At 43.8% G+C, this 124,381-nt stretch overlaps 2 protein-coding genes across 2 annotated transcripts in view; one reads left to right on the plus strand and one right to left on the minus strand.

The window, feature by feature from the left end:
* LOC137350582 (small ribosomal subunit protein eS27-like) overlaps nt 1–2,353 on the minus strand; it is a 12,565-nt gene extending 10,212 nt beyond the window's left edge. Inside the window, exon 1 of the mRNA XM_068015254.1 lies at nt 2,270–2,353. Coding sequence (XP_067871355.1) covers nt 2,270–2,275 — 6 coding nt within the window. The 5' untranslated portion in view covers nt 2,276–2,353. The remainder of the gene's footprint in view (nt 1–2,269) is intronic.
* A 17,587-nt stretch (nt 2,354–19,940) lies between these two features.
* Nucleotides 19,941–97,829, plus strand: LOC137350583 (ras-related protein Rab-8B). Its single transcript, XM_068015255.1, has 8 exons — nt 19,941–20,134; nt 71,499–71,559; nt 84,488–84,548; nt 86,336–86,413; nt 88,260–88,349; nt 88,459–88,524; nt 92,419–92,469; nt 94,836–97,829. The coding sequence occupies exons 1-8, from the start codon at nt 20,011–20,013 to the stop codon at nt 94,929–94,931; spliced, it is 627 nt and encodes a 208-aa protein (XP_067871356.1). The 5' UTR covers nt 19,941–20,010; the 3' UTR covers nt 94,932–97,829.
* Nucleotides 97,830–124,381: the final 26,552 nt, after the last annotated feature.

The raw sequence follows: 124,381 nt of genomic DNA on the forward strand, positions 1-124,381 counted from the left end.
GTCCATCAAGCCTGTTCCTGTTCCATCATTCAGTTAGAAGCAGAGTCTTTGAATATTTTTAAGTCAGAGGTAGATAGATTCTTGATAAGCAAGGGTGGAAGGTTATCGGGGGTAGGTGGAAATGTGGAGTAATCGGTTCAGCCATGAACTTATTGAATGGCGGAGCAGGCTCGAAGGGCCGAGTGGCCTACTCCTGCTCCTAATTCGTATGTTTATATGTTCCATAGCTGGTTTGTATCTTCACTCCATCTACCTGCCTTAGTTCTGTAAACCTTAAAACAACTGCTTAACAAAAATACGTCAATCTCAGTTTTGAAATTTTCAATTGATCCCCACCCTCAACAGCTTTCTGGGGGAGAGAGTTCCAGATTTTCCCCTTCCCTTTGTGCGAATAAGTGCTTCCTGACATCACCCCTGAATAGCCTAGCTCTAACTTTAAGGTTATTTATTTATTTAGAGATACAGCACTGAAACAGGCCCTTCAGCCCACCGAGTCTCTGCCGACCATCAACCACCCATTTATACTAATCCTACACTAATTCCATATTCCTACCACATCCCCACCTGTCCCTATATTTCCCTACCACCTACCTATACTAGGGGCAATTTATAATGGACAATTTACCTATCAACCAGCAAGTCTTTGGCATGTGGGAGGAAACTGGAGCCCCCGGAGGAAACCCACGCAGACACAGGGAGAACTTGCAAACTCCACACAGGCAGTACCCAGAATTGAACCCGGGTCGCTGGAGCTGTGAGGCTGCGGTGCTAACCACTGCGCCACCCTGTTCTGTACTGTTCCACCAGAGGAAATAGTTTCTCTCTCTCTACCTTATCAAATCCTTTACTCATTTTAAACACCTCAATTAAATCTCACCTTAATCTTCTATACCGAATAGAATGCAACCCTAGTCTATGCAACCGGTCCTCCCAATTTAACCCTGTGAGCCCCAGTATCATTCTGGTCAATCCTGCACTGCACCCTTTCCCAGGCCAAGATAGGAAGGTTGGCAGGGGCACAGAGCATTACAGGAGTCGGAGGGTGACACACAGACACTAGCTTAGCATTGCACTGCCTCAAGAAAATAATCAATGCAATCCAGTCTGGCTGCCCACATTAACATAGATTCCCCCTCACCCATACACCATCGCGGACAGACTAGCTGCTTTAGTGGGATCTTGCTGTGCCTACTGCGTTTGCCCCCATGACAGCAGTGACTGCACTTCAAAAAGCAATCTCTGAGTTGCAAGTACACTGCGAGACGTCCCGAGAAGGTGCCAAATGAATGCTAGTGTCTTTGCTCAGCTGTGTTTTTAAAGAAAGATTTGGAAAAGGAAAGTGGAGCTGGGAATGTGCCGATCTGGGCGGGATCATTCCTCTAAATAACCCAGCCTCAGTGCCAGGAGAGAGTTTCCTGGGATTTCCAAAACAGGACGTTAAAAAAAAACTCTACCACTGAATATGTCTGCACTGGAAGGTGTGAGTATATAATGTGGCATTTCCGTGCACTGCTGAGTGTTACACTGACTGCAGTATACGTGTGAACAGAAACTATAAAATGCATTAACATTTGCGCTTGTTTGATGCTACTTTTTGGGAGTTCAGAAATATATCACTTAAAGGAACACCTCAAACTTTGTCTGTTGCCTCTAGAATTACTTACAAAACAAGGATGTGATAAAATGCCCAGCGAGTCTGCTCCAAGTCTGACAGCCTTTACCCTAAACACTGAGGCACCGTTCACAACCTGAACTTTCACAGAAAGCCCTCCGCAGGTCAAGCAGCATCTGTCAGGAGAGCAACATGGTGAACCTTTCAATCGAAGATCATCACCCTGAATCGTTCACTCTGTTTCTCTCTTTCTCTCCACAGATGCTGCCCGAGCTGCTGATTGCCCCCAGTTCTTTCTGTTTTCACTTTAGATTTCCAGCATCCGCAGAGTTTTGCCTCTGAACTATTTAACTTTCGTTTTGACACGTGTTTGACTCCAATATTCTCTGATCGCTTTCACTCGGCTAAACAAAACAAGCAGGGGAGGGGAGTTAGCGACCCCAACCCCATGTCCCCCTCCCCCCCTTACTGGCTCCAGACCCGATTGAGAATATTTCCAAGAACCCTTTTTGGCTCTGAATCTCCAGCGAGGCCTGACTCAACATGCTATCGTGTATCCCAGTGCTTCGCTACTTTCGAGCCGCGCGGGTTACAGTGTGTCTGAAACGTACATGAAATGTATCGGGTGAAATGTATCAAGTGCCAGCGTCAACTTACAGGCATGTTAGCAACCGGGATCGGAGCGGATAAACTCTCCTCAAAAACACGCTCAGAAAGATCGCGAACAACACTGGCCCTCCCCTTCCAGAATCCAGGCACTTCGATGTAAACACGTGAAACTTCCGCTTCCTCTAACACACGCAGGGAAACCTGTGGGAAAGAGCAAGGTGATGCAGGAGTGTCACTGCGTTCTGGCTGCCACGGGTTGGCAATTCAAAACCCAGTTCCTGCAGGGAACCGTGAACTAATTCGTCAGTAAGGGTGAATGGAAGAATTTGTGTTCTATCTCATTACCCCGTGGATATGAGTTGGGTTAACGCAGTAAAGTTACAGCATCAGTAGTTGTGGATCCATTGACAATAATAAGCTATGTTTATATAGCACCTGTAATAAAACGTCCCAAGTCCCTTCACAGGAGCGTTATAAAGCAAAATATGACAAGCCACAAAAGGAGATATTAGGTCAAATGACCAGCAGCTTGGTTAAAGAGGTAGGCTTTGAGGAGTGTCTTAAAGGAGGAAAGCGAGGCGTGAGGAGGGTATTCCAGGACCAAGGCAACTGAAGATATGGCCACCAATGGTACAGCGATTAAAATCAGGGATGTACAAGAGGCCAGAATTAGATGTGGCAGATATCTCGTAGGGTTGTTGGGCTGGAAGAGATTACAGAGATAGGGAGGGGTGAGGCCATGGTGGGATTTGAAAATAAGGATGAGAATTTTAAAATCAAGATGTTAATTGACTGGGAGCCAATGTAGGTCAGCGAGCACAGGGGTGATAGGGGAACGGGACTTGGTGTGAGTTAAGACATGGGCAGCAAAGTTTTGGATGACCTCAAGTATACAGAGAGTAAAGTGTGTGAGATCAGCCAGGAGTGTGTTGGAATAGTCAAGTCTAGAGGTAAGGAAGGCAGGAATGAAGGTTTCTGCAGCAGATGAGCTGTGACAGGGCGAAGTTGGGCAATGTTATAGATAATTCCCTGATATCATGTAGCCCTTTTTTGAGGGGCCTTTTATAACTTTCATGCTTGCTCTGTGACATGAATTACCATACCTTGCATTGGAAATTGATCTGTGATTAATTTATTAATTGATTTCAAAAATGTGATTGGACCAATAAAATCTCAAAATACAAATTTATGTTTGGAAAAGGGGAGCCAAATATATCAAGTTTATTTGATTCAGAAAGACAATAAGTTGATATTCAGTTCATTCCAGTATGCTGTGTGGTAGGAAAACATAAATAAGGCAGCTGGACGTTAGATGATTAAATCAACCAGGATTCAGAAAGACTACTGCAGCCATAGTGAACGGGAATGAACTACTGGAGGTGCAGTCCCTGTCTACCCTAAATGCCCTATTGCTGATGTTCTCTTTACTCTTCCCTGCCTTGATTCCCAAACAACTCCTCCCACCTGTTCTTCTTCGAATAGTAATTCCTGTCTCCAACATCAACCCCATCTCCAAAGTCCTTGAACGTGTTGTCGCCTCCCAAATCCATGTGCATCTTTATTTGAATCCCTCCAATCAGGTTTCCACCCCTGCCGCAGGCCCTTATCGAAGTCACAAATGACATCCTATGTGACTGTGACAAAGGTAAACTTTCCCTCCTCGTCCTTCTCGACCTGTCTCCAGCCTTCAACACAATTGACCACACCATCCTCCTCCAACGCCTCTCCGCTGTCGTCCGGCTGGGTGGGACTGCTCTCACCTGCTTCCATTCTTATCTATCCAGTCATAGCCAGCGAATCACCAGAAAAAGCTTCTCTCTTGCTCCTGCACTGTTACCTCTGGTGTCCCCCCAATTTCTTTCAACTAAATATTAGAAAGACAGAAGCCATTGTCTTCAGTCCCTGCCACTGCTCCATCCCTCTCCCTGCCAACTGTTTGAGGCCGAACCAGACTGTTCACAACCTTGTTGTCATATTTGACCTGGAGATGAACTTTCAACCACATACCATGCCATCATAAAGATCGTTTATTTTCTCCTCTCTATCACCCGACACCATCCTTGCCTCAGCTCTTCTGCTGCTGAAATCCTTATCATGCCTTTGTTACCTCTAGACTTGACCATTCCAGTGCCCTCCTCGTTGGCCTGCCATTTTCCACCCTATATAAACTTGAGCTCATGTAAAACTCTGCTGTCTGTATCCTAATTTGCTCCAAATCACATTCCCCTAGCACCCTGTGCTCACTGACCTACATTGGCTCCCAGTCTGGCAACTCCTCAATTTTAAAATTCTCATCTTTGCTTTCAAATCCCTCCGTGGCCTTGCCCTTCCCTATCTTTGTAACCTCCTCCACCCCTTCAACCCTCCGCGAGATCTGAGTAACAGAAAGGGTAAATAAAGGTAACGTAGTAGATGTAATATATTTGTATTTTCAAAAAAGTCTTTGATAAGGTCCCATATAGTAGACTCATGACTAAGGTCAGAGCATATGGAGGCAGTGGACAAAGAGCAAGCTGGATAGCAAGCTGGCTACAAATCAGAAAACAGAGAGTCGGGATTAACGGTAGTTACTCAGAGTGACAAATGGTTGTAGGTTATAGTTCACAAGGATCGGTGCTGGCATCACCATTGTTCACCACTTACGTAAGCAATTTGAACTGGGGGATCGGAAATACAATTTCAAAATTGGGTGGGTGTAGTTAAGCAGTGGAGGACTGTGACAAAATGCAGGAAGACATTAATGAACTTTCAGAATGGGCATGTAATTGTCAAATTAACTTCAATATAGATTAGTGTGAGGTAGTACATTTTGGGAATAAGGATAAGGAGGTCACATACCCATTGGAAAATAAGGCAGAGGAACAGATGGATCTGAGGAGACAGATACACAAATCACTAAAAGTAGAGACTCATTAATAAGGTCATAGAAAAGCGATCAAAGCATTCGGGTTCATTTTTAGTGGGAGAGAATTGAAAAGCAGAGAAGTTATGTTAAACTTGTATAGAACCTTGGTTAGCCCACACTTTGAGTGTCTGTTGTGGCTCAGTTGGCAGCAAGGGGAGGTGGTGGCGTAGTGGTATTATCACTGGACTAGTAACCCAGAGACCCAGGGTATTTCTCTGGGGACATGGGTTCGATTCCCACCACAGCAGAAGGTGGAATTTGAATTTAATTAATAAATCTGGAATTAAAAGCTAGTCTAATGATGGCCATGAAACCATTGTCGATTGTTGTAAAAACCCATCTGGTTCACTAATGTCCTTTAGGGAAGGAAATCTGCTGTCCTTACCTGGTCTGGCCTACATGTGACTCCAGACCCACAGCAATGTGGTTAACTCTTACATGCCCTCTGAAATGGCCGAGCAAGCGACTCAGTTATATCTAACCGCTACGGTCAATAAAAAGGAATGAAACCAGACGGACCATCTGGCATCGACCTAGGCACCGGAAACGACAACGGCAAACCCTGACGACCCTGCAAAGTTCTCCTTACTAACATCTGGGGGCTTGTGCCAAAGTTGGGAGAGCTGTCCCACAGACTAGTCAAGCAACAGCCTGACATAGTCATACTCACGGAATCATACCTTACAATGTCCCAGACACTGCAATCACTATCCCTGGGTATGTCCTGTCCCACCGGCAGGACAGACCCAGCAGAGGTGGTGGCACAGTAGTATACAGTAGGGAGGGAGTTGCCCTGGGAGTCCTCAACATCGACTCCGGACCCCATGAAGTCTCATGGCATCAGGTCAAACATGGGCAAAGTAACCTCCAACTGATTACCATCTACCGCCCTCCCTCAGCTGATGACTCAGTACACCTCCATGTTCAACACCACTTGGAGGAAGCACTGAGGGTGGAAAGGGCACAAAATGTACTCTGGGTGGGGGACTTCAATGTCCATCACCGAGTGGCTCGGTAGCACCACTACTGACCGAGCTGGCCGAGTTCTAAAGGAAATAGCTGCTAGACTGGGTCTGCGGCAGGTGGTGGGGGAACTAACACGAGGGAAAAACATACTTGACCTCGTCCTCACCAACCTGCCTGCCGCAGATGCTTCTGTCCATGACAGTATTGGTAGGAGTGACCACTGCACAGTCCTTGTGGAGACGAAGTCCCACCTTCACATTAAGGATACCGTCCATCGTGTTGTGTGGCACTATCACCGTGCTAAATGGGATAGATTTCGAACAGATCTAGCAATGCAAAACTAGGCATCCATGAGGCGCTGTGGGTCATCAGCAGCAGCAGAATTGTACTCACCAACAATCTGTAACCTCATGGCCCGGCATATCCCCCACTCTACCATTACCATCAAGCCAGGAGACCAACCCTGGTTTGATGAAGAGTGCAGGAGGACATGCCAGGAGCAGCACCAGGCATACCTCAAAATGAGGTGTCAACCTGGTGAAGCTACAACCCAGGACTACTTGCAGGCCAAACTGCGTAAGCAGCATGTGATAGACAGAGCTAAGCGATCCCATAAGCAACAGATCAGATCTAAGCTCTGCGTCCTGCCACATTCAGCCGTGAATGGTGGTGGACAATTAAACAACTAACTGGAGGAGGTGGTTCCACAAATATCCCCATCCTCAATGATGGGGGAGCCCAGCACATCAGTGCGAAAGATAAGGCAGAAGCATTTGCAACAATCTTCAGCCAGAAGTGCCGAGTTGATGATCCATCTCGGCCTCCTCCTGAAGTCCCCAGCAACACAGATACCAGACTTCAGCCAATTCGATTCACTCCGCGTGATATCAAGAAACGACTGAAGGCACTGGATACTGCAAAAGCTATGGGCCCTGACAGTATTCCGGCGATAGTACTGAAGACCTCTGCTCCAGAACTTGCCGCACCCCTAGCCAAGCTGTTCCAGTACAGCTACAACATTGGCATCTACCCTGCAATGTGAAAAATTGCCCAGGCATGTCCTGTACACAAAAAGCAGGACAAGTCCAACCCGGCCAATTACCGCCCCATCAGCCTACTCTCAATCATCAGAAAAGTGATGGAAGGTGTCATCAACAGTGCCATCAAGTGGCACTTGCTTCGCAACAACCTGCTCAGTGACGCTCAGTTTGGGTTCTGCCAGGGCCACTCAGCTCCTGACCTCATCACAGCCTTGGTTCAAACGTGGACAAAAGAGCTGAACTCAAGAGGTGAGGTGAGAGTGACTGCCCTTGACATCAAGACAGCATTTGACCGAGTATGGCATCAAGGAGCCCTGGCAAAACCGAGGTCAGTGGGAATCAGGGGGAAAACCCTCTGCTGGCTGGAGTCATACCTAGCGCAAAGGAAGATGGTTGTGGTTGTTGGAGGTCAATCATCTGAGCTCCAGGACATCACTGCAGGAGGTGCTCAGGGTAGTGTCCTAGGCCCAACCATCTTCAGCTGCTTCACCAATGAGCTTCCTTCAATCATAAGGTCAGAAGTGGGGATGTTTGCTGATGATTGCACAATGTTCAGCACCATTCGTGACTCCTCAGATACTGAAGCAGTCTGTGTAGAAATGCAGCAAGACCTGGACAATATCCAGGCTTGAGCTGATAAGTGGCAAGTAACATTCGTGCCACACAAGTGCCAGGCAATGACCATCTCCAACAAGAGAGAATCTAACCATCTCCCCTTGACATTCAACGGCATTACCATCGCTGAATCCCCCACTATCAACATCTTAGCGGCTACCATTGACCAGAAACTGAACTGGAGTAGCCATATAAATACCGTGGCTACAACAGCAGGTCAGAGGCTAGGAATCCTGAGGTGAGTAACTCACCTCCTGACTCCCCAAAGCCTGTCCACCATCTACAAGGCACAAGTCAGGAGTGTGATGGAATACTCTCCACTTGCCCGGATGGGTGCAGTTCCCACAACACTCAAGAAGCTCGACACCATTCAGGACAAAGTAGCCCGCTTGATTGGCACCCCAACTACAAACATTCACTCCCTCCACCACTGACGCACAGTAGCAGCAGTGTGTACCATCTACAAGATGCACTGCAGCAATGCACCAAGGCTCCTTAGACAGCACCTTCCACACCAGCGACCTCTACCAACCAGAAGAACAAGGGCAGCAAATACATGGGAACACCACCACCTGCAAGTTCCCCTCCAAGTCACACACCATCCTGACTTGGAATTATATCGCCGTTCCTTCACTGTCGCTGGGTCAAAATCCTGGAACTCCCTTCCTAACAGCACTGTGGGTCTACCTACCCCAAATAGACTGCAGCGGTTCAAGAAGGCAGCTCACCACCACCTTCTCAAGGGCAATTAGGGATGGGCAATAAATGCTGGCCTGGCCAGCGACGCCCACATCCCATGAATGAATTAAAAAAAACTCTCCCTTCTGAATCACAAGGTTCTAAATTCTAGTCCCACTCTAGGACTTGAGCACATAGAGCCAAGGCTGATACTCCAGTGCAGTACTGAGGGAGTGCTGTACTGTCCATTGGATAAGATGTTAAACTGAGGTCTCATCTAACCACTCAGGTGGATGTAAATGATCCCACGCCACTATTTTGAAGAAGAGAAGGGGAGTTCTCCCCAGTGTCTTGGCCAATATTTGTCCCTTAACCAACATCACAAATAGCAATTATCTCATTGTCATTGTCGCATTGCTCTTTGTGGGAGCTTGCTCTGCACAAATTGGCAGCTGCATTTACTATATTGCATCAGTGACTACTTCATTGGCTGTAAAGCACTTTGAGATGGCTGGTGGTCATGAAAAGCGCTATATAAATGCAAGTCTTCCTTTTTTTCTTTAGCATTTGGAGTCCTGTGCACAGTTTTGGTCTCCAAATTAGAAAAAGGTCAGAGAGGCACTGCAAAAGGTGAAAAAACAAATTACTGAATGATACCAGAACTGAGAGGTTATACCTCTCATGAAAGACTGAACTGGCTGGGGCATTTTCTTTAGAAAAACTGATAAGACGTCTCTAAGTCTCTGAAAGGAGACCGCAGTCGAGACCAGATCTAGGGGCTAACTATAAGAATAAATCCAATACTAATACAAAGCAATACCAATTACCAATACCATTCAGGAGAAACTTCTTTAGTCAAAGAGTGGTGAGAATGTGGAACTCACTGCCACAGGAAGAGGTTGAGGGTGAATAGTATAGAGGCATTTAAGGAAAAGCTAGATAAGCACAGGAGGGAGAAAGGAATAAAAGGTGATGTTGATAGGGTTAGATGAAGAAGGGTGGGAGGAGTGGAGCATAAGGACCAGTATGGACTAGATGGGCTGAATGGTCTGTTCCTGTGTTGCAAATACTGAGTAATACTTTGTTACTTTGTAATCCCTGTGCTCACACAACTCTGGCTTCTTGCGCACTGGCGGCAGTGCCTTCAGCTGCCAAGGCCCTGATCTGGAATTCCCTCCCAAAACCTCTCTGCCTTAGTACCTCTCTCTACTCCTTTAAGACACACCTTAAAACCCAGCTCATTGACCAAGCTTTTGGTCATCTACCGGAATAACTCCTTATGTGGCTTAGTGGCAAATTTTGTTTGAGAACTTTCCTGTGACACGCCTTAGGACTTTTTATTATGTTAAAACAGCTGGCCTACAGTTTCTATGGAGATGGGCGATATTACAGAGGTGGGGGGAGGCAGTTTGATGATGGAGCAGTTAGGTATTACCTGCTATAATAAAAACAAGTAATGCTGGAAATACTCAGCAGGTCAGGCAGCACCTGTGGAGAGAAGCAGAGTTAACGTTTCAGGTCAGTGACGCTTCATCAGAACAGCAGGTATTACCTGCTGGTATTTTTGTTACTTGAGTGACCTTCCTGACCATGGTACTAAGGAGAATAGTTAAACCTGCAACATGCAGTTGCCAGGTGCTCCCAGCGACAGTAAGACGGAGTCAGGACCTTTGAGCAGGACAGGTGACTGCAGGGTCTTCTTCACAGCTCACAATACATTTCACCTGTGAAAATAACAGGTACTGAAGATAGCACAGGGATGAGCTTGCCAACCACAGACAGTTTGCCTCAAGATGCCAGTTTGCCAATTGTGGACACTGGAGGTGCTTTAATTGATTGACTGAGACAGGAAGAGTGTTGTGCTGATTGGGAGGGGCAGGGCCTGAACGTTCTTGGCAGCTCTGCTGAGGAATAAGGAAGAGGGGTCAGCAAGAGGGGTCAGCCCTCCTCAACGTTGGGACACATCCAACAACACCTTGCATTCATATACCACCTTTAATGTAGGAAAATATCCCAAGGTGCTTTGTAGGAGTGCAATCAGGCAGAAATTAGCAGAAGCGGGAGATATCAGGACAGGCAAGCAAAAGCTTGGTCAAGGAGGTAGCATTTAAGGAGGCTCTTAAAGGAGGATGGAGAGGTGGAGCAGCTTAGGCAGGGAATTCCAGACCTTAGGGCCTAGGCAGCTGAAAGCACGGCCACCAAAGGTGGACCGAAGGAAGTCAGGGATGGACAAGAAGCCAGAGTAGGAGGAACACAGAGATTCAGTCTCACTTACCTGCAGACACTGACATCAACCAATAAACCGGAGGGACATGGGAGAGGGGTGGGGTTAAGGCAGAGCGTGACACTCTGCAGTTGTACAGAACAGCTATCATCTATACCTATTTGAAGTGGCAGAGCTTGCAGCCTAGGTTCACTATCTAAACGTATTTTTGTAATATTCATAACATGATGATCTTTGATTAAAATGTTTCATGTAATTTCATTGGTCAGAAGTCAAGAATTCTACTTGAACTAATTCTTTCCTCAGAGCTCAAAATAATGCAACACCTCACTTCCCACAACTCTCCTTCCTTCTACAGGTTTTACTTATCAACTTGAACATCAGCTAATCTCTCTTTACACTGTTCAGACTTGGTGTTCCTGCACTTCTGGCCATTTTACCTCAGATCTACTTTTAAAGTTTATTTAAACTGTTAACTAACAACTGTTACTTTGAAATACCTCGCGATGTATATTTTAGGCATTTTATCCAAACAAGTATTTTATCTGAAATAAGACCAGAAAATGCTGGGAAAGCTCAGCAGGTCTGGCAGGATCTGTGGCGATAGAAACAGAGTTAATATTTCACTTCGATGACCTTTCATCAGAACAAAATTATTTTATCCGGTTTGGGAGCCTATTGCAGCTTTTTTTTGAAGTGGAAACCTATGCTTTTCCTACTTCTTATCTGAGCAAAACATGAAGTTCTGAGTGACTGCATACACTCAGTTACTGATCAAACAACAGCAGCAAAAACTTGCATTCATATATCTCCTTTAATAAGAACATAACATAGGAACATAAGAGCAGGTGTAGGCCGTTTGGCCCTTAGAGCCTGCTCCACCATTCAGTACGATCATGGCTGATCTTCTACCCCAACCCCACCTTCCTGCACTATCTCCACATCCCTTAACTCCCTTAGTATCCAAAAATCTATCTATCTCTCCTTGAACATACTCAATGACTGAGCATCCACAGGCCTGTGGGGTATAAAGGTCCACTACCCTTCGAGTGAAGAAATGTTTCCTCTTCTCAGTCCTAAGTGGCTGACTCCTTATTCTGAGACTGTGACCCCGAATTCTAGCCAGGCAGGGGAAACATCTTCCCAGCATCTACCCTATCAAGTCCTTTAAGAATTTTAAATGTTACAATGTGATCACCTCTAAATCTAACTTTTGGGAATGTAGGCTTGGTTGTTAATTGTATATTAATTGTCTTAAAACTTTTTCACGCAGCGAGTGGTTAAGGTCTGGAATGTACTGCCTGAGAATGTATTGGAGGCAGGTTCAACTGAAGCATTTAAAAGGGAATTAGACTGTTGTATGAGAAGAAAGAATCTGCAGGGTTATGGGGAGAGGGCGGGGAATGGCACTAAGTGAATCGCTCTTTTGGAGAGCAGGTGCAGACACAATGGGCCAAATGGCCTCCTTCCGCAGTGTAACATTTCATGAGTCACTAAAAGCTGGTATGAAGGTACAGCAAGCAATTAGGAAGGCAAATGGTATGTTGGCCTTCATTGCAAGGGGTACAGGAGTAAAGATGTCTTGCTGCAATTGTATAAAGCCTTGGTGAGACAGTTGTGTACAGTTCTGTGCTGCTGTACAGTTTTGGTCCCCTTATCTAAGGAAGAATATACTTGCCATAGAAGGAGTGCAACGGAGGTTCACCAGACCCTGGGATGGCGGGATTGTCTTATGAGGAGAGATTGCAGAAACTGGAGTTCTCTAGAGTTTCAAAGACTGAGAGGTGATCTCATTGAAACATACAAAATTCTTACAGGGCGTGACAGGGTAGATGTGGTCGGGATGTTTTCTCTGGCTGGTGAGTCTAGAACCAGGGGGCTCAATCTCAGAATAAAGAGCAGGCCATTTAAGACTGAGATGAGGAGGAATTTCTTTACTGAGAGGGAGGTGAATCTGTGGAATTCTCTACCCCAGAGGGCTGTAGCAGCTCAATCATTGCGCATGTTCAAGACATAAATTGATAGGTTTCTGGATACTAATGATATCAACGGATATGGGGATTGTGGGGAAAAATGGCATAGAGATAGCTGATCAGCCATGATCCGTTTTAATGGCGGAGCAGGCTCGACAGGCTGAATGGCCTACTCCTGCTCCTATTTCCTATGATCCTATGTGATTCTGTCTTTAATTGTATGCAGGTGGTAGGCATTAACTGGGTATTCACTTGAGCCCCTATTTTTTTTTTTTAATTATTCATTCATGGGATGTGGGCGTCACTGGCTAGGCCAGTATTTATTGCCCATCCCTAATTGCCCTTGAGAAGGTGGTGGTGAGCTGCCTTCTTCAACCGCTGCAGTCCTTGTGAGGTAGGTACACCCACAGTGCTGTTAGGAAGGGAGTTCCAGGATTTTGACCCAGCGACAGTGAAGGAACGGCGATATAGTTCCAAGTCAGGATGGTGTGTGACTTGGACAGGAACTTGCAGGTGGTGATGTTCCCATGCATCTACTGCTCTTGTCCTTCGAGGTGGTAGAGGTCGCAGGTGTGGAAGGTGCTGTCTAAGGAGCCTTGGTGCGTTGCTGCAGTGCATCTTGTAGATGGTACACACTGCTGCCACTGTGTGTCGGTGGTGGAGGGAGTGAATGTTAGTGGATAGTGCCAATCAAGTGGGCTGCTTTGTCCTGGATGGTGTCGAGCTTCTTGAGTGTTGCTGGAGCTGCACCCATCCAGGCAAGTGGAGAGTATTCCATCACACTCCTGACTTGTGCCTTGTAGATGGTGGACAGGCTTTGGGGAGTCAGGAGATGAGTTACTCGCCGCAGGATTCCTAGCCTCTGACCTGCTCTTGTTGCCATGGTATTTATATGGCTACTCCAGTTCAGTTTCTGGTCAATGGTAGCCCATATGATGTTGCTAGTGGGGGATTCAGCGATGGTAATGCCATTGAATGTCAAGGGGCGATGGTTAGATTGTCTCTTGTTGGAGATGGTCATTGTCTGGCACTTGTGTGGCGCAAATGTTACTTGCCACTTATCAGCCCAATCCTGGTTATTGTCCAGGTCTTGCTGCATTTATACCCGGACTGCTTCAGTACGTGAGGAGTCGCGAATGGTGCTGAACATTGTGGAAACATTAGCGAACATCCCCACTTCTGACCTTATGATTGAAGGAAGGTCATTGATGAAGCAGCTGAAGATGGTTGGGCCTAGGACACTACCCTGAGGAACTCCTATAGTGATGTCCTGGAGCTCAGATGATTGACCTCCAACACCACAGCCATCTTCCTTTGCACTAGTTATGACTCCAAACAACGGAGTGTTTTCCCCCTGATTCCCATTGACCTCAGTTTTGTTAGGGCTGCTCGATGCCATACTCGGTCAAATGCTGCCTTGATATCAAGGGCAGTCACTCTCACTTCACCTCTTGAGTTCAGCTCTTTTGTCCATGTTTGAACCAAGGCTGCGTAAGAGGTCAGGAGCTGAGTGGCCCTGGCGGAACCCAAACTGAGCATCACTGAGCAGGTTATTGCTAAGCAAGTGCTGCTTGATGGCACTGTTGATGACACCTTCCATCACTTTACTGATGATTGAGAGTAGGCTGATGGGGCGGTATTTGGCCGGGTTGGACTTGTCCTGCTTTTTGTTTACAGGACATACCTGGGCAATTTTCCACATTGCAGGGTAGATGCCAGTGTCATAGCTATACTGGAACAGCTTGGCTAGGGGTGCGGCAAGTTCTGGAGCACAGGTCTTCAGTACTATTGCTGGAATATTGTCAGGACCCATAGCATTTGCAATATCCGGTACCTTCAGTCTTTTCTTGATATCACACGGAGTGAATCGAATTGGCTGAAGTCTGGCATCTGTGATGCTGGGGACTTCAGGAGAGGGCCGAGATGGGTCATCAACTCGGCACCTCTGGCTGAAGATTGTTGCAAATGCTTCAGCCTTATCTTTGGCACTGATGTGCTGGGCTCCCCCATCATTGAGGATGGGGATATTTGTGGAGCCACCTCCTCCAGTTAGTTGTTTAATTGTCCACCACCATTCACGACTGGATGTGACAGGACTGCAGAGCTTAGATGTGATCCGTTGCTTATGGGATCACTTAGCTCTGTCTCATGCATGCTGCTTATGCAGTTTGGCCTGCAAGTAGTCCTGCGTTGTAGCTTCACCAGGTTGACACCTCATTTTGAGGTATAACTGCTGCTGCTTCTGGCATGCTCTCCTGCACTCTTCATTGAACCAGGGTTGGTCTCCTGGCTTGATGGTAATGGTAGAGTGGGGGATATGCCGGGCCATGAGGTTACAGATTGTGGTTGAATACAATTCTGTTGCAGATGGCCCACAGCGCCTCATGGATACCTAGTTTTGCATTGCTAGATCTGTTGGAAATCTATCCCATTTAGCACGGTGATAGTGCCACACAACACGATGGACGGAATCCTCAATGTGAAGGTGGTCACTCCTACCAATACTGTCATGGACAGAAGCATCTGTGGCACGCAGATTGGTGAGATCAAGGTCAAGTATGTTTTTCGCACTAGCAGCTTCCCAGTCTAGCAGCTATGTCCTTTAGGACTCGGCCAGCTCGGTCAGTAGTGGTGCTCCCGAGCCACTCTTGGTGATGAAGTCCCCCACCCAGAGTACATTTTGTGCTCTTGCCATCCTCAGTGCTTCCTCCAAGTAGTGTTCAACATGGAGGAGTACTGACTCATCAGCTGAGGGAGGGCAGTAGGTGGTAATCAGTAGGAGGTTACCTTGACCATGTTTGACCTGATGCCATGAGACTTCATGGGGTCCGGAGTCGATGTTGAGGACTCCCAGGGCAACTCCCTCCATACTGTAGACCACTGTGCCGCCACCTCTACTGGGTCTGTCCTGCCGGTGGGACAGGACATACCCGGGGATAGTGATTGCAGTGTCTGGGACATTGTCTGTAAGGTATGATTCCGTGAGTATGACTATGTCAGGCTGTTGCTTGACTAGTCTGTGGGACAGCTCTCCCAACTTTGGCACAAGCCCCCAGATGTTAGTAAGGTAAACTTTGCAGGGTCGACAGAGCTGGGTTTGCCTAAATCGTTTCCAGTGCCTAGGTTGATGCCGGGTGGTCCGTCTGGTTTCATTCCTTGTTATTGACTTCGTAGCGGCATTTCAGAGGGCATGTAAGAGCTAATCACATTGCTGTGGATCTGGAGGACATTAGTGAACCAGATGGGTTTTTACAACAATCGACAATGGTTTTATGGCCATCATTAGACTAGCTTTTAATTCCAGATTTATATTAATTAAATTCAAATTCCACCTTCTGCTGTGGTGGGATTCGAACCCATGTCCCCAGAGAAATACCCTAGGTCTCTGGGTTACCTTCTTTGGCCTCCTTGTCTCGGGAGACAATGGGTAAGCGCCTGGAGGTGGTCAGTGGTTTGTGGAGCAGCGCCTGGAGTGGCTATAAAGGCCAATACTAGAGTGACAGACTCTTCCACAGGTTGCAGAAAAAATTGGTTGTCGGGGCTGTTACACCGTTGGCTCTCCCCTTGCGCTTCTGTCTTTTTTCCTGCCAACTGCGAAGTCTCTTCGACTCACCACACTTTAGCCCCGTCTTTATGGCTGCCCGCCAGCTCTGGCGATCACTGGCAACTGACTCCCACGACTTGTGATCAATGTTACAGGACTTCATGTCGCGTTTGCAGACGTCTTTAAAGCGGAGACATGGACGGCCGGTGGGTCTGATACCAGTGGCGAGCTCGCTGTACAATGTGTCCTTGGGGATCCTGCCATCTTCCATGCAGCTCACATCTCAAGCGCCGTTGGCTCAGTAGTGTGTGTAAGTTGGGGATGTTGGCCGCCTCGAGGACTTCTGTGTTGGAGATGCGGTCCTGCCACCTGATGCCAAGGATTCTCCGGAGGCAGCGAAGATGGAATGAATTGAGACGTCGCTCTTGGCTGACATACGTTGTCCAGGCCTCGCTGCCATAGAGCAAGGTACTGAGGACACAGGCTTGATACACTTGGACTTTTGTGTTCCGTGTCAGTGCGCCATTTTCCCACACTCTCTTGGCCAGTCTGGACATAGCAGTGGAAGCCTTTCCCATGCGCTTGTTGATTTCTGCATCGAGAGACAGGTTACTGGTGATAGTTGAGCCTAGGTAGGTGAACTCTTGAACCACTTCCAGAGCGTAGTCGTCGATATTGATGGATGGAGCATTTCTGACGTCTTGTCCCATGATGTTTGTTTTCTTGAGGCTGATGGTTAGGCCAAATTTATTGCAGGCAGTCGCAAACCTGTCGATGAGACTCTGCAGACACTCTTCAGTGTGAGATGTTAATGCAGCATCGTCAGCAAAGAGGAGTTCCCTGATGAGGACTTTCCGTACTTTGGTCTTTGCTCTTAGGCGGGCAAGGTTGAACAACCTGCCACCTGATCTTGTGTGGAGGAAAATTCCTTCTTCTGAAGACTTGAACGCATGTGAGAGCAGCAGGGAGAAGAAGATCCCAAACAGTGTAAGTGCGAGAACACAGCCCTGTTTCACGCCACTCAGAATAGGAAAGGTGTCTGATGAGGCGCCGCTATGCTGAATTGTGCCTTTCATATTGTCATGGAATGAGGTGATGATACTTAGTAGCTTTGGTGGACATTCGATCTTTGCTAGTAGTCTGAAGAGATCACATCTGCTGACGAGGTCAAAGGCTTTGGTGAGATCAATGAAAGCAACGTAGAGGGGCATCTGAAATAAAAACAAGAAATGCTGGAACCACTCAGCAGGTGTGGCAGCATCTGTGGAAAGAGAAGCAGAGTTAACATTTCGGGTCAGTGACCCTTCTTCGGTAGAGGGGCATCTGTTGTTCGCGGCATTTCTCCTGTAGCTGACTGGGTTACCAGTCCAGTGATAATACCACTATGCCACTGCCTCCCTTATAAATAGACACAGACTAAAACTGTCTTTTCTCCAACAGGATTTCTGTTTGTCTCTTCCACCATCATTGTTCACCTCTATTGCTTTCTAATCCCCTTGTCATATTTGATCAGGTAGCTATCAAAACTCGCTTTCACAGCCACATCTCTTTCCTTAGCACCTGTCTCCGGCTCCAACTCTTCTCGCAGACTAAAACTGTGGTTGTTTGGTTAGGAGTCATTTACGTCACAGCAGGAGGCCATTCAGCCCATTGAGTCCATGCCAGCTCTCCATAGAGCTATTCAGTCAGTCCAAATGCCCCTCTCAATCTTCGTAGCCCTGCAAGTCTATTTCCTTCAAATGGCCATCCAATTCCCTTTTAAAATCAGCAGGTCTGGCAGCATCTGTGGAAAGAGAAGCAGAGTTAACGTTTCGGGTCAGCGACCCTTCTTCCGAAGAAGGGTCGCTGACCCGAAACGTTAACTCTGCTTCTCTTTCCACAGATGCTGCCAGACCTGCTGAGTGATTCCAGCATTTCTTGTTTTTCTTTCAGGTTTCCAGCATCCGCAGTATTTTGCTTTTATTTCCCTTTTAAAATCATTGCTTATCTGCACTTCCACCACCCTTGTGGGCAGCGAGTTCCAAGTCATTCCCACCTGCTTTGTAAAAAGTTCTTCCTCATACTCCCCCTGTATCTCTTGTCAAAAACCTTCAATCTGTGTCTCCTAGTCCCATAGGTGTAAAGTAGTAATGTGTAACTCTGTAAATAAATATAAAAGTGTGCAAGATTGGCTCCAGTTCTATCCTTCACCAACTGGCTTTCTGGAATAGAACAGAGTCTAATCAATCACTCCTCATAGGATAATCTCCTCATCCCAGAATCAGTCTAGTGACCCTTAATTGTACTCTCTCCCAGGCAAGCACATCCTTCCTTTGGTAAGGAGACCTAAACTGTACACAGTCATAGAGTTATACAGCACAGAAACAGGCCCTTCGGCCCATCGTGTCCGTGCCAGCCATCAAGCACCCATCTACTCTCATCCCATTTTCCAGCACTTGGCCCATAGCCTTGTGTGCTCTGGTGTTTCAAGTGCTCATCTAAATACTTCTTAAATGTTGTGAGGGTTCCTGCCTCTCTCACCCCATCAGGCAGTGGGTTCCAGATTCCAACCACCCTCTGGATGAAATTTTTTTTCCTCAAATCCCCTCTAAACCTCCTGCCCCTTACATTAAATCAATGCCCCCTGGTGATTGACACCTCCGCTAAGGGAAAAAGTTTCTTCCTATCTACCCTACCTATGCCCCTCATATTTTGTTTACCTCAATCAAGTCTCCCCTCAGCTTTCTCTGCTCTAAGGAAAACAATCCAGTCTCTCTTCATGGCTGAAATGCTCCAGCCCAAGCAACATCCTGGTGAACCTCCTCCGCAGTAAGACACTCTATACCCTAATCCCTTAGTGTTAAAACTAACACACCATCTGCTTTCCTAATTGTTTGCTGAAGCAGCGTGTTAACTTTCTGAGTTTCAAGTACAAGAACATCCAGTCTCTCGCCATTTAGAAAGTATTCTGCTTTTCTATTTTTCTCCCAAAATGGATAACTTTACACTTCCCCATATTACGTTCCATCTGCCATTTTGTTGTCCACTCACTTAACCTGTCTATATTTCTTTGAAGCCTCATTGCATCTTCCTTGCAGCTTACTTTCCCACATCGTCAGCTACTTGGATACATTAAACTCGGTCCCTTCATCTAAGTCATTAATATAGATTGTAAACAGCTGATGCCCAAGCACTGATCCTTGCGGTACCCCACCAATTACAACCGGCCAAACCAAAAATAACCTGTTTATTTTTACAGTCTGTTTTCTGCCCATTAACCAATCAGTCCATCCAAATATATTACCTCCAATTCCATAAGGCCTAATTTTGTGTAGCAAGCTATTATGTAGCACCTTGTTGAATGTTTTTTAACAATCCCAATACACTAAATTTACTGATTTCCCCATTATCCATCCTGCTAGTTACACTCTCAAAATTCTAACAGAATTGTCAAACATGATTTCCCTTTCATAAAACCATGTCAACTCTGCTAAATCATATGATTCTGTGAGAGCCCTGTTACCATATCCCTCATAATAGATTCTAGCATTCTCCCTACTACTGATTTTAGGCTCACTCAATGCCTGTTTAGTGATAATATCACTTTATAATCCCCTCATGGGGGAAATCTAGAACATAAATCGGACATAGTTTCAGGAAAAGGGAGAGGGGACTACAGGGCCCAACAGGCCTTGGGGGAGGCACGCAGGCGCAGTGGGCAGAGCCCCGCCCATCTGTCACGGCAGTCGCCAGCCAATCAGTTGGCGGGCCGGTGATGACGCAGTTTCCCCTCCCCGGTGCACGCGCAGGGTGATCGGCTTCTCCTTCGGCCGCCGCAGCGTAGAGTCCGCCCGCCCCGCTCAATATGGCCAAGACCTACGATTACCTCTTCAAGCTGCTGCTGATCGGCGACAGCGGCGTCGGGAAAACCTGTCTCCTCTTCCGCTTCTCTGAGGACGCCTTTAATACAACCTTCATCTCCACCATAGGTGAGTGAGGGGGGACGCCGGGGCCTGCGGTTGTCAAGGCGGCCTCTTCTCCTCCCCTCCCCCCGAGCTTGCGGTTGTCAGGGCAGCGCGGCGACCCCGGGCAGGCAGCAGGGCCTCCGCCGCCTACTACTCCTCTGGGGCCGAGGGAGAGGGAGGCGGTTCCCCGCCCCTCCCATCTTCCTCCCGGGACATTAGACTGGCGGCCGGGCCACAAGCTCCTGGTGGGTTAGTAAGTCAGGCTGGCTGCAGCCTGGCACTATGTTATCAGCCTAGATTCCAAGCAGGGCCAAGCGTGACGAATAGGAGTTCCCATTGAAGGGAGTTGGTGTTCTCAGGCCCTGGCATGAGGACCATCCTCTGCTCTTTACATCTGATGGTCACACTGAAAGGAACCTGCAGTTATCAGGCGTCTTCCAACGCAGGACGTCCCAACACAGATATAGGGGTAGATCATTTACCCCATTCAGTCTCTTCTGCTATTCAACCAGATCATGGCAGATTTGCACCTCAACTGCAGAGTTTGGAAATGTAGTCACTGCTGTAAAGTAGGGAAATGCAGTAAGGCCCCTTAAGCAACAGGGTAATGTTTTTGATTGAGGCATAAATGTTGGTAAGGACACTGGAAACTCCCCTGTTGTTCTTTGAATAGGGTTAGGAGGGATCTTTTACGTCTAAGAGGGCAAACAGGGCCTCAGAACCTCTGACAACAAAACTGGAACAGCCTAGTTTATTTGTTCAAATCTTTGGAGTGAGGTTTAAGCCCACAGCCTTGAGATTTAGGAAAGAGTGCTACCACTGAGACATGTTTGACACTCGAGTACTAAGTGTGGGACGTTTGCTGGAAGTTTAGAAATAATGACCAGAATTAAATACATTTTTGGAATGAGCAACAACACTAATTTAATTGAGTTTGGAGTTGTTGAGGCCAGAGCTTCATTTAATTGGTTTGTTAAAACATTTTTGCTGTAATTTCTCACTTTTTGGTATTTACAATTCTGAAAATTAATTATTGGTTAACTTAATTTTTGAATACAAAAGATGACTTTGATAGAAGTGGACTATAGTTTCTGATTTTCTAATGCAAAATACATACACTTCCTGTTGACAGATAAAGCACATGCTTAAAGCCAGAGTGTTTGGCTTACCAGTAATGAAATAGCTATACAAAACTTTCATACTTTATCAACTTGAACTGTGAAAGATACCCGTCAGTTTGTCGAGAGATGAAGTCCCGATGGTAGATGTGAGAGCATTTTGAAGTGATGAATTTAAAATGTTAATACAAGACGGTAATGGGTTGAAGTGTATTCGCTTGACTATTGTTTCTCCTGCAGTTTATTGTAATACCATTTACTATTTGTTAGGAGTACTGAATAAACTGTAGCATGAACGATGAATTCTACAGCTAGATGTGATGTACATTGGCTGCACGCGACAGATCTGTTTCAGGGTGCATTTACGCTCAACTCTAGCATGCTCATGCAAAGTAGTAGTGGTTTGTACAGACACTGAAGTTGCAATGTAAATTCAAAGTTGGGGTTGACCTGACTGCAGACAGGATGTGGATGTAGTTTAACTCTGTTGTATAAAGCTGATTTTTATAAAGGAAAAAAAACCTTTGAATGTACCTGCAGTTAATTTAAAATGTTAAGAGAAAGCGGGCTGTGTTCTCTCTATCCTCTAAATGCCTAACCATGCTCTTGCAGAACACCCACACGAGCAGAACAATGCATTGCAGGCTATGTAAATTGGCTGCAAATAACATTGAGGCAGTAATTCTGTGTAAATCAAGCGGAAATGGAGTTCAGAACCTGTTCTTTGTATTTCTATAAAAAGAATGTTAGTCGATATCTTGTGACAGTGCAGACAAGGATTGAAGAGCAAGTGTAACCTTCAGGTGAAATGGGAACTGGAGGGCAGTCATTAATTTGACTATGATGCACTGATGCAATTTAGTCTCCATTTTAAAATCTCTCATTTGTCTTTATTTCTATATAATTAATTTTATATTTATAGTTAAACAACAAAACTTGTGGCAATTTTGAAAACCAGAGAAATCGAGTTGGTTGTAATGTGGGAGTTTTTTGCAGTTGGGACTGAAATGCTGGGACATGTCACTACACCACCACTGTTGGGAGAGTGCTATTACAGTGTGACAAGCTGACATAGACAGTTTCCATTTAAAAATGTGAGCATAGGAAATGCATTTTTAATATGTGGTAAAGATGTCTAATCTATATTTTCAACTTAAACTTCTTGTTATAGCATTAGATTTAGATGACATCTCATTTTGAGTAGGTGCAGGTACGAGTGAAATTAGGCCATTTTTTCTTACAAGTCTATTTTTTCTTAATGCTGTCAGTCATAGTTTGTATAGATGAGACTTAGCATCAGTATTTTACTCTGGTACTAATATTCTCAGGAAAAATCACATTGACACCAATAAACACTACGATGCAATATATTTCTTTGCTCTTAATTCACCATTGCAAATTGATCCCACCGTCACCAACACCATTGACGGGTAATGGATTTCTCCAGTATTTCGTACTAATATTATACAATTCAAAATTCTCTTGGATAGGCAGAGTTTGTAATTATGTCAGTGTTTCTCAGAGTTCAAGTAGAAGTTTCAGGTTCTCCATTGCATGTTGCTGAGATTTTATTGAGGTCACTTCAATTTGTGCAACAAATATAATGATGGACCAGTGCATACCTAATTTGTTCCTTCACCATGAGAACAGTATCATGAAAAGAAATCTCTCTCCCAATTTGGAAAGAAGAATTAGCATTAAGGGGAAATGACCAGAAGGTACAGAAGTTACTTGTCCAACTGGTTGCAAAATATACTCTGAAACCTTGATTAATATGGGAGCTAAACTAATCCTAGAACTGTGAGTTGCAGAATAAGATGAAGTTACTACACATCTATTTAGTCAATGGGAGCTTTCTATACCCATTGGGCAAGAGTATTTCATTATGTGGACATTTCTGTTTCATGGGGCAGGTGAACATTTTAGTATTTTTGAATTGTTTTGGGAATATGGTGGAACGTTAAATTTTGAGCTCATTAATGTATGTGTGGTGCAGCCCAAGGATTTAAAGCCATTCGCTTCGCTATTTGAACATAAACATGTCAGTGGTTCATTCTCAGCCACAAAGGATAAATCCTCTTGGAAATGCAGGCTTTATCACTTGGCTTCTGCTACCTAAATTATTGCTGCTTAATCTGTTTCTTGCATGCAGTCTTGTACTATTTAAATAGATATCCATATAAGATCCAACAAAATATGTCTTATGTTTTTAGGTGCTCTGAGCACGTAGAAGTAATGAAGCCATATACTTACAGAAAGTTCTTAAAAATAGACGTTCAGGAACTGCGTGGAAAAGTGGTTTTGCTTACACAGTGTGTGGACATTTCCTTTAAAACTGAAGTAGTAGGAAAAAGTTTTAGATTGAACCATCAAACGTTCCAGCGCATTTACAACCACTCGGCAGATCAAATCTGCCAGTGTTTTTCTCAGTGTGAGCTACCTAGCCTAAACATGCTTCCCAATTACTCCATGTTCTTTAAAATTCCTTGTTTTGAAGCAACTAGCTAATTTCATTTTGAAAAGAGTGTATGGACTCTATTTCAGCAATGGTTTGTGACAAAGAATTCCACATGAAAGATTTTGTTTGTGTATTTGTAGCTTTAAAGGAATGCTGTTTTTTCCTCTAGCTAATTTCTCTGCTCTCTTCCAGTACTCAGCCCCGTACGATGATGGGGTTCTATAGTTACTAAACCCCCTCTCATACTTTATTCAAGTGGGCAATCTTCATGTTAACCTTGACAGCACTGACAGGTTATTTGACTTGGAGACATCACAGTGGAGCTTGATCTAGTTCTCATTTGACGTTGACATATATTTTCAGCAGGGGTTATTAGATTAGCGATGAGGAGTGGAAGTCCTGGGTATTCCCTGTCCAGAGGCAGTAGGGCTAATTTGTTCTTTGGTAGCTGCCACCCTGTCTGAGATCAGTTAACTCGACACAAACTTATCAAGCCATCGGACTCTAAAAAGAGAGACTTGCATCTATGTAGTGCCTTTCACGACCACAAAACGTCATGAAGTACTTTACAGCCTTTGAACTACTTAGGAAATGTAGTCACTGTTGTAGGAAATGTGACAACCAATTTTCGCACAGCAAGCTCCCACAAACAGCAGTGTGATAATGACCAGATAATCTACTTTTGTGATGTTGTTTGAGGAATAAATATTGGCCAGGACACTGCAGAGAACTTTCCTGCTCTTTGAAATAGCGTCATGGGATCTTTTATGCCCACCTGAGGGCGGACGGGGCATCAGTTTAACCTTTGAAACGAAAAACAGCACCTCTGACAGTACAGCATTCCCTCGGTATTGCACTAGAGTTTCAGCCTTGATTTTTGTGCTCAACTCCTGAAGTGGGACTTGAACCCATAACCTTCTGACTCAGACATAAGAGTACTACCAATTGAGCCATGGCTGAGACACTAATTCAACTGCATTGATCAGTTGTTTACGAGTTAAACTCGCTGAAACAGGACTTCTAGTTATGTTAACTGAGTCGTGCAGTAAGCTACTTTTGATTGTGAAAGATTCAGATAATGTAAGTTCTAAGTATCAGACCCACCGGCCGTCCATGTCTCCGCTATAAAGACGTCTGCAAACGCGACATGAAATCCTGTGACATTGATCACAAGTCGTGGGAGTCAGTTGCCAGCATTCGCCAGAGCTGGCGGGCAGCCATAAAGACAGGGCTAAATTGTGGCGAGTCGAAGAGACTTAGTAGTTGGCAGGAAAAAAGACAGAGGCGCAAGGGGAGAGCCAACTGTGCAACAGCCCCGACAAACAAATTTCTCTGCAGCACCTGTGGAAGAGCCTGTCACTCCAGAATTGGCCTTTATAGCCACTCCAGGCGCTGCTTCACAAACCACTGACCACCTCCAGGCGCGTAGCCATTGTCTCTCGAGATAAGGAGGCCCAGAAGAAGTGCTCAGTTGTAGACCTGGAAATGGTGTTCTGTAAGATCTCACCTCTCTATTACCTGTTAATTGTTAATAGATATACTATAGCTAGCCAAGCAATATTTAGGGTTCCTTGCACATGTTGTCAGAAGTTATTATTCAAGTAGGGTGAGCTACCAAAGTGGAAAATTGTCTGCCTTTCCTCCCCTAAGGGTCAGTTTCCCTCTTTCAGGTATGGCCAGTCAGATAATTGCAGAGGTTGCTTAGTGTTTGAGAAAGAGTACAGTTTGCAGTTTTATTTTAAAGTTGGGAGAGAATGCCTGGACTGAGAGGCCATCCACTTTTGAGATTTTTCTCAGCCAGTCTTCGATGTGTTCAAGTGATGTGGAGTCCTGCTCTGTTAAAACCATCTGGCCTCTGCTCAGCAACAGGGCTGAGATTGTTTATTCACGCTATGTACGATAGCCAACCCATATTGATGTCAAGCCAGTCTGTGCCCTGTGTCAGCACTGCTACCCAGGCATGCCACTCAGCAACTTTACATGTGGGTTGTCTTTGCCCTAGGACTGTTTAAGAGTCAGGTCGTTGTCGGGCTTGTTCTAGACGATTTGGCTTAAATCAGGCAAACATCTTTATGTTGGACTCGGGTACAACTTGATATCTGGGTGTTTTATACTGATAAAGGGTCACAGATCTGAAACGTTAACTCTGTTTCTCTCTACACAAATGCTGCCGGACCTGCTGAGTGTTTCTGGCACTTTCTGTTTTTCATTTCAGAGTACCAGCATCCGTAGTATTTTGCTCTTATGTTGTATACTCAAACTGTTTTGAACTGTCAGGTTTGTTGGGCAATGCATTTTGTACAGAATTCAGCCCAGATAAGGAGTGCAGTAGTTGTTTACATCAGTTATTATTCTCCTTGGGCTCTCTTGGCCACTAACATGAAAAAATAATTAAATCCAGTCATATGCAAACGCTGTACTAATGTAATGCAGTGCACTTTTTATCCATTCGTTTTATTTTAAAAACTAAAAGGATTATTGTCCAAGTTCACAGTGGTGGATACAGATCCAATAGCCTTCAAAAGAGAATTGGAGAAAAAAATTGCGGGGATATGGGGGAAGAGTAGGGGAGTGGGGCTAATTGGATAGAGCTGGTGCAGACTAGATGGGCCGAATGGCCACCTTCTGCACTGTACTATTATGATTCTATAATTAGTACTGTATAAAGAAATTACCATACAGTATATTGAAATCTTGAGTTCCAGGTCTTTACTTCATACATTTGTACAGGTATGTTTCCTAGGATTATTTTGCCCATTCTGATTCTTTCAGATTAATCTATTGCAAAAGCCAAATACTGCACGTGCTGGAAATCTGAAATAATAGCAGAAAGTGCTGGAAATGCTCAGCAGGTCAGGCAGCATCTGTGGAGAGCGAAATGTTATAGGTTGATGATCTTTCATCAGAACTGGAAAAAGTTAAGAGATTTAACTGGTTTTAAGCCAATATAGGGGAGGGGGAAGAAGAAAAGGAAAGCTCTGTGACAGATGGAAGATTAATTGACAAAAGGAATAATAGTGCAAGGCTGAAGGGAATGGTAATGGGACAATTAAAGAAACAAAAGGCGGGTTGAGAGGAAGTATAAATGGAAGTAGCAAAATCATCAACAGCTGCTGTCTGGATAACTGGGGCATAGCTTATGATCTGAAGTTAAGTTCAATGTTGAGCCCAGAAGGGGGTAAAGTGCCTAATCAAAAGGTGAGGCACTGTTCCTCAAGCTTACATTGTTTCTTTTGAGCAGTTTAGGAGACAGTGGTCAGAGTGGGAGTGGGGTAGAGAATTAAAATGGCAGGTGACCAGAAGCTCGGGATCAGACTTGCGGATTGAGCAGAGGTGTTCTGCAAAGTGACCGCTCAATCCACATTCGGACTCACCAATATAGAGGAGACTACATTGGGAACAGCTAAATTAAAGGAAGTACAAGTAAATCACTGCATCACCTGGAAGGACATGGGGGGGGGGGGGGGGTGGCTAAACGGTAGGAAAGGAGGAGGTAAAAGGGCAGGATTGCATTGACAAATTGGTTTGTTGGGTATTATCATCCAAAGCCCTGTTTTGCTTCACTTTTTGTTTCCTCCTCTATACTGCTCTTTGAGGGTTTGTGAGATTTAATCTCCTCCTAGATATCTGCCAGTAATGCGTTTAGCTGGCTACTAAGAACTGTATGTGAAAGCTTACCTTATTTTACACTCACTGCTTCCGTCCAGATATTCCTGACAAGGTCAGAAACTTATTTAGTAGAAATCTGTATGAAAGCGCCCATGACCTTTCACGGTTTGTTTTTTATGTTGACCCCAGTTGACATTTAGATTTTCCTACTGGTGTTAAGCTGGTAGGCTTGCATTCTGATGGCTGAGTGAAAGAACAGAGGCCTATTATTAGTGAACACCCCACTCTGGTTGGCTTGTCCCAGAGGATTGCTGATGCTCGGAAAGTCTTGTCGTTCTGACTGAAAGGGGGAGATTGGAGCTGGGAAGCAGCAATGCGTACATTGAAGAACATTGTAACATTCCCACTGCTTTGAACTAACCTTTTTTTGAAAAAAAAAATTATTTCTGATAACTTGCAGAACTTTTCCTTGGTTTCTCCACAGACAATTAATTTAATTGTACAATGATTTCATCTTCCTTTGTTTCACTACACAAGTGGTAGAGATGCACCCAAAACAGGAAGTGTAGATATATGTGCAGGCAAAAGTCACGAGTGGTTAGTATAAAACCCAACACTTAATAATGGAAACACTTAAGTGAAAAATCTTCATTATTTTAAATGTTTTGAAATATAATGGAGTTTTGCCACACTTCAGTTCATAAGTCTCAGTTTTTTTTAAAGCTACAAACACTGAAAATCTGAATCTGCAAATGCTAAGAATATGTAAACAATCTTACCAATAAAGAACAGGCAAACATTTTGAGTATAACTCTATAATGGTGATGCTAGCCTGGTTTTCTCTCTACATCATTGCTGCAAGTTGGCAATTGTTGCTTGTGAAATTAGTCTGCTGCAAACAAACAGTTTGAATATGCTTTAGCTACTCAAATTCTATTAAATGAGTCAAAGACATTCAGATGCTAATGCTTTAATTGAAACCTTGTTTACCTGCATCCTTTGCTCTTTGGTGTGCCCATCAAGTCTAAGTAGATTCTCAAATTAGCTGACAAATGGATTTGATTCGATCAGTTAGTAGGTGGTCTGCTTTAAAGGCCGGCTCAGGTCTGCAAATGAAACCCGACCCGAGCCCGCCCCAACCCGAGTCCTTTCATTTTTTTCCTGTGCTCAATGGCTAGCTTCCATTTTTCACTTTGTTGCTTATCTGCACAAGCTTAAAAATCTGTAACTAAACAACCTTTCAAGTCCAAAAAATGCATTAACTTTGGAGCCACATACCAGAGGTGGTGAGAGTGTGTGTTTGGCCCGGCCCCACCTGAGCCTGAATGCCAGACCCAGAAGAGCAACCCGACCCCAACCCTACACGTGTTGTCGGGTTTGGGTCAGGTAGCCATGCTCTAGGCTGCGGCCATTTTTGATTAGACAGTTTTAGAAATCTCATGCCAGCATTATCGATAATTTACCTTTATTTGTTCAGGCAGGTTACTGAGTTATGTTTGGTGTTCCTATATCCTAGGTTTTAAGCCCACTCGGGCAGGTGTAAAAGATTCCATGGCAATATTTCAAAGAGAAGGGAATTATCCTTGGTGTCCTGGGCAATATTTATCCTTCATTCAACATCACAAACTGATTATCTGGTCATTATCACACTGCTGTTTGTGGGAGTTTGTTGTACGCACATTTTTCTGCCCCATTTCCTACATTACAATAATGCCTGCACTTCCAAAGTACTTTTGCTAATTGCCTTTCTTTTCTTCAAGCAAACATTCCCCGTGTTGAATGTTGAATCTTGAGTGTTTGACAGGCTGGTGCAAGTGTGAGACATATATCTTTTGTACCTGGTTGAACTTTAAACGTTAGAAACTATATCAGAGACAGTCTTCTTCCATTCCACAGGAGCTAAGATACCTCCTGGGTCCATTAGGTTGTGTTGTAGACATAGATTCAGGTTATCTTCCAGTGTTTATTCTATGTTTGTACCAGCTGATGACTAGTATTTTTACACTATTAATGTATATGTTATATTGTCTTTTGCTACTGCATAGTTGTTACTTTTAATAAACCTGTGTGATAGGTTTCCTATTGAAGTCCAGCATGTTGAGTGCTCCTGGCAATTCCACTGAGCTAAATACAGGATTTTGTTGGATCTGTGGGCTTGTTTCATTCCTAGACATTATGTTTATAAAAGTGAGAACTCACTTACTGAAGTGATCTGTGATGCTAAGCAAGAAAGAAATATGAGTATAACATTAAAAAAAAAAGTCCACTGTATTAAATTATATGTTTTACTTAAAGTTATAGAGGCCTTTCTAAAAATAACTGTTTTGGAAACATGAAAACTTAATGGAATGGATAGCTATCCAGTGTGGGGGAAATGCTCGTGTTGGGGTGTAGTGAGTGTAAATTAAACAATTTATTCACACATTCCACTACGATGGAGGGTGATTACTTCATAGTTATAGAGAGGACTTCTGTCAGTGGGCCAAAGATTAGTTTCAATAAGTTTAATAGTAGGTAAATTCAATTCTTGTGATTTTAAACTTGCCACCAAATGGTTGGCATCCTTCCATCTACAAAAGATGATGGACATGCTGCAAACAATCTATTTAAGTGAGTTGTCTTCTCTTGGTGCACCTCTGCTAATGGCTGTGAAGGCTAATCCTTGAGAGGCAGGTTCTGCCACAAGTGCTGCACGTGAAGCTGCCAGGTAATGCTGTGAGTTGGCGCCTGTTGCCCAGCTGCTGTAGCAACTGGTCATCATAAGCTTGATGCTTATAGTCCAGGAGAACAGGTTACAGGCATGGGAAAAACAGTCCATGAGTCTTTGTAGCTGAGTTTCCATGTGAGTGACTTGTGCAGCATCATCAGCGTAAACGAGTTCTCTGATCCAAGTATTAAGGAGGATATAAAAACATCTGTTGCATTTTACTGCCTTGCCTGGCTTTCTTTTAATGCTTTGTTGAATGCTGTTTCTGATGTAGATTCTTTCTCTTTAGAAACAGCAGAGTGCTTTTGCAGTGGTATTTTTATCATTGGCAAAGTTTAATTTGTTGATTAGCAAAATGCTGGAAATCTGAAATTAAAACAGAAAATGCTGGAACTAGCAGTTCTGTCAAAAGGTCATTGACCTGAAATATTAACTCTGTTTTTCTCTCCACCGATGCTGCCAGACCTGCTGAATATTTCCAACATTTTCTGTTTTATTCAATTTGTTAAAGTTTAGAATTCGGCTTCTACACTTGTAAAATTTTTGGAATAAGGTGTAGAGATGTTAATCAGTGCTGCTTGGTTAGTCCCTCTTGAGCTGTTTGGGGGATTTATGTGGATGTTGGAATTTGGTATTTATACTTGAAGCAAGGAAACTAAATGGTTATGGAGATCGAGGAGGGCAGTGGGATTAGGTTTAAATTGCTGTAGCAAAGTGTGGCAGAAACCCAAAGGGTTGAATGACCTTGTATGTAAATTTCTTAATACCTTTTGTATATATGAAAATCCAGTCTCTCTGTTGCACCTATAGCAGTTGAGGCCAAAACATTGTATGTTTTCAAGAAGGAGTTAGATATAGCTCTTGGGTCTAAAAGATTCAAAGGGTTTGGGGCGAAAGCGGGAACAGGCTACTGATTTGGATGATCAGCCATGATCATAATGAATGGTGGAGCAGGCTCGAAGGGCCAAATGGCCTTCTCCTATTTTCTATGTTTCTACCTCTTGTGTTTGTGTGTCATGCTTGAATGACATTCATAACATTTCAGTTGAACAATTTTTTTTCAAGAGAGCAGTAAAGTCAATCTGACCTTTTTCTATTCTGACCTCTTCCCAAGAGGTGAATCAGGAGATTTACAAACAGCTTCCAATCTAGAGAAACTTTCCTCAGCAGTAGCAATTAGCCTGTAAGTGATCTACCGATGCACCTGTTTAAACCACTTCCCCACAGGGAGTACTTGAGCATCGATGTTAAAGGACTGGCGTTTCCCTGGCCTGTCCCACTTTTGTAGCTAAAGTCACAGTTGTGCTCAAAGATTAGCTAGTGGGAGGAGAGGGGAGACCACAATTGAATGAAGAGTCCATATTTGATCCAGTAGTTACCTCAAGCAGTACGCAAGCAGAGAAATTAGATAACTCCACCACACAGTATTATATCTCTATGTTTTCTCTTTATCAAGCTGCAGCAAAAGTCTTGTGGATCTTGTATTTGTAACTTTCCCAGTATCTAAGTCTGAGTAACACCCTGTGTAAAGCAGTAACTTCATGTATGATATTAACAGTTGACATAGGGTTACAGCTTCATTTCAAGGTCAATATGCTTGTGCTGTCTCTACTTGTGAACCTTTACAAGCAGAGCATGAGGAGACATTTAACCAGATGCTTATTTTAGCTCTTCAGTGGATCAAATGAACATTCAAAATTTCAGTCCTTCGTTTTGATGCAGAAGTGAATAGACTAAGGCTGCAGTTATGCTGATACACTTGTTTTCTCCTTGGCAGCTTCAGTGATTAGGGTTTTGCCGATACAGACTGAGTGTAACTCCAGGGTCAGTGACACATTTGAGTGCGAGTAGTAAAACGGGTTTGAAATGTAAAATCCAGGCTACAGTATATCTCCAGATTCAGAGTATGGTTGTACAGCGGACAGCTATTGAACACTATCATGACTAAATGCACGTCAGTGGAAGCAGTGCCTAGCAACGTATGGCTAAGACAGTTGTACGTCCATTCAATATACTCCTGATGCTTCAGATTTGGTTGTGAAGCAAAAATACCCCATAATTTATCTTTGATTTAACTGTGCATGCTCTTCCCAGGGCTAACAACTAGCTTCAAGAATGCAATGCAGCTGAGCAGCCACGTAACTCCAGTCTGCATGACTTAGACACAGACTGCTCGTCGCCATATGCAATATAATTGCTTTGTGACTTCCTTTCTGATTCGATCATTTTTTGACACTATTTTAATCCCCACATATTTAACATTGAATGAATTGTTGATATTTCGTTAATTGCCAGTATGATTTTTTTTTTCCTCCACTCTTTTATCTATAGCCAGTTCAAAGATATTCTTCACTTACTTGAAACAATTATTGTTGTCTGGCAGGAGAATCTGCTCATTGCTAGGGCGTTGCCTGTAGAGGCTGATTTAATTTGTAATATGATACATGTGTTTTAAATGATAAGGTTGCATAAAAGGCAAACTTGACTCATTGCAATTGTGATTCTTGTGACTTGGGTTTATGTTATTCTTCAAAGAACCCTAACATAGTAGTCACTGGGGATTTCCCCTCTATCATACTGAAAGTGAAAACTTTTGATTGCATAGGCACCAAAGACTCATGAGAGCCTTGCCTAAGTGACTGTGCTTCATGTGAGCATTGAAGGTCAGTAGGCTGAGTCTGATTTTATCCATGTGAATGTGGAGATGCCAAGACCAACTTCTGCCCTCGCAGAGATTGGTTAACTTGGAACCAGATGGGTTGCATAATTTAGTGCCGTAGATCTTAAACGTATCTAGGTAGGGCAAGGACTGTTCAAGAAACAATCCCATTATTGTGATGAACTTAATTTAACTGTGGCAAGTACCCTTCTGCTACATTTTGATTTTCAACTTCAGAGGATATGGAGGTGTGTTCCAGGCAGCACGCTCAAAGTTTGATCATTCTGTGCTGCCTCATTTTGCCACAGCTCATGTGGAGGTGGTGCTGTAGAACTCCATGGGCTGTTGCGAATATTTGTGAAGAGTTTCAAAATGGATGCTAGTACAGGTTCAGTAATATCAGCAGAGATTGTGAAGTATTATCTTTTGTATCTTGGAGGAGAGCAAATTAGAAGTTGTGTAAATCTGGTGGAAACAACTGCATTGTCCCTTTCTTTCTTTCTTTTGGGCCTCCTTATCTCGAGAGACAATGGATACGCACCTGGAGGTGGTCAGTGGTTTGTGAAGCAGCGCCTGGAGTGGCTATAAAGGCCAATTCTGGAGTGACAGGCTCTTCCACAGGTGCTGCAGAGAAATTTGTTTGTTGGGGCTGTTGCACAGTTGGCTCTCCCCTTGCGCCTCTGTCTTTTTTCCTGCCAACTACTAAGTCTCTTCGACTCGCCACAATTTAGCCCTGTCTTTATGGCTGCCCGCCAGCTCTGGCGAATGCTGGCAACTGACTCCCACGACTTGTGATCAATGTCACACGATTTCATGTCGCGTTTGCAGACGTCTTTATAACGGAGACATGGACGGCCGGTGGGTCTGATACCAGTGGCGAGCTCGCTGTACAATGTGTCTTTGGGGATCCTGCCATCTTCCATGCAGCTCACATGGCCAAACCATCTCAAGCGCCGCTGACTCAGTAGTGTGTATAAGCTGGGGGTGTTGGCCGCTTCAAGGACTTCTGTGTTGGAGCCACCTGATGCCAAGTATTCTCCGAAGGCAGCGAAGATGGAATGAATTGAGACGTCGCTCTTGGCTGGCATACGTTGTCCAGGCCTCGCTGCCGTAGAGCAAGGTACTGAGGACACAGGCCTGATACACTCGGACTTTTGTGTTCCGTGTCAGTGCGCCATTTTCCCACACTCTCTTGGCCAGTCTGGACATAGCAGTGGAAGCCTTACCCATGCGCTTGTTGATTTCTGCATCTAGAGACAGGTTACTGGTGATAGTTGAGCCTAGGTAGGTGAACTCTTGAACCACTTCCAGAGCGTGGTCGCCAATATTGATGGATGGAGCATTTCTGACATCCTGCCCCATGATGTTCGTTGGAGGAGAGCAAATTAGAAGTTGTGTAAATCTGGTGGAAACAACTGCATTGTCCCTTACTGGTGTTTAAAATCATAGAATGGTTACAGCACAAATGGCAGTCATTCTGTCCATGCAGTTCTCTGCAAAAGCAGTTTAGCTATTCCCACTTCCCTGCCCTTTCCCCGTAGCCCAGAATTTTTTTTCTCTTCGATTATCCAATTCCATTTTGAAAGCCACTATTGAATCTGCTTTCACCACATTTTCAGGCAGTGCATTCCAGATCCTAATGACTTGCTGCATTTAAAAAAAAAAGTTTTCCTCAAGTTGCCGATGGCTTGTTTCTAATCACCTTAAATTGGTGTCTTCTGATTCTTGATCCTTCAGTTTCTCTATCTACTCTGCCTAAACCCCTCATGATTTTGAACATTTTTATCAATTCTGCTCTCAACCTTCTCCATGGAGAAGAACCTGGAAGAAGAAGGGTCACTGACCCGAAACGTTAACTCTGCTTCTCTTTCCACAGATGCTGCCAGACCTGCTGAGTGAATCCAGCATTTCTTGTTTTTGTTTGAGAAGAACCTGGAGTTGGGCTTGAACCCATTCCGTTTTGACTCTCGATGTGAGTGCTCCCTGTGAGCACTGAGTCAAGCTGAAAAATTACGTGTGATTTGTAGGGAGAAAGGTGTTGCATGTGCCTTTTGCTAATTTTTTAATAGACCTGAAAGATGCTTCCATGAGATACGCTGGTTATATTTAGCACTATCTCCCCATTCCACCCACAACTCCAGTGACTGTTACCATCTGACAGTTATGGAATAGTGAGAACTTTTTCCAGCTTAACCCTGAGAAGATTGAGGACCTGATGTCCAATTCCTGCTGGAAACACTGCATCTTTGCACCTGGTGCCATTTTAGCCCCCACCCCCGCCTCCCCACATCACCACAACCCTGATTTGAGGCTGGATCCACAACTGCATAACCTTATTGCTGCTTTATCACAATAGTCTCGTTCCAGCTACATCTATATATTTATACAAAGCTGCCAAAACTTTGATAAGAACATAGGAAATAGGAGCAGGAGTAGGCCATTCAGCTCCTCACCTGCTCCGTCAATTGACTAGATCATGGCTGATCTTCTACCTCAATGCCATTTTCCCGCACTATCCCCGTATCCCTTAATATCTTTAATATCTAGAAATTTATTGATCTCTGTCTTGAACATACTCAATGACTGAGCCTCCACGACCCTCTGGATTGAGAATTCCAAAGATTCACCACCCTCTGAGTGAAGAAATTTCTCCTCATCTCTGTGCTTAGTCTGTTGCTCCTCTCTTCACCAGCTCTCTTTGTCTCCCAATGCACTAATTTTACAGTGATTATTGCACAGAAGGAGGCCATTTGGCCCATAGAGTTCATCTTCTGTTCCTCGTCACTCTATCTCTGCAACGTTCTGCATCTCAAACACTGCTCTGCTCCACCTGCAGCCTTTTGTATGTTCTCATAACCACTTCCTCCTGTTGGTATCATTAGTGCCTGTTCCAACACACTGCTGGCCAGCCTTCCACCTTTAATCTTGCATAAACCTGAGTGTGTGCTGAACTCAACTGTCCGTATCCTAATTTGCACCAAATTCTGTTAATCTGTCAGCCTTGTGCATGCTAACCTACTTTGGTTTCTGGTCCAGCAGCACCTCACTTTAAAAATTCTTATCTTTGTTTTCAAATCCCTCTCTGGCGTCGTCACTCCTTCAGGCTGACGACCCTCAGACCTCTGCACTCCTGCAAGTCTGACCTCTTACATATGCCTGATTTTCTTTTCTCCACCTTTGCTACTGTGCTTTCAGCTGCCTAGACCCAAGCTCTGGAATTCCCTCCATAAAGCTCTCTGCCTCTCTATCTATCTCTCCTCCTATGATGCTCCTGAAAACCTACCTCTTTGACCAAGCTTTACTTCACTTGTCCTAATATCTCCTTCCATGGCTCGGTATCAAATTCTGTTCACGTGAAGCACCTTGAGATGTTTTACTAAAGACGTTCTATAAATGAAAGTAGTTAAACCTTCAATTATTAGCATGTATCCTGGGATTTATTTATTTTCATACTCATTCTTGGTGTGGGCATCGCTGGCAAGGCCAGTGTTTATTTCCATTCCTAACTGCCTTTGAAAAGGCAGTGGTGAGCTGCTGCCGTGAGCCGCTGCAGTCTGAGATGTAGGTACACACACACTGCTCTTGGGGAGTTCCAGTGTTTTGATCCAGCAATGATGACAGAATGGTGATATAGTTCCAAGTCAGGATCATGTTCCCATGTAGTCAAAACAGAAAGTGTTGGAAATACTCAGCAGGTCTGGCAGCATCTGTGGAGAGAGAAGCAGAGTTAACATTTCAGGTCGGTGACCTTTCATCAGAACTGCAGTTCAACAGTTCTGATGAAAGGTCACCGACCTGAAACGTTAACTCGGCTTCTCTCTCCACAGATGCTGCCAGCCCTGAGTATTTCCAGCACTTTCTGTTTTCATTTCATATTTCCAGCATCTGCACTATTTTGCTTTATTTTCATATTCCCATGTACTGGCTGCCCTTATTCTTCTAGGTGGTCGAGGTCATGGGTTTGGCAGGTCCTGTTGAAATCTTAGCGAGTTGATGCAAGTGAGTCTTGTAGACGGTACACACTGCAGCCATGACGCGCTGGTGTTGGAGGGAGTTTAAGATGGTATATGGGCTGCATTGTCTTGAGTGGTGTCAAGCTTTTTGAATGTTGTTGGAGCTGTACTCAGTCAAGCGAGTGGAGAGTATGCCATTACACTCCTGTTCTGTGCCATGTAAATCTTGGACAAGCTTTGGGGAGTTGGGAGGTGAGCTGGTTGCTGTAGAATAACCACACTCTGACCTGCTCTTACAGTTTATGTGGCTGGTCCAGTTAAGATTTTTTTGTTCAGTGGTGTCATGCTAGGCCCTCACCTGCCAAGAATGAGGCACATTAATTTTGTCATGGACGTTGATTTTAAACTGTTGCTGGAACGAGGAAATGACTTGTTAAACCGATCAGCCTTGGCTGGAAAATACATTTGCATATTAACAGACTGCTTGGAAGGACAAAGGACCATTCCATGACACATTCAACCCACAATGGGCCTTGATCACCAGGTATTGTGTGTAAGAAGAGCATTCCAGAGACTGCTAAGGTGATACAATCCAGGACTGGTTCGACTAGTTGGTCACATGATTAGCTGGCTGTTCGAGGGTTTTTTGAACTAGCCGCAGAGTTTTACCAGATAGACTGTTTGCTCCTGGACTGAGAAAATCTCTCCTGTCTTCTCCCATCTCTTTCTCACAAGCCTCTGAATCCACTGAAGACATATGAACCCCAAGAGAGAAAAGACTCCTATAGCGAACAAGGTTTAAGAAGAATACTGGGCCCCAAAGAAAAGCAAAATCTACCTACAATCAAGGACTCTACAGCGAGCTCAAAGAACTGTAACAAAAACCCTCTTCAGATGTTGTGTCAAAGATTTCCACTTTATTTTTCTCTCTTTTCTGTCTTTACTTGCATGTGTGTATTGCGTATGCATGCTAGCGTGGGCGCATCGTGTATCCGTAGGCGTCAACCGAATTAGAGTTTAAGTTCAAGTTTAATAAATTTCAACTTTTCTTTAAACCTAAGAAAACCCGTTTGTGCTGGTTTCTTTGCCTTATAATTGAAAAGCGGTGAACAAGGATTCACCAAGGTGTAGCTTAAAAATGCAGTGTGTTTAAAAATAAAACCCTGTTGCCATAAGACCAGGTGAAGGCTGAGAGGGACCCCTAGACACCTTTCTCACCTGGTCATAACAGTGGTGATACCCCGAATGCTGATGGTAGGGGATTCAGCAGTGGTAATGCAGTTGAATGCCAAGGGTGGTGATTAGACGCTCTCTTCTTGGTCATTGTCTGTCACTTTTGTGTTGCAAATACTACTTGCCACTAATCAGCCCAAGCCTGGATGTTGTCCAGGTCTTGCCGAATGTGGGCATGGACTGCTTCATTATCTGAGTTGTTGCAAATGGTACTGACTGCTGTGCAATCATCAGGGAACATCCCCACTTCTGGCCTTGTGTTGGAGGGAAGGCCATTGAAGCAGCTAAAGATGGTTGGGCCTAAGACACTGCCCTGATTAAATCCTGTAGCAGTGTCCTGGGGCTGAGTTAGTTGGTCTCTAAGCACCCCAATTCATCATCCTTTCTGCTTGGCAACATAGAAGCTGTGTTAGCTGTAAAAGAGCATTCCAGATTACCTTTACTTTCCACCTGTTGGTCCGTAGCCTTGTAGGTTACAGCACTTCGAGTGCATAATCCAAGTATTTTTTTTAATGTGCCGAGGGTTTCTGCCACTACCATCCTTAAACAGTCAGTGAGTTCCAGAGCCCCTCAACCTTCTGGGTGAAATTTCTTTTTCCTCAACTTCCCTCTAATCTTTCTGCCAGTTAGTTTAAATCTATGCCCCCTGGTTATTGACCTCTCTGCTAAAGGAAATAGTCCTTCTTACCCACTCTGTCTAGGCCCCATATAATTTTATACATCTCAATTAAATCTCCCTTCAGCCTCCCTTGTTCCAGAGAAAACACCCCAGCCTATCCAATCTTTCCTCATAGCTAAAATTCTCCATTCCTGGCAACATTCTCGTAAATCTTCTCTGTCCCCTCTCTAGTGCGAGCACATCCTTCCTGTAATGTGATTACCAGAACTGCATGCAGTAATCTAGCTGTGGCCTAATTAGTGTTTTATACAGTTCTAGCATAACCTCCCTGCTCTTGTATTTATGCCTCAGCCAATAAAGTGAAGCATCCTGTATGCCTTCTTAACCACTATGATGGGTATGACTCAAGCTGTGCTGGAGAAAAAGTGGTATATACATGCAAGTTGTTGTTAAAAGTTCAATTACAAACCTGTATCCTGGGATTCTCTTCCTGAATCCCTCTGAATTGCTGTATTTCATTCCTCTTCCAAATTTCACCTTAAAATCTACTCTTTGGCACCTTCCCTAACCCTCTGAGTTTTCAAAGTTTTCTTCACTTTCTTCACCTCCCACCATGGTTTTGTGCAACACCTTGGCATGTTCAGAACAATAAGGACATAATACAAGTGCAGGTTTATTTTAGCTTGCAACAAAACTGTATGCGTTGGAAGTGTTGAGTTTCATTGCATGTGCTTTGCAACATGGTGATGGAAGTAATTATCAAAACCTAGGAGCTTTGTTGAGTGTAAAGCCTTTGGATAGTTTTATCAACACATCTATTTGCACAAAGTTTATTTTAACATTTACTTAAAGTGACCAATTGTTTAGTTCTGTCCATAACACTGGCTTGATTTCAATGTTTATAGAAGGAAGTGTTCAGCAGTAGGAGGATGCATCCATTTCCACACTGTCAAGAAAAGTTTATACAATACATTTTAGAATAGCTTGGTTTTTGACAATGGTGTTTTGACTGTAACTGCATTTTACTAAGTTTATTTGGTTTAATTTACAAAAGATTCTGGATAAACAAGTTAAATGACTGGTAAACCTGGCAAATTGTAAAAGATTTTAGATGAATAGAATCCTTTATAGAACACAACTGTTGATTTAAGGAATTAGAATATATTGGACTAATGTAAATCCCAAAAAGATCGACATCAGTTTTTCTGATTTACTTTTTTGTGTGACAGTCGGTATTTTCAGTAACTCCAGGTAATGTCTTAAAGAATGTTCAGTTGAGGCCAAAACATTGTATGTTTTCAAGAAGGAGTTAGATATAGATCTTGGGGTGAAAGAGATTCAAGGATATGGAGGGAAAGTGGGAACAGATTACTGAGTTGGATGATCAGCCATGATAATGAATGGCGGCGCAGGCTCGAAGGGCCAAATGACCTACTTCTCCTATTTTTTATGTTTCTATATTATTGTGACTAGAATTACTGCTGTATATGATCTGGACCCTGACATAATGCTTAGATTTGAAATGCTTGAATGTTGTGATTTTAGTTGACACAAGTCAAAATTAGTACCAATACATGAGATCTCTGCATGCTTATAAGTAAAATGAACCATTCATAAATTAGTGTTTTCTGAAGGTAAGCAGAGATGTTAAGCATTAATATGCAGTAAATGCCTGTACAAGGTAAAGAAAAAAATAAAAAGCTTTTCTTGCCCCTTTTCAGTTTTCTCCCCACCTCATCTGAAAGCACTGCCTCTCAGTGGATGGGACTCCACATAAAGCAGGACGTGTAGTTCCTTTGTAAATCTAGACAGTGAGTGCCACAGGAAGCATTGCAGCCCAGCCCAATCTTGCCCTTGCGTGACGTGTGTGCACACATTTTCCAGCAATACTTGCTGGACGTCAATCTGGACTGGGATCCGTTAACAGTTTCTTTTCTATCAATGGTGTGGTACTGATCATGTACACCAGAAGGGCCTAGAGTTTGATCCCCAGTCAACACAGACCTTGTGATCTGTATAGCTCAATACCACACTAGGTGATTCATGCAGCCATTGGGGAACTTGATTATATTACAGTATTTGTAAGCTCTTTTTTTTAAAAAATCAATATGGGTGAATTAATTCTTAGCTTTGCTTTGATGAAGCAATTTGACTTTGGAACCACCCAGTTAAAAATTAACTTTATATTCAAACTTATATTAGAGTATCAACTGTGGCTCAGTTGGTAGCACTGTTGCCTCTGAGACAGAAGGTTGTGGTTCAAATCCCACTCCAGGGCTTGAGCAGAAAAATCAGGGCTGATACACTCTCAGTACTGCACCATTGGAGATACCGTCTTTTAGATGAAAAGTTAAACCAAGGCCCCATCTGCCTGCTTGGAAGGAATAAAAGATCCCATGGCCCTATTTCGAAGAAGAGCAGAGGAGTTATCCTCTGGTGTCCTGGCCAATATTTATCCCTCAATCAACATCACAAAAACAGATTATTTGGTCATTATCACATTGCTGCCTGTGGGAGCTTGCTGTGCGCAAATTGGCTGCCGTATTTCCTACATGACAATGACTATGCTTCAAATGTATTTCATTATATGTAAAGTACTTTGATACGTCTGGTGATCTTGAAAAGCGCAATATAAATGCAAGTCTTTTTATTTTTCAAAGTTTTTTTTCAACATACAAATTTTCACTTTTTTCCCCTCGCAAAGGTTTCCTGTGGGGTGGGCATTCAACTGCAGGGAACCCCACAGCTGAGTCTGATCTTTTTTCAGTAAGTAAAAAGTTAATTATATGGATTGGCAAACCTGACCGTTCTCCCCCACCCCCCTCTCTGCAACTCCTACCTGTAATCAGCTATCTATAGGAAGCATACTGAGGACCTTCTGATCTGATTAGATTAGATTAGAGATACAGCACTGAAACAGGCCCTTCAGCCCACCGAGTCTGTGCCGAACATCAACCACCCATTTATACTAATCCTACACTAATCCCATATTCCTACCAAACATCCCCACCTGTCCCTATATTTCCCTACCACCTACCTATACTAGTGACAATTTACAATGGCCAATTTACCTATCAACCTGCAAGTCTTTTGGCTTGTGGGAGGAAACCGGAGCACCCGGAGAAAACCCACGCAGACACAGGGAGAACTTGCAAACTCCACACAGGCAGTACCCGGAATCGAACCCAGGTCCCTGGAGCTGTGAGGCTGCGGTGCTAACCACTGCGCCACTGTGCCGCCCCATCTGTATGGTTCAGATGCAGGCTAATCTTATCAGATCAGCCACAGGGAGAATCTTCCTAAGAATATTTTAGCTTTAATTGTAATAGTCTTTGAGCAAGGAGATGAAAACTGTCCTAGTTTCATACAATTAGATTTTTAAAATTCTGATCATAAAAATGCCATTTACAAAAGCAACAGTACATTGTATAAGACTAGCTTACGTAGAGGAGCAAGTACACATCCTGGAGTTCCAGTGACTTAGACGCTTACATATGAGTTATTTTGTTTGATGGAATGCATGGAAGTAAAAGCCCTTTCCTCCCCTCTTGCTGGAGAGGGAGATGTGCTGCATTATGTAGCATTCAGAAACATGATGGGCATTGTGCTCTGTAATTTAGTTTTATAGCTAATGGAAAAAGGTAAATGTAGTTGAATTGTGTGGTTTGACAGTGTAAAACGATTAGGTACTCATCAGGAGCTCAGGAATGTGTAAGAAAATTGAATTGAGACCTCCATACTATCTTTTCCTCACTCCCTTAGTTTCCCATGTTGAATCTGATAAATTTTGACTGTTCCTACCCAGCAAATTTGAAAGTTGTGTTCCATAGATGTTTGTCAGGCCTGCAATAGAGTTGGAAAGTAATTCTGGTATCTGTAACTGAATATATTATGGATGATATAATTTCAGGCCTGAGTGCTGATGTTTCACACCAGCGAGCAGCACCATGATGTAGATGTGCAAGCTGGTCTGCTGCATGAAGTGAAGTGATCCAGTCAAATTGCAAAAGATGTAACAAAATGAAATCCTCACTGACTATTCCAGAACAGATGGAAATGGTTTCCAATAAGTTAAAGATGTGCGAAATAGTGACCAATTGTCTGAAAATAAACTACTGTTGATTTATAGCTGGAAATCTCATGAATTATTGATTCTTTTTGTATTTATATTGGTTGCTTTTTCTGGTATATCTTTGCATTTCCAATCTATCTAATTAACAACAACGTTATTCGTCCATTGAACATAGTATGACGTTTCAAGGTGCTTCGCAGACGTGTTATCAAACAAAATTTGACGTTGAGTTACATAAGATATTGCAGCAGGTAGGAAAAAATTATGGCAGATGAATAACAGCTTTGCCAAAAAGTTAGATTTTAAGGAGTGTCTTAAAAGAGGAAAGTGAGATGGAGAAGTAAAGGGAGGGAATTCCAAGGCTTCGGACCCTGCCAGCTAATGTTGGAGGAATTAAAATAGGAATGAGTAAAAGGCAGAATTGGAGAAGTGCAGAGAGCTGGTGATTCTAGAGGAAGGGAGGGGTGAAGCCCATGGAAGTGTGGGAATTTTAAAATTGATGGGTTACTAGACTGGGAGCCAGTTTAGGTCAGTAAACATAGGGGCGCTGTATGAAGGAGACTTTGGGCAAGTTAGAATATGGGCACTCGAGCTTTGGATGCGCTTAAGTTTATGGAGGGTGGAAGATGGGAGACCGTTGAAAGGGTATTGGAATGGTAAAGTCTAGAGGTAACAGCAGCAAATGAGCTGAGACGGCTGTAGTCTGGTGATGTCACTGACCAGGAAGTTGGTCTTAGAGATGGCACGGATATGTGGTTAGAAGCTCACCTCCATGTCAAATACGACATCAAGATTTCAGAGGATCTGGTTCAGTCTCGCAGTTGCCAAAGTTAGTTAGGGAACAGATTTTTGTGATGGGGATCGAAGACAAAGGCTTTGGTATTCCCAAAATATAGTTGGAGAAAATTTCAGCTCCATTCAGTACTGGAGTCTGACATATTAGTGGAGGGGTTGAGAGAGGTGAGGAAGAGCTGGGTGTCATTGTGAAATCTCCTGTGGTAGGAGATGGAAGAGACTGAAACCTTTCAGTTTTAAAGAACTCTTGGTAAGTTTAAAAAGTAATTGGTTACTTTATTTTAGGGAAACATTTTTGTTTTGAAGGGGGCATTTTTGTTTTGGGCGGCGCAGTGGTTAGCACCGCAGCCTCACAGCTCCAGCGACCCGGGTTCAATTCTGGGTACTGCCTGTGTGGAGTTTGCAAGTTCTCCCTGTGTCTGCGTGGGTTTTCTCCGGGTGCTCCGGTTTCCTCCCACAGCTAAAAGACTTGCAGGTTGGTAGGTAAATTGGCCATTATAAATTGTCCCTAGTATAGGTAGGTGGTAGGGAAATATAGGAACAGGTGGGGATGTGGTAGGAATATGGGATTAGTGTAGGATTAGTATAAATGGGTGATTGATGGTCGGCACAGACTCGGTGGGCCGAAGGGCCTGTTTCAGTGCTGTATCTCTTTAAAAAAAAAAGGCTAGTCATGAGAATTTGACATCCTGTCGGGAATGAAGAAGAATCTTGAGGGAATCCCAGTTACGTAGATTTAAGTGCCCGTGATGGAATAAATGTTTCAGTTCCTTTTTTTCTGCCTCTGAAAACGAAAGCATCCATTCTGTGTTCTGTAGTATTCCTCTGCATTGTAGTTTGATTAGAACTAGGAAAGAGGGACCTCAAAGGTCGGAATTCTGGATTACTCCCGGTGTCACGTGTGAATGAGAAATAGGATAGAGCAGATAAATGGCTGGAGCGATGATGCTGGAAGGGGAGGACTTTAGATTGCTGGGACATTGGGACCACTTCTGGGGGAAGTGAGACAGATACAGGCAGGACAGGCTGTACCTAAACGGAGCTGGGACCAATGTCCTCGTGAGGCAGTTGCTCGTGCTGTTGGGGAGGTTTAAAATAATTTGGCATGGGGTTGAGAACCAGGATGTAGCTTTAGGAAGGATAAACAAGGTGCACAAAGGATGGGAGACACAGGTAGCATTGGAGTAAAAAAAAAATATTGGGTGGGGTCAGACTAAGTGGGAATGCAATATGGTTTAAATTAGGTTTACAGTACATGTATATAAACGCACGAAGTGTGGTAAGAAAGGCCGGTGAGTTGCAGCAACAAATAGCTGCATTGGAATATGATGTTGCAGCAATAATAGAGACGTGGCTCAAAAAAGGACAGGACTGGGTACTAAATATTCCTGGATACAAGGTGTTCAGGAAAGAAAGGAGGAGGGGTGGTTGTAATAATTAAGGGGAATGCTACAGTGCTGGAGAGAGAGGATGTCCTGGAGGGGTCAAGGACTGAATCTATTTAGTTAGAGTTAAGAAGCAATAAAGTTACCATTATACTAGGTATATTCTGTAGGCCACTAACTAGTGGAAAAGAGATGGAGGAGTAAATTTGCAATTTTATTGGAGTGAGAATGGATTTGTCCTGGGTAAATTGGGATCAAAGATTGGCAGGCAAAACGGTAACGGAACAACGGACTGACTTTAAGAGGAGATGTTCCGTGTACAGTTGAGGTATGTTCCGGGAGTGTAGGGAGGGGCAATCAGAGGCAGAGTTCCCTGGATGATGAGAGCGAGAGTAAAATGAAGAGATGCAGTGGTTTTTGTCGAGGTTCATCCCAAGCAGCTCTGTAACACAGGAGTCTGTACTCTACGGGCTGTTCCCAGGGACGCACACCGAGACAAACATCAACTGCTGCTGGAGGACTATCAATTCGGTGAAAGATGCCCCTTGGTCTGCCCGAAACTTGCTGGTCTTCCAGCGCAAAGAGTTGTCCACGACCGAATGTTGTAGACTGGCACATTCCAAGGTCCAGGACTACGTGCTGAGGGACGCACTAAAGCTTGGGGCAGCTGCAGCAAAGGCTCAATGGGGAAAGACCACAGTGTAAGGTCCCCCCACCAAGCTGAACTGAGGGGCTGGATCCATGGGAAACCCCTCGAACTGTATCGGGAAAATTTTGTGTGCTGTAAAATGTAAAAATGTATATGGCATGACAATAAAATGGAAGTGTTGTGAGGCAACTCATGATTGTGTAGAAGGAAACTGATCACCTTTGCACTGTTTGTATTTTTTGACTTGATGCTGGTTTAAACTGTTTGGGAATGTAATTTTTTCAGATTTTTATGAATAAAGTATATTTTGGAAATAGAGTAAAATGAAGCAGAGAAAGGGGTTTGTATGACAGGTGTCAGGTTGATAATACAATTGAGGTCCAGGCGGAATATAGAAAATTCAGAGGGGAAGTGAAAAAAGAAATCGAAGAATCAGAGAGTATGAGAAGAGACTTGCAGCTAACATAAAAGGGAATCCAAAAGTCTTCAAGCATATAAATGCTTGGGGTGAGGCAGATTAGGGACCAAAAAGGGGATCTACGCATGTAGGCAGAGGGTGTGAGGTACTAAATGAGTATGTTGCATCTGTCTTTACCAAGGACATCATAGTGAAAGAGGAGGTAGTTGAGATACTAAAGCTAAAAATTGATAGAGGACATGTTACGTTTCCTACATTACAACAGTGACCACACATACTTAAGTATTAGAACATAACATAAGAAATAGGAGCATGAGTAGGCCATTCGGCCCCTCAAGCCTGCCCCGCCATTCAATAAGATCATGGCTGATCTGTCCCAGACCTCAACTCCTCTTTCGTGCTAGCTGCTCATAACCCTCAACTCCCCGATATTTCAAAAATCTATCTATCTCCTCTTTAAATACTTTGTGATCTAGCCTCCACAACTCTGAGGTAGAGAATTCCAGACATTCACTATCCTTTGAGAGAAGAAATTCCTTTGCATCTCAATTGGCTGTGAGACATCCGGTGGTTGTGAAAGACTCAATAAATGCAAGTCTTTTATTAAAATCTGGTTGCACTTAAAGTTGGTAAGGCACCAAGTCCGGATGTGATACATCCAAGGATGCTGAAGGAAGTAAAGGTGGAAATTGCAGAGGTAGTGGCCGTAATCTTTCAATCCTCCGTAGATACAGGGCTGGTGCCAGAGGACTGGAGAATTGTAAATGTTACAACTTTGTTCAAACAAGGCTGTAAGGATAAACCCTGCAACTACTTGCCAGTTAGTTTAGTGTGGGAAAGCTTTTGGAGATGATAATCTGGGACAAAGTTAACAGTCACTTGGACAAGTGCGGATTAATTATGGTAAACCAGCCCAGCTTTGGTAAAGGCAAATCGTGTTTAGCCAGCTTCATTGAGTTTTTTGATGTGGTAACAGAAATGGTTGATGAGGGTAATTTGGTTGATGTGGTGTACATGAACTTCCAAATGGTGTTTGGTAAAGTGCCACCTAACAGGCTTGACAAGAAAGTCAAAGCCCATGGAATAAAAGGGATAGTGGCAGGATAGATATGAAGTTGGTTGAGCGAAGGGAAGCCGCGTAAGGGTGAGCGGCTGTTTTTCAGACTGGAGGAAGTGGAGTTCCCCAGTGGTCAGTACTAGAACCACTGCTTTTCTTGATATATGTTCATAACCTAGACTTGGGTGTGCAAGACGCAATTTCAAAACTTGCTGATGACAAACTTGGAAGTATAGTGAACTGTGAGGATGGATCTCAAGAAGACATAGACAGGCTGGTGGAATGGGTGGACATGTGGCAGATGAAATTTAATGCAGTTAAGTGTGAAGTAATGGATTTTGGTAGGAAGAACAAGGAGAGGCAACATAAAATAAAGGGTACAATTCTAAATTGGGTGCGGGAGCAGAAGGAACGGGGGGTATATGTGCACAAATCGTTGAAGGTAGCAAAGCAGGTTGAGAAAGTGGTTAAAAAGGCAAATGGGATCCTGGGCTTTGTAAATGGAGGCATGCTACAAAAGCAAGGAATTTATGATGAATCTTTATAATATACTGATTCGGCCTCAGCTGGACTATTGTCCGCATTCTAGTGCGGGAAGTGCAGGCTTTAGAGTGGGTGCAGAAAAGATTAACAAGAATGGTTCCAGGGACGAGAGCCTTTTTAGTTACATGAACACATTGAAGAAGCTGGGATCATTCTCCTTGGAGAAGGGTGAGAGGAGATTTGATATGCATTCAAAATCATGAAAGATCTAGGCAGAGTAAATGGAGTGAAACATTGGTGGAAGGGTTGAGAACCAGAGGACACTGATTTAGTGATTAGCAAAAGAAACAACAATGACATGAGGAAAAAGTTTTTTTTTATGCAGTGATTGGTTAGGCATGTACAACTTGAGAGTGAGATGGAGGCAGATTCAATCATAGCTTTTAAAAGGAAATTGGATTATTATCTGAAGAAGATAAATTTCAGGCTATGGGGAAAAGGCGGGGGAGTGGGTTTAGCTGAGTTGCTCTTGTATAGAGCTGGCACAGACACGATGAGCCGATTTTTGCAAAGTAATTATCCTTTATGCAGGTCATTTGGAAAAAACGTCTGTGTACTGATCAGGTCATTTGTGGATATAGCTTCAGTCAGCAAGTTATTTTCGAAGTCTAGCTGAACCAGTCAACAAAATGTTTGCTATCTGTAGCAAAGCCAGTGAGGGAAGAGAGATTGACATTGTGGCCAGGCACGTTCATGTTAAGGTGATGAGATGTGAAACTGAGACCAGGAGGAAGAATACAGTGGGAGTGAACAAAGCTAAATTTTCACCTTCTGAAATCAGGTTTTATTTGTTCACAAGATGTGGGTAACATGGCCAGACTTCATTTATTGCATCCATATCCATATGGATATGTATCAATAGTTGATCTGAGCAGAAGGTGTTAATAGTGCTTACACAATAGTGATGAGCATTATTGTGGAACTTTGCAGCTGGGGTGCACTTTCTACTGGCTAATTGGTCCTAACTTGGAAGCATTTTGTTTTTTTTCCTCCAGATTTCTTCTCTTTCTTCCCCCCCCCCCCCCCACCCCTATTTTTAGCGTATAATTTCACAGGCAGTGGTCACTGTTGAACATTTTATCCAAGTGGATGTTATTTATACAGGGTCCTTGGCAGGTTGTTGTAGAGGCCTGCTTTGGGTCGGGAAAAAGGACCCGAGCCGAACCACAGCGGACCCGAGCCCGACCTGGCCTGATATCCTCCGATTTTGCCCTGAACCCGACCCGAACCCGTCACTACTCGACCCGACCATCAATTTACTTACTTTCCCACTGGGAAGCTCCACCGAGCTGCAGCGCATGCGCGATGACGTCATAGTGCTGTCACTTGATCACTGCGCAGACTCAGTTTCGTCCCGCACTCCCATCTCAAGTAAGTTGTTTTAAAAAAAATTTCAATACTTAACAGCAAAGCACTTACCATGTGTGTCCGGCCCGACCTGCCTCGGTCCGATCAGACCCGAGCTCGAAAGCCGGCCCCGGAAGATTGCCCGGCCTGACCCGAACCCGACACGTGTTGTCAGGTCCGGGTCGGGTAGCAGTCCTCCAGGCTGTTGTGTGGAGGACATCACCATTAGTCTATTCCTGTCCATATCTAGCTCACATCTCCAGCAGGAGTTTATAGTTTATAGGAGTATAGTGTTTGCGAATATGAATCATCACTTGATTGTGCATGCGGTCTCTCTCTTCTCCCCTCTGCTGCCTTGGTGATGTAGTTTGACAAGCAGATGGCTTCTAAGCCATCCACTGGAAATATTGCAGCAACAGCAAGAATGCTATTTGGTGTTTGCAACTGGTAATTTAACTTGTCTTATTGGAATTATCAATAAATGCCCTTTGCTAATATGTTCGTTTTGTAAACTGCATTTCTGCACCAGCTGTATAAGGAACTTTGTTTACTTTAGAGATACAGCACTGAAACAGGCCCTTCGGCCCACCGAGTCTGTGCCGACCATCAGCCACCCATTTATACTAATCCTACACTAATTCCATATTCCTACCACATCCCCACCTGTCCCTATATTTTCCCTACCGCCTACCTATACTAGGGGCAATTGCTAATGGCCAATTTACCTATCAACCTGCAAGTCTTTGGCTTGTGGGAGGAAACCGGAGCACCCGGAGGAAACCCACGCAGACACAGGGAGAACTTGCAAACTCCACACAGGCAGTACCCAGAATTGAACCCGGGTCGCTGGAGCTGTGTTCCGTAGTTTCACAAAGATACTTGAAAAGGAGCAGATAGCAAAGATTACACTTCAGTTTTGGCAATTAGATCCAGTTAATCCAATTAATACTTTGTTCCTTAGGACCTATAGACTGTCCAAATTAGTATCACCTTACATTTGTGAATATTAGCAACTTTCTGTGCACCCTACAGTGCTGCACAATGCAACTGGACACTCTGATGTCTTCTTGAAATTCCTTAATTGTTTGCTAGATCAGAAACATGGCCAAGCATCTTTACATTGTCATCTTGTGAAATCTTCCCATAAATACATGTCCTGCTTGCACAGAATATGTGTTAATTGCCTAGACACAGGAAGACTATTTCCCTTAATGTGGTCAAGACTCTGTGGTTGACTCAACTGGTGAGTAATTTGCACATCCAATGAATTAAACATGAGGGATTTTTGGGTGGGGAAGTGCATACTTGATGATCAAATACACTGTGTGTTAATGTAATAGCTGTTACACTTGAATCCTTTAGCCTAATTTTTGTAACCATCTTTGCACTTCACTCTCTAACATCTCAACTGATATTGCAGAGTAGTTCAAATTCCACACAGACATAAAACTGATTTTTAACTTCCACACTTGCACAAGTATCCTTGCATTATGTTTCTATTGCTACATGCCTTTTGCAATAGGCTTCTTAATTAGGCTTTTACACGGCTGTTTACATTTCTGAAATGGCACCAGTGAATAAACTTGTACCCTATCCAGAAAAATAATTAACAAGGTTTTATTGCAGGTGATGTGATTTATGGCTACCATTTTGAAAACTTTGACCATGAGCTCTGTTGCAAATTTTTGTTCTCATTGAAACACTTTGAATCCAGTTTGTTATCTCTGTTTCACTTCATTTTGGTGTCATGTTGCAGCTGGGATTGTGTTATTAACTCGTCGATCTCATTATTGATGGAGTTGAGGTCAAGTGTACACTTCAGACATGCAGATATAATTCAGTGCTCATTTCTAAAGTCATGCATTCTATCTTTATTGTATTTCCATTATAAATTCCTATGGCCGTATTTATAATGGAAAGCACTGCTCTCTGATAATTACAGACCAGATTACATGGGCAATTTATATTCTAAATGTGGGCGTAGGAATTTATACTGGGAAATGGACAGGACATAGACTCAGACATAGGTTTTTAATGGGTTACCTGTCTATTTTCTCTAGCCCTGTGCACATGATACAAGGAGCCAATTATATTTAAAAATATTTGACATTTTCTCTTGCGGGGACAGCCGTACACTGTTCAAAATTAAAGCTGTGTGGTCACGAGCTGACAAGCAGTTGGTCTGCATTTAAAACCACTTCTGGTTCACTTTGAGCAATGTCTAACGCATAATCTGACTCCTAATCCTGACTCATCAACATGTGTCCAGAGGACTTGATGCCTTCCTTCCCCCAAAGAGAGCGACACAGCCCTTGCTACAACATCTTGCATTTATATAGTGCCTCTAATGTAGTAAAATATCCCAAGGCGTTGCACTGTAGTATTATCGAATAAAATGATACCAAGTCATATAAGGAAATATTAGGGCAGGTGACCAAAAACTTGGCCAAGGAAGTAGATTTTAAGGGGCGTCTTTGAGTCAGAAGCAGAGAGGTGGAAAGGTTTAGGGAGGGAATTCCGAGCTTACCACCTGGGCAGCTGAAGGCAGGGCAGCCAATGGTGGAGCAGTTAAAATTGGGGATGCTCGAGAGGCCAGAATTGGTGGACCACAGGTATCTCAGAGGATTGCAGGGCTGGAGCAGATTACAGAAATAGGGAGAGAAGAGGCCAGTGAGGGATTTTAAAGCAAGGGTGAGAATTTTAAAATCGAAGTGTTGCTTAACTGGGAGCCAGTGTAGGGCAGTGTGCATTGGAGTGCTGGATGAACAGGACTTGGTGCGAGTTAGGACACAGGCAGCAGAGTTTTGAATGACTTGAAGTTTACATGGGAGGCCGGCTAAGAGTGCGTTGGAATAGCAGAGTCTAGACATAGGATATTCAAGGGAGTTATGAGAAACTAATGATGGCTTGACAATTAGGCCTAACTCAATTTTACAGTAAGGATCCTCCAATATGTTAACAGCCTAAATTGACAGGATTATGCATAGGCTTCCATCTATTGTACTCATCTCACACTCTTTGTATACAGTGCACTGTTTATAAATTATCTATCATACATAAATGTTTAGAAAACAGTTTTTACAAAGAACATTTATTTGAACATTATATAATTTATACCTTATATGTATTAGTGGTTTCTAGAAGAAACCTTTCTGTGTTTGAAGCTTCCAGTGTTGTGGAATCGGTCATATTTACTGTATAGGGTGGATGCTAAAGCGCCAAAGCCAACAGAAGCAACCGTGCGGCCAGTCCTGTGCAATTCCAATTTGAAAGCTGCAGATTATGAACTGTGTTCATTTGAAGGTGGCCTGTACCTTCCAACAAGCAGAAACCTATACTGTTGTCTCTACATACAGGCTGAACACTGCCTGCAGTTGGTCTGCAAAAATGTCATATCACAGGAGGAAAGCCATTTAGCTCACCTTAATTCATCCATTCAGAAAATTCCTGCATTGTCCCACTCCCTTGTTACATCTAGTTGATTGTTACGACCAGGTTCCCTTTCAGCCTTCATCTGATCTTACTGTAACAGGGTTTTATTTTTAAACAGTGTTTTTAGCTCCCCCTTGGTGAATCCTTGTTCACTGCTTTCCAATTATGAGGCAAAGAAACCAGCACACACACACAGGTTTTCTTAGGTTTAAAGAAGAAAGATTGAAATTTATTCAAACTTAAACTAAAAGCTCTAATTTGGTTAACACCTATGGAAACATACCGCACCCATGCTAGCATGCATACGCGATACACATGCAAATAGAAACAGAATAGAGCAGAAGAAAAATAATGTGGAAAAGTTTGAGGCAATATCTGAAGAGTTTTTTGTTACGGGTCTTCAGGCTCACTGTAGAGTCCTTGTTTGTAGGTGGATCTTGCTTTTTGTTGGGGCCCAGTATTATTCTTAAACCTTGTTCACTGTAGGAGACTTTTCTCTCTTGGGGTTCAGGTGTCTTCGTTGGGAGGGGTTGGAGTTCAGTGAGAAAGAGATGGGAGCAGACAGGAGGTTGTCTTCAGTCCAGGAGCAAAGAGCTTTCTGCCAGTTCAAACACTGGCTCTACAATTTAAAACTCCCCAAGTTGGCCAGCAGGGTGGTCACGTGACTGATATAACCACTTCTGACTTTGTGTATTGGGTGAGTCAGGGAATGGTCCTTTGTCTACAAGTGCTGTCTGTTAATATGCAAAAATGTCTTACCAGCCAAGGGCTTGGCAGCCCCTTGTATCAGGCCTTCTCTTCTTCCCAACAACAATTTGAAATTTAATGCCCACGTGGCAAAATTAATATGCCTCATTCTTGGCAGGTGGGGGCCTGCATGACATGAGGCTGAAATGATGCCAGGGTTTTGTCTCCACTACTCTGCCTGAAATCAGGCATGGGAACACAACCACCTGCAAGTTCCCCTCCAAGTTGCACACCATCCTGACTTGGAACTGTATCGCCGTTCCTTCACTGTCGCTGGGTCAAAATCCTGGAACTCCCTTCCTAACAGCACTGTGGGTGTACCAACCTCACATGGACTGCATTGGTTCAAGAAGGCAGCTCACCACCACCTTCTCGAGGGCAATTAGGGACGGATAATAAATGCTGGCCTAGCCAGCGGCGCCCACATCCAATGAATGAATTTTTAAAAAAAATCAATTCGAGGTGTTGATCGTTCTGTGTCTCTGTAAAGAATCTCCTGATATCAGTCCTGAAGTTATATTTTACAAGTTTTAGTGTGCGTCCTCTTGTCCTTGCATTTTAAAGTAATATTTCAGATTATCCTTTTTCACACCATTGTCTACCTTTAAGATCATTTCTTCCCAGGCTGAAAAGCCCGGCTCGCCAGTATTTCCTCATTGCGCAGAATGCTGACATTGGGATCAACCATCTGGCTCTCCTGTGTCTTGGTAACCAGACCTTGAGGTACAGTCTGACAGTTTCATCATGACTTCCTCTGACATTCTACTGTTTTGGCTCTGCAGTTCACATTCCATTGGCTTTACGAACATTCAGCCCCTTGGCCTGTTGTGCCATTCACTTAGACCATGGCTCATCTTTCTCTTAACTCCATTTACCTGCCTTTGTTCCATATCTTTCAATACCTTTACCGAACAAATATCTATCTATCTCTCAGTTGTGAAATTTTCAGTTGACCGAGCCTCAACAGTTTTTTGGAGGAAGAGTGTTCCAGATTTCCACTACCCTTTGTGCAACAAAATGGAAATGTTGAGCATTGTCTACTAAGAATCCTGGGTTTCTTTTGACTTGATACTTAGTTGTCTATTTTTCCTTCCTATGTGGGATATTTGTCTGCATCAGATTTCATCTGCCATTGTTTAGCTCATGCTTCGTTTAGTTTTTAGTTTTTTTTAGTTTGAGAGATACAGCACTGAAACAGGCCCTTCGGCCCACCGAGTCTATACCGACCATCAACCACCCATTTATACTAATCCTACACTAATTCCATATTCCTACCACATCCCCACCTGTCCCTATATTTTCCCTACCACCTACCTATACTAGGGGCAATTTCTAATGGCCAATTTACCTATCAACCTGCAAGTCTTTGGCATGTGGGAGGAAACCGGAGCACCCGGATGAAACCCACGCAGACACAGGGAGAACTTGCAAACAGGCAGTACCCGGGTCGCTGGAGCTGTGAGGCTGCAGTGCTAACCACTGCGCCACTGTGCCGCCCCGTTTCTGGTCCACCTCCTTCAATGCCACTGCTCCTCCAAGTTTGGTAACTTCTGCAAATTTAACCGATTTGGCATTGAGTCTCAGAATCCAAGTCACAGTGGCGCAGTGGTTAGCACCGCAGCCTCACAGCTCCAGGGTCCCAGGTTCGATTCTGGGTACTGCCTGTACGGAGTTTGCAAGTTCTCCCTGTGGCCGCGTGGGTTTTTGCCGGGCGCTCCGGTTTCCTCGCACAGCCAAAGACTTGCAGGTGATGGGTAAATTGGCCGTTGTAAATTGCCTCTAGTGTAGATAGATGGTAGGGAATATGAGATTACTGTAGGGTTAGTATAATTGGGTGGTTGTTGGTCGGCACAGACAGTGGGCTGAAGGGCCTGTTTCAGTGCTGTATCTCTAAATAAAAAATAAATTAGAAACCAGTACTTTATATTTGCTGCACTGGGGAGAGCCATCTCTTGTGCTGAACTCTTTTCCAGAAGTGAAAGTATCTCGCACTATATTTCCACTCTGAAGCTCTTACAGGTGCAGAGTAAGTCGTGCAGCGTGGCAACTGGTTTGCAGAGAAAATAGAGCTCGTGTTAAACTGTCCATGAAATAATATGGACCCAGATTTCACTGGAGCAGAGCATCTCAGTGTGCCCTATTAGTTAGACTTGTTTCTGCATGTTTAGGTTTTAAAAATTTTTCCCCACAAAGTTGCTGGATATTGGAGTTGCTAATGGCATAGCAAGGGCAACAGGGCATCAGGACAAACACTGTATTCCCTTAATCAGTGAGATTAATTAAATTGGGAAATAAACAGGAAGACAGAAAGGTGGGGGGTGAATTCTGTGTCAAATCAGGTGTAGAAAGAGAAAGAAAGATTGAATTATTTTTATTTTATTTTTTTTATTTAGAGATACAGCACTGAAACAGGCCCTTCGGCCTACCGAGTCTGTGCCGACCAACAACCACCCATTTATACTAATCCTACGTTAACCCCATATTCTCTACCACATCCCCACCATTCTCCTACCACCTACCTACACTAGGGGCAATTTACAACGGCCAATTTACCTATCAACCTGCAGGTCTTTGGCTGTGGGAGGAAACCGGAGCACCCGGTGGAAACCCACGCGGACACAGGGAGAACTTGCAAACTCCGCACAGGCAGTACCCAGAACTGAACCCGGGTCGCTGGAGCTGTAAGGCTGCAGTGCTAACCACTGTGCTGCTTAAGAGAAGAAATTTGCAAGCTGAAGGAATGAGATTCACACACTCATAATTGTTCACTTTCTGGGCCAGAACAGTTGATTGGCAGTCATTAACAATGCTCACGTTGTTATAAAAGGATTCTGGTGCTGTTACTAGATGTAACTTTCTCTGGTGAGTTTAGTGGGCAACTGCCTGGTTTGGAGGGCTTGAGTTATAAAGCGAGATTGGATAGGCTGGGTCGGTTTTCCCTGGAGGGAAGGAGGCTGAGAGGGGACATGATAGAGGTATATAAAATTGAGAGACATAGATAGGGTATATAGCCAGAGTCTGTTTCCCATGGTGGAGGTGAATAAAACTAGAGGGCATAGATTTAAGGCGAGAGGGAGGAGGTTTAAAGGGTATCAATGGAGTAATTTTTTCACACAAAGAATAGTGGGTATCTGGAATGAGCTGCCAGTGGAGGCAGGAACAGTAGCGACATTTAAGAGGCATCTGGACAGGTACTTGAATGAGAAAGGCATAGAGGGATATGGAATTAATGCAGGCAGGTGGGATTAGTATAGATAGGCATTATGGTCGGCATGGACGCGGTGGGCCGAAGGGCCTGCTTCTATGCTGTGCAACTCTATGACTCTAATGTGCAAATGCAGCATCTTCATGAAACTCATTGGGAGGTTAAGGATGAAGCCACTGGTAGTGCAGCATAAATCATCCAGCAATTCATGGGGTCTCTTCCTTGCCATAGCTTTCTGGTCAGTTTGCAAATTACTATCACCGTGCATCATTCACAACGTGTTTTGTTTCCAGCAAAATCTGTGCCTCTGATTTCAGTTTCAGTAAATGGCACAGATACCTGTCCATGCTTGTGTGAGTACAACATCAGAAAAAGATATTTTCTTGAGGTAGCATTGTTATATTAAGTGAGTTTTTAAATGTGTTGGTTAGCTTAGATGATGGCCAGGGTATGGTGCAGAATAACGCCAGCAGTGTGGGTTCAGTCCCTGTACCAGCTGGCTGTTCATCTTACCCCAGAGTGATATCATGGCATAGGCCATGATGAGCAGTCCTGGGACAGCGCGGATGCTGCAGAGAGAGAGCAAAATAATTTTTTTCTTAAACAATTATTTTTTCCTCCAACTTTATTTTAATAAGTACTTGCACTTGACTCGAGTCTTTCTCTGACCCGTGTGCTTTTTTTTTTTGGAAGGCTAGAATTCTGGTAAATAAATCCGAAAATGCTGGAAATAATCAGCAGACCAGGCAGCATCTGTGGAAAGAGAAACAAAATTAACATTTCAAGTTGATGACTTCTCGTCAGAAGTGAAATGTTATCTCTGTTTCTTTGTCCACTGATGCTGCCAGACCTACTGAGTATTTCCAGCATTTTCTGTTCTTGATTTTCTGCTTCTGTAGTATTTTGGTTTTGTAGAATTTTGAGAACTTTTTTAAAATTTGGGAATTGGTTGAATTTACTGTTATTACAGTGTCATGTGCTTCATCCTAATTGAATTCAATAAGCAATTCAGGAAAATGTTGAATTTGCTACCACATGGAGTAGTTGAGGCAAATAGCATGTATGCATTTAGGGGCAGCTAGATAAAACATGAGAGAAATGAATAGAAGTTCATCGTTATAGGTGTCAGATCAAGTACGATGGGAGGAGGATCATGAGCATAAACACTGGTGTAGAATAGTTGGGCTGAATGCATCCTATGTTTATTTTCTGGATTGAATCTGAAGAAACTGTAGTGGAACAACTGTTCTGGGAGAGAAGTTATCAGATTTGCAGTGTATTTTTGTGTACTATAGATATAGAGTTAATAGTAAAGAGTGTGTTCTTGGACATTTTTAGGCTGTTCTTGACTCTGCTTCATTAGATGTTTCTCAGTATATACCTTATGAAATTGATACCAAAAAGCTAAGAATCAGCCTCTCTTAACTTCTTCTGACTAATTTTCATTTTTTCTTTTGCTTTTCCCCTTGTCTATCTACTCTACCTTTTGACTTCTGCTTATCTCTGCCAAGTTCCACTGCACTTCAACTCCTGTGTGGCAGGATTTCTGGAAGAGGGGGAGTGGGTGGTACCAGGAGCAGCTGTCAGAATTCTAGAAATCAGCACTGGGACCCAAAAAAGAAAGCATTGATATGTACTGAGGAGAGGATATTGCTTTGATTGACTAGGACTTCAACCAATCGGGAGGAAGAACTACAGCAACATCAAGGCATCAAGCATGATACAAATGTAATTTCAGAGATTAGGTTTTGGCCCTTCCAGCCCCTGGCTGCACAGGGAACAAACCTCACACTTCAAGAGTTGCTGAAGTATAGTTTTTAGAGTAACTGCAACATGTTTTTAAGTTATGTTTTTGTATAGAAATAGATTATATGCATTCATTGCAGTAATGCGCGATGTGCTTTGCTAGATTTGAAGAGGTAAGTAGTTGGAAATGTAAAAATCGCATAAGCTACATCTACAGGAAGTGGTGAGTTTCTCTTGTGTCCTGAGTTAAATTTGACAGTTTGCCGCTTCCTGCTGTCATATAATATCCTGTCAACTAACTAAACTGTGTGCTATTTGTAAATTGATGCTTTATCCAAGTTGCATATTCACCAGGTTTACATTCTGACGTATGCAGTTCTCTATAGAAAGTTAAATTGCAGTGACATTCAGCTGCAGGAAATGTCAAGTTCCTGTTGAGATAAAACATTGGTAGCAAGATTTTGCTTAACTGACAGGTGTTAATACTCATGGGGATTATTGTTCAATACAAAAATCTCATCCCAATGAAGTCATCTAACATATTTCATTTGAAATTAAAATGCTGCATCAAAATTGGTGTAGAGACAATTTGTGAAATTATAATTCGGCACAGCTATAGAGAATTCATATAAACGTTCTGTTCAGAGTAGCGTGACACAGATTAAATCAAGTTCCACACTCGATTTCTTTGTATGCTCGCACAGTGTAATGAAAGACTACACCAAATTGTCGTGGCTGGGTTAATAGCCCTTAGACATTTAAAATTTGTAATTTCATCACCTCTTGCCAAGATTTAAAAGAAAATGTGATTGAAAATACCAGTTGTAATCAACGTTGTTTGTTGTCACTAGTTACTTTCCTGTGGTCTGCACAGATCTTTTCATTTCTGTTTTGGCTGTCCAATTTGAAAAGTCCAAGAATTGAGCTTTACTGTCCTGTTTTGTGCCCACCCATTTAAAGTGAAAGTAATTAGTTGAACTTTCTGTAACCAGGTCCTGTCATTCAAGTCATTTATATAAATTGTAAAAAGTTGAGGCCCCAGCACTGATCCCTGTGACACACCACTCGTTACATCTTGCCAATCAGAAAATGACCCATCTATGCCTACTGTCTGTTTCCTGTTAGCTAGCCAATCGTCTATCCATGCCAAAATATCACCCCCAACAATGTGAGCTTTTATTTTCCGCGATGACCTTTGATGTGGCACCTTATCAAATGCCTTCTGGAAATCTTACAGTACATCCACTGGTTCTCCTACATCCACAGCACAGGTTACTTGAAAGAACTCCAATAAATTAGTTAAACATGATTTTCCTTTCACAAAACCATGTTGACTCTGCCTGATTACCTTGAATTTCTCTAAGTGCCCTGCTATAACATCTTTTAATAATAGCTTCTAACATTTTCCCTATGACAGATATTAAGCTAACTGGCCTATAGTTTCCTGCTTTCCGCCTCTCTCCCTTTCTGAATAAAGGAGTTCCATTTGCTATTTTCCAATCTAATGGAACCTTCCCCGAATCTGGGGAATTTTGGAAAATCAAAGCCAACGCATCAACTATCTCACTAATGACTTCTTTTAAGACCCTAGGATGAAGTCCATCAGGACTGGGGACTTGTCAGGCTCAACAATTTGCTCAGTACCACTTCTCCAGTGGTTGTAATTTTCCTGAGTTCCTCCCTCCCATTTCCTGATTTACAGCTATTTCTGGGATGTTACTTGTCTCCTCTATGGTGAGGACCGATGCAAACATATCCAAAATACTTTGCATTCTGATATTCCTTCTCGTCCTGTTTTCAAACAGGGTGGCTTTTCCCTCTGTATTGTAAAATGTATTTAGTCAACCCCAGTATCCTTATCGCAAAACATAATGACACACATATGCAATTGTCAAGATTATAAATGGAATTTCAGTAGTGTTGAGGGCAGTGGACTGTGATTCATCATGAACAATTCAAGTATTTTGGGGGGTGCTAGGAGGAAGGAGCTACTTCAGTGAGGCTTATGAATGACTTTTGGATTTGCATTAAATCGTTCGGGACCATTGTGATGGTAAGTAGGAAGGAGATTAGCCTCTTTGTTCTTCAATGGAGCATCTAGCAGAGTCTGGCTCCATCTGTCTGAGGGCTGCTGATATTTGGCAATGTTTTGCTGCTGTTGTTTTCTGAAATTCTTTTTTAAAGAAGTATTTTGTTTATCCAGTATTTAATATTGGGGATTTATTTTAGAATGCTTATTCACATGTTATATTATAAAAGCAATATTTAATATTACATTCTTTGTTTACTGTAGGAGCAGCACAATTAGAAATGTATTTCTGAAATGTTGTTTCTGGTTGGTAGGAATATTTCAAGTTTTACATTTTTAAAGTCCCAGTCCCACTCCTAGTCAGCATGGTCCCACTTTTCAGAATAGTCCCTTTGTTTAGCACTATAAGTTGTCAGTCTTGCTCAGAGGCCAAAGAATGACTGGTGTCGAGAGTGATAAGTGTTGCACTGATAGCAGTGTGGAGGTAGGGTTGAGAAGGTTTTATGAAGTGTTTAACCTGATGGAATAGTGCTGGCTGTTGCTGGTTCCTGCATTGGGAAGCTTCCATTTCCCCAATGCTAGCTTTTATCTAGAGTACAAAAATTAACCAATTTAAAAATTCACGGTTTCCAGTTCTCTCATGCTCTAAATTTGGAAGTGACTTGCATATGAAATGGACTTGTACATAGCAGAAATAAAAACGGAGCATACTGGAAAAACTCAACAGGTGAGGCAGCATCTATGGAGAGCAAAGCAGAGTTAACCTTCTGAAGGGTCACCAATCTGAAACATTAACTCTGTTTTTCTCTCTCTAGATGCTGCCAGACCTGCAGAGTATTTCCAGAATTTTCTGTTTTTATTTCAGATTTCTGGCATCCACAGTACTTTGCTCTTAAAAATGTATTTCTAAGTCATTAATGCTCTATATTTTGCAGGTAACTTGTGCATGAAATGGACTTGTATCTGGCAGAGATAGGCTTGACTGTAGTTTATTATTGATACCTTGTGGCAGCCATGACCAATTCAGTGCAAATAAAACACTTCCTCATCTAATGGCTGAAACCAATGAAAGGATTCATTACATTCTGGCCATGTAATACAAAAAAACTTACTGAATATTTTCCTCAGGCTGCACTTATGTTTAATGTGGAACATACCTTTTCTGATATAAAAACAAGAAATGCTAGAAATACTCAGCCGGTCTAGCAGCATCTGTGATGAGGGAAGCAGAGTTAACATTTCAGGTCAGTGACCTTTAGTTCTGATGAAAGGTCACTGACCTGAAATGTTAACTCTGCTTCTCTCTGCAAGATGCTGCCAGACCTGCTGAGTAATTCCAGCATTTCATGTTCTTATTTCAGATGTCCAGCATCTGCAGTATTTTGCTTTTTGATAGTCTGACTTTTCATCAGTTGGTAGTCACAATAGATCTAATTTCATAGCATCATAGAATGATAGAGCAGAAAAGTAGGCGTTTTGGTCTGTCGTGTCTGTGCTGACTTTTTGAAAGAGATTCTCAATTACTCCCCTGCCTTCTCTTTTTTTTTTCCTTCAAGTTCCTTTTCGAATGTTGCTAGTGTATCTGCTTCCACCACCCTTAGACAGTGCATTCCAGGTCATCATAACTCATGTGAAAAAATCTCTCTTCATCTCGTCTGATTCATTTGCCAATTCTGTTCTCTGGTGTACAGATCCTTCTGCCACTGGAAACCATTTCTCCTTACTCTATCAAAGCCCTTTATGATTTTGGGCACCTATTAGATCTCCCTTTTAAACTTATCTGCTATAAGGATAACAAGCCAAGCTTCTCTAGTCGCCTCACAACTGAAGTTCCTCATCCCTCCTACCATTTCAGTAAATCTTCTCTATCCCTCTCTAAGGCCTTGACATCCTTCCTAAAGTGTGGTGCTCCAGCTGAGGCTGAACTAGTGATTTTTAGTTTGGAAAACTTTATCTTTGGTTGCCTGAAAGTAATAGTTTATTCTACTTTATCTGCAATGGTGTGAAGCAGGGATGTGTGCTGGCCTCGACCCTATTCACCATCTTTTTCAGCATGATGCTCCAGCAGGCAACGGAAGACATTAAGGAGGGAGTTTATGTATGCTTCCGGACTGCGGGAGGCCTTTTCAATCAAGGGTGTCTTCAGGCGCTCTCAAAGATACAAGAAAAACTCATCCGTGAACTTCTTTTCACTGATGACTGTGCTCTCCTGGCCCACAGTCAGTCAGACCTGTAACATATAATGACACATTTTTCCGAGCCGGCACAACTCTTCGGACTAAAAATCAGTTTAAAGAAAACCGAAGTCCTGCATCGGCCTGCATCCCAAGAAGATGCATCAAGCATCATCATCGAGGGAACTGAGCTGAATGCCATCAAGCAATTTACTTCTTTGGGGAGCATCATCTTGTTCGATGCCACTGTAGACAAGGAAGTGGACAATAGGCTCTCAAAAGCAAACAGTACATTTGGCAGACTCTACAAATATGTGGAGCAACCACAGACTCAGAGCACAGACCAAATTCAAAAGTGTACAAAGCCATAGTCCTCACCACCCTTCTGTGTGGCGCTGAGTCGTGGGTCCTATACCACCGTCATGTACGGCTTCTAGAGCGCTTCCATCAGCGCTGCCTCCACAGCATCCTCAAGATCCACTAGCAGGACCGTATCACAAACATTGAAGTACTGGAAACAGCTATCACCACCAGCATCGAGGCCATCTTCCTGTAAAACCAACTGTGTTGGGTGGGTCACGTTGCCCGGATGGATGATAGTCGCCTGCCCAAAATCATGTTGTATGGAGAGCTGATCAGAGGTAAAAGGAACAGAGGGGCCCCATGCAAACTTTTCAAGGACTTCCTGAAGAAGTCCCTCTATGTGCCACGGATGACAATCGCCAGTGGGAAGCTAAGGCCATAGATTGTAATGCCTGGAAAAACATAGAAAATAGGAGCAGGAGTAGGCCCTTTGGGCCTGCTCTGCTATTCAAAAAAGATCATGGCTGATCATCTAATTCAGTACCCTGTTCCCGCTTTCTCCCCATATCCCTTGATCCCTTTGGCATTAAGTTCTGGAGATGCTTTATCAGGAGGGCTACAGACACATTTGAGACTGGAGTAAAGAACCAACGTGAAGGAGAAAAGGAGGAGAAGGATAGATCCAATTGTCCCCAGCAGTGACTACACCTTCACTTGTACCTGCTGTGGGAGAATCTGCAGGTCACTGATAGGCCTGACTAGCCACCAGCGGGCCTGCAACAGATGAGTACAACATTCCCAAAACCTTCGTCCACGATAAAATGCCAAGAGCAAAGAATAACAGGGACTGCAGCTCAAAATTAATTAATTGTCTCTGAAACACTTTGGGACATCTGGAGGATGTGAAAGGTTATATGTAAATATATTAATGTCACCCATGCTGGTAAAACATTAAACTGTTTTGCAATTGGATTTTTCTTAATTGTGAAAGCCTACTGTTTGAAACTTTATTCTGTTCTTCATTGTACAGTAACTTGTAACACACGACACTTGTTCCCATTACCGAAATAACTTGCAAGACAGCGTAATCCCCTTTTACACGCTTTGAACAAAAAACGCACAAAAAATATAGTGGTGCATATGGAACTGTGACAGTTCATGATGGAGAAGAAACTTTGCCACTGAAGCAGCAGGAAGCTGGACCATGACCTCTCCTTGTGAGGAAATGATGTGGCAGTTGCAATGACATGGTGCAGCTGATCAGTTTGGGTTGTGAAAGACAGAGTACAGAGTGGCTTCTCATACCAGAACAGCTGACAGTCACGAGTTTTCTGGAGACTTTGTTCCAACAGTCTCTTTGTAAGCATTTATTACAGGAATAGTTTTCTGCATCTTGTCCTTTGTGTAGTGGCAGTTAGATCTGTAAATCATTGTGCTTGACCTTTGTGACTTGCATTAGTTTTAGTAGTCAGCAGTGTGGGAATGCTGTGAAATAGTTTGTCAACAATTCGCTATTTTTTTTTCTTTTGGGCCTCCTTATCTCGAGAGACAATGGATACGCGCCTGGAGGTGGTCAGTGGTTTGTGAAGCAGCGCCTGGAGTGGCTATAAAGGCCAATTCTAGAGTGACGGGCTTTTCCACAGGTGCTGCAGAGAAATTTGTTTGTCGGGGGCTGTTGCACAGTTGGCTCTCCCCTTGCGCCTCTGTCTTTTTTCCTGCCAACTACTAAGTCTCTTCGACTCGCCACATTTTAGCCCCATCTTTATGGCTGCCCGCCAGCTCTGGCGAACGCTGGCAACTGACTCCCACGACTTGTGATCAATGTCACAGGATTTCATGTCGCGTTTGCAGACGTCTTTATAGCGGAGACATGGACGGCCGGTGGGTCTGATACCAGTGGCGAGCTCGCAGTACAATGTGTCTTTGGGGATCCTGCCATCTTCCATGCGGCTCACATGGCCAAGCCATCTCAAGCGCCGCTGACTCAGTAGTGTGTACAAGCTGGGGATGTTGGCCGCCTCGAGGACTTCTGTGTTGGAGATACGGTCCTGCCACCTGATGCCAAGTATTCTCCGGAGGCAGCGAAGATGGAATGAATTGAGACGTCGCTCTTGGCTGACATACGTTGTCCAGGCCTCGCTGCCAAAGAGCAAGGTACTGAGGACACAGGCTTGATACACTCGGACTTTTGTGTTCCGTGTCAGTGCGCCATTTTCCCACACTCTCTTGGCCAGTCTGGACATAGCAGTGGAAGCCTTTCCCATGCGCTTGTTGATTTCTGCATCTAGAGACAGGTTACTGGTGATAGTTGAGCCTAGGTAGGTGAACTCTTGACCCACTTCCAGAGCGTGGTCACCAATATTGATGGATGGAGCATTTCTGACGTCCTGCCCCATGATGTTCGTTTTCTTGAGGCTGATGGTTAGGCCAAATTCATTGCAGGCAGCCGCAAACCTGTCGATGAGACTCTGCAGGCACTCTTCAGTGTGAGATGTTAAAGCAGCATCGTCAGCAAAGAGGAGTTCCCTGATGAGGACTTTCCGTACTTTGGACTTCACTCTTAGACCTGCCCCCTGATCTTGTGTGGAGGAAAATTCCTTCTTCAGAGGACTTGAACGCATGTGAAAGCAGCAGGGAGAAGAAAATCCCAAAAAGTGGGTGCGAGAACACAGCCCTGTTTCACGCCACTCAGGATAGGAAAGGGGTCTGAGGAGGAGCCACCATGTTGAATTGTGCCTTTCATATTGTCATGGAATGAGGTGATGATGATACTTAGTAGCTTTGCTGGGCATCCAATCTTTTCTAGTAGTCTGAAGAGACCACGTCTGCTGACGAGGTCAAAGGCTTTGGTGAGATCAATGAAAGCAATGTAGAGGGGCACCTGTTGTTCACGGCATTTCTCCTGTATCTGACGAAGGGAGAACAGCATGTCAATGGTCGATCTCTCTGCACGAAAGCCACACTGTGCCTCGGTAGACTCGCTCGGCCAGCTTCTGGAGCCTGTTCAGAGCGACTCGAGCAAAGACTTTCCCCACTATGCTGAGCAGGGAGATTCCACGGTAGTTGTTGCAGTCACCGCGGTCACCTTTGTTTTTATAGAGGGTGATGATGTTGGCATCGCGCATGTCCTGAGGTACTGCTCCCTCGTCCCAGCACAGGCATAGCATGCTTGACCTTTGTGACTTGCATTAGTTTTAGTAGTCAGCAGTGTGGGAATGCTGTGAAATAGTTTGTCAACAATTCGCTATATAAAGAGTATATGTAGCCATTCTTTGTATTATAATTAATGGCAATGGAACAAACTTTTTAACTTCAGATGTAGGTGACCTCACTGAATTACTGTGGTGTAAAATGATGTCAAATAGTATCCACTGACCACCTTCGGGCGCTTACCCATTGTCTCTCGAGACGAGGCCAAAGAATAAGTAGTATCCTTTTACTTTAATAACTAATGTATGCTGCAACATTCGAATCTGTATATGGTTTCATTATTTGGACTCTTTCAGCCAATAAGCAGCTACTAATTTGAGCTGTCTTTGTTTTGTGGTCTGTAGGTGGAAGGCAAAATTAGAGGCCACAATACATGTACGCACTACTCTTTCACCTCCAGTACCTCAAAACCAGCCCAGACTGATGGGATAAAAGTTTCGTAACTGTAACCCTGTCAGAAAATTACCCAGAATTGAGCTGCAGTTGCCAGTTCTAGCTAGCTCACATTATGGGAAATAACACACTGACACAGGAGGGTTGAAGGTCAAGACGTGTTGGGGCCATGTAGAATAGATGCACAAAAAAGTGGTACAATCCATTCAAGTTGAAAGAGATCATTGTCCCATTATGGTATAGGGCACCACACAGGCAGGCCAATAGTGCACTTGTGGAATTGTTATATGGATCTTGCACTGACATTTTCTTCACTCTACCAATGGTGGCTGTGCCTTCAACTCCTAGGCTGTAAGCTCTGGAATTCCCTTCCTAAACCCCTCAACAAATTATATTCATATCGCGCCTTTAATGTAATAAAATGTTCCAAGGTGATTTACAGGAGCATTATAAAATAAAATGACACCAAGCCACAAAGGGAGATATTGGATCAGATGACCAAAAGCTTGGTTAAAGAGGCAGGTTTTAAGGAGCGTCTTAAAGGAGGAAACTGAGGAGAGGTTTAGGGAGGGTATGCCAGAGTTTGGGGCCTAGGCAACTGAAGGCAGGGTCACCAATGGTGGAGCGATTAAAATCGGGGATGCACAAGAAGCTAGAATTAGAGAAGCCCACATATCTTGGAGGGATGTGGGGCTGGAAGAGATTACAGAGATGGGGAAGGGAGAGAACATTGAAGGGATTTGAAAAGGATGAGAATTTTGTAATCAAGAAGTTGCTTACCTGGGTCAGCGAGCACAGGGGCAATAAGGAAAAGGGACTTGGTGTAAGTTAAGATGGGGGCAGCAGAGTTTTGAATGGCCATAGTTTACGGAGAGTAAAATGTGGGAGACCAGCCAGGGGTGCATTGGAATAGTCAAGTCTAGATGTAATGAAGGCATGAATGAGGGTTTCAGCAGCAGATGAACTGAGATGGGGCGAAGTCAGTCGATGTTAACGGAGGTGGAAATAGGTGGTCTTAGTGATAGCATGAATATGAGATCGGAAGCTCATCTCGCAGTCAATTGTGACACCAAGGTTGCAAACAGACTGACTTAATCTCAGACTGTTGCCAGGGAGAGGACCCCTCTCCTCCTTTGAAACACTCCTTCAAACCTACCCCTTTCACCAATATTGGTCACCTGTCCGAATATCTCTGCCTTGGCGTCGAATTTCTTTTTGATAAAGCTCCTGTGAAGCGCCTTTTTTATTTGTTCATGGGATATGAGTGTCGCTGGTAAGGCCAGGATTTGTTGCCCGTTCTTAATTGCTCTTGAGAAGGTGGTGATGAGCTGCTGCCATGACCTGGTGTAGGTACACCAAAAGTGCTGTTAGGGAGTTCATGACCCAGTGACAGTGAAGAAATGGCAAAATTCTAAGACAGGATGTTGTATGGCTTGGAGGGGAACTTCCAGATGGTGGTGGTCCCATGGCTCTGCTCACTTTGCTCTTCTAGGTGGTAGAGGTTGCGGGTTTGGAAGGTGCTGTCCAAGGAGGCTTGATGAGTTGCTGCAGTGCATCTTGTAGATGGTACTCAGTGATGGTTTCGGGAGAGAATGTTTAAGGTTGTGAATGGAGTGCTGGTCAAGTGGGTTATTTTGTCCTGAATGGTGTCAGGTTTCTTGAGTGTTGTTGGACCTGCACTTATTCAGGCAAGTGGAGAGTATTCCATCGTACTCCTGACTGTGCCTTGTAGATGGTGGACAGGCTTTGGGGAGTTAGGAGGTTAGTTACTCGCCACAGAATTTTCAACTTCTGACCTCTTCATGTTGCCACAGTATTTGTTTAGCTGGTCCAGTTAAGTTTCTGGTCATTGGTGACCCCAGGATGTTGTTGGTGGAGGATTCAACGATTGTAATGCTGTTGAACGTCATGGGGAGATGGTTCGATTCTCCCTTGTTGGAGATGGTCGTTGCATAGTACTTGTGTGGTGTGAATGTTATTTGGCACTTGCCAACCCAAGCCTGAATGTTGTCCAGGTTTTTCTGCACACGGGCATGGACTGCTTCAGATCTTTAGGAGTCTCAAATGATGCTGAACACTGTGCAATCAGTAGCAAGCATCCCCACTTCTGACCTCATCATGGAGGGAAAGGACATTGATGAAGCAGCTAAAGATGGTTAGACCTAGGACAATACCCTGATGAACTCCTGCAGTGATGTCCTGGGACAGAGATGTTTGGCCTCCAACAACCATAACCATCTTCCTTTGTGCTAGGTATGATTCCAGCCAATGGTGAGTTTCCCTCCGATTCCCATTGACTCCAGTTTTGCAAGGGCTCCTTGATGCCACGCTCAGTCAGATGCTACCTTGATGTCAGAGGCAGTCACTCTCAACTCACCTCTGGAATTCATTTACTTTTGTCCATTTTTGGATCAAGGCTGTAATGAGGTCAGGAGCCAAGTGGCCCTGGCGGAACCCAAACTGACCTAGAGCATTTTACTATTTTTTATGTACTTAAAGTCCAAGTCGTTACTGCTGTTGATATTGGTATAGTTCCTGAATGGACTGTACATGTGTAATATTTGTGTAGCAGCAACAGCAGTCACGTGCATGAATTTGCAGAAATGATACGTGCGTGAACTTTTATAAAAGCGCCATTGCTGCCGAATTCACCCTACTCAGCAAAGAAGCACAAACAAAAATTGGCACTTATTACTGAGCCACTCCCATTGGAAGCAGTTCAGTAATATTAAAGGGAATGAGTGTCCATAGCCATTTCATGTTCATTTTTAAATGCAGCCACTTCCCAGTGTTTGGAGCCTTGTAAACTCAAAGCCCATCACAATTTGATGGAACAAACTTCAGTAAAGTTTGAGTACTCACTCAATGCAAATCCAGACCTCATGCTCTAGAGACTTGCTCGGGTCTTCAAATGAAATCTGACCCAAGCCCGACAGAACCACATCCAACCCGGCCCGAGTCCTTTCATTTTTTTCCCACGCCCGACCCGACCACCGGAATATAATCAAATTTATTGAAGATATTGTGCTCTACCTTAGAATTGTTCACGGCAGACTAGTGCGGAGTGTTTCCTACCTTTACATCCTGGCTGACACTGTGTCCGACCCAGCTCGACCTGACCAGAGCCAGAAGAGTGACCCGACCTGAAAGACACTTCTTCGGGTCCTGTCTGGTTTGGGTCGCGTAGCCATGCTTTATTGTACTCTTTCTTTTCATCTGTTTTTCTTGTAAGTAAACAAATTGAAGTAATGAATTAAATGTAAAAATAAAGTGATGTCTCGGGCAGTGATTTGGTTTATCCTGTGAGTAGATTATGCAGAGAGATGATGAAGATCCCCAGGCCACGCTTAATTAGCTGACTTGAATTGCCAGGATGCTGTAACTCTCCGTGCTCATGAGGCTGAGAGAGAAGTAAGTTCCTGTTCTGCACCACTATCCAGGAGCCTGTCAGAAGTATATGTGTTTGGGAATCAGGTGATGTGTCCTGTGCTTGAATAGCCTGCACTCTTGGCTGAGTTGAGTATTGACCAACTGAATAATGTACTGCAGGGCGAGAGGTGGTGGAACCATTCTCCAACAAAGAGTCAGTGCTTTAAGGGGAGGAGAAAAAATTGGTGTGATGAAGTGGAGAGATTTTGCAGTATTTTTAAAAAGCATAATACTGCAGATACTGGAAGTCTGAAACACAAACAAAATGCTGGAGAAACATGAGTCAAGCAACATCTGTAAAGAGAGCAAACATATTAACATTTCAGGTGCAATCCCTTCAAAGCTGAAAAATAAGTGGAGACAAGCAAGTGATGCAAGTAAATGGGAAGAGAAAAATACATAATATTTAAAAAAAAAACACATCCAGAGAGCAAACCTGAGCGGATAATGTAACTAATCAAATGCCTCTGTTCTGTTTGTAAGTGTGACCTGTGCTACCTGTGGCTCGCGCTTAACTTCCCCTTTCATTCTCACTCTGACATCTTTATCATTGAGCTTTACTGGAACAGTGTATGAGGCTGGTGTAAACTGCAAGAACTAGGCCTTGCCCTTCTGATACACTTCCTGTAACCCTGTGGTCTGAACATTGACTTCAGTAACTTAAGCTCTATCTGCATCTTCAAACCTGTTTTAATTTTGTAGCCGGCATTATTATGTCTCTCAATCTTTTAATTAGCTTACCCAGGTGTTTCAAAGTTTTCGCCTCTCCCGTGCTTTCATTTCTCCAGAACCCACCTTCCCCCATCTAAATAAAAACAGAAAATGCTGGAACTACTCGGCAGGTCTGGCAGCATATGTGGAGAAAGAGAGTTAACGTTTCAGGTCGATAACCTTATGTCAGAACTTGGGCTCCTTCTTTCTTGTATGTTTACACAACTTTTGTCTCGCAAATGTACTAATTTTTTTGCCCGTTACTTGAATGAGATGGTCGCCCTCTTCCCCATCACCACCATACTGCAGTGCTGCTCTAGCTAAGACCAGTTAACTTTGCACAGAGAAGGGATAACACTGGGATATCTCCCAGTCTGGGTTAGTTCCACACTGCTGCATATCTTCATACGTTTGTCCACTGTTGATTGGTAGTTCATAATAAGTGTGAGAAAGGCTTCACATGACATTGCTGATCACAGCAAGGCTTTTGTGAGGAAATGTCAAGTAAAGGCCAGAAATGACAAAGAAAGACTTGCATTTATGTAACGCCTTTCACATTCTCGCTGCATCCCAAAGGGCTTTACAGCCAATGAACTTCTGCTTGAAGTATAGGAAATGCGGCAGCCAATTAGTGATATGACCAAATCATCTGTTTTAGTGACCTTTGTTGAGGGATAAATGTTGGCCAGGACACCTGTAAGAGCTCCCCTACTGTCAAGAAGGAAAGATCTAACAGCCAAACTGTCTCAGGTCTATCTCCTAGGTTGAGAATCGTCAGGGTTTGCAAGGTGCTGCCTTCCTCTTGTCAGGAATGCTACTTGGTGTAGGGAGACCAAGAAATGGGAAGGAGGTGAAATCGAGTTCTCCTCTGAAGTATTCATGTTATGGTACGGCAGGTATGCTGAGGGTGCTCACTTTGCGCAGGGAAGGATAGTCTACTAGTAATGTAGTCTGGTTGCTTGTGAACTTTGGAAGTGATTACCTTGTTGCTGTAATTTCACATTTCAGCTATCTCATATTAAAAGCAACCATTTCACAGTTTCCAAGAGTAGTTCCACTGTGCTTTATGCAGCCACTCTTATTAACCAATTATTTTGTGAACTTCAGTACAATACAGAATTATTGCTGCTTATTAAAAGTAAACTGTTGGGGTTTTACTTATTCAACTACAGAAATAGCACTGAGATTTATGTGCTGTGAACTGGATCATGTTGCCAGATTGCTCAGGTAGGGATCTGATTTTTGCGAGCCTACGTGTGGCGGGATTCTGTCTGAGCAACAGAAGAGAGTATTGTTAATGGGCTTTAAAATATATATATATTTCAAAGATTCTTTAAACATAAAACATTTTACATTTCCTATTCACTTGACCTTATTCTTTTTGCAGGAATTGATTTCAAAATACGAACAGTAGAATTAGATGGGAAGAAAATCAAGTTACAAATATGGTAAGTACTAATAGTTCACTGAACATAATTTTCACATGGTCAAATTTGCCCGTTGAATCAAGCTGGATTTACCTATCTATATGTGCGTTAATCAGTTTAGGTTAGACAATCTTCGATTAAAAACAGAAAATGAAAGAAAGAGACGTACGCTTATATAGCACCTTTCACGGCCACTGAACGTCTCAAAGTGCTTTACAGCCAATGAAGTACTTGTTGAACCGTAGTCTCTGTTGTAATGCAGAAAACGCAGCAGCCAGTAGGCGCACAGCAAGCTCCCACAAACAGCAATGTGATAATGAAGTGCTGGAAATGCTCAGCATGTCTGCAGTATGTTTGGAGAAAGAAACAGTTAATGTTTCATCATTCTGATATGTTTGCTGTTGATAAAAGTAACCATGAGATTAAACCTGAACTGGGATTTCTCAGCTATTTTAGGATTCTGATGAGAACAATGCACAATTATTACAATCTGGCTGTATGTAACTGTCAGCCCTCACATACTACAAAAGCAAAATACTGCAGATGCTGGAAATCTGAAATAAAAACACAAAATGCTGGAAATACTCAGCAGGTCTGGCAGTAACTGTGGAGTGAGAAACAGTTAACATTTCAGGTCGATGACCTTACATCAGAACTGGGAAACATTCCTTGAACGGAGGTCCAACCAGTCTGCATCCACCACCACCCTCCTCCAACTAGCTGAACTTATTCTTGCATTGCACAACTTCTTTAATTCCATTCACTTCCTGAAAATAAAAGACGTTGCTATGGGTACCCACATTGGTCTTAGCTATGCCTGTCTTTTTGTGGGGTATGTGGAACATTCCTCGTTCCAGTCCTATTCCAGGGTCGGGGGTTCCTTCTCTTGCCCTGAACTGGAAAATGTCATCAACTTTGCTTCAAACTTCCATCTTTCTCTCACTTTTGCATAGTCTATCTCTGACTCTTCCCTTCCCTTCCTTGACTTCTCTATCTCCATTTCTGGGGTTAGGCTATCATCGCATTTTCACTTAAGCCCACAGACTCCCACAGCTTTGTCGACTACACTTACTCACACCCTGCTTCCTGTAAGGACTCGATTCCAAGCTTTCACTTTATCTGTTTCTGGCACATCTGTTCTGATGATGCAGGCTTCCACACCAGCACTTCTGATACGTATTTTTCCTCAATCGAGGATTCTCCCCCACCCCTCCCCCCAGTCATGGCTAACAAGGCCCTCGACCTTGTCCAACCCATTTCCTGCAGTTCCACCACTTACAGCGTGATGCCACCATCCCTTCTCCTTTCAGCTTTCTGAAGGGACCGTTCACTTCGTGACACCCTGGTCCACTCCTCAATCACCCCCATTACCACCTCCACTTCCCTCAGCATATTTCCATGCAAGTGCAGGAGATGCAACGCCTGCTCTCTTATCTCCTGTCTCCTCATTTATCCAAGGCCCCAAACACTCCTTCCAGGTCAAAACAGCAATTTACGTGTACTACTTTCAATTTAGTACACAGAATTTGCTGCTAATAATACAGTCTGCTGTACATTGGGAAGACCACGCGCAGATTGGGTGACCGCTTTGCAGAACACCTCCGTTCAGTCCACAAGCATGACCCCGAGCCTCTGGTAACTTGTCACTTTAATTCTCCACCTTTCTCGCGCGCTGACCTCTGTCCTCAGCCTCTTGCAGTGTATCGATAAAGCTCAACTTAAGCTTGAGGAACAGCACCTCATCTTTCGACTGGGCACTTTACAGCCTTCTGGACTCAACATTGAGCTCAACAATTTTAGATTAGAGGCTCTGCTCCCATTTTGTTACCTTTTTCTTTGTAGGTTTTGGTTTTACTCTTTACCTCTTGGCTTTGCTTTGATTCGGCAGCATTACATCGTTCTGCTATTAACACCTCTGGGCACACCTCTTGTTTCTTTTCTTGTCTCATTACCACTCACTTTGGCCCTGCACCACCAACTCTTTTTTGTCACTTGATCTTTCCTGTCTTCCACCCTATCACAGACCTTCCCTTTTTTCCCCACTGTCCCATCTTTCACTTGCTTAAAACCCATTGCATTTTTAACTTTTCCCAGTTCTGATGAAAAATCATTGACCTGAAATGTTAACTCTGTTACTCTCTTCACAGATGGTGCTGAGTATTTGCAGCATTTTCTGTTTTTAATCCTTAAGTACTAATTGTCTGTACAATGTAATGATAACTTTAACACTGAAATTGTTTAGTCAGGGTAACCAATCTGATTGGCTATATTATTTGGTTGTTTGAGGAGCTTTTGTCTTTTCCTTTCCCATTCATCTCTCCATTTAGGTTGCTTCCACCATGTAACTTTTTCTTGACAAAGGCTGTGTAGGTTACTCGAGTGTCACCATTGATGTTCTGAACTTTGATTTGAGAAAGTGAGAGGGGGAGAGACCCATGTTGTCTTAGCTTGGGAATTTTTCTTGTCCTTCATGTGTGGAATTGTAGGGAAGACGTGGCTTGGTTTGGACTGGTGTTGGTAGGCAGCATGATTCCAAAATACTTTCACAGTATGATGCCGCCATAGGATTCCTTTCAACTTTGTACATCCTTGTAGTTTTGTTTTAAATGAAATAGTTACCTGTGTTTGCTAAGAGCTCGTTGAATCCTGCACTTGTTCAAAAAAACATGTTTAGCTCTTGTAATGTAGATCTTGGGAAGCAGTGTTGGCAAATTGAGTCCTATGGACTGAATCATAGACTGCAATAGCACAGCAACAGACTGTTCAGCCTGTCAAGTTTGTGTGTTCTTCCCACTCTCCCCACCGTCAAACATGCCAGTTAGCCGATAATCCAGTTCCTCATTTTCCTCTAGCATTTTAAATACACTTCAAGAAATAACAATTCACTTTTAATGGGCACTGTTAAATCACCAGATTAGGGTAGGGAATTCCACAGTTTAACCTCTCTGTGTTTATATTTTTTAAAATGCTAACCTCTTCATTATTCTTTTTGTTCCTTGCATTTATTTTTTGTGTTCTGTGCTTCTAGCTACAAAACCAAGGATTCCAGTTGCCTTTTTTATGGCCTTATCTACTTTTGCGGCCTCCTTTTAATGACCTATGTGTCTGCACATCTAGTTCCCTCTGCTGCTCGAAGCCTTTCCAGGCCTTATGCCAAAATGCCTCTAAAGCTGTCAATGACCAATAAATCAGAGACAGACTGTTGGTCATTGTTGCATAGAATGCTGATGAACAGGCTGTCTCTCAATGTTTGGATCCAAACTACTAGTCAAGGAATGGGATACCTAGAACACACTACGTCCACCTGTACTAATTCCGGATCTTGTAATCTGGCTTGGTACTGTAGTCAACTCAGATATGGAGTTGTACTTTGAATTGGTGTTCAAAATCATGAGGTGTCTGGACAGAGCAGATAGGGAGAAACTGTTCCCATTGTGGAAGGATTGAGAACCAGAGTGGAACGATTTAAGGTGATTGGCAAAAGAAGCAACAGTGACATGAGGAAAAACTTTTTTACGCAGCGAGTGGTTAGGATCTGAAATGCATTGCCTGAGAGTGTGGTGGAGGTAGATTCAGTAGAGTTTCAAAGGAGATTTGTGCAATTATCTATAGGAAAAAAATTTGTAGGGCTACGGGGAAAAGGTGTGGGATTAGGTGAATTGCTCTTGCACAGAGTTGGCAAGGACACGAATGGCTGAATGGCCGCCTCCTGTACTTAACCATTCTATGATTCTGGTTGACCCAAGGCAACTGCAGCTATTACATAGTTGGAGTAAAATACCAAAATATCCTCACTTTATCACTGAGATAACGAAGAAAGGAGGTGGTTTTCTGGAATAGCATATTGGGATAAATTAATGAAATTGTCCCATCTATTTGGGGCATGTTAACCTGCAGAAAGTTTTAAAATTGCAGGTCTTCAGCTGAAACCGGTCACAGTCATTCAAGAAATGATAGATCTGAGCTATACGCTAAGAAATTTAATGTGATTGTGCTTAATCTTTTGGATCACTCCAAAGGGGTACTTTTTGCAAGAATTTGTACACTAGGCTGCTTCCAGCAACTATGTTTCACCCCTCTGTTGAAATGTCTTATGATGAATTACTTTTGGATGGCAGTGGTTTGAACAGGCACATCTATTTCACATGAATGTTTTCCACAGATTTGAAAAAGATGGCTTCATTTCAGATGCCTTTATCCCTCTGGTCCTGTCCATTTGTTATACTGATGTAGCATTGTGTGAGAATGCCAGCACTGTGGTTGAATTCCTAATAAACTGTATCAGATTGTTTCACACAACTGTAACTTGGGTATTATGTTTAAAGAAGCTCTCCTTTGTACATGTGCCGCAAGATATTGAAGATTCTCTTGTTGGGGAACTTGTCTTTTGTGTAATTCAACAGTGCTCCTCTTTGGCAAATAGATAGCAAAACTGATAGAAAAGCAAAGCAAAATACTGTGGATGCTGGAAATTTGAAACAAAGACCTCTGCTATTTCCCATCTCCAGCATGATGACACCACCAAGCACACCTTCCCCTCCCCTTGCAGCATTCTGAAGGGACCATTCCCTCAGAACACCTTGGCCTGCTCCTCAGTCACTCTCAACACCCTGCCCTTCCCTACTACGCCTTCCCATGAAAGCGCAGGCGATGCAACACCTTTCCTTTTACCTCCTCCCTTCTGTCCATGGTTCCAAACACTCCTTTCAAGTGAAACACTGATTTACTTGAACTTTTTTCAATTTAGTATACTGTATTCACTCCTCACGATGTGGTCTCCTCTATATTGGAGAGACCAGACGCAGACTGGTTGACCTCTTTGCTGAACATCTTCGTCTAGTCTGCAAGTACGGCCCCGAGCTTCCGGTCGCTTATTGTTTTTACTCTCCACCTTGCTCCCACTTTGACCTTTCTGTTCTTGGTCTATTGCAGTGTTCCAGTGAAGCTCAATGCAAGCTCGATGAGCAGCACCTTATCTTTCGACTGGGCACTTTGCAGCCTTCTGGACTCAACATTGAGTTTGGCAATTTTAGATCATAACCTCTGCCCTCAATTTGTTTTGTGTTTCTTTGCTTGTTTGTTTTTTCTCCTTTTCCTCTTGTTTCCTTCACTTTGCACCCTGCCATTCACACCTCCTCTAGGCACATCGTTTGTTTCTTTACTTGTCCTGTTACCACTCCTTTTGGCTTTTCACCAAGAAACTTTTTGTCATTTAATCTCTTCTGCCCTCCACCCTATCCAGAGACCTTCCTTTTTATTCTTCCCACCCTCCACCCTTCACTTGCTCAAAACCTATACATTTGTAACTTCTCCCAGTTCTGATGAAAGTCACAGACCTGAAACATTAACTGTGTTTCCCTCCACAGATGCTGCCAGACCTGCTGAGTATTTCTAACCCTTTTCTGTTTTTATTTCAGATTGCGAAACTGCCTGCATATAGAATATATAGCACAGAAACAGACCATTCAGTCCAACAAAGCCATGCTAGTGCTTGTGCACCACTCGAGCCTCCTCCCATCCTTCCTCATCTCTTATCAGCATAATCCTGTCTTCCTTCATCCTTATCTAGATTCACACTAAATGTATCTATACCATTCCTCAACCATTCCTTGCGTAACAAATTCTGCATTCTCAACATTCTCTGGGTAGAGAAGTAGCTTCTGAATTTCCTATGGATTTCTTGGTGACTAACTTGTGTTAATGGCCTCTAGTTTTGCTCTTTCTCACATTGTGTATTACTGGTGTCATTAAGTGTCAGTTCAGATGGTTTCTTTTAAGTTGTTCTGACATGGGCATACAACCACCTACAGATTTGGGGCCCAGATTGTTCATTTCTCTAGTTCCAGATGAGCTGCTAGATCTGTTCTGAGTCTATCCCATTTAGCATGGTAGTAATGCCACACAACATGATGGGTATCTTCTGTGTGAAGATTGGATTTCTTTTCCACAAGGACTGTGCGGTGGTCACTCCTACCAATAGTGTCATGGCAGAGGAGCCAGATATTGTCCTTAGTTGTCATCGCAGGTTTTGCTGCAAAACTGGATTGCTGAATAAATTGGAATAAAAAGCTAGTGTCAGTAATGGTGATTGAAATTACCAGATTGTCATAAAAACCCATTTAGTTCACTAATGTCTTTTGGGAAGAAAATCTGCTGTCTTTACCCAGTCTGGCCTATATATGAGTCCAGACCCACAACAATGTGGTTGACTCTTAACTGCCCTCTGAAATGGCTTAGCAAGCCTCTCCGTTGTACCAAACCACTACAAAAAACTATAGTATGAATAAAACAGGACAGAGCACCCAGCGTTGATCTAGGCACCAGACACAAAAAAGGCAAACCCATCTCAATCGACCCTGCAAAGTCCTCCTCACTAACATCTGGAGACTTGTGCCAGAAATAGAGTCCAGTCACCCAACAGCCTGACCTGGTTATAATGGCAGAAACATACATATGAGCCAACATCCCAGACTCCTCCATTACCATCCCCTGGGTAGTCCTGTCTCAATGGCAGAACAGATCTGCTACAGGTATTGGCACAGTGATATATAGTCGAGACAGAGTGGCCCTGGAAGGTCTCAACATTTACTCTGGACTGCTCATGAAATCTAATGGCATCAGGTCAAACGTGGGCAAGGAAATCTGTTGATTATCATCTCCCTCCCTCCCTCAGTTGATGAATCAGCACTTCTCCATGTTGGACACCACTTGGAAAAAACACGAGTGTAGCAAGGGCACCAAATGTACTCTGGGTGGGGACTTCAACATCCAACTCCGAGTGGCTGGGTAGAATCACTGCTGACCAAGCCAGCTAGATTGATGAGGAGAAGTCCATTTGATTTTTTTTTTTCCTCTTCATTCTCGCATCACCTGTGGAAAGTCCAGTCTGCCAGCTATGTCCTTCAAGGTTTGGTCAGCAGTGATGTTACTAAGCCACTCTTCGGGTTGGGCTCGTGTCTCCAGATTTTTAGTTCAGGCCTCTGGATTAGTCCAGTAACACAACCACTATGCTATCAACCTACTATAATTGCAGTTTTGATCTACTTGTGTTAGGCATATAGTGCCTACAGTGTTGTCACTGGGATTTTGTTCAAGATGGCCATGTCTCCCCTTGGATAATATCGAGTAAGAATTTGCAGCTAGTGTACTTGGATCTGTAGTAAGTCTAGTGGCTGGAGTCGTGAAAGGCAGCAGCGAGTCAATGGATCTGTTGATCTTGCTGACAGGTGCAGAGCAGGGAGTGCCTTGGGAAGATTAGCTGTGTAATCTAGAGCCCAACGGTCTACCAACCTGCCCCATCTACCACCGGAACTCCTCTAAATAAGAGGTGATTAAGGCTCTGCTGTATAATTCGATTTATACTGTTCCATTACTGCTCTGGTTCAATGTGGTCACAAGTCAATTTTGCACACTAACTGTGGGGAAAAAATGCCTAGCATTTTTTGCCAGCTAAACTGGATTGTACCTGGAGTGTACCTTCAATTGTATATCACACTCTTGATATTTTTCAATGGAAGATTGTTTGTTTTTATTTCAAGTAATGTGGTACATCAAATCCCAATTCTTTGATTATTGTTGCATTTCTGGTTGTGGGGGCAGTTTGAAATGATCAAATAACAATGTCGCAGAGTGTTCGTGTATGAGACATATTAGTACCAGTGTTCAACTCTATCCATGGCCATCTGCTCCCATCCCTAACGTTTTCTCCCCCAATCTGCCCTCTTAAACTGTTTAAATTCCCCTGGCTCTTTAAATCAGTTCATTTTAGCCCTATCTAAAAGTTAACAGTTAGTTTAGTGTATGTTACCTGGGCCCACTGCCCTCCCCCAGCCACACCTGCTCTTTGTTTTCTCAATGAAATTGATCCGGATGAAACTGACGAGAACAGCTGCCGATACTTTAATCTCCGATCCTGCTGTCTTCACAGTCCAGAGTGTCTGCAGCCACGGCATGCGGTAAGTCCATTGAGGTGAAGAAGGAGCTGCGGGACCCGAGAGAAGTCCTGTGAAAAGGTGCCCCGAACACCCAAAACATCCACGAACGGCCCCCCCGGCCGCAACTTCAAAGCGCCCGCGGGAGATGGCTCGGAGAGCATCTGCAGCGCACTGTCGGCAATGCTGCATGCCTTTATTTAAACCACTGCAAAAAAAAAACCCTTAGCAAATGTAATCACCTCTAAGTCTGCCAAATGATGCTTCACCTCCCGAAGGACGTGGATGAGCTTTCCGGACGTCGATGGTGGGCACTGAGGAAATGGCTTATTACCTGCACCAGATTCCACCCCCCCTCCCCCCCTCCCCCCCCCCTTTACCCCCCTTCCACCCCCCCCACCCCCGTCCCCTTCCCTGCTCCACCCTCTCAGCTCACCCCCTCACAACCCCGTCCCAGCCCGCCCCCCCCTCGCACCATCTTCACCCCGCACCCCCTTCCCCTGCACCCCCCCCCCACCCCCTCCCTCTACCCCTCCCCCTTGCATCCCCTCCTCCCACCGGCACCATCCTACACCTGTGTAGGGGCCCCAACAACCCCACTGCCTTGTGGGCGTCTCGGGAGAGACCAAGGCTAAGGGAGTAAACCCTAACAGAAAATCCGGAGCGGAACCCCGTAGGCGGTCATGTGTCACCTTTGGCATGTTTCCGGCAGTTCCTGCAGCCATACTGGTGCCAAACGTCGTGTCCTGCACTCCTTTGGACCCCACCAGAAAGGCCGAGAGGGGGGTTTTGACGACTGGGCAACTCTCAACCTCCATAAATTTGCCCAGGCATGCGCCATGGAGAGGTCACTCCATAGTTGCCTCACAGCGACTGAAACAACACGGAAGGCAGCAGTTACGGGTTATAAGTCCAGATAAATTGGCGTAGAAACTGGGCGCCACGGGTTGCCTTTGTCGGTGGGAGAGGTCATTGCACCTCACTGGACAGCTACCGCCCGCCTCAAACCGGGCAGCCCCCGGTCAATAAGGTTCTGTCCCGCCACAGTCTGCCTGCTTCAATGGGTGCTTGGAGCTCAGGGTCATTGCCCGAAAGGTGGACTGATACACCGCACCAAACAACATGAAAAAAGGAAAGAAAGTACCAGCCCTTCGCTTTGCAAGCTGGAACGTCAGAACTATGTGTCCTGGCCTGTCGGAAGACCTTACACAAATCAACGATTCTCGGAAGACCGCCATCATTAACAACGAGCTCAGTAGACTCAATGTGGACATTGCAGCACTTCAGGAGACTCGCCTCCCCGCGAGTGGCTCTCTAGCAGAGCAAGACTACACCTTCTTCTGGCAGGGCAGGGATCCTGAAGAACCAAGACAGCATGGAGTGGGCTTCGCCATCAGAAACTCCTTGCTCAGCATGATAGAGCCTCCCTCAAATGGCTCGGAACGCATACTGTCCATCCGACTGCTCACCACCTCTGGTCCAGTACACCGACTCAGCATCTATGCTCCAACACTCTGTTCCGCACCTGAAGCTAAAGACCAGTTCTATGAACAACTCCATAACATCATTAGCAGCATCCCCAACACCGAACACCTATTCCTGCTGGGGGACTTTAATGCCAGGGTTGGGGCCGACCATGACTCATGGCCCTCCTGCCTTGGGCGCTATGGCGTTGGAAGGATGAATGAGAACGGGCAGAGACTGCTTGAGTTGTGTACCTATCATAACCTCTGCATCACCAACTCGTTCTTTCACACTAAACCCTGTCACCAGGTTTCATGGAGGCACCCAAGATCACGTCGTTGGCACCAGCTAGACCTCATTGTCACAAGGCGAGCCGCCTTAAACAGTGTTCAAATCACACGCAGCTTCCACAGTGCGGACTGCGACACCGACCACTCCCTGGTGTGCAGCAAGGTTAGACTCAGACCAAAGAAGTTGCATCATTCCAAGCAGAAGGGCCACCCGCGCATCAACGCGAGCAGAATTTCTCACCCACAGCTGTTACAAAAATTTCTAAATTCACTTGTAACAGCCCTTCAAAACACTCCCACAGGGGATGCTGAGACCAAGTGGGCCCACATCAGAGATGCCATCTATGAGTCAGCTTTGACCACCTACGGCAAAAGTGCGAAGAGAAATGCAGACTGGTTTCAATCTCATAATGAAGAGCTGGAACCTGTCATAGCCGCTAAGCGCATTGCACTTTTGAACTACAAGAAAGCCCCCAGCGATTTAACATCCGCAGCACTTAAAGCAGCCAGAAGTACTGCACAAAGAACAGCTAGGCGTTGCGCAAACGACTACTGGCAACACCTATGCAGTCATATTCAGCTGGCCTCAGACACCGGAAACATCAGAGGAATGTATGATGGCATGAAGAGAGCTCTTGGGCCAACCATCAAGAAGATCACCCCCCTCAAATCTAAATCGGGGGACATAATCACTGACCAACGCAAACAGATGGACCGCTGGGTTGAGCACTACCTAGAACTGTACTCCAGGGAGAATGCTGTCACTGAGACTGCCCTCAATGCAGCCCAGCCTCTACCAGTCATGGATGAGCTGGACATACAGCCAACCAAATCGGAACTCAGTGATGCCATTGATTCCCTAGCCAGCGGAAAAGCCCCTGGGAAGGACAGCATTACCCCTGAAATAATCAAGAGTGCCAAGCCTGCTATACTCTCAGCACTACATGAACTGCTATGCCTGTGCTGGGACGAGGGAGCAGTACCCCAGGACATGCGCGATGCCAACATCATCACCCTCTATAAAAACAAAGGTGACCGCGGTGACTGTAACAACTACCGTGGAATCTCCCTGCTCAGCATAGTGGGGAAAGTCTTTGCTCGAGTCGCTCTGAACAGGCTCCAGAAGCTGGCCGAGCGCGTCTACCCTGAGGCACAGTGTGGCTTTCGTGCAGAGAGATCGACTATTGACATGCTGTTCTCCCTTCGTCAGATACAGGAGAAATGCCGTGAACAACAGATGCCCCTCTACATTGCTTTCATTGATCTCACCAAAGCCTTTGACCTCGTCAGCAGACGTGGTCTCTTCAGATTACTAGAAAAGATCGGATGTCCACCAAAGCTACTGAGTATCATCACCTCATTCCATGACAATATGAAAGGCACAATTCAACATGGTGGCTCCTCATCAGAGCCCTTTCCTATCCTGAGTGGTGTGAAACAGGGCTGTGTTCTCGCACCCACACTTTTTGGGATTTTCTTCTCCCTGCTGCTTTCACATGCGTTCAAATCCTCTGAAGAAGGAATTTTCCTCCACACAAGATCAGGGGGCAGGTTGTTCAACCTTGCCCGTCTAAGAGCGAAGTCCAAAGTACGGAAAGTCCTCATCAGAGAACTCCTCTTTGCTGACGATGCTGCTTTAACATCTCACACTGAAGAATGCCTGCAGAGTCTCATCGACAGGTTTGCGTCTGCCTGCAATGAATTTGGCCTAACCATCAGCCTCAAGAAAACGAACATCATGGGGCAGGATGTCAGAAATGCTCCATCCATCAATATTGGCGACCACGCTCTGGAAGTGGTTCAAGAGTTCACCTACCTAGGCTCAACTATCACCAGTAACCTGTCTCTAGATGCAGAAATCAACAAGCGCATGGGTAAGGCTTCCACTGCTATGTTCAGACTGGCCAAGAGAGTGTGGGAAAATGGTGCACTGACACGGAACACAAAAGTCCGAGTGTATCAGGCCTGTGTCCTCAGCACCTTGCTCTACGGCAGCGAGGCCTGGACAACGTATGCCAGCCAAGAGCGACGTCTCAATTCATTCCATCTTCGCTGCCTTCGGAGAATACTTGGCATCAGGTGGCAGGACTATATCTCCAACACAGAAGTCCTTGAAGCGGCCAACATCCCCAGCTTATACACACTACTGAGTCAGCGGCGCTTGAGATGGCTTGGCCATGTGAGCCGCATGGAAGATGGCAGGATCCCCAAAGACACATTGTACAGCGAGCTCGCCACTGGTATCAGACCCACCGGCCGTCCATGTCTCCGTTATAAAGACGTCTGCAAACGCGACATGAAATCGTGTGACATTGATCACAAGTCGTGGGAGTCAGTTGCCAGCATTCGCCAGAGCTGGCGGGCAGCCATAAAGACAGGGCTAAATTGTGGCGAGTCGAAGAGACTTAGTAGTTGGCAGGAAAAAAGACAGAGGCGCAAGGGGAGAGCCAACTGTGCAACAGCCCCAACAAACAAATTTCTCTGCAGCACCTGTGGAAGAGCCTGTTACTCCAGAATTGGCCTTTATAGCCACTCCAGGCGCTGCTTCACAAACCACTGACCACCTCCAGGCGCGTATCCATTGTCTCTCGAGATAAGGAGGCCCAAAAGAGTACCAGTGTGCAAATTTCACACTGGTACTAATACATTGAACCATCTGTTGTTTAGAGGAGTTCCAGTGGTAGATGGGGCAGGTTGGTAGACTGTTGGGCTCTAGATTACACAGCTAATCTTCCCAAGGCACTCCCTGCTCTGCACCTGTCAGCAAGATCAACAGATCCATTGACTCATTGCTGCCTTTCATGACTGCAGCCACTAGACCTACAATGCATTCAAGTACACTAGCTGCAAATTCTCCCCTGATATCCAAGGGCCTTTCTCTCCTTGCTAGTTGCAGAATTGAGAGCTAGAGGCAGTGTGCAGTTGTCTGTGGCAATCCTGCTGGCAGAGTTGAGCTGAAATCATTGCTTCAAGAGCCTGCCTGTTCAAACATGCTGCTGTGAAAAGGGCACGTGTTGAATGCAACACCAACTCAATAATGTGGCGGTTACTAAGTGGAGGGCCCAATGACTGGAGTCAGACAGGTAGGTAGGGGGACTGCAGGCTGGCGTCCGCTGTTTTAGTGACAGTTGCTCGCTGAATCCCAATGTGTTCCTGTTAGTAACCGGATAATCAAACACATGATAGGAACACAGGAAAACCGAGGTTCCCTTCTTTCTATAATGGTTGATAACTATTCTCATTTTATCCACTTTCTTATTTAAGGGACACGGCAGGTCAAGAAAGATTCCGTACCATCACAACAGCATACTACAGAGGAGCTATGGTAAGCATATACAACCTGCTGGATTTTAAGTTCGCTTCTTCCCACAAAACCATCATTTCAAATTTACAGTTATTTTTGATTTTTAGACTAGTAGGAAACATTAAACCACTTTCCACAGCCAAGTTATTTTTCGAAAATCCCATTCTAAGTGACCAGTCCAGCTGAGCTGTGTGTGGTTAAAGTTCTCCACAACAACGTTGAGGTTGAACAATATTTTATATGCCTGATGCAGGGTGTTGCTTTGCATGTGATGAAACTCATCACTTTCTGACAAGACTCCTGGGCAGGACAGCACATGACAGCTCAGCAGTTTAACGCCAGGAAAGAAAACACAGTCCTCGTGCTTGTTGCAAAGGATCTGGTGAATATGTCCATTTAAATTTGGGCTGGACATATCTTCCCCCTCGTAATGCAGGCTGTGTGTGGGGTAGGGAAAAGGCTGGCCCAATTGAAATTCAAATATCTAGCCACATCTATGATCTGCCAGGCAGTGCATTGGACTGGCAGGGTGAAGACCTTTGGCGATTTGGTGGGAAGTGCATCGGACTGGCAAGGTGCGAGCTCACACCGTACTTTCTGCACATAGCACTTAGCCAGTCTCTGTTGGCTGTCTAATGGAGGCCAGTGTAAGGAGAGTACTCTGTTTTATTGTGCACTTCAGTAGCACCTAGTTATTGAATCTGAAATCCGAAAGAGAATTGAGGTAGCCAAGACCAGCCTAGTCAGAATGAAGGACTTAGTTACATTAAAGAAACTGACCCTGAATTTTAGGAAAAGAATGCTGAGATGTTACATTTTGTTATCTACGTTATATGCCTTGGAGGCATGGACGACAAACAGAGACTGTTGATAATCTGAATGCATTCGAGATGTCGACATATCCGAGGATGTTCTGCATATCCTACACAGACAGATTAATGAAGTGCTGGAAATGGCTGGAGAAAAGGAAATTAGTGTATAACATCAAAGAGAAAGATACAATACTAAGGTCACGTCATTAGAGCAGAAGGTAGACAGAGACAATTATTGGAAGGAAAGATCGACAGAAAACGTAGTGGGGGGGGGGGAAGCAGAGAAGAAAATGGCTGACAGATGTAATGGATTGGATGCAGTTGACCTATGCAGAATGTGTAAGGCAGCACAGGACAGACAGAGGTGAAGATCCATGACTGTCAATCTTCTGGAAAGAAGATGACACCAAACAACAAATTTATTGAATGCAATCTGCTGAGACCTAGAATGGGCCGTCTGCCAGGGTTGTCAACTGGGAGACTGCATTCGTTTCAGTAAAAATTGTGCATAATGTTTTTTTCACAGCATGTTTTGAAACATTTGATAGTAGAATAGCTGTACTTCACAGGGCTGAATAGAAAGATTGCAGTTTAGAAACAAATACTTCCTATTATTTACTCTTAAATAGTCTGTATACTGGTAATCTGCAGATTGTTGCCACTAATATTTCAAGGCAAAGCAAGGTAATGTTACTTGGTGTACAGTTATATATGCAACTATTTCCCCCCCAACCCTCCCTCTCCCTACCTTTTTGTCCTCTTGATGAGGCGCATCTTCAAGCTGCGTCTTTGACCAAATGTTTGGTTACCTGTCTAAATGTTTCCATAGGTGACTCAGTGTCAAATTTTGTTTGATAACTCTTCTGTGAAGTAACTTGGGACATTTTGCTATGTTAAAGGTGCTGTGTAAATGCCATATTCTGGTTTTGATGGAAGAAGCAGTGTAGAAATATACTCAGTATAATCTGTGCCCTTTGATTTATCATTTGTTTCTAGGGAATAATGTTGGTGTATGACATCACAAATGATAAGTCTTTTGACAATATAAAGAACTGGATAAGGAATATTGAAGAGGTGAGTATTTGCTTTGTTGAAGGCATTAAGATTTGTCAGCATTAACCAGACAGTTGATGCATACGGTAAATTTCCACAGGTCGCTTAGTGCTACAGTAGAGTTGTAATTTGTTGCTATGCATTTTGCCTTTTAATTGTTGAATCATTTTTAATGCTGCTGAGATGGTCATTGTCAATGGATGGAGAAATGATTTTATAAATGACCAGGTCTTCTGCTCCTCTTAACACTTCTAGACCATCTGCTAAATGAAAGCCAGCTCTATTTCAACAGTTTTTTTTTCTTGCATTGATTGCTCATTTGCATTCTCTGCATCCACGTCTGATTTGGAAACACTAATGGCAGAGCATTGCTTGCTGCACTCAAATTTAGGAACAGGAGTAGGCCATTCAACCCTTTGAGCCAGTTCCTCAATCTCTTCAATCCATCATTTTTGCTAGTTTATTAACTCAAATCCTGTTTGCACCAGCCATCTTGTATTCCCATCCTTTCCTATATTTTTATTTCTAAGGGAGGAATCTGAGGGTGGTGGCGGGTAGCTCGCTGAGACCAATAGTGCATTGCATAACAGCAGCAAGGAAAATTAAACCAGATCTTAGAACCTTTGTCAGATGGTTAGGGCACAAATCCCTGGAGGCACTAAAATAGTCACAACTGGAATACAGTGCAATTCTGGTCAGCATATTGCAGCATGGAGAGGCAGTACAAAAAAGGGTATCCAAACTGATGCTTAGTTTGTGAAATGTTGAAGAGCTTGTAACTGATAGCTCCAAGTCATTTCTTCTCCAGAGTAAGCAAGTACAGTATTCAAAATTTTTAAGAGAATGGATAAATTGAACCTGCAGTCAAGGTTAGTAATTTCCCAAACTGGTTTGTTTAGTTTAGAGATACAGCACTGAAACAGGCCCTTCGGCCCACCGAGTCTGTGCCGACCATCAACCACCCATTTATACTAATCCTACACTAATCCCATATCCCCACCTGTCCCTATATTTCCCTACCACCTACCTATACTAGGGGCAATTTATAATGGCCAATTTACTTATCAACCTGCAAGTCTTTTGGCATGTGGGAGGAAACCAGAGCACCCGGAGGAAACCCACGCAGACACAGGGAGAACTTGCAAACTCCACACAGGCAGTACCCAGAATTGAACCCGGGTCGCTGGAGCTGTGAGGCTGCGGTGCTAGCCACTGTGCCGCCCCAGCTTTGCTTTGTTTTGGTTTCTTGTCTGACCTGTGAAATTCAAAGTTTAATAGGGCATTGAAGTATTTATACCTTATGTTGCTAACATATTTTCTACTTAACAACAAAACAAAGACACAATTTCATAAGTGAGCATCGTTTTTATTTTAATGCCATGAGTTGGTGGAAGGGGGTGATTGTATTATATAACCAACTTTTGAGTTAGTGATATGTGCTTGAATTTGCTACTGAGCAATTGTCTAGTTTAAAGCTTATGTTTCTCAACATCGGAGCATAGTGACATTAAGAGAACAATGGCATGAAATCTTTACATAAAAATAGAAGATGCTGCATTTTTCACCAGAGGGGGCAGGGGAGGGAGAGAGAATGGATTGCTGGCAAAGGTGCCATGAACCTCTTTGGTGTAGCAACAGCCTGTGCATCAGTGCAGACGAATTTCTGATTTACAATAGTTAGATTAGCTATATTCTCATTTTCTTTGGGTTTTGTGCAAGAGCAGCACCGGCCGAGATACAGTGGAGGGGGGAGGTGTCAATATGCTGCCTTATCCAGTTTGAATCCGAACAGATGGGAGGAATTAAAATTGATCTAAATGAATTGCTATTTAAGATTTAAAAGCAAAGTGTCTTTTTACCTTCTTAGCATGCATCTTCAGACGTGGAAAGGATGATTCTGGGCAACAAGTGTGATATGAATGAGAAAAGGCAGGTGTCAAAAGAGCGAGGAGAGAAGGTAAGCCTGTACAAAATTGTTCATTAATTTAAGGCTAAGTAATGAGGCTCAGGTACAAATTGGCCTCATTTCTACTTTTTGTGTATAATCATTATTGTTGTTTTTCCAGTTAGCGATAGATTATGGGATTAAGTTCCTGGAGACCAGTGCAAAGTCCAGCATAAATGTTGAAGAGGTAAGAAATCTGAGGATAAGTTTATGTACTGATTAGCACACTGACAAATGTACATGCTTGTTACACAATTTAAACTAAACTAACCAGTTTATATTGAACGTAAAGCAGGCCCTGAAATTCTAAAGTGTAGTTAGAGCATGATAAGTTTATATAGGCAGTGTCCATTCTAAATATGGACATTTGTAATGAAGAATTAACAGTGCGTACAGATTATTATAGTTAATAACTCTGGGTTTTTATGGAACAGTATTTAATGAGCCTCCTGTAAGCAAACCTTGTTCCCTACAATCTGACAGCCAAGCATTTATTATCAACTTGCCCTGTGCAGTGCTGTGCACCCTGAGGGCTAACAGTTGCCCTAATTGGATGAGAACTGGAAATCACTGTAGAACTGAGGCTCACTGGAAATTCCAATGAAATTGGTAGTAAGTCTGTAAGTGTAAAAGCTGACTTGCACACATTGCACTGGGGGTCCCGAGATGAGGGAAGTGGGGAGGGGGAGCAACTTCAAAGGAGGTTCTAGCAGCTCAGACAAGTTATCAGATTACTATATTTTCCATATTTCGTGATTTAATTTCATGTTTCTGTTGTTCTATACCAATATATGTTTCACAATTATACCACTGTTTTACTTTGAGTAGCTGACATTGTCTATCAGAAGTTAGGATGGGGGTCCCTGGGAGTCTCTCAATATTGACCAGAGGGTCCTCCAAGTCTGAACCATTGAATTAATCATTGTTGACGGCAACATTAATTTGACCATGTTAAGACCAGTACTCTAGATGTAGATGTGATAATGATCATAGTGGGTTAGATACTCCTTTCAAAAACTTTTCCAGTCGCTCTAAGAAAGAAGTTGTAAAAATGAGTCCATAGGTGGACCATTTCTGCCAGACTTGTCTCCTCTTAACTCGTGCAGTGACATTGTATAATTTCAAACATGATGTACCTAATCTTGGCTTTTCCATGGAGATCATCCTTCTGATTTCATCTTGGAACTTGGTGAACTCCAGTTGGTTTCAGTTCTTTCCCACTAGTTCCCTTATTCCCCCCCCATCCCAGCTACTGATCCTCCATTTTCCCCCTTCTTCATCCATGATCACCAACTTCATCAGCCTGACCCTAACCCCTCCAGCTTCATTGCTACATCTTACATGTTACCACCCCATCAACAAAGGTAATTAGCTTCCATTTCCACAGCTCCAGCCTTTTTCTGAAGTCCTAATGAAACGTGTAGCCTTGAAACTATGTTTGTGCCTTTCTTTTCAGTCCTTATTTGAAGCCGTCTAATTGGGATTCCACCATGCCAACAGCATTGAAACCCACTCCCCGCCACCAGCTAAATGTCGCCATTGATATAACTGCAGCTATTTCCTAGCAACATCTGTACTGCCTTGACGGTGCTCCTCCTCTCATGTCCATCACCATGACACTGCCTGGTCCTGTTTTCACTCCTATCTATGCTGCTGTAGACATTACATCTCAAATTGCATCTCCACCTTTGTCCACACAGTTAATTCTGGTGTATACTAGGGTTCTCATATTTGACTTCATCCTTCATGATTTACATGCTACCCCATTGGTGATGTTGAGAAGCATGAGGTCAGCTTTCATATGTATGGCACTCAATTCTCAAGGGATGGGCAATAAATAGTGGCCTTGCCAGCGACACTTCCCAAGAGCGTATTTAAAAAAAAGAAGTGCCTCATCACCTCTTCCTTCGATACAATGGCATTTGCCACTATCTGCTGTTGTTTATTCAGCATTAAGACCTGGATAAACATGCACTTCCTCTAGATCATTGCTGAAACTGAATCTGTTCTCAATCCCAATGTGCTGGCTGCCTCAGCTGTCTCACTGCCTGGTTGCCACCTCAACTTGAGCCCACAGGTGTGGACCCCTCCTGTTGTTTCCTCCCCCATATCCAGCAAAGTAGCACAGTGGCGCAGTGGTTAGCACCGCCGCCTCACAGCTCCGGCGACCCGGGTTCAATTCTGGGTACTGCCTGTGTGGAGTTTGCAAGTTCTCCCTGTGTCTGCGTGGGTTTCCTCCGGGTGCTCCGGTTTCCTCCCACAAGCCAAAAGACTTGCAGGTTGGTAGGTAAATTGGCTATTATAAATTGCCCCTAGTATAGGTAGGTGGTAGGGAAATATAGGGACAGGTGGGGATGTGGTAGGAATATGGGATTAGTGTAGGATTAGTATAAATGGGTGGTTGATGGTCGGCACAGACTCGGTGGGCCGAAGGGCCTGTTTCAGTGCTGTATCTCTAAATAAAAAAAAAGTACTAAGACCTATTTTTTCTGCCTCTGCAATAACTCCCGCCTCTGTGCCTTCCTTTTCTTCTTCCCTACCTTCCTAATTGTCCTATTTACTGCGGCCTCTTCCTACTTGCTCCATTTACTGGGGCCCCCTCCTGAAACTTGAATCTGCACTTTTATCACTTTGCTGATGGACTTGTCCCACCCTCTGTTGCAGACCACCTCATGTATACCACTTATGAACTGTAATTCATCCACAGTGCCACAGCCCGTGTTCCCACCTACGCTATGGTTGCATTTCCCCTACATAGGACAATTGGGAATGGAAATGGGAGCAGAGACCAGTGAGGGAGATTGAATGGTCAAGGGCATCAAAGCCTACAGTAAAATTGGGTAGATGGTCTCACCCACGCTAAGGCCATGTTCCCATCACCAAGTTCCATGATACTGCCGGATCCTCCACTGGTGGCCTGTTCTTCACCACTTTCTTCAGTATCCTTTCCCTCTGTACTTCTGCCTTGCAACCTCCCTCGTTTGCTCTTGCCTCCCTGTGCCCACCTGGCTTGGTATCCACGCTGCCCTGTAACCTGCTCCAAGAAGCTTGTTTTACATAAATGCATTATGCATTTAATTGGTGAAATAGGATAAGATCATATCCACGCATACAATAAACTTTAAATGTTCCTATCACCTCAGAATATAAAGCACAATATCTTGCTAAAGCTAAAGATGCATCTCTCTCTACAATTTCGGTTTCATCTAAAGACTAGCCACTAATCTGGGTCTGAATAAGCAGAATCTATTTACGAGGGGGCTGTCAGTCATGTTGATTTAGTGGAGGAGCAATGGGCAGATTAATCCTGCAACTGCTGCTCTTATTTTTTTTTAAATGTTACAAACAAAACTGTTCATTTGCAACTGAAGGATTTAGTTAATTAACTGTGTGGTTAATGACCTGCTGAAATCAAAACTACTGTATCTGTGGTATGCACCAAATTTCCTTCCAAAATTGCAAACCTTTGGAGTCTTTGACAGAAACTAATGTAACCCTTGGATAAAATCAAGGGTGGATTTCTGAAAAGCTGGGACTGCAGTGTTTGCAATACCACAACCACTTTTAACTTGGAGACACAAGTTAGTTATGGAAATAATTCCAGATGTTTTGAATTGTTTGCATGTTCTAAACACTTCAATCAAAAGTTTCCTACCGAGTAAAGTTTTTAAATGTACAAGAGAGAAACTAAACCTGGAAGGAAATGTTAGTGTGAACCCCGGCTTGTGGCAGTAAACTCTTAGAGTTAGCACTATGCACATCAATTTGAACATTTGTACAAAATTACACGGAAGACTGAGAGAAATTATCCATTTTATCCCTTCACGTGCAGGCAGAATACAGCCATCATGGATAAATTTGCTTTTGGGAAAAAGCTGACTGCAGACTCGCCTCTTTCTGGCTTTAACTGGGTGGGAGGTATACATAGCTCACATCGTAATACCGATAAACTGTCAGGAAACTGTATCTTATCTTTTTGGGGGTAGTGATATTAAGAGTGCAGTATTTAGCATCTTGACTGCATTTCCTGAATGACAGGTGCATTGAAATGCACAGTAATGCATGTGTCTTTTCTTTGCAGGCTTTTATTACACTTGCACGAGATATCATGACAAAGCTGAACAGGAAAATGGTATGTAAATACTTCTGAAACAAAGTGGTTATGTTTTCAGAACTTGGTATCCAGATGCAGTTTGAAATGCTGAGAACCAGCCGTGTCCATTTGGAGTGCCTGTAAATAGCAATGATCTGATGAGTTTCACCTATTGTAGCACACGTTTTTTCCCCCCACTTTTCTTAACTCTACTACATGTCTTCCCCCGTATGAGGATCTCCCACTTTTCTCTGGCTTCCTTAAGGCTTGTGACAATTGATTAGAAGCTGGTAGTTGCTGTAAGTGCCACTTCAAGTTCTCCAGTATGACAGACCTGTTCATGTGAACAGTGACTGAGACAATGCATTCGTGTACACTTGCACTATCACTAGGTGAGCTTCCAAACCAACGGCAATAATCTTTTTGTGCTAGTATTTATTTTGTGACTCCTGTTTCTTGCCTTTACTTAATTCTTTGTGAGCTGCTTAGCCTTCAGTTATAAAGATATTCTAAATTAATATAAAACTAACTTTTAGCTATCGATGTCACAACAGTGACTCCAAAAGGAATCCATGGGTTGTAAAGTGCTTTCGACATTCATCAGGTGCAGTTTAAATGCAAATTTGTTTTTTCAATTGCTTTTCTGGTGAGAGAGGTCCCCAAATTAATTTCCGCAGTTATCTTGTAAAAGCTCAAGTACAGCGTAGGTAACAGTTGAAAGGAACGGTTGAAGGCACTGGGTACAGCAAATGTTATGGGCCCTGATAATATCCTGGCTGTAGTACTGAAGGCTTGTGCTCCAGAACTAGCCGCACCCCTAGCCAAGCTGTTCCAATATGGCTACAGCACTGCCATCCACCTGACAATTAGAAAAATTGCACAGGTATGTCCTGTCCACAAAATGCAGGATAAATCCAGTGATGGTAATGCCATTGAACGTCAAGGGGAGATGGTTAGGTTCTCAAGTGTCCGTGTCTCCACTCTTGTGCATCAATACCTCCTATAATTAGGCCTCAAAGCTCCAGTCATGCTGCTGGGCAATTCCGCTTCCAGTTGTACGAACACTGAGAATGACAGATTTGAAGTACAGAGCTCTGTAGATAAAGGATTGTCTGATGCTCCAGTAAACTCGGTTTCAACTGTTATCCCGTGAGGATTTTATAAGTGGAGGCCTGTCACTTCCACAGAAAGGGCAGCTGTTGCCTCACCCTGGTGTTTTGAAGAGCATTTTACAGGGATCTTGCCATAAAACTCTTGGGGAGAATCTTGTGCAGTTGCATAGGGCATGATTGCAGATGCTGTGTGCTGCTCACATGGGACCTTAGTTTTGGAATGGTACCTGCAGGAGCATGCCAGGCTTAGTTTCATGGATATCACTTAAGTTCTAGCTGTCTTATCAGGTTTCTACTGAAAGAGCAGAGTGCAAACATCATTGCTGAAAAAACAAATCCCAGCCAAGAGCCAGAGGTGACCTGGAATGATGCCTCTTGGTCTCATGCTATGTGGGGATTTGGCTGTTGCCCCAAGACCCCAGATAAGCCTCTGGATTAGATGGTGATTTGGCACCGCTTGGATTCGTGACAGTCTGTCTCTGATGCCTTGGTAAGAGACTTCAACCCTGGGGATTGTAGTGAAAATTTCAAGGAGCTTCTCCCAGGACCTAAAAGGGCATTATGCTGTTAATTATATTGAGATTCCTCTTGTGGTCATATGCTGTACACCAAAGCTATGCGGGGGATGTTATTTCGAAGATTGTGAGCTAATGGTAAAGGGTAACTGCCAAACTCTATTGTAAATGATTTTTGCTTGACGTTTAAAAGATTGCAGAAGCTGGTCTCAGTCGGAGATCAGACTCATGTACCTGCTGCAAAATAACACGGGCATTCGTGTGATATTTGTTTTCTTTTAAACGTCCCAACTGTTACCAGGTCACCATTTTTAAAAAAACAGGTACTGAGGCCAAAAGGAGAGGTAGGAGAAATAATATAGTGACTGGTCACTGATGTCCTGAAGTGATTTACTTCCTATCCCTGTAAGGACAGCTAATACAATAATGATACCTGATTATACACCAGCTTTGTAATGTCCTGGAGATTGTAGTTTTCATTTCCCAAATTATTTGTTTGGCTTCCCTTCCACACTGATGGAAGAATAGGCATTGGAGTAAACGGAGCAGTGAACATTTTCTAATCTAAACAATTAGACTGTTACAGAATCTTATTTGGTGATGGTCTTGAGGAAAGTGCAGGGCTTGGAGATAGAGAAGTGTGATGAGATGATGGTAGAAGTTTAGTCGAGATTATACTTGATTGTATGATGAGCATTGTTTATTGATCTCCTTGTGTCTCCACATATCAACAACTTACCTTTTATATCTTTATAACGATGCATTTCTCTGTTTCTAGAATGAAAACAGTCCTCCGGGAAGCAGTGGGCAAGTTAAAATCACCTCCAAGAACCAGTCAAAGAAAAGCAGCTTTTTCCGATGTACATTGCTTTGATGGACTTAAAATGACAGACTGCAGCATCCTTAAGGCAACCTTTCTTGCTTCTCTGAAAGCACAGTGTTGATCAGCCTGTGAAATAAATTCCACCTTCTGCTGCTGAGAGCTCGCTGTTTGCAGATGACCCGTTGGTCTTCCCTCAGTGGGTCTGTGCAAGTACACACTCGAGTGTCCCTTTCCCCCCAACCCCCACCCCCGCCATCCACCCTATTGGCTCGTATTCATCATCACTGTGATGAAAATGGAAATCGCTGAATTGGAGACGCAGGACTAATCTATGTAGACTTTAGTTTAACCTGCACTGCCTGCTGCAAAAGCTGTCATCTGTGTCTGGAACCATCCATAAAGTATGTATGCCAAAAATCACACCCCACCCCTCCAAAAATCATCTTGCCAGTCACGGTCTGTTCCAGGACCCCACCCTGAAAAATACTTCTACTTTTGATCTCTTTTCCCCCTCCCTGTTCCTCACCAAAATACATTTGGAGCTCATGGCTCTTATTTCATTTTGGGTAATGGTGTTTGGCGTAACTAGTTTAACATGAGCAGAGAATGAATATTATGAGCAGTAGCACATGTGGCCCTGGACTGCTGGAGCTTCTCTGGATAGGTTTTTTATTTTTCCAAATGCCCTGAAGTCAAATTAGCTGACTGCTGGCTCGATATCTTTTTAGTAAAACTTTCTTTTTTTGGGATTGATTTGTATCACCCACCCCAGAATCAGTTAGCTGCTCTAGGCCAATAGCAGGATTGTTAGTGGGATTGAATTGTTCTGGGTCAATATGGGGAAAATCAGCCAGGTTGCTACTCCTGATTTATGGTCAGTAACCACTCCAACCCCCCCCCCCAACCAACTACTTTAACTCAATTATTTGTGAGGACATAGGGCAAAGCCAGATTAGAGATTGAGTGATTCCTATGGCCAGATAGCCTGATTGGCTGTTCAGGGCTCACACATTTACTGTGGGCACTTTGGTGATGTCCAGCAGGATACTTATGGGCCAATGTCCCAGCAAGGAGTCTACCTCGAGAGACAGAGTGATGGAAGAACTGGTGGAAGTGAGAACAGAGGGGAAAACACACTCAACTATGTGACTGAAGGAATTTGGGGGAGCGGGGTGGCGGAGGAATAGGAGGAAGATAAGCCACCATTTGAAAGACAGCAACGTGAGCACAAATATGTGTGGCCGTTTTTAAGTATTGACTAAATGTAAGTTCTCCCTAGTTCTGCCAGACCGACTCACTGCTCTCTGCCCCACTCCCTCCTTGGAACCCCATTCAAGAGACTGCACCATATCTGTGACGGCCAAAACACCTGATGAAACTACACGTGTGTCCTCTTCAGTAACCTCTCCTCATTCCTCTACAGGACATTTGAAACCCACCCTCCCACTGGTATACGTACTTTATCGACAGCCCCTCTGTATTTTGCACTTTTACTTTTAACTGCCTCTTGCTACCAGACACTAACTTTGCTCTGACTTTTCTGATGCATTGTTAGATACATAATTAGATACAAGTGGCTTTCTCTTACAGCGCCAAGGTCTATGTGCACTAACTGCTGGAGCGTTAGAGTGATGACTCTTTCTTTTAAACCATAGTTTTATGCATTGTGTGGTGGTAGCAGAGTATCTGTGGCCTGCTTTTTACATCTGTCAGACTGCAGTAGCATGGTATGGCCCGTCTGCAATTTCAAAGTGTGTTAAACAGCATTGAACTAATTTCTTTATATATATATAAAAAAAACTTTTTTTAAATAAACAAACATTGTCAGAGCACATGTCCCACTTCAGTTGCATCTCGGGTGTCTTCGAAGCTGTAACTTCATTTGACTTGTCAGTGACCGTTTACTGGGAATTGCCTTGCTGTAAGGATGTGTGCACATATTATATGCCCGTCTCCAAGAACAACTTTCTCCAGCCTGTGATTAAATCAGATGTGCTTCTTGACGCAGCAGTACACTGGAGTAGATGCTCTGATGTATAAAAGTTTGCTATTTTCTTAAATGTAGCTACGCTAAATTGTAAATATATCGCGGAAGCCCGTACGAAGTTCACTTTCCGCATGGCAAGAGTGAGGTTTCTAAAAGAAACGATTTGCATTGGTAATAAATGCTTTCTTATTGTGAACTTATTCACAACACTGTAACAGTAAGACTGCAAAACTGGGGGTTGGCTTGCAGTACTGATACTAATTATCGTAAAGAAAGACTATTCCCTGTGGATTTTGCTGAAGTAACTTTATTTCATAAAACGATCATTGTGTATGGTTTACAAGAGACTCAACTATAGAAGAAAACGCATACTTGCAGCAGTATTACTGTTTCCAGGGCTGCACTTTATTATCGTCATTAATTCTTAAATAAACACTGAAGTTTATTTTAATCTAGGTCCTGTGAAATGCAGAATGTGGCATAAGTGAGTTTGTGGTAACTCAGCACGTGTAATTTGTGCCCATGATGGTATCATGTTGCATAAAACTACTTCATTTCTAGACAGATTTAAAATGGTTTTTTTTCTCTCTATGGCCTTACAAATAGTTTATTGAAGACACTTAACAGGGACCATCATTATTTTACTGCATTGTTATTACATTAAGAAAAATCACAACGCACTCCCTTCCTCTTGCCCCTTTCAAAAAAAAAAGTATTGGAAATTTTAAATGTTTTTTTTAAAAACTCTAAGCATCTGGAAGCATATTTGCAAGTCCCTGCCAGTATTGTAAGTTTTTGCAGCTAAATGAAAGGTATAGGTTCCTATGACAAGTGTTTTAACATTTGAATCTTATTAATTCATGTGTACTGATGTTCTGTTAAGTAAACTTGGTGGGTTTTATTATTCCTTGTGGACTTTTTTTTTATAATGAGTCTGAAATAAAGATTAAATGGGAAAATGAGCACAGTGGTCTTTAGTTGACAGTAATGCTATGTTCAAGCTGCTGCACGTGGGGAGGCTGGTTTCAGGATACTGCTCCCTGATGGATCTGTCTCGGTGTAACTCCTGGGTAGAGGCAACTAGGTGGCTTCTGGAAACTTGAACCCCATTGCGTGCATAATCACTCTACGAACATCGGAATAGGAGTAGGCCATTCAATCGCTCAAGTCTGTTTTGCCATTTAGTTAATTATGGCTGATTGGTGTTCTAACTCCATCTATGTCCCCCCTCCCCCCAAGTTCCATAACCCTAATAACCTTGCCCAACAAAAATCTATCCATCTCCGTTTTGAAATTTTCAGTTGATTCCCAGCCTCACCAGTTTCTTTGGGGGGTGGGGGAATGTTCTAGATTTCCACTATCCTTTGTATAATTTTTTCTTCCAATTCTTGCCTCTTACACATTCCTGATTTTGATCCTTAATTGCAGGCTGCATCTTCAGCTGCCTAGGCCCTAGCTCCGGAATTTCCTCCTTAAAGCCTACTTCATTGACCAAGCCTTTGGTCACCTTCCTAATATCTCCTCATGTAGCTCAGTGTCAAAATATGTTCTTTGTCCCAAGATGCTTAACTAGAGTGATATTTTGTTATGAAAGGTGATATATAAATGCGAGACTGAGTGAGACCGGCACAGTTTAAAAGTGCAGCAGGAAGAAGAGCGACTGAGTGAGACCGGCACAGTTTAAAAGTGCAGCGGCAGCGTGCCAGAGTTTTGGGGAAAAAAAGCCAACGGTGATGTCACAGGAGAGCTGCAAGGTGATTGGTTGGTGAGTCACTGCTGTTAGGGAATAGCTCTAACTAGCTGGGTACGTATCTCGGGTAAGAAAAGTTTAAAGTTTGTTTCAAATATAGTAAGTAGTTTTTTTTAGGGAGTTCTGTAGTAACGAGGACCAGGGAAGAAGGGCCCTAAAGTAACTGATATTGGACATTAAGATCTTGCCAGAAGGTTTAGTTTAATTTAAAGGGTTGTCATGGCAGGAGAGCTCAAAGCCGTGGTGTGCTCCTCGTGCTCTATGTCGGAAGCCGGGAACAATTCCAGTGCCTGGGACCAGCATGTGTGCAGGAAGCGTCTCCAGCTGCTGCTCCTGGAAGCCCAGGTTTTGGAGTTGGAGCGGCAGCTGGGGACACTGGAGCATCCATGAGGCGGAGAGTCGTGGATAGCACATGTAGAGAGGTGGTCACACCGCAGGCTCAGACCCCACAGGCAGGAGGGGAATGGGCGACCACCAGGCAGAGCAAGAGGACTAGGCAGGCAGTTCAGGAATCTCCTGTGGCTATTCCCCTGCAAAACAGGAATACTGCTATGGGTACTGCTGGGGGGATATGGCCTCTCAGGGAAAAGCAGCAACAGCCCAATTCGTTGCACCACGGTTGGCTCTGCTGCACAGGGGAGGAGTAAAAAGTTTGGGAATGCAATAGTTATAGGAGATTCAGTTGTAAGGGGAATAGATAGGCATTTCTGTGGCCGCAAAAGAGACTCCAGTATGTTGTCTCCCCGGTGATAGGGTCAAGGATGTCTCAGAGCGGTTACAGGACATTCTAAAGGGGGAGGGTGAACAGTCAGTGGTCGTGGTACACATTGGTACAAACGACATAAGTAAAAAAAAAAAAAGATGAGGTTCTAAAAGCAGAATATAGGGAGCTAGGAAGTAAGTTGAAAAGTAGGACCTCAAAGGTAGTGATCTCAGGATTACTACCAGTGCCACGTGCCTGTCACAGTAGAAATAGCATAATATATCGGAATGTGTGAGGGGGAGGGTTTTAGATTCCTGGGGCATTGGGACCGGTTCTGGGGGAGGTGGGACCAGTACAAACTGGACGGATTACACCTGGGGTGGACCGGGACTGATGTCCTAGGGGGCGTATTTGCTAGACTGGTTGGGGAGGGTTTAAACTAAAATGGCAGGGGGATGGGAACGTTTGCTAGGAGTCAGAGGAGGGGGGATCTAAGATGAGAACAAAAAACAGTAAGGGGAATAACAAAAGTGATGGGGAGAGAAATCAAGGGTCAAAATTAAACAGGGCCACAGTGAAAAATAGTGGGAAAGGGACAAGTAATGTTAAAAAGACAAACCTTAAGCCTTTGTGCCTTAACGCGCGTAGCCTTTGCAATAAAGTGGATGAATTAATCGCGCAAATAAATGTAAACGGGTATGATCTAGGCGGGACTACGGAGACATGGCTGCAAGGTGACCAGGGATGGGAAATGAACATCCAGGGATATTCAGTATTTAGGAAGGACAGGCAAAAGGCAGTGGAGTTGCATTGCTGGTTAAAGAGGAAATTAACGCAATAGTGAGGAAAGATATTAGCTCTGACGATGTGGAATCTGTATGGGTAGAGCTGAGAAACACTAAGGGGCAAAAAATGTTAGTGGGGATTGTATATAGACCCCCAGACTGTAGTGGTGATGTTGGGAATGGAATTAAACAGGAAATCAGAGATGCAAGTGATAAAGGAACATCTGTAATTATGGGTGAATTTAATCTGCATATAGATTAGACAAATCAAATTCTTCACAATACCATAGAGGAGGAATACAGGATAGTTTTCTGGACCAATAAGTTGAGGAACCAACTAGAGAACAGGCTGCCCTAGACTGGGTATTGTGTAATGAGGAATAATTGACAATCCAGTGGTGCGCGACCCCTTGGGGACGAGCGACCATAATATGATGGAATTCTTCATCAAGATGGAGTTGATTCTGAGACAAGGGTCCTGAATCTTAGTAAAGGGAACTACGAAGGTATGAGGTGCGAGTTGGCCATGACTGATTGGGAAATGTTACTTAAAGGGATGCCGGTGGATAAGCAATAGCAAACATTTAAAGAGCGCTTGGATGAACTGCAACAATTGTTTATCCCTGTCTGGTGCAAAAGTAAAACGGGAAAGGTAGCCAAACCATGGCTTACAAGGGAAACTAACGATAGCATTAGATCCAAGGAAGAAGCATATAAATTTGCCAGAAAAAGCAACAGACCTGAGGATTGGGAACAGTTTAGAATTCAGCAAAGGAGGACCAAGGGATTGATTTAAGAAGGGGACAATAGAGTACGAGAGCAAGCTTGCGGGGAACATAAAAACTGACAAAGTTTCTATAGGTATGTGAAGAGAAAAGGATTGGTGGAGACAAATGTAGGTCCCTTACAGTCAGAAACAGGGGAATTTATTATGGAGAACAAAGAAATGGCTGACCAGCTAAATGCATACTTTGGTTCTGTCTTCACAAAGAAGGACACAAATATACCAGAAATGTTGGGGAACACGGGGCTTAGTGAGAGAGAGGAACTGAAGGAAATCAGTATTAGTAGAGAAATGGTGTTGGGGAAATTGATGGGATTGAAGGCCGATAAATCCCCAGGGCCTGATGGTGTGCATCCCAGAGTACTTAAGGAAGTGGCCCTAGAAATAGTGGATGCATTGGTGGTCATCTTTTCAAGATTCTATAGACTCTGGAACAGTTCCTACAGATTGGAGGGTAGCTAATGTAACCCCACTATTTAAAAAGGGAGGTAGAGAGAAAGCAGGGAATTATAGACCAGTCAGCCTGACGTCAGTAGTGGGGAAAATTCTAGAGTCCATTATCAAAGATTTACTAGCAGAGCACTTGGAGAACAGTGGTAGAATTGGGCAGAGTCAGCATGGATTTACGAAAGGGAAATCATGCTTGACAAATCTACTAGAATTCTTTTGAGGATATAACTAGTAGAGTTGATGAGGGGGAGCCAGTGGATGCGGTTTAATTGGATTTTCAGAAGGCTTTCGATAAAGTCCCACATAAGAGATTAGCATGTAAAATTAAAGCACGTGGGATTTGGGATAGTGTATTGTGATGGATAGAAAATTGGTTGGCGAATATGAAACAGAGAGTAGGGATAAATGGGTCTTTTTCCGAATGGCAGGCAGTGACAACTGGGGTACCGCAGGGAATCTGTGATAGGACTCCAGCTATTCACAATATACATTAATGATTTAGGTGAGGGAACTAAATGTAATATCTTCACATTTGAAGATGAGATAAAACTGGGCGGGAAGGTGAGTTGTGAGGAGGATGCAGAGAGGCTTCAGGGTGATTTGGACAAGTTGAGTGAGTGGGCTAATGCATGGCAGATGCAGTATAATGTGGATAAATGTGAGGTTATCCACTTTGGTAGCAAAAACAGGAAGACATTATTATCTGGCTATAAACTGAGAGAGGAGAATGTGCAGTGACACTTGGGTGTTCTCATACACCAGTTGCTGAAGGTAAGCATGCAGGTGCAACAGGCGGTAAAAAAGGCAAATGGTATGTTGGCCTTCATAGCGAGAGGATTCGAGTACAGGAGCAGGGATGTCTTGCTGCAATTATACAGGGCCTTGGTAAGACCACACCTGGAATATTGTGTGTAGTTTTGGTCTCCTTATTTGAGGAAGGATGTTCTTGCTATAGAGGGAGTGCAGCGAAGGTTTACCAGACTGGTTCATGGTATGAGCAGAGATTGAGTCGGTTAGGATTATATTCACTGGAGTTCAGAAGAGTGAGAGGGGATCTCCTAGAAACCTATAAAATTTTAACAGGACTTGACAGGGTAGATGCAGGAAGGATGTTCCCGATGGTGAGGGAGTCTAGAACCAGGGGTCATAGTCTAAGGATACGGGGTAAATCTTTCAGGACTAAGATGAGGAGAAATTTCTTTAACCAGAGAGTGGTGAACCTGTGGAATTCGCAACCACAGAAAGCAGTTGAGGCCAAAACATTGTATGTTTTCAAGAAGGAGTTAGATATAGCTCTTGGGTCTAAAGGGATCAAAGGGTATGGGGCGAAAGTGGGAACAAGCTACTGAGTTGGATGATCAGCCATGATCATAATGAATGGCAGAGCAGGCTCGAAGGGCCGAATGGTCTACTCCTGCTCCTATTTTCTATGTTTCTAAGATCTTGTTGGAGTACTTCATGACAACCTTAAAATTGGAGCTAGGCTATTAAGGAGTGTTATCACTCCTTCAGGAAATAGTTTCTTTTTATATCTACCTGATCAAATATTTCAATCATTATAATCACTTTCGTTAGATCACCCTTTAATTTCTATACTTGAGCGAATGCAAGCCTCATCTATGTAGCCTGGCCTCATAATTTAACCCTTTTAGTTCTGGTACCATTGTGATGAATCTGCACTGCACGCTCTCCAAGGCCAATACAGCCTCCTTGAGGTGAATACAGAATTCCCGATAGGTTCTAACCAGAGCATTATGTAAATGAAATTTTTTTTTCCTGATTCCTTTTAGTGTTTATTTGCTTGCAGTATACTGTTAAGTCATAGTCATGTCTGCACAAGAAATTCAAATTATCCAGTAGTTTGAATTAAAGCATTAACTAAGCACTGTTTGCTCAAAATTTGAATTTATGAATAATTCAAATTAAGAGCTTTGAATTTAAAGGAAGACACTTTAAATACACCTAGACTGCCAGATATGATTGTATTCTACCTGGCGTATCCTGATGCTTGCACATATTTAAGGAAGATGAAAAGAAAGACCCAAAATGTTTGATGGACCAGGATCCAACAATGGTATAAAAACAAGAAATGCTGGAATCACTCAGCAGGTCTGGCAGCATCTGTGGAAAGAGAAGCAGAGTTAACGTTTCGGGTCAGTGACCCTTCATCGGAACTTCATCCAACAATGATAGATGCACAGTCCTGTTCATTTGTGATCAAAGGTCCACAGCCGAGGCATTCAGGTGTCTAATGTCGCCAGTGTTTTCAGCATTTCACCAATTGTTTGCTGAATCACCATTTCTTTACCAAAAATATCAATTCAATAGGAGTAAAAGCAAAATACTGCGGATGCTGGAAATCTGAAACAAAAACAAGAAATGCTGGATTCACTCAGCAGGTCTGGCAGCATCTGTGGAAAGAGAAGCAGAGTTAACGTTTCGGGTCAGTGACCCTTCTTCGGAACTGACAAATATTAGAAAAGTCACAGATTAATTCAATAGGAGTGTTTATTTGAGGAATGTGCTTGTGCAAGGGCTGGATTTGAAAGCTGAGGATAGGGGTTCGGGGGAGTGAGAGGAGGGGCGGAATCAGGGGGGCTTGGGAGGTGAGGAAGCAGGAGCAATTCTGAGGAGTGAAGAGGAAGCTCTGACTGGGATTTGCTGTTACCGTGTGAAATATGGAATTCGGTCATTATCGTTCTGCTGCAAATACTGGGAGTAAAGCCCAAAAGAGTTATGTTGAGTAAACTTCTTGTGTGAAGTATAAACACTGGCATAGACTAAATGGCCTGTGGATTCTATATATTGTCATGACACTAAAAAGGCAGTGCTGCACATGGTTTCCTGTCCTTTTGGGACATTCAATTATCTAATGGGAATAGTTTACAATAGGAAATGGTTTTGTAAATATATTTTGCCAAATGTCTGCCAATCCATGTGCCTGAATTTTATTCAAGAACTCTGAGGAAGTAATGATCAGACTGAACATGGTTCTGGTCAGACCACAGCTGGAGTAGTAGGTCCAGTTCTGGGCAGAGAAACAAGGGGGGGCATCCAACCACTGGAGGCAGTGTAGAGAAGATTCGGGAGTCTGATCTCCAGTGTTCGGTCTGAGATATGAGGAAAGACTGGAGGGGAGTTGGTTCTCAGGATGTAAGTAAAATGATTAACCTCGAATACTTTAAAGTTGGGAGTACGACAATCAAACACAGGTTCCAACTAGAAAAGAGTAACTTTAGCAATGATGTCAGGAGGTTCTTGCTCGAGGAAACACTTGGAATGGACTTTGACCGTGGTGGTCTCTCAGCAGCTGGGTTCTTCTGGATGAGTGAATTAAGATGGGCTGAATGACCTTCTTCTGAATAACTATCTGAATTGGGTGCTGGTACTGGTCAGCAAACCTCAAGAAACAGTTGTAACCACCTCCTAACTCTCCCGTCTACCATTGTCTATTTTACAATCATTTCCTGAGGCCACTTGGGTTTTCTACATTTACACTGCATTCATTCATCCAATGGCAAGAGTGAGATTTGAAAATGACAAATACTTATTGGATGGGATAAATATTCCTGCAGGTGCAGTCAGAGCTTGTGAATAATGGTCAAAGGAGTCCAGAGAGCACCAGGTGAGTGCCCCTGGTTAATAAATTACATTTTTATCTAACCAATCGTAGCCAGAGTATCTCCAATAAATGGTATTACTTCCCATTCCGGCACTAGTACCTCCAGTCCCCCACGGATCAATGCTCGGCTCCTTCCTCTTCCTCATCTACTTTTTGTTCCTTGGTAACATTGTCCACAGAAATGGGGTAAGGTTCCACATGTATGCTCACACCGCCAGCTGTACATCTCCACCCCTCAACCCCTCTCCACTGCCTCTGTGTTGTTAAACTGCATGTTCGCTACTGAGGCTTGAATTAATCAAAATTTCCTCCACCTGAACATGAAGACTAAAGCTGCCATCTTTATCTCAACCATCAACTCTATATCTTCTCCACTGTTTCCATCTCTCTTTCTGGCTGCTGCTACGACTACTGTGAAAAGCTTATGATGGGGATGTCAAATTTGGCCATCCATAAGATGGCCTCCTGAGACACCAAGTGGAGAAATGAGATACCTCCCGCAACAGATGTTAGTGGGTAGTTTGATATGATGTGTTCCCATGGTCTGAGCCTCAAGGCCACAATCTAACTTTGAGTTGTTCCACATCTTCCACTTAGGGAGCAGGTGGCTGCATTGTCCATGTTCTGTGCAGATTCAATTGAGCGCTGCCCACTGTGTTTGAGAGAGGTTGAAGCCAGGAATCTGTTGGGTAAGTGATGTGGTGATGTCAGTTTTTTTTATGCTGCATTCCACGATTCCGATCATTTGGTTAGTGGGTTGATGCCAGCTACGTGAATATTAGCTGCTGCTTCCCAGTATGGCAATGACTAGTGTGATTTTAAGGACATTCTTGGCGGGTTTTTCAGGTCTCTGTGAATGAGAAAGTTGGTGTTCCTCATTGCTTTTCCCATCTCACAGAACCAGCTGGTGAATAACAGGCAGAGCAATGTGGGAAAGCACCGGCAGCCACTCAGTTGGAGCGGACTTAAGTGTCCCTGACTCTGTCTGTATTCCGACATTTTGGTCATGTCCACGATCTTTGTGCGGCAGCCGCAGGACCATGAGGGAGAGCATATTCTGCAACAGAGTAGATTAGGGACTTGTTGCAACCTCAACCTCAAACTAAACCCAACTGAATTCCTGACCCCAGATCCCCTCAATCACAAAGACTCTCAGCTTCCACCGCTGCAACACCATCAGATTCTCCTCATCCAGGCCATGCTCACTCTCAGACTCAACTGTACCAATGCTGCCCAGCCCAGCCTCCCAAACGCCAGTCAAAAACTTCACTTTATCCAAAACACCCACTGCCCGAGTCCTAACTCACCCGCTGGTGGCAGAGTGTGGCGCTGTGGACGGAGTGGGGGGGCAGTGTACGAATGAACATACGATTTAGGAGCAGGAGTAGGCCACTCGGCCCCTCGAGCCTGCTCTTGCCATTCAACAAGATCTTGGCTAATCTGATTGTAACCTCAACTCCACATTTCTGCCAACCCCCAATAACCTTTCACCCCTTGCTTATCAAGAATCTATCTCCCTCTGCTATAAAAATATTTCAAGACTCTGCTTCCACTGCCTTTTGAGGAAGAGAATTCCAAAGACTCACGACCCTCTGAGAAAAAATTTCTCCTCATCTCTTGTCTTAAAAGGCGACCCCTAGTTCTAGATTCTTCCACAAGGGTAAACATCCATTCTGCATCCACCCTGTCAAGGCTCCTCAGGATCTTATGTTTCAATCGAATGCGGGTGGGTGGCGTTGGCGCTGTGGGCGGAATGTGGGCCTGTCACTGCTAATGTCCGTTAGGCAGGGTTCTGGAGTCAGTGTGGGACTGGGAGGTGGCAGCAGCAAGAGCAAAATGCCCTCAGCTGCAAGTTTATCACCTTAAGGGCCGGGCTCGCTCTCTTCACCATAGCCCAGGTGCCTCTACGGTATATCCTCCTGATCGCAGCCTTGGGTCTTGCACTGGTGGCCAGGAATCACTGGGAGGGGCTGGGGGAGAGGCCAGGGCCAGAGGCTGGATAACCCAGCACCCCGTTTCTCAATTCCTATCTCCTCACAGCCCCCCTTCCCCTCCTGCTCGCCAGTCCTCTCAGCCACCTCCCCCTTTCTCCCCATCCCCCTCTCTCCCCTTCCACCTCTCCCTCTCCCCCGTCTCCTCCCCCTCTCCCTATGCCACTTGATCTCCCTTCCGCCATTCAATGTTGATGAATCCCCCAATGAAAAACTGCTCTATTGACCCCTCCTTCCTGGAGCAGTGGATTTTAGAGGAGGATCGGGAGGATTTTAGAATACAGCAAGGTGGACCAAGAAACTGATAAAGAAAGGGAGAATAGAATATGAATGCAAACTAGCAAAAAAACAAAAACAACTGTAAAAGCTTCTATAGGTATGTAGAAAGGAAACATTTGGCTAAGACAAATGTGAGTCCATTACAGGCAGAGTCAGGAGAATTTATAATGGGGAATAGAGAAATGGCAGAGAAGCTAAATGATTACTTTGTGTCTGTCTTCACTGAGGATGATACAAGAAATCTCCCAGAATTAGAGATCCAAGGGACTAGGGAGAATAAGGAATTGAAGGAAGTTAGTATTAGTAAGAAGGTTCTATTGGAGAAATTAATGGGGCTGAAGGCTGATAAGTCCCCAGGTCCTGATATTCTACATCGCAGAGTGTTGAAAGAGGTAGCTATGGAGATAGTTCTGGAACGATTCTTGCAGATTGGAAGGTAGCAAAGGTCACCCAACTATTTAAGAAGGGAAGGAGAGAGAAAACAGGCAACTGCAGACCTGTTAGCCTTACATCAGTCATTGGGAAAATGTTAGAATCTATTCTAAAGGATGTGATAAATGGACACTTGGATAATTATGATCTGATTGGGGATAGTCAATATGGATTTATGGATGGGAAATCATGTTTGACGTACCTGTTGACGTTTTTTGAGGATGTTACTAACAGTATTGGTCAAGGGGAGTCAGTGGACATCGTATACTTGGATTTTCAGAAGGCTTTTGATAAAATCCCCCACAGGACGTTGGTTAACAAAATTAAAGCACATGGGATAGGAGGTCATATACCGACATGGATTAAGGATTGGTTAACAGGCAGAAAACGGAGTAGGAATAAACGGGTCATTCTCACGTTGGCAGGCTATGACTAGTGGGGTACCACAAGGAGCAGTGCTTGGGCCCCAGCTGTTCACAATATATATCAATGATTTGGATGTGGGTACCAAATGTAATATTTCCAAGTTCTCAGATGACACAAAACTAGGTGGGAATGTGTGTTGTGAGGAAGATGCAATGAGGTTTTAAGGGGATTTGGACAAACTTAGTGAGTGGGCAAGAACGTGGCAGATGGAATATAATGTGGAAAAATGTGAGGTTATGCATTTTGGTAGGAGGAATAGATGTGCAGAGTATTTCTTAAATGGTAAGAGATTAGAAATTACAGATGTACAAAGGGACCTGGGTGTCCTCGTCAATAAGTCACTGTATGCTAAAATGCAGGTGAAGCAAGCAATTAGAAAGGCTAATAGTATGTTAGCCTTTATCGCAAGAGGATTTGAGTACAGGAGTAGTGAAGTCTTGCTTCAATTGTGTAGAACCTTGGTTAGGCTGCACCTGGGGTACTGTGTGCAGTTTTGGTCCGCTTACCTTAGGAAGGATATTATTGCCATAGAGGGAGTGCAACAAAGGTTCACCAGACTTGGTCCCTGGATGGGGGGACTCTCCTATGAAGAGAGATTGGGGAAACTGGGCCTGTATTCTCTAGAGTTTCGAAGAATGAGAGGTGATCTCATTGAAACCTACAAAATACTTAAAGGGATAGACAGGGTAGGTGCAGGTAAAATGTTTCCCCTGGTTGGGGAGTCTAGAACCAGGGGACACAATTTCAAAATAAGGGGGAAGCCGCTAGGGACAGAGATGAGGAGAAATTTCTTTACTCAGAAAGTTGTGAATCTTTGTAATTCTCTACCCCAGAGGGTTGTGGGAGCTTAGTCATTGAGTATGTTTAAAGCAGAGATTGAAAGATTTCTAAATACCAATGACATAAGGGGATATGAGGCTAGTGTGAGAAAAAGGCATTGAAGTGGATGATCAGCCATGATCGTATTGAATGGCGGGGCAGGCTTGATGGGCTGAATGGCCTACTCCTGCTGCTATGTTCCTAATTCCTGCGAGTCTGGAAAATACGAAAATGGGGCCATCTGTTACACTTCCCACCCGGCTCCTTTCTGGTGTGTTGTCTCTGTTACTGATCTCCCGACTCCTTATTCTCTAATAATCATGAATTACTACCTTTCTTTCAGTTATCTCTTTATATTCACTGATGGGCCAGGCCAGCATTTATTGCCCATTCCTAATTGTCCTTGAGAAGGTGGTGGTGAGCTCTTGACATCTGAATGACTTTCTAGGCCACTTCAGAGGACAGCTGATGTTGCTGTGGATCTGGAGTCGCAAGTAGGCCCGACCAGGTAAGGACACAAAAAGCCGATGGTCACCGATACTGATGCTAACTTTTTATTCTCTTCCCATTGCTGCTCCCATTACTGTTTCCTACTCCAGCACACAGCAACTCTCAACAGACAACCAGCGAGTGTTTGATAAAGTTCCACATGAAAGGCTGTTCATTCTTTAGGCCAGTGGAATAATGGGATTAAGTGAGCCAAAGCCACGTAATGAAGACCACTAAATATTTTGGAGAAGTGATGTGAATGACCAGTTGATGCTTTTTATGTTGGGGCTTCAGGGAAGAATATTGGCCTAAATAGCAGGGTAACGTTCTAGTCTTCAAATTGTGACGATTTTTTACTTCCACCTCAACAGACAAGTAGGGCATTGATTGCGTGTCTCACCTGAAGGATAGCACTCTGACAATGCAGCGATCCTCCCCACTACTCAGTTGTGGTGTTGGCCTAGATTATGCATTCGTGTCTTTCTTGGTTAGAAAGTTGCTAACTGAGCCAAGCTGATTAAATAGCATCTCCACTTGCTGTGCTAATATGTTTATACTTGGGGGATGGGTTTCTTTATTCCTGTTTTTGTGTAGGGCCTGTGGAGGGTGTTCCAAGGTCCGAATCAAGTCCAATATTTGTTGTATATGTGGAGACCTGGCGTTCTAATTTGGATGCAGCATTTCATCTTGGTACCCGCTGGTATATGGAACTGCCCCCTTTGTCCTCCATGGTGTCTCCACAAACTAGCAGGCTCCATTTTAAGTAAATCCCAAGCTCATGCTGCCACCCAAGCAGTGAGTTTCCTTCACTACCTGTTCTCACCTCTAGCTAAATTTAAAAGGAGCACAAATCAGCAGAGAACCACTTTCAGCCCTTTGGATATTTTGTGTTTAGCTGATAGAGAGCAGAAGCAGGAAAGCTCGGGGTCGGGCAGCACTGCCACACGGAGCGTGAGCTGGCACCCGGCACCTGGGCAGCTGCTTTTAGCGCCAGATGGAACGTGACCAAGGAGCAGGGCAAGACTGTGCTTGGCATCTGATTCAGAGCACCTTTCGCAGGGCGTTTCATTGCCCCAGATGCTGATTGGGTTATGAGCAGTTGGCTGTTTTTTAGTGGTGAGGATGGAGATTTATCCAGAGAAGGGATTGTGAGGTAGATTGATTCATTCTTGTGTTTAGGTTTTGGTGCGATATGAATTTCTGAACTTCTTTGTTTGTGACATGGGTAATTTAAGACATGATGTGTGCTCAGTGTAGAATGGCTCAGGAGGAGCAGGTAACTTTGTAGCTGTGGTTCCCAAAGCTCAACACCACTGAAAGCTTCCTCACCTCATATCTCAATCTGTTGCAGATTAATTGATAGAGATTGGTCACTATGATCAGTAAACAATTCCATTATTATACATGCAACTACCAGGATGGTGGAAGGTGAACTAGATGGGCCTTGGTCTTTTTCCCGTTTAACAATTCCCAAGTTCCCATGTCTTCTAGTTTGGATTGTAATTTGTGGTAAGTAAAACTATTGAGAAAATGCCACTGCCCTGCACGCGGCTCACTGATTTTCTCATTACTAGATTGTCATTGAGTTAGTGAGGATATCACTTGTGTTCCCCTGTTCTCTGTCACTCTATACATTTTGATATTGTTACATCTTTTTTTGTGCATACACAGTTCAAACAAAAACCATAAGCACTGTGGGATTCACTGACAGTGCTGATAATTTTCATTCACTAGTCCAGCAAACTAGTGATCTAGGTTGGACAAACAGTGGCAGATTACCAATGCTGTGTGCTGATCAGCTACAGGCAATGGTTAAATGTCAGCAGTGACTCTGTGCATGCTTGTGGGCCCAAGAGTGTGCAGGGCTAATGCTGGAGTTTAACCAGCCTAATCACTCTGACTTGTGCAAGTGGGAGGAAAATTACAAGAGAACAAGTGGATAGAAACTGCCTGTGTGGATTTTGTAGCAGATCTATCTGGAGATGTTTACGACAACAACTTTTACATAGTGGCTTTAAGTTAGTAAATGCCCCAAGGTGCTTTACAGAGGATAATCAGGTTAGAATGGACCCGAGCCAAAGATGAGGAAAGGTAGCGAGAAGCTTGGTCATAGACGTGTGCTTTTAGGAGAGTCTTACAGGTGGAGAGGGTTAGGGAGGGAATTCCAGCACTTTGGGCTTGATGGCGAAAGGCACGGGCACCAGTAGCAGAGTGAATGGAGTGGGGGATGCACAGGAGGCCAGAGTTGGAGGAACTCTGATGGTTGTGTGGCTGGAGGAAGGAGGCCATGAAGGGATTTGAACATGATGAAAATTTTAAATTGAAGGCATGCCAACATAGGTCAGTGAGCACAGGGGTAATGGGTGAGGCACTAAATATGTTTCTGCATGGCAGATACTCAACTAAGCAATAAATGAAAAATATAGTTGGCTTTTTAATGTGAACAGTGATCAGTTGGACCTGAAGTGTTGAATATGGATTGATGCATGAATCTGTTATTTTTTTCCCTCAGGGCCGCCTTCTGGCTGGTGTCTCTGTTGTTGTCATCACTCGTATGGGTTGTTGCTGTGCAACTGAGTGACAAGAACAATGCGGTAATGCAGAAAGGACTTCTCATCTTGGGCGCCATTTTCTCAGTGCTGCTTCAAGAGCTCATTCGATTTGCTTACTATAAGTTATTAAAGTAAGAAAAGATCAGCTCACATTGCTTTAAAGCAAAGTATTTGAATTAACTTCTAATAGCCTAGGTTAGTTTTGCTGGCTTTAGTAGCAGTTTACAAGTGCAGTTGACAAACGACTTGGAATATTCCAGGATAAAGTTGTCTAACAACTTTAATCTACATCATTGCACATATCAATGTGAGTAAAAATCTTGTCTACTGTCTGTCTAACTTTTGTCACGAGTTTTGGTTTTGCTTTCCTGTTCATATTGTAAATTGCCAGGATATAACATCTGGCTCAGACCACTAGGTGGCTCTGGAGGGACTTTCTGAAGCCTCTGATTCCAACTCTGTCCCCATCTTGTGTATAACGCACCCTCTTTCCATTCAACAATTGACTGTGAGCAACATCATAGACAGTTAAATTATTTACAGAAGTTTAACCAGATAAAACTTTGGACTTTTCTACTTATGTTTTTAACCAGTGGATCTCATTTAATGGAGCATGAACTGCAGTTATTGGTGTTTGACGTATATCTTTCACTATAGCTAGGTTTCCACCTCCAGTCAGACATCTGGAATTGGCCACTGCATTCCCACCCAAACCTTCAAATAAAATACAAAGTAAAATCCAAAACACAAACCTGCCATTTTTAAAAAATTCATTCATGGGATGTGGGCGCCGCTGGCCAGGCCAGCATTTATTGCCCATCGATAATTGCCATTGAGAAGGTGGTGGTGAGCTGCCTTCTTGAACCGCTGCAGTTCATGTGGAGTAGGTACGCCCACAGTGCTGTTAGGAAGGGAGTTCCAAGATTTTGACCCAGTGACAGTGAAGGAACGGCGATATAGTTCCAAGTCAGGATGGTGTGTGACTTGGAGGGGAACTTGCAGGTGATGGTGTACCCATGTATTTGCTGCCCTTGTCCTTCTAGTTGGTAGAGGTCGCGGGTTTGGAAGTTGCAACATTTGTAAACTGTCCTCAGGTGGGTCCTTGCAGTTGTGTGTCGGCCTGTGATCGTTGCTGACATGGTTACTTCTCCCGTGCTTGGAAATGCTCGATCCATTTTTGAGGCAAAAACAGCCATAGAAGTTTATAGCACAGGAGGCCATTTGGCCCATCAAGCCCGTGCTGGCTCGTTGATGGAGCAAAACTAGTAACACTACTCTTCCTCTTTATCTTTCAGCAGTATCTACTTTTCTTGTCATTAGCCATCTTCTGAAGGTGAGGTTCAGTTCCTCAGAAACTGTCGGCCCTCCAGTGCCTCACCCTCATGGCCCTTGTTAATATACGGAATGGCCTACTTCTCCTAATTCGTATGATCGTATGAGACTAGGTGATGACTGTTGGCAGGCAATCCATCTGTGGAAGGCATCACATCCAAGCCAGGTAATGTTTTGGAATCTGGGGCTAGTTGTCATGGCTCAGGTCAGCTAACTCAGAATTAAGCCAGGATCTTCTGGTCTGTACGGCTTAGTAACCTGGCTTTGTTCAACAAGAGAAACGTAAATGTAATGGATTCTGGACTTTTTTGTGAAATATGTTGTATTTCAAAAAATTCCAAATTTATATGGTTGATGTGTTGCTGCATAATAAAATTTATTAAAAAGTTATAATCTTGATGTTTACCACCTTACTGTTGTGAATATCTCTGGGTAACTTGTGGTTTCTGTTGCTGAAACTTCCAGGAAGGCAAATGAAGGTTTACTGGCTATAACTCGAGGAGATGGTGCCAATTTCGATGAGACAACTGGCTTATGGTAAGGTTTTCGAATGGAAATCAACCTTTTATCAGCTCATTTGCTGCTGGAATCTGCATCCATGCCTTTGTTACCTCTAGACTTGACTATTACAGTGCACTCCTGGTGTCTATAAACCCCTGTGTTTGCTGACCGACTTTTGCTCCCGGTTGAGCAAAGCCTCAATTTTGAAATTCTCATCATTGTTTTCCATGGCTTTGTTCCTCACAGAATCACAGAATAATACAGCGCAGAAGAGGCCCTTCGGCCCATCGAGTCTGCACCGATGCATTAAAGACACCTGACCTGTCTACCTAATCCCATTTGCCAGCACTTGGCCCATAGCCTTGAATGTTATGACGTGCCATGTGCTCATCCAGGTACTTTTTAAAGGATGTGAGGCAACCCGCCTCTACCACCCTCCCAGGCGGGGCATTCCAGACCGTCACCACCCTCTGGGTAAAAAAGTTCTTCCTCAAATCCCCCTTAAACCTCCCACCCCTCACCTTAAACTTGTGTCCCCTTGTAACTGACCCTTCAACTGAGGGGAACAGCTGCTCCCTATCCACGCTGTCCATGCCCCTCACAATCTTGTACACCTCGATAAGGTCATCCCTCGTTTTCGCTGGAGCAGAGAAGACTAACCCAAGCCTATCCAACCTCTCTTCATAGCTTAAATGTTCCAATCCAGGCAACATCCTGGTGAATTGCCTCTGCACCCCCTCCAGTGCAATCACATCCTTCCTATAATGTGGCAACCAGAATTGCACACAGTACTCCAGCTGTGGCCTTACCAAAGTTCTATACAACTCCAACATGACCTCGCTGCTTTTGTAATCTATGCCTCGATTGATAAAGGCAAGTGTCCCATATGCCTTTTTCACCACCCTATTAACCTGCCCTTCTGCCTTCAGAGATCTATGGACAAACACACCAAGGTCCCTTTGTTCCTTGGAACTTCCCAGTGTCAGGCCATTCATTGAATACTTCCGTGTCACATTACTCCTTCCAAAGTGCATCACCTCACACTTTTCAGGGTTAAATTCCATCTGCCACTTTTCTGCCCATTTGACCATCCCGTCTATATCTTCCTGCAACCCAAGACACTCAACCTCACTGTCAACCACTCGGCCAATCTTTGTGTCATCCGCGAACTTACTGATCCTACCCCCCACATAGTCATCTATGTTGTTTATATAAATGACAAACAATCCTGTGGTACGCCACTGGACACTGGCTTCCAGTCATTAAAACAGCCGTCTGTCATCACTCTCTGTCTCCTACAGCTAAGCCAATTTTGAATCCACCTTATCAAGTTACCCCGTATCCCATGTGCATTTGCTTTCTTGATAAGTCTCCCATGTGGGACCTTGTCGAAGACTTTGCTGAAATCCATGTAAACTACATCAACTGCACTACCCTCATCTACACACCTGGTCACTTGCTCAAAAAATTCAATCAAATTTGTTAGGCATGACCTCCCTCTGACAAAGCCATGCTGACTATTCCTAATCAAATTTGGCCTCTCCAAGTGGAGATAGATTCTCTCCTTCAGAATTTTCTCCAATGGTTTCCCTACCTCTGACGTGAGACTCACTGGTCTGTAGTTCCCTGGCTTGTCTCTACAACCTTTCTTAAATAGTGGGACCACATTAGCTGTTCTCCAGTCCTCTGGCACCTCCCCCGTGGCCAAAGAGGGATTGAAAATTTGGGTCAGACCCCCTGCAATCTCCACCCTCGCCTCCCACAACATCCTGAGACACAAATCGTCCGGACCTGGAGATTTGTCCACTTTTAAGCCTGCCAAAACCTCCAATATCTTGTCACTCCCTATGACAATTTGCTCAAAAACCTCACAGTCTCTCTCTCTAAGTTCTATATCTACATCCCCATTCTCTTGGGTGAAGACAGATGTGAAGTATTCGTTCAACACGAATACTTACCAATGTCCTCTGGCTTCACCCACAAATTTCCCCCTTGGTCCCTAATTGGTCCTACTCTTTCCCTGGTTATCCTCTTCCCATTGATATACTTATAGAATATCTTGGGATTTTCCCTACTTTTACCAGCCAGAGCTTTCTCATATCCCGACTTACCAGGGGTAAGCAATGGGGTACAGGTCTCTGGCACAGAGTCTGTCCCTGTTGCTCAGAAGGGAAGGGGGAAGAGGAGCAGAGCATTAGTCATTGGGGACTCCATAGTTAGGGGAACAGATAGGTTCTGTGGGAACGAGAGAGACTCACGGTTGGTGTGTTGCCTCCCAGGTGCCAGGGTTCGTGATGTCTCGGATCGTGTTTTTGGGATCCTTAAGGGGGAGGGGGAGCAGCCCCAAGTCGTGGTCCACATAGGCACCAACGACATAGGTAGAAAGAGAGATGGGGATTTAAGGCAGAAATTCAGGGAGCTAGGGTGGAAGCTTAGAGCGAGAACAAACAGAGTTGTTACCTCTGGGTTGTTGCCCGTGCCACGTGATAGCGAAGCGAGGAATAGGGAGAGAGAGGAGTTGAACACGTGGCTGCAGGGATGGTGTAGGAGGGAGGGTTTTGGTTTCCTGGATAATTGGGGCTCTTTCTGGGGTAGGTGGGACCTCTACAAACAGGATGGTCTTCACCTGAACCAGAGGGGTACCAATATCCTGGGGGGGAGATTTGCTAGTGCTCTTTGGGGGGGTTTAAACTAATTCAGCAGGGGAATGGGAACCTAAATTGCAGTTCCAGTGTACAGGATGTTGAGAGTAGTGAGGTCAAGGATAAGGTTACAAGGACGCAAGAGGGCACTGGCAAGCAAGAACTTGGTTTAAAGTGTGTCTACTTCAACGCCAGGAGCATCCGAAATAAGGTGGGTGAGCTTGCAGCATGGGTTGGTACCTGGGATCTCGATGTAGTGGCCATTTCGGAGACATGGGTAGAGCAGGGGCAGGAATGGATGTTGCAGGTTCCGGGATTTAGATGTTTCAATAAGAACAGAGAAGATGGTAAAAGAGGGGGGGGGGTGTGGCATTGTTAATCAAGGAGAGTATTACAGCGGCAGAAAGGACGTTTGAGGACTCGTCTACTGAGGTAGTATGGGCCGAGGTTAGAAACAGGAGAGGAGAGGTCACCCTGTTGGGAGTCTTCTATAGACCTCCGAATAGTTCCAGAGATGTAGAGGAAAGGATAGCGAAGATGATTCTCGACAGGGGCGAGAGTAACAGGGTAGTTATGTTATGTTATGGGGGACTTTAACTTTCCAAATATTGACTGGAAATACTATAGTTCGAGTACTTTAGATGGGTCAGTTTTTGTCCAGTGTGTGCAGGAGGGTTTTCTGACACAGTATGTAGACAGGCCAACCAGGGGCGATGCCACATTGGATTTGGTACTGGGTAATGAACCCGGCCAGGTGTTAGATTTAGATGTAGGTGAGCACTTTGGTGATAGTGATCACAATTTGGTTAGGTTTACCTTAGCGATGGGCAGGGACAGGTATATACCGCAGGGCAAGAATTATAGCTGGGGGAAAGGAAATTATGATGCGATTAGGCAAGATTTAGGATGCGTAGGATGGGGAAGGAAACTGCAGGGGATGGGCACAATCGAAATGTGGAGCTTATTCAAGGAGCAGCTACTGCGTGTCCTTGATAAGTATGTACCTGTCAGGCAGGGAGGAAGTTGTCGAGCGAGGGAGCCGTGGTTTACTAAAGAAGTTGAAGCGCTTGTCAAAAGGAATAAGAAGGCTTATGTTAGGATGAGACGTGAAGGCTCAGTTAGGGCGCTTGAGAGTTGCAAGCTAGCCAGGAAGGATCTAAAGGGAGAGCTAAGAAGAGCAAGGAGAGGACACGAGAAGTTATTGGTGGATAGGATCAAGGAAAACCCTAAGGCTTTCTATAGGTATATCAGGAATAAAAGAATGACTAGAGTTAGATTAGGGCCAATCAAGGATAGTAGTGGGAAGTTGTGTGTGGAATCAGAGGAGATAGGGGAAGCGTTAAATGAATATTTTTCGTCAGTATTTACAGTAGAGAAAGAAAATGTTGTCGAGGAGAATACTGAGATTCAGACTACTAGGCTAGATGGGATTGAGGTTCACAAGGAGGAGGTGTTAGCAATTTTGGAAAGTGTGAAAATAGATAAGTCCCCTGGGCCAGATGGGATTTATCCTAGGATTCTCTGGGAAGCCAGGGAGGAGATTGCAGAGCCTTTGTCCTTGATCTTTATGTCGTCATTGTCGACAGGAATAGTGCCGGAAGACTGGAGGATAGCAAATGTTGTCCCCTTGTTCAAGAAGGGGAGTAGAGACAGCCCTGGTAATTATAGACCTGTGAGCCTTACTTCGGTTGTGGGTAAAATATTGGAAAAGGTTGTAAGAGACAGGATTTATAATCATCTTGAAAAGAATAAGTTCATTAGCGATAGTCAGCACGGTTTTGTGAAGGGTAGGTCGTGCCTCACAAACCTTATTGAGTTTTTTGAGTAGGTGACCAAATAGGTGGATGAGGGTAAAGCAGTGGATGTGGTGTATATGGATTTCAGTAAGGCGTTTGATAAGGTTCCCCACGGTAGGCTATTGCAGAAAATACGGAAGTATGGGGTTGAAGGTGATTTAGAGCTTTGGATCAGAAATTGGCTAGCTGAAAGAAGACAGAGGATGGTGGTTGATGGCAAATGTTCATCCTGGAGTTTAGTTATTAGTGGTGTACCGCAAGGATCTGTTTTGGGGCCGCTGCTGTTTGTCATTTTTATAAATGACCTGGAAAAGGGTGGAGAAGGGTGGGTTAGTAAATTTGCGGATGACACGAAGGTCGGTGGAGTTGTGGATAGTGCCGAAGGATGTTGTAGGGTACAGAGGGACATCGATGGGCTGCAGAGCTGGGCTGAGAGATGGCAAATGGAGTTTAATGCGGAAAAGTGTGAGGTGATTCACTTTGGAAGGAGTAACAGGAATGCAGAGTACTGGGCTAATGGGAAGATTCTTGGTAGTGTAGATGAACAGAGAGATCTTGGTGTCCAGGTACATAACCTGGGTAGCAACTTTCAGGGATTTAATAGGGCTGTTAAGAAGGCATATGGTGTGTTAGCTTTTATTAGTAGGGGGGTCGAGTTTCGGAGCCACGAGGTCATGCTGCAGCTGTACAAAACTCTGGTGAGACCGCACCTGGAGTATTGCGTGCAGTTCGGGTCACCGCATTATAGGAAGGATGTGGAAGCTTTGGAAAGGGTGCAGAGGAGATTTACTAGGATGTTGCCTGGTATGGAGGGAAGGTCTTACGAGGAAAGGCTGAGGGACTTGAGGTTGTTTTCGTTAGAGAGAAGGAGGAGGAGAGGTGACTTAATAGAGACATATAAGATAATCAGAGGGTTGGATAGGGTGGATAGTGAGAGTCTTTTTCCTCGGATGGTGATGGCAAACACGAGGGGACATAGCTTTAAGTTGAGGAGTGATAGATATAGGACAGATGTCAGAGGTAGTTTCTTTACTCAGAGAGTAGTAGGGGCGTGGAACGCCCTGCCTGCAACAGTAGTAGACTTGCCAACTTTAAGGGCATTTAAGTGGTCATTGGATAGACATATGGATGAAAATGGAAGCAAAATACTGCGGATGCTGGAAATCTGAAACAAAAACAAGAAATGCTGAAATCACTCAGCAGGTCTGGCAGCATCTGTGGAAAGAGAAGCAGAGTTAACGTTTCGGGTCAGTGACCGAAGAAGGGTCACTGACCCGAAACGTTAACTCTGCTTCTCTTTCCACAGATGCTGCCAGACCTGCTGAGTGATTCCAGCATTTCTTGTTTTTGTTTGGATGAAAATGGAATAGTGTAGGTCAGATGGTTTCACAGGTCGGCGCAACATCGAGGGCCGAAGGGCCTGTACTGCGCTGTCATGTTCTAATTCTAATATCCCCTCTTTGCTCTCCTAATTGCTTTCTTAAGCTCCATCCTACACTTTCTGTACTCCACTAATGCTTCCGTTGATTTGCTCTCCTTGTATTCCTCCCTATCTATGTAACCACCTGCAGCGCTCCTCCAATTATGGCCTCTTGCTCATCCCCATTTTTAATCAGTCCACCATTGGCGGTGATGCCTTCTGATGGCGAGACCTTTAGCTCTGGAACTCCCTCTCTAATGCTCTACCTCTTTCATCCTTGAAGACGCAGTTTAAGGCCTATATTTTTGACCAAGCTTTTGATCATCTCTTTATGTGACTTGGTGTCAGGTTTTTGATAACACTCCAGCGAAGCATCCTGGGACGTTTTACTCCAGTAAAGGTGCTACATAAATGCAAGTTGTTGGTGTTACTATCTATGGGGAACTGTCTGGCTTTCATTGCAGCTCTTTATAAGGTGGATATAAAAGCAATGGTCTGAGCACATAATAACCCAACATATTACCTCAACCCCCAACAAGGTTAGTAACCAGTATGTCACCTCAAACCCCTTCCAGCAGAACAGTGTATGCTGTTCAATTCCACATAGCTGGACAATGAAGGATAGAACTGGAGCCTAATTTTTACACATTTTATTTACTGAGATACACATTACAAACAGGCACCTCCTCACCCAACAACCACAGTTTCATTCTGCTCCTATATATAGGAACACGTGTGAATCCCCAGTTGATCCCCATCGCCTGAATACAATTAAATACTCAATTACTATGAAATTAGCATATGGTTTCAAGTAATAAAATAATTTCTATAACTGACGAAGGTCATGACTAAATTATCCAGTGCTGTAAAAAATGCACCGTGCTTCTTGCATCCCTTGAAAGGGTTTAGTGGAGTACTCACACATTTGCCCAGTCTGATGTGTTGCATTTACTGTAAGTCAGTATCTGGAAGTCTGAGATTTGTTATGCTGGAAGGTTTGGGCACCAATTGTAAATGGATCAATCAGTGATGCAGCCCCATGATGACATCACATTGGAATTTGATCTCATAATGACCTTTCACATGGGGCTCATTACTGCCCCTCCTCCCTATATACCTACTCCCCACCAAACCCTGCCTCCATGTATGTTAGTGATGGTTGCTAACCCTGTCCAAATAATCAGTCTCCATGTGAGAGCCTTGGTGAGGAGAATTGCCAGGTTGTTCAACCTGCCTACACACAACACTGTTCACATATGACGCTTTCCTGTGGGCACCAGGAACGGGTACACCAGTCTGGGTGCAGGGGGATTGATTATAGTGACCCCATCAGGCTTTCCAGGGGGAGAGTTCTTGTGCGTTTTTCAACCTGTTTGGAAGAAGTGAAGATGTTCATGCAAGGAAAGGGCTGTGACTGTGCAGAGTTAACTGATCCAAAGCGGCTGCTGAAAGTTTACTTCATTGACAGACATCACAGCACATTTAAACGACCTCAACAGAAAAGTACAAGGAAAGGGTAATACTGCTCTCTGGCTTTTGGAAGATGTACTTTCATTTGAGTGCAGACTAGCACAGTTTGCAAGAGACATTGAGACAGGCTCCCTTACTGATTTCCCATCAGTGAAACAATTCAAAGAAGAGGTAACCGTATTCTTGACAAGGAAAGCCTAAAAGATGTGATTCTGAAAATGCAAGTAGCTTTTGCAGGACAGTTTCAGGAATTTAGAAAGGAAAGGGCAATTTTACAATTTGTCTTCAAACCTCTTGAAGCAGACACCTCGGCACTCAACTTTACAGCATTTTCAGAAGTGAGCAAAGCAGAAGTAGGACTTGAACTGGCAGATTTGCACGACAAGCATATGTGGGCCTCTAAATTCAGAAGCTTGGTAATCCAACCTGAAGATCTGGAAAGGGAGAAATCTACCTTGGTACTTCAACACAGATAGGCCGAAATGCATGATCTCAAAAAAACAAGACCAAATTGTGTTTGAAGCTTTGCCGGACACATACTGTAACTTGAAGAGATATGCATATGGTACACTGTCAATCTTCAGGTCTACCTCGCTGTGTGAGCAAGTGCTTTCAAGTATGAATTTTGTAAAAAAAAAAGCAAGTTGAGAAGCCAATTGAAAGATGAAAGTTTACAGTCCTGCTTGAAAATGAGAATGAAAGCATGCTGTCCAAATATTGAACGACTTTCCAAAGAAATCGCATTAAAGTAGAAGTTTTTTTTTTCATTTTAAGGAAGGAGTGCATGTTAATTATAAATGACTTGTTTCATTGTTGTAAACTTTTATTAGCATTGTACTTCTGAGAAAGCATCATTCAATTGACAACTTTAAAATGTTGATCAAATGTCTTATTTCATTGATATTAGTAAATGTATTGAGTGTCAGTAAAACAGTGGTGCATAGAAATCCATCAATGTGTCTCTTGTTTTTCGTTATTGGCACTTGAATAATAGCATTGTGACTCTTATGATATTGCATTTTTGATTTATATTTTTAAAAATGGCTCTTCTGGGGGTCACTAAGGTTGCAGACCCCTGTTCTAGTTGCTATGACTAGTTAATGTGGTTGAGAAACATGTGGGCCCCAGCAATAGAAAAGAGTCCTGCTTGTGGAAAGACAGACCTCCTCCTGTACCTGGCTCTACCATAGGATTCTATTGCATTTTGAATAAGGGTTTGTGTTTTGCACAGTTTCCAGTTTGGGTTTCAGCATAATGAGTGGATCCTTTTCTGTTGTGAATGTCCTTGTGGAGCATAGAATAGAATCATAGAATGGTACAGCACAACACAGAAGGTTGCCATTCAGCCCATCGAGTTCCTTTCTGGCTCTTTCGAAGAGCACTGCAGTTAGTCCCACTTCCCTGCCTCTTTCCCCATATCCCTGCAATTTCTTTCTCCTTCAAGTATTTATCCCATTCCCTTTTGAATGCGACTAATGAATCTGTATCCACCATCCTATAAAGCAATGCATTTTGAATCCTGACCAATTTGATGTGTAAAAAAGCTTTTCCCCATGTCACTTCTGGTTCCTTTGCCAATCCCCTTACATCTGGAAATTGGAAACAGTTTCTTTATTTACTCTATCTTGCCATTAATGATTCTGAACACTCTTGTCAAATCTTCTCAGAGTCTCCTCTCCCCTAAGGAGGACACCCTAGCTTCTCCAATCTAACCACGTAACTCTAATCCCTCATCCCTGGAACAGTTCTAGTGTATCTCTTCTGTATCCTCTTCCTGGCTTTTGTACTCTGTCTATCTGTTTATAAAGCCCAGGATCCTTTATGCTTTATTAACTGTTTTAACTCCATGGTGTTCTTGTACTCTATTTAAAGTTGTATCATTTAGCATGTGTTGTGTCCCCTCATTCTTGCTGGAAATACTCAGCAGGTTTGGCAGCATCTGTGGAGAGAGAACAACATACTTCCCTCCGGTTTGAAAAAAAACAGCCTTTCATCGCAACTTTCTCTTTTCTATCTCTTAGCCAATTTTGTATCCATGCTGCTACTGCCCCATGAGATTCTATTTGCTAACAAGCCTAATATATGATAATATCAAACGGGTTAGTCAAACACTCAACAAATCCATGCTGGCAGTCCTTTGAGTTCATGCTTGTCTAAGTGGCTATTAATTTTCTCCCAAATTATTTTGTCTAAAAGCTTCCCACCACTGATGTTAAACTGACTGGCCTGTAATTGCCAGGCTTATCCTTCTCCCCGTTTTTGAACGAGGATGTAACACTTGCAATCCTCCAGTCCTCTGGCACCACTGCCATATCTAAGGAGGATTGGAAGATTGGGGCCAGCATCTCTACAATTTCTACCCTGACTTCACTCAGCAACCTACGATGTATCACATTTGGACTGGATAACCTATTCACTTTAACCACCACTAGCTTTTCTAGTATCTCCTCTATCTACTTTTATCACATCTTGTCCCAGCAACTGCCTCATTTACTAGAGTTTGGGGAAAATCCTCCTCCTTGGCAAACACTGACACAAAGTATTTGTTTAGTACCTCAGTCATGGTTTCTGCCTCCACCAATAGATCTCCATTTTGGTCCCTAATTGGCCCCATTGCTCTTCTAATCCTTTTACTGTTAAAATGCTTATGGAAGACCTTTGGATTCCCTTTTTTGTTAGCCGCTAATCTATTCTTGTACTATCTCTTTGTCTCTCTTTATTTCCTTTTTCACTTCTCTGTACTTTTTATATTCAGCCTGATTCTCACTTTTAGTATCAAACTGACATCTGTCATGCGTTCCCTTTTTCTGCTTTATCCTGATCTCTAACTCTTTCGTCATTCACGGAGATCTGGCTTTGGTTGCCCTCCCTTTCTATCTTGTAGGAATGTATCCAAACTATAATCAAACCAACTCCTCTTTAAGACTGCACATTGTTCCATTACATTTCTCCCTGCCAGTCTTCGCTGTCTAATTTATTCTGCCTCAATTCGCTGAAATTAGCTCTCCTCCAATAGAACAAAGAACAGTACAGCACAGGAACAGGCCATTCGGCCCTCCAAGCCTGCGCTGATCTTGATGCCTGCCTAAACTAACACCTTCTGCACTTCCGGGGCCCATATCCCTCTATTCCCTTCCTATTCATATATTTGTCAAGATGCCTCTTAAACGTCGCTATCGTATCTGCTTCCACCACCTCCCCTGGCAGCAAGTTCCAGGCTCTCACCACCCTCTGTGTAAAAAACAAACTTGCCTCGCGCATCCCCTCTAAA

This window comes from Heterodontus francisci, chromosome 35, assembly GCF_036365525.1.
Source record: "Heterodontus francisci isolate sHetFra1 chromosome 35, sHetFra1.hap1, whole genome shotgun sequence".
Taxonomy (NCBI): Eukaryota; Metazoa; Chordata; class Chondrichthyes; order Heterodontiformes; family Heterodontidae; genus Heterodontus; species Heterodontus francisci.

Coding starts and splice junctions, on each gene's coding strand:
- LOC137350583 (XM_068015255.1), top strand. CDS start 20,011: ATGGCCAAGACCTACGATTACCTCTTCAAGCTGCTGCTGATCGGCGAC. Junction 20,135..71,498: donor AACCTTCATCTCCACCATAG/GTGAGTGAGGGG, acceptor TTCTTTTTGCAG/GAATTGATTTCAAAATACGA. Junction 86,414..88,259: donor GGATAAGGAATATTGAAGAG/GTGAGTATTTGC, acceptor TTACCTTCTTAG/CATGCATCTTCAGACGTGGA.